At 44.1% G+C, this 103264-nt stretch overlaps 1 protein-coding gene across 3 annotated transcripts; it reads left to right on the forward strand.

Annotated features, from left to right (window-relative positions):
• Nucleotides 1–9946: 9946 nt before the first annotated feature.
• LOC141098549 (cytochrome P450 2K1-like) lies at nucleotides 9947–81899 on the forward strand. Of its 3 annotated transcripts, none has more exons than XR_012234283.1 (11): nucleotides 9947–10059; nucleotides 13698–13841; nucleotides 14270–14465; nucleotides 14661–14823; nucleotides 26882–27046; nucleotides 45352–45512; nucleotides 54798–54974; nucleotides 59987–60128; nucleotides 63943–64127; nucleotides 69622–69883; nucleotides 75555–75687. XR_012234283.1 is itself a non-coding variant. In XM_073586431.1 (11 exons), exons 3-11 carry the CDS (start codon nucleotides 14283–14285, stop codon nucleotides 81657–81659), a joined length of 1497 nt encoding a protein of 498 aa, XP_073442532.1. In that variant the 5' UTR covers nucleotides 9950–10059; nucleotides 13698–13841; nucleotides 14270–14282; the 3' UTR covers nucleotides 81660–81899. The 3 variants fall into 3 exon arrangements, 2 of the variants coding, with proteins under 2 accessions (XP_073442532.1, XP_073442533.1); XM_073586431.1 differs by lacking the exon at nucleotides 69622–69883 and adding an exon at nucleotides 81481–81899 and having other exon boundaries at nucleotides 9950–10059; nucleotides 75555–75696; XM_073586432.1 differs by lacking the exon at nucleotides 69622–69883 and adding an exon at nucleotides 81481–81899 and having other exon boundaries at nucleotides 9951–10059; nucleotides 26897–27046; nucleotides 75555–75696.
• Nucleotides 81900–103264: the final 21365 nt, after the last annotated feature.

A 103264-nucleotide genomic window follows, 5' to 3' on the forward strand; every position in this document is an offset into this window, starting at 1 on the left:
AACAGAGGGGAGCTCTGTCATGGACACTATGCTGATTTGATAAGAACTTTCTGTTGCTGTTTGATGGTTTATGCTGCATAATAAACCAATTGGACTGAGTTTAGGTTGAGAAACCGGTGCCAGACCTGATTTATCGGCTGTCTAGCGAGTATCCCCTACCTTAATAACAAGCGCTAACATATATAGAATTATAAATACCAAAGGTTCTTTGCCCACATACAGAAAATATAGTACAGTATAATTACCTAGGACATCTGGGGACCCACCACACCCGACGCACGTTTCGCTCGGAAATGCTTCGTCCAGGAGATAGTGTGACTACATCAATTTTTCTCTGCTGTCCACATCCAGGGAGATTAGTTATGGTGCCATGGGTTGTAAACATCCTATTTATATTGTGCACTGTGGACAAAGGTAAGTCAAGATCTCTGGAGATGGACTTATAACTTGAAATTGTTGAAATCTTTCTGTTCTCCATGTTTAGTGTGGCACACACAGACACACAATGCAAATATCAAGTTCTTCACTTATTATTTGGTTTGCAGTGTGATTTTCATATTGCCCAAACCTATTACTTGCTACAGGTGAGTTTGAACGAGCATCACGCGCTTGAAACAAAGTTGTGTATCTGTAATTTTGGAAAGGTGCCAACAATTTTGTCTGGCCCATTTTAGGGGTTTTGTGTGAAATGATGTCCAATTTGACTTTTTTTTCCCTTTCTTTGTGTGGTGCCAAAACAAACGAAATAAACATGTGTGTGACAAAACATGTCTAACTGCAATAATTTTCTGAGAGAAATATGTAATTTTCTGTAACAATTACAATTGTGCCAACACTTTCAGCCATGATTGTAGTTTATGATTACTTAAAGATGGGGAGGAACTTAATTGAGGGGATTGGAACTACAAAGCATATCTACATTAAATGTCCTTTAACCTAAATGGGTTTAAAGAGTGAATAGGAGAACTATTGATTCTGATATTATATTTACCTTGTGCCTTTTTTTAAAAAAAACTTCTTCCGTGGAGAAAGTAATAGGAGAACCAGGGAGGAGTTGCAGCCGTCCAACACACACAAACACAGCAATGTGCTGAAAACAAGCAGCCACTTTACCTGCAAAGAGATAGAACAACTAAGGAAAGTGATCAATTCTGATACACGGGATGAGATAGGAATTAATAGTGCGGGCCTATATGCCTAAATATGCAAATGTAGCAGAGATCTGTCTGTTATTATGTCTTTAAGGATGTTGTGTGCTCTTTTGTGAGCATTTGTACACAAATGCTTTACAGCAGACCAACTCAGATCTGCTAGATCTGAGGAATTCAGATTGTCCTTGACTGTCTATGGGCTTATTCACTCTTTAATATCCAGTGCCTTGCGAAAGTATTCGGTCCCCTGGAACTTTTCAGCCTTTTCACACACATTATGCTTCAAACATAAAGATACCAAATATAAATTTGTGTGTAAGCAAGTCTAATTTATCTGCCCTGTTGAGAGCAGAGCAGAGTACTGCAGTGCGTAGGCACCGGACCGCTCTGACCTGGTCCGGCGACTGCTCTCTGCAGTACTCTGCTTTGCCCTCCACAGGGCAGAGCAGTGTACCTGAGCTGGAGCCACGACGGGAAGCAAAGAAGAGGACATCACCGCTAGAAGATGGGAGGCGACGGACGGGACCTCAACACCCTCCGGACCCGAACCGGATCCGGTCCACCCCTTGGTGAGTATAAGTTGTTTTCTTCTCTTTCTGGTTACATCAGAGGCTTATCCACAGCATTACAGAATGCTGTAGATAAGTCCCTGATGGTGGTCCCAGCAGCTTATAGTCCAAAAATGGGGTGACAGACTCCCTTTAAATGGAAGAAGTATGGGACCACCAGAAGTCTTCCTAGACCTGGCCATCCAGCCAAACTGAGCAATGTGGGAGAAGAGCCTTGGTGAGAGAGGTAAAGAAGAACCTCAAGATCACTGTGGCTGAGCTCCACAGATGCAGTAGGGAGATGGGAGAAAGTTCCACAAAGTCAACTATCACTGCAGCCCTCCACCAGTCCGTCCTTTATGGCAAAGTGGCCCGACGAGAGCCTCTCCTCAGTGCCAGACATATGAAAGCCGATATAGAGTTTACTAAAAAACACATGAAGCACTCCTAGATAATGGGAAGTAAGATTACCAGGTCTGATGAGACGAAGATAGAACTTTTTTGTGATAATTCTAAGTGGTATGTGTGGAGAAAACCAGGCACTGCTCATCATCTGCCCAAAACAATCCCAACAGTGAAACATGGTGGTGGCATCATCACGCTCTGAGGGTGTTTTTCAGCTGCAGGGACAGGATGACTGGTTGCAATTGAAGTAAACATGAATGTGGCCAAGTACAGAGATGTCCTGGATGAAAATCTCTTCCAGAGTACTCTAGACCTCAGTCTTGGCTGAAGGTTTACCTGCCAACAAGACAATGACCCTAAGCACACAGCTAAAATAACAAAGGAGTTGGCTTCAGAACAACTCTGTGACCATTCTTGACTGGCCCAGCCACAGCCCTGACCTAAACCCAATTGGGCATCTCTGGAGAGACCTGAAAATGGCTGTCCACCAACGTTCACCATCCAACCTGACGGAACTGGAGAGGATCTGCACGGAAGAATGGCAGAGGATCCCCAAATCCAGGTGTGAAAAACTTGTTGCATCATTCCCAAGAAGACTCATGGCTGTACTAGCTCAAAAGGTGCTTCTACTCAGTACTCAGCAAAGGGTCTGAATACTTATGACCATGTGAAATATCAGTTTTTCTTTTTTAATAAATTTGCAAAAATTTCTACATTTCTGGGTTTTTTTTCAGTCAAGATGGGGTGCAGAGTGTACATTAATGAGAAAAAAATTACCTTTTTTGTATTTACCAAATGGCTGCAATGAAACAAAGAGTGAAAAATTTAAAGGGGTCTGAATACTTTCCGTACCCAGTGTATAAGACTGAAACACAAATATAATTCTGCAAAAAATCAGATTTTATTTTAAAATCATACAGCACTCAGATCTAACAGAGTCACCTTTATGTTGTTGCCCTATATGTATTCACAAATATTCTAAAGTAATAGTGTGCACAGAAGTTGTAGAGTCAAGTTTGTCAACTCTTCACTAATACATGTAAAAGGGAGTCTCTCACTCCCAAAACTCAGTCAGACACGCTATACCTGTAACCTGTACCTGCAGGTGTGTAGCCAACACACACATAATGGTATTGCCGTCTCCCATCATCAGCCTTGGTCTGCAGTGGAGATTTAAGTGGCCAGTGGCATAACTAGAATCCTATGGGCCAGTCAAAATTTATAAATGGGCCCTCATCAGCCTGTTTATCAGATGAATGGGCCACTGTAATTATGTCTTCCATCCTGGCCCTATTCTCTAATAATGTCCCCCATTCTGCCTTTATCCTATAGCAATCTTCCGTCCTGGCCCTATCCTATAACAATGTCCCCCATTTTGTAATAACGTTTCCGGTCCTGGGTCCCTTCATATAATTGTGTCCCCCTTCCTGGGTGTCTTCATGCAATAATATCCCCCCATCCGGGTCCTCAGCTTGTATTAATATCCCCAATCCTGTAATAACATCCCCAATAATTGCGCCCCTTCTTTCATAATGTTCCCTTTCCTGGCTCCTTCTTGTAATAGAGTCCACAATTCTAGGTCCCTATGCTGTAATATTCTCTCATATACCTTCATGTTTACTGTCCTGTCCTATAAAGTTCCTGTAATACAAGCCACCATCTTGTGCCTTTCCTGTAATAATGTCCCCTGTCCTGTATCACTCTCTGTAATAATGTATTCCAATACGTAATAATGATCCACACTATTGTCCTCATTCTGTAAAAATGTACTGTCTCCTGGTCCTCATCCTGTAATAAAGTGTTAGGGTACCATTACACCTAGCGATGCACCAGCGATATGACGCGGTCAGGATCGCTGGTGCATTGCTAGGTGGTCGCTAGTGAGCTGCCACACAGGCAGATCTCACTAGCGACATCGCTGGGGATCGCTACTTGCCTGTCAGACGCGGCGATCCTGCGTCCTCCCGCTCGGCTCCACGCGTCGCTCATCGGCGCCACAGGAAGTGGCCGACGAGGAATGGTCCAGGAGCTTCTCGTGCAATCAGCAATAACCAGCAGGGGAGCCGGTCGGAGGTAAGTATCAATTGCAGCGATATCGCTAGCAATATCGCTGCAACGTCACAAAATCGGTGACTTTACGGGGATATTGCTAGCGATATCGCAGTGTTTAACGGGGGCTTTAGGTGTCGGATTCCTGCAGGTGCACAGCAGGAATCCAGAGCCATACATCCAGCGGTCTCCCATTCCTTTCCGACCGCTCAGGGACCTGCACAGCAATCTCAGCGATCCAGGAACCCTGCTCAGACCAGCTCTCTGTGTCTGGATGTTGCTGCCACCTCTGGACCAGTAATGGTAGCGCAACCTGCTTTGCAGGAAACCACTCCAGAGGCTAAGTCCTCTCGCCGTGGTACTGGGCATGCCCACGAGACGATCTCCCAGTGGAGATCGGGGGTCACGTGCTCAGGTCCTTGTCCTGATCTGATTGGCCCAACTCAGAGGTCTGGAAGATCCCGGAAGCGCATGGCTATAAAAGGCCCGCTCGGCCATACGCTAGTATATGCTATACTTGCTAGATGTGTGAATGGTGACGGATGTATGATTCTGGTGGCTGACTCATTTGAAACCCCATCCCTCTGATATTACGTACAGTATGTGGATAGGGAACTAGAGTTATAGTCAGCGCCAGTCAATGGCAAGCCATACGCCACAGTGCATAACGCACCGCTACACTAGCGTCCGATAGTGTGATGCCTCATGGCACTGTCGTACAGCGGCAGTAGTTACCGCCGCGCTGCAGTTAGCAGCACTTACTGGCGTCCGCGGTAGCGACGCCGCACGCACGGTATGTCAAAATGGACACCGACCTCTGTCTTGGGCCGTGTCCTGTGCACGCCAGCTGAGACATGTGAAGCTAACAGGCTCGGCGTTTATGCTTTAGGGCCTCTGTGAGTTTAACAAAGTCCGCTATGTGCACCCCGGGTGACGTTTAACCCGAGTATACCGCCATATAGCTAGTCTGCCATTACTCAGCAGCGGTTGTTACACCTATTGCACGGTGGACCCCGGGCGGCAAACGCACTCCCTATTATTTATATTTAGAGCGTTCCGCCGTCCCTAACATAAAGTCCCAGATCCTGGTTGTTTACTGTAATAATATCCCCTGCCCTAGGTCCTATCCTGAATAATGTCCCCTATCCTATATCATTTCTTTGAGAAAGTCCTTCATCCTGGATCACTTACTGTAACAGCGGCCCATGTTCTAGGTTCCTTCCTGTAATAATATTCCCCTTCCTTGGTTCCATCTTGTAATAAAATGTCCTATCCTATAATAATGGCCCCATCCAGTAGTAAAGGCCCCTATTGTGTGCCTTTCCTCTAATAATATCCAGTCATTCTGGGTCCCATCCTGCAATAATGTCCACCATTCTGTAATAAATTTCCTCATCCAGGCCCTCATTGTGTAAAAATGTCCCCTGTTCTGACCCCTATCCTTTAATATTGTCCTATGTTCTGAATTTAGTCCTCTAATATTATTTCCCATTCTGTGCCCTTCTTGTAATAATATTCCCTGTCTGGGCCTCTTCCCATAATAATGGTTCCGTCTTGATCCCCATCCAGTAATAATATCACCATATCGGACCCCATGCTGTAATAATGGCCTACATATTGAAAAAATGTTCCCCATCCTGTAATTATTTCCCCCATCCTGTCCATTATTCCTGGCCCCAAACAATAATAATATCCCCCATCCTGTAATAATATCCCCTGTCCTTGGCCCAAACATGTAATAATGTTTACCGTCCTGGACCCCGCCCTGTAATAGCATCTCCTGTCCTGTAACAAGGTCCCCTATCCTGGGCTTCTTCTTGTAACAATAGCTTCTATTCTGGGCCCCTTTCTGTCGTAATATCCTCTTTCTTAAGCCCCATTCTGTAATTATGTCTCAAATATAGGACCTAATACTGTAATATTTGTCCTTGTCATGGGTCCCATCCAATAAAAATGTCCCCCATCCTGTAATTATGTGTCCATCCTGTAATAATGTTCACTGTCCAGGATGACACTTCCTGTCATATTATCCCTTGTGCTTGGCCCCCTCTAGTAATGTCTACCGTCCTGAGTCACAATTTGTAAAAATGCCCCCATCATGTATTTATGTCTACATCCTAGGTCCAATCATGAGTAATGTTCCCTGTCCTTGTCCCCATCCTGTAATAATATCCCCTTCTTGGTCTTCGTCCTGTAAAAATGTCCTTCATCCTGTATTTATTTCTCCCATGCTGGGTCCCATCCTGTAATAATGTCCCCATCTTGCCCTCTTCTTACAATGATGTCCCCCATCCTGGGCTTAAACCTGTATTGTCCCCTGTCCTGTCCTACCCTGTAAAAATGTCTTCCATCCTGTCATTATGTTCCCTGTCCTGGGCCCCATCCTGTAATAATATCTCGTCTTGAGCCCTTTCCTGTAAAAATGTCCTCCATTCTGTAATAACTTCCCTCCTCCTGGGCCCCATCCTGTAATAATGTCCCCAGTGTGTAACAACTCTCCTTCATCCATGACTTCTTCCTTTCTAATTCTCTTAACCTCCTGGCTCTTACAGAAACCTGGATCCAGCAGTCAGACACTACCACTGCTCTTTCATATGGTGGACTACACTTCTCTCATACCCCAAGATCAAACAACAGAGCAGGTGGAGGCGTTGGTCTGCTCCTATCACCAAAATGTACCTTTCAGGTTATCCCTCAACTACTCTCACTTGTCTTCCCTTCTTTTGAGGTCCATGCCGTCAGACTCTACACCCCCTTCTCCATGCGAGTGGCGGTAGTATTACATCCTCCCGGCCCCTCCAATCAGTTCCTGGATCATTTTGCCACTTGGCTTCTACATTTTCTCTCCTGCGACATCCCTATCCTCATCATGGGCGATTTCAACATCCCCATTGCTCTTCCCCTCTCCCCATCTGCTACTCATCTGTTATCTCTAACCTCCTCATTTGGCCTTTCGCAGCTTAGTTTCGAGGTCCATTCCATGACCTCTTCCTCAGGTCGGAAGAGGTCATGGAATGGACCTCGAAACGCGTTGTCTTTGTATGTGCCATGAAATAAAGCATTGATATTGGAACCTACTCCTAGAATCCACTAGATTTCCTCCATTTGAGGGTTGAAGTATAGCAGCGTGGAAACCAGGTGTATTTTTTTTTCCCTTTTGGGATCTCCTCTTTGAGTAAGCTTCAGTTATAAGAATTGATGTTTTTGGCATTGAAATGGGCACTGTAGGTGTGTTTACTGTCTTCCACTACCAGCCGACATTGCTTCCCCATTGACTTGCATTGGGTTTCATGTTTCAGTCGGCCTCCGACTTTTCCCTATAGTTGGCCGATTTCGTTCCACCCGACCTTTGCGAAAGTTGGGTTTCATGAAACCCGACTCGACCCGAAAAAAAGGCAAAGTCGCTCATCTCTACTCAGGAAGAAAACCAAATCACCGGCAAGAGCTGAGGGAAGGTTGCTCACTTAAATCACTCCATTCTGTAACACCTGACCTCCAATCATCCTGCTTAGGTGATTGACTTCTGTCAGTCCGACCAGCTCCATTACCAGCAGCAACCACCAGAGGGAGCCCAAACTCAGAAGCTAGGTCAAAAGTGTTCACAACAATATCCCCTGTCCTGGGCGCCATCCTGCAATAATATCTTGCCTTGGGCCTTGTCCTGTAATAATAGCCCCTATCCTGTAAAATTTCCCTCTATTCAGTAATTGTTTCCCTCCTCCTGGGCCCCATTCTGTAATAATGTCCCCATCCTGCCCTCTTCTTGCATTGATGTCCATTGTCCTGGGCCCCAACCTATTATAATATTCCTCATCCTGGACCCATCCCGTAAGAATGTTTCCTGTTCTAGCTCCCAACCTGTAATATTGTCCCACTTCCTGAATCCCAACCTGTAATGATGTCTACGGTCCTGGGCCACCCCCTGTAGTAATGTCCCCTGTCCTGAGTCCCATCCTGTAAATTTACAACATCCTGACTCCTTCCTATAATAATATCCCCAATCCTGGACTCCAGCCTATAATAAAGTCCCTGGTCCTGGCCCCTTCCTATAAGAATGTTTTCTATCCCGTAATTTTCACCAATCCTTGCACCTGCAGAGAGGAGTATCTAAATCATTCTCCATAGCCAATGCAGGGGGGTAGACTGGCCATGACAGTGACATCATGCACATCCCATGACGGACACACCATCATTAGTTAACAGCCCCTGATTGGTTTTTGCCTCACGGCGCAGGGAGCTGGCGGCTCTGTGCAACGCAATACATTTTATGAAACTGGGATCAATGGTCCCGATGACTGCACAAGCCATGTCGTGGTTGCCTTCTTTCAGATAGCAATTGTTACAGCAATCTAAGTGATGGATGCAAACCATACCCAGCGAACCAGCATTGTCACTATGTGAGCTCGGCTGCAGTGTCTGTGCGGAGGTGCAAAGCCGCTGATTGAGTTCAGGCAGCACTCACTTGAGTTTTGCCATTCAAGATATCAGAAAGTGATTAGTATGTAAGTCGAATGGCCCTAAGGGTGTGTGCAAATGCTGCGGATTCTGCTGCAGAATTTTCTGCGCGGATTTGTCTAAATCCGCAGGTAAATCCGCAGGTCAAAAGACCTGCGGTTTATCTGCGGATTTATTGCTGATTAGCCTGCGGTTTTCTCCTGCGGTTTGACACCTGCCATGGAGCAGGTGCCAAACCGCAGCGGAATCCGCACAAAGAATTGACATGCTGCGGATTTGAAACTGCACCGTGGGCACTGCGGATTTCATTTCCCATAGACTAAAAGGGTACTGTACATCGCAGCAAGGAACAATTCCGCTGCGGATCCGCAGCAGTATCTGCAACATGTGCACACACCCTCAAAGTAATACTAATAAAAGATTCTTCAATCCAGCAAAGCAAATTAAAAGCAACAATTTTTTATTGTGACTCCATTAACATAGTAGAAAAGGAAGAGAAAATTATATGATGTGTTTTGAGTCCAACTGACTCTTAATTGTAGATAAAATTAAAAAAAATGACAAAACTACTGGTCTAAAACCACATAAAGCCATTAATTAGATGATATCATATATTCAGCACCTGTAAAGCAAAATGATAACCCTAGAATGGGATGTTGTGGACCTGCATGTGTCCCATAGACAACCATGTGACGAAAATAAAAGAATTAAATTATAATGAGATTACAGTCGAGTTAAATGTAATTCACCTGACCCTGGCCATATACTCACCCTCCGACGTCTTCATGGTTTTTCAGCACCACTCGAGTCTGAAAGTCAGAAGCTACGACATAAACTCTCGTCGCAAGCTCTCAGTTCAGACTTAGGCTGCTTTCACACATCCGGCTTTTTGAATCCGGCACGATGCGGCGAAAAGTGTGAAAACTAGATCCGGAATTGGATCCGGGTTTGGCACATAGAATGTAATGATCGCCGCATCGTGTCGGAAGGACATGTGGCGCCTCCGTTTTAAGCCGGAAACGGCAAACCTGCGCCGTCCGGCGTCAGCAAAAAACGTTGTCTGCAACGTTTTTTTGCAGCGCCGGAATGGCTTTTTCTACAGCGCATGCACGGACACTGTGAGGTTTAACCCATAAGTGCCCGGCGCGCACGCATATCTTTCTCTCTCCCCCCGCATACCACCGCCTCTCTCGTCCCCGGTGTGGCTCCTGTAAATGCTTTCCAAGCCGGATCAGGCGCCGCATCTGCATCCGGTGTCACCGCTGCAGGCCTGATCCGGCGATCCGGCGGTCCGGCTTTCCACCGCACGCCGCCGGAACAAAACCACTGGATGTGTGAAAGCAGCAGACTTTTATTGTAAAGAACCTCTGCGCCACTCCTTGAAACACTGGAGCTGCCAGCAGGTCGCTTTTTGCCGGAGTGACACTAGAAAAAAGTGAAGGCGGCGGCAGGTAAGTAAAAGACAGGGAGCAGGGGAAATACATTTAAAGCACCATTCAAGCGATGCAATAAAAGATAACCGGGAGTGGTGCTTTAATGGCATTATTTATTTTTGATTGCACATGGGAAACCACTAATGTATATGATTTAAGAATTAAATTATGAATTATAAAAGGTTGAATGGAGCGAGCTGTATATTTTCGGTGGTTAATTATTGCTATTGCGGAGAAAATGTGATGTGTCAGCATACACTGACATCTGTTGTGAATACATCACATCAATATAAGGGCTCAGTCACACGTCCGATTTTAACACATCCATGTTTTTCACTGATAGCGTTCATACCTGTGAGAGTCTATGAGGCCATTGATAGGTCTGTGATATTTTGCAGACTGTGAGGTCTGCAGAAATTTGCGGAGACGTCTGATTTTAATCCGAGGGGGAGAACAAAATAGGCAATGGGTTCATGAAAAAATTGGAACACACACACACAGATGACATAAGAGTGTGGTCTGGTTTTCATAGACTGGTAGAATTGAATAGGTGGCAAAGCTTTTTTTTTTTTTTTTTTTAAATTTCTGCACCTGGACTTAAAGTCTCCCTTCAACCTTAATAACTATGTTACCTATGAGCAAAACTAATGACACTCGGACCTCACTTTGATCAAAATAATTGGTTCGTTTTTCTCATAAGGGCAGAGACACACTGGCGAATTTTTCGTCCGAGAATCGCATCGTAAAACTTGCCCTGGCCGGCACCTCTCCTGACCTGAGCTTGACAGAAGCATGGTAATCCATCACGCTTGTCATGCTCAGGTCAGGAGAGGTGCCGGCCAGTCCGTGCTATGCGATGAGATTATCGCATGAGAAATTCGGCAGTGGGACGCCAGCCTTAGTGAAAAAATTGGATGTGCGAATGAGCCCTTAGCCTGATGTGCACTAATATTGTTAATTACAGTCATTGCAGAAAAAATATATTGCATCAGTGTAAACTGGCATCAGCCATCACTGGTGAATACTTCCTTTCAGGCTACGGTCACGCAAGCTAGGATTCTCTCTTCCAAGAGAATCAGATTGATTACGGTCATGACACTCGGCTCATACCGTGATTAGAGTTTGAGCGGAGTGTCAGTTTATTTTGATCTGATTTTCTTGCCTGACAGATTCATATCACAGGTGTGGAGAAGATGGAGAACTTAATTTCTCCATTGTCTGTGTCTGCAGGAATCGGACTTCACTTTGATGAGATCCTAGTGCACTGTTAGGCCATGTGCACACGCTGCGGTTTTTGCTGCGGTTCTGCTGCGGTTTTGGCCGCAGCAGTTTTGCGGAGAGTGTACAGTAGCATGTTATCCTATGGGATTTACATTCTGCTGTGCACATGCTGCGGATTTTTAACTGCGGAAAAGCTGCGGTTTTGAATCCACAGAAAGAAATGGCATGTCACTTCTTTTCTGCGGATTCTGCTGCGGTTTACCATCACCTCAATTGTAGAGATGATAAACCGCAGGGAAACCCGCAGGCCAATCCGCAGGTAAAGCCGCAGGTCATTTTACCTGCGGTTCCGTAGATAAAAAAATCCGCAGACCAATCCGCAGCGTGTGCAGATAGCCTAAGGGTAAGTGCCCATGTTGCAAATTTGGCACATGCTGCGGAAAATTCTGCGCAGATTTGCCCCGGTTTATTTTTCGCAGTAGGTCAGTTCTTTGTGTGGAATCTGCAGCGTTTTTACACCTCTTCCATTGTAGGAATCTGCAGGTGTAAAAACGCAGGGGAAATCCGCACAAAATCTGAAGGGAATTTGCACTAAACTCATTTTAACTGCGGATTCAGCCAAAAACGCAACGTGTGCACATACCCTCAGATAGCCCCAAAACAAGCGGACATGGCAGGACAAAGGCCAGGGTCACACTTGCGAGTGCAATGCAAGAAACTCGCGCATCAATACCCGGCACTGCCGCCGGCACTCAGGACCGGAGTGTGCAGCTTCATGTCTTTCTATGCAGCTGAACACTCCAGTCCAAACCGTTGGCGGCAGTGCTGGGTATTGGTGCGAGTTTTTCGCATTGTACTCGCAAGTGTGACCCCCGCCAAACACGTGAAATCCTTGTATGTTTTATGGCTGCCTAAGGCTGGAGTCACACTAACGAATAAATCGGATGAATGCATTCATCAAAAATCGCATTGCATTCGTCCCGATGTTATTCTATGGGGCAGCTCCCATCATCCAATTTTTTTTCGGAACGTTTCCTCGGACCGAGACAACGATTGTCACTGATTTTCGGATCGGACTCGCCAATGCAAGTCTATGGGTGCGATTAAAAATCGGATTACAAACGGACCACAAATGTGACTTGCGATAAAATCGCAAGACTTCTCCAGGTCAACAGGAAAGAGCATCAGGCATTGGCATTGGATGTCAATTTGATGCTTAGATGCAAATAAAATCGCATCATCGCCGGAAATTCGGATGACAGATGGATCCCTGGACAAGAAACCTTTGTGCAATTTCGTACCGTAAAAATCGTACCGATTTTTTAATCATTGTGTGTGACTTCAGCCTAACAGTCGCGAAACATGCGGTCACTCGAGCACCTGCAAAACTAGGTGCATAACAGAGCACCCTAGGAAAACTCAAGTACCGAGCACTTGCGCTCATCATCACTACTCATTAATCACTTTGCCCACCACGCTACCAATGAGCTACTCAATAAAAAACAAATAACGCCATTAAAGTAATGCTGTCAGGTGTATTATAATTAGTGACTCAACTGTAATCCCATTAAAAATTATTTTTATTTACAATACATTTTCTTTTTTTTGTCACATAGTTGCCTATGGGACACATGCATGTCCATGCCATTCTATTCTAGGGTTAACACTTTGCTTTTCAGGTGCTGTCAATATGTGAAGTCATCTAATTACTGGGAATTCTGTGCTTTTATGCCAGTAGTTTTGTCATTTTTTAGGCTGGTTTCACATTAGCGCTTTTGTGCGCAGCGCATCGTGCACCTATGTTTAACATGAAGTGCGCATGGTCTTGCGCACACTTACGTTTTCGTGCGCATGCGGTTTTTTGTCTTTCGCGCCAGGCGCGCCAGACGCAGCATGTTGCATTTTTTGGTGCGCCCTGTCTCGGCAAAAAAACGCATGCGCACGCTTGCACACGGAATGCGCAAAAAAACCACATTGAAGTCTATGGGAACGCATGCGTGCGCATGGTCTTGCGCACACTTCCTTTTTTTGCGCAAGCGTTTTTGAGTTAAACAAGTCTAGAATGTTCTCTAGACAATGGAAAAAATGTCACACCTAAAAACGCATGTGCATAAAAAACGCAAATGCATGCAAAAACGCATGTAAAACTCAAGCAACGCTGCGTTTTTTTGACGCATCAGCGTGCGCATGACGTTAAAAAAAACGCGTGTTTGTTTTGCGTTTTTCTTTGCGTTTTTTATGCGCCCGATGTGCTGCGCAAAAAAACGCTAATGTGAAACTAGCCTTAAGTTTATCTATGATTCAGAGTCAGTTATACTTGAAACGCATCACATTTTTCTCTGCCTGTGTTACTATTTTACTGGAGTCACAATAAAGATTTGTTGCTTTTAATTCACTTTGTTGGATTGAACCTTTTCTCATCATTTTGCCCACAGCTGCTGGATATCTCACCAGCTTTATCTGTGCACAGAGGGGATTACACAGGAACCAGCCTGAACAACGCACATATATTGGATGGGGGGTGTGAGCTGCGCCAGCAAAACCTTCATCTACCTCTACTACTAGAACCCATACTACAGGTACCATTTTTATAGGGGTAAAGTCCCTTACTAACTTGTACAAGTGGTTTATTTAGCGTTTTTGAGGTGACCGATTTTGCTTTTCAGATCAAATAATGGTGTGTTCATACAGTGCATTTTTTTTCTGCATGAAAAATGTAAACTATGGTTTAAAAAAAACTCCTGTAAAAGTTGTTTTTTTTTTTTTTTTGTGCTACGCTGTTTTGATATGAACGCATTAAAAACACTGAAAAAATTGCAACCTTTTATTTTATAAAAAGTGCAAGGAAAAAAAATCACTTTGAGAGGGACATCTCATAAATGTCAACTGTTTCGCCATTAGGAAAAAAACAAAAAAAAAATGCGGAGTGTGAACACTTGTGTGAGGGTTCTTTTTTCTTAACACAATAAATTAAAGACGTTCTGAAAGTTGCTGCTTTCTATTTCAGGACTGGCGCAATCATGTTCTCCGTTGACCCATTCACCGTTCTCCTTGGGATTTTATTTGGCCTATTTTTCATTAAGATTTTCAAAAAGTCGAAAGGCAAAAGTTACAAAAACTTCCCACCTGGACCCAAACCCTTGCCGATCATTGGTAACCTGCACATCTTAAACCTGAAGAGGCCGTACAAGACTTTCCTAGAGGTATCATTGCACTGATATGAATATGTACAAGTTTATTATGCAAAAATTGTGTGAACTATAGATTAGACATCATAAAAAATGGACCTGAAATATTTTTTTCTGAATTTTGTTTGCAAGTTTATTTTCTAGTGCACAAAAATATTGTCTCCTTACTCCACTCTAGTTCTTGTTAATCTAGTCCTATCTTATTCACAGCTGTCCAAGAAGTATGGCCCAGTGTTCAGTGTACAGATAGGAAGCGAGAAGATGGTTTTGCTTTGTGGATATGAGACCGTGAAGGACGCTCTTGTCAACTACGCAGACGAATTCTCAGACCGTCCTTATATCCCCATATTCCAAGACCTGGCAAGGGGATGTGGTAACTTATTTTAGATTTCACTGCACAATTTAAGTTTATCAACCTACATGTCATACACTTAAATAGGCAGCTTACTATCATCCCCATAAATCTACTATAGTACATTAAAAGCGCTCTTAAAAGAAAAAAAAATAGAATAAATCTTGTACATATGCTCTACTCAGGCAAATGAATATCACAGATGAACGACGCCGTATCCGGAATCCCCCGGACATTTGTTTTGCCAAAATACTGACTTGTTTTTTTTTTTTTCTCTACGGTCTTTTTAAAAAGAGTCACATGTTTTAATGTAACAGAAATATTTAGGCAACCCAGATATCGGGGGCATAACTTGAAGCTTGGTGGGACCTATTGTAGAATCTCCAGCAGGACCCCAAACTAACACAGGATTTTAATAATATTTTCATATTTGGCAAAGTGACCTTTTGGGTTTCTTTAGTCTCCAGGGCCGAGCTGTGTTTCGAACCCCTTGGAGTATGTTCCCACGGTCAGTAATCGGCAGAGCTTGTGCTGCGTCCAAAGTGCTGCCGGCTATTGAACGCAGGTGACTTGGCGTGTATTCACTGAATCGTGATGAATCATCGCGTCCAATCACTGCAAAATATGGTAAATTGACCTGCTGCGGTCTGCAATTATGCACCGCACGTCCATCTCCGCAGGTAAGACACGGGCGTCTGTGGACGTGTAAGAAGGCCCATGCCACGGGTACCTGTTCTGGAACTATCAGGGCTGTCTCTTCTGTTGTCCGGGGGAAAGCTTAAGGGACCAGACCAATCCTTGCATTCGAAAGCAGGGGGTGTGGTAAAGGGGGTACAGCTTCAGCATGCCTGGAAACAGACAACGCAAAACAGGGACCAGTGAGTGCTCCAGCCCTGGAGCATCCGTATAGAGCAGGCTCGAGCGCTGCCTCTGGCAGAGACTGTGAGGAGAGACGTGCAGTGAGCTCATTGGTCACCACAAAACAAGGTGCCAAACAATCTGGGCCTGTGAGTACCGTGCACATGCCACCTAAGAGAGACCGGATGCGGGACCATCATTTGCACCTTGATTCCCCATGGTATATGGAGCACCCGCCAGGGCTGGGGAATACTCAGTACAGGGCCACTTCTTAAGGGGATGTGTCACGACAGCAGTGAATCGGTCCGTGGCCCTGGGCATCCAAGAAATGTGATGATGATAGGGTAAATAGAGTTTATAAGATATAGTTCGTGACGCCACCTGTAGTACTCGGTAAAGGATGGCCGACACTGCTTAAAGAGACCGCTGGGGCTGATGGTGATGCAGCAGAGTTCGTACAGCTCTCCACAGGTAGATAGGTCCCAGGGCAATTATATTGTTAAAGATGGTGATGATGGATGTAGTGCAGAGTGGAAGATGCAGAAAATAACTGAGGACACAGCATGGTGCAATCTTCACTCTTTTACTCATGGTTTGTGGTGTAGACCATGGCACTGATTACAGTTGGTATTGGAGATCCGCGCAGTCTGGAAGCAATTTGAGATCCACCTAGCCAGGGGGTTCAGAGTAGGCCTCCCTATTGTACAGTATTCTGAGGTTCTTGATGCTTAAAGCTATGCTCAGTCCTCTGCTCCTTCTTGTTCTTTAGTCCTTGTCTGTATGGCAGGCAGCTTGAGCCTCTTACAGGTGTCACTCCTTCGTGGAGGCTCTGGGGCTCTCATTTGCTGCTGTGCCTTCAGGTGTTGTGATGGGGTCAGGAAACCTGCAGTCACCTGTCCTCCGGATTTAGCTGCTGGGATTTCAGTACCCGCACAACCACGGACTCTGGTGTCCAGTCTCTAGCACTTGGCCCTGCTCAGCTACAGCTCTGCTCCCCAGGATCTTTCCTTGACTTCTCTTCTCTGTGTCTCCCTGAGACTGAATTACCCTTTCTCCAGACCAGAACTTATAAGGAAGCTCTCCTGAAATCAGATATTAGAGCTCTCCCTTCTGATCTGAAGTTAGGAAAAGTGTTGGATGCTGGTGTTACCTGGTAAGGGGAACCTCTTTGCTTCCAGACATGACATCACCGCCTGTGAGGGAGGCATTGCCACTGTGACAACCGGACTCCTGGGGTGCCACACATATCCATTGGGCCACGGTGAGTGCAGACAGTGTGGTGGCCTGCACCCTCCCAGCTACATCCGTATATGGACTAGGGGCAAAACAAGCACCACGCTGTTGTGGACATGATCTCCTGCTCCGTGATTCATCCCATCCTGGGGAACATCTGACAGGATAAGTGACCCAACAAGAACTGTGATGCCCTTTCTGCTGTTCTTTAACTCTGCATATTGTTTATACTTTGATCTGCTTACGCCACTGTTAACCATTTAACTCGCTGCGTGTATTCCCTGTCCAAGTAAAGTTATTAACTCTTGCTCTGCCTTCTGTCTGTCACTGCATCCCGCAACCTGCTCAGACGCGTAGTGGACATTGGATTTCCCATCCACTATGCTGTAACATCTGGATGCTGCGGATGTACGTCATGTCCAACTCACAGCGTTTACTGACGGTGTGTGAACTGAGTTACAAATGGGAACAGTATTGGCTTTCACTGCTACAAGGGGTATCACAGTCCGCCTCATACCAGATGCTTCAGACAACTGTTTACTCTCTCCTTACTGTCTCTACATTTGACCCAATTTCTTTTTCTTTAGATAACATCCCTCCTTTTAACCTTGCAAGTAGATTTTCATGAATACATTTACTATATTGAACTGGAAAATGTCCTTGGTTTGTGTATATGTATAATATATTTATGTGTGTGTTACTTTATAATTTGGTGCTATGTAGATAGCCTTTCATGCTCCCCAAAACACGACTTCAACATTTCGGCGATAAAATAATTTGAAGATCCATCCGGGTGTCATAGCTAGAGAGGAGACTAGTCCGCCCCAGCTCTCTCTTCCTGCCCCCTGAAAGAGCCAGATGGAGTAGCTCCAGACCAGTCTTGCTTCTGCTACTGTCACTGGATGGATCTTCCAACAATATTTTCTCTGGAACGTTTAGGAATAATCCAATACCACTGTCTAATGCACAACAATTTGGAAGTGTTTGTTTGTAAAGAAGATTTTTCTTCTGTTACAGTTAGCAAAATTTCAAAAAATAACCCAATACAACTTTTTTATTTCTTCTGTGACATGAGATTTTGTGGACTTATACAGCAGCACATTTGATGAAGAGGCATTTCATCGATTCAAGGTATGATCATGTTCCTTTTTAAGTTTTTCAGAAAAACAAATTGACAGCAAGCTTCAGGTAAAAATAATGAAAATATAAAAAGTATGAAGGTACTTATTTAGTGATGGGTGAAACCATGGATGTTGGGGTCCAGCGAGTTCAGCCTAACATTTAAAACAAAGTTTGTTTCAGGTACCAGAACAGTACCCGAACCCCATTCTGATGAATGGGGGGGGGGTCCAGATATCCATTGTTTTCCACGCTGTCATCTGCATGACAGTGCGGCAAACATTGCCTCTGATTGGCGGTAAGATTATTACCGGAAGTCAGATAGCTGTGATTCCCACGCTGATAGATTACCGTGTGAGCCAGCAGCTGTGACCAGCGATAAAAGTTTATCTCTGGTCACAGAGGCATCAGCAGAAGTGAGTACTAGAGTTGAGCGACTTTTGGTTTTTTAGGGTTGCGTTTCGTTTCGTGAAACCCGACTTTTCCAAAAGTCGGGTCGAGCAAGATCGTCCGATTATAGGGAAAAGTCGGGGTCGTCCCGAAACACGAAACCCAATGTAAGTCAATGGGGAATAAAAGTCGGCAGTGAGAGGAGGACAGGAAACACACCTACAGTGCCCATTTGAATGCCAAAAGCATCAATTCTTATTACTTAAGCTTGTCAACCTTAATTAACTTCATAATACAAGTTACGCACTGAAAAATGGGGGTTATTTGGCTAAAGTTGTGGGGGGGGGAGGGCTGGCTGCAGGTTTTCATGTGCCCTGGGCGAAAGAGCGCCCCTTTAACACATACCACAACTCATCATGCTCCGACACGGCAGATAAATAGCGGTATAGTACAATGAAAAATACCTCACTTTTTACATCTCATGACGAGGCCCATCTATTTCTCCATACAGAATCATTGGTCCCATATAATGTTTGAAACAGTATATGATGAGCTCCACATAATGCTACAGTATATGTTGGTCCCCATGGATGAAGCTCCACTGTCTTATGGGCCCAAATAATGCTCCAAACATAATGGGCCCCATTTCTAATGCTCTAGTGTATAATGGGCCCTGTAAATGCTGCTCCAGTGTCTGATGTCCACCTTTGGAATGTTCCAGTGTATGGTGGGCCCCATCTATCATTCTCCAGAGTATAGTGCTCCCCAAAAATTGCTGTCCCAACATTGAAAACAATCAAATAAGTCTCCTCGCTAGAGAATCCCTGTACTTGTCAGGACAGGTGCTGTAGCTTGCTTAACAGCTTGCCAGCCGTTCTCACGCCCAGTATGGATTGCACAAAGGTTAGAAAGGGTACCGTATCCCTGGATAACATGTATGGATAGCGTACACATTCAAAATATATGTCTATACAGCATGAGGCAGGCTCAGACGGTGTTAGGCCCAGTATGGATTGCACGTGATTGCACAAAGGTTAGAAAGGGTACCGTATCCCTGGATAACATGTATGGATAGCGTACACATTCAAAATATATGTCTATACAGCATGAGGCAGGCTCAGACGGTGTTAGGCCCAGTATGGATTGCACGTCATTGCACAAAGGTTAGAAAGGGTACCGTATCCCTGGATAACATGTATGGATAGCGTACACATTCAAAATATATGTCTATACAGCATGAGGCAGGCTCAGACGGTGTTAGGCCCAGTATGGATTGCACGTGATTGCACAAAGGTTAGAAAGGGTACCGTATCCCTGGATAACATGTATGGATAGCGTACACATTCAAAATATGTCTATACAGCATGAGGCAGGCTCAGACGGTGTTAGGCCAAGTATGGATTGCACGTCATTGCACAAAGGTTAGAAAGGGTACCGTATCCCTGGATAACATGTATGGATAGCGTACACATTCAAAATATATGTCTCAGGAGGCAGGCTCAGACTGTCAGGCACAGTATGGATTTGACGGCCCAGATTACACAGCGGAGGAGCAGGGAGAGGTAAAGATTGCAAATGCTGGGGCCCTGCCCAAGCAAGGGGGGCCCACTCGTGGGCGTCGGCACTGGGCCCCTCATAGTACAGCGGTGTGTCTGACGGCAGGTGTGCACCACCACCGTCAGAGACACTTGATTGCACTATGAGGGACCCTGTGCCAGTGCCCGCGCCCAAGAGTCGGCCTACCCACCTGTCCAGGGCAACGGCACTCGCACGGTGTCATGCGCTAGGTGGTTACCCCGGCCATGGGGGGGGGAGGCAGCACAGTTAGGGAGTTTTAGAAAGTGGCATATGTTGATGTTGGACATTCAGCTGATGCAAAAGGCGAAATAGGTGAAGTACCAGGAAGAGGTGGACCAAAGCAAGCCATTTTTCTGTCACCCTATGTGTCATCAGGGGAAGGTGGGACAAAATCCTTGGAAACCCATGCGTGGTTCATTTTAATGAAGGTTAGATCATCCACATTTTGAGTTGACAGACGGGTCCTTTTTTCTGTCAGGATTGATCCAGCTGCACTGAAGACTCTTTCCGATAGCACACTTGCAGCTGGGCAAGCAAGCTCCTGTAAGGCATATTGGGCCAATTCAGGCCAGGTGTCCAGTTTAGCGGCCCAATAGTCAAAGGGGAATGACCTGTGTGGGAGAGCATCGATATGGGAGGAAAAGTAGTTTGTAACCATAGTTGACAACTGCTGTCTCCTGTCACTTTCCATCGATGCGGTATTTGAAAAATCAGTCCACAACATTGTCATGAAACCCCTGTCTCCAACGCCACTTCTGCTGTGTGCACCACGAACACCTCTGCCAAGCTGCCCCCGGCCCGTACGGCTCGTGTGAGAACCATCACCGCTGCTGTGTGCTGGGAATGCCTCAAGCAACCGATTTACCAGAGTTGCTTGTTTATTAGCCAATATTAGGTCAAGGTTCTCCTGTGGCATGATGTTTTGTAATTTGCCTTTATAGCGTGGATCCAGGATGCTGGCCAACCAGTAGTCGTCATCGTTCATCATTTTGGCAATGCGGGGGTCCCTTTTTAGGATCCGCAAGGCATAATCTGACATGTGGGCCAATGTTCCCGATGTCAATGATGCACTGCGAGTGCTGGGTGGAGGAGCACTTTCTGGCAAATCCACATCCCTCCAGTCACGCACAAACCCTGTACCAGACCTTGCCACGCCAACATTTTCACTTGCCCCACGAGATGCATCCTCCTCCCCTAAGTAATCATCCCCATCATCCTCCTCCTCCTCCTCCTCCTCCTCCTCCTCTTCTTCCTCCACCTCGTCCAGGAGAGGTCCCTGAGCAGACAATGGCTGAATGTCATCAAGGATTCCCTCCTCCTCTTCCTCCTCATCAACATTGGCTGCAGACGCCTGCTCCTTAAGGTGCGTCAAAGTTTGCATGAGCAGACGCATAAGTGGGATGCTCATGCTTAGGATGGCGTCGTCTGCGCTTACCAGCCGTGTGCATTCCTCAAAATACTGAAGGACTTTACAAAGGTCTTTCAGCTTCGACCACTGCACGCCTGTCAACTCCATGTCTGCTCTCAAAGTGCCTGGCCGTGTATCCTCCCACAAATGCATTATGGCCTGCCTCTGCTCGCACAGCCGCTCCACCATGTGCAGGGTGGAGTTCCACCTTGTTGCAATGTCGCTAATGAGGCGGTGGTTGGGAAGGTGGAGCAATCGCTGCAGCTTCTGCATACGAACGGAGTGTACAGGCGACCGGCGGATGTGCGCGCACAGTCTTCGCACCTTCTGGAGCAGGGCTGTTAACTCCGGATAATTTTTGAGGAAGCACTGCACCACCAGGTTCAAGGTGTGAGCCAAGCAAGGTATGTGGCTGAGTTTTGAAAGGGCTATGGCTGCCACAAAATTACGGCCGTTATCACTAACTACCTTGCCTGCCTCAAGATGTACACTGCCCAGCCATGACTCAGTTTGTCGCTTCAAGTACTCGGCCAGCACCTCGGCGGTGTGTCTGTCGCCCAAACACATCATCTGCAACACAGCCTGCTGACGCTTTCCACTAGCTGCTCGATAGGGGGACACATCGTGTGCAACAGTGGCAGCTGCAGATGGAGTGCTCGTACGACTGCGCTCTGTGGACGAGCTTTCGCTTCTGGAGGAGGAGGAGGAGGGTCGAACGCCTACAGCCAACTGTTTCCTATACCGTGGGCTAGGCAGCACTGTCCCACCACCGCTGTCCCCTGTGGACCCTGCATCCACCACATTAACCCAGTGCGCAGTGATGGACACGTAACGGCCCTGGCCATGCCGACTGGACCATGCATCAGTTGTGAGGTGCACCTTTCCGCTCACTGACTGCTTGAGTGCATGGACAATGCGGTCTTTCACATGATGGTGGACGACTGGGATGGCTTTGCGAGAGAAGAAGTGGCGACTGGGTAGGTCATAGCGTGGTACTGCATAGGCCATGAGTTCGCGGAAAGCTGTGCTTTCCACCAACCGAAAGGGCATCATCTCAAACGAGATTAGTTTGGCAATGTGGGCGTTCAAACCCAGTGTACGCGGATGAGAGACTGAGTACTTTCTTGACCTACTCATAGTGTCTGGGAGGGTGAGCTGGACTTGAGAGCTGCATATGGTGGAAGTAGCGGTGGACAGGGCGGACTGAGAGAGGGTTGATGATGGTGATGGAGTTGGTGTTCTTTCTGATGGCCTAGAATCAGTCTTTCGTTGATGTAACAGTGGGATTCCCTGACTGTTGTGGCCTTGCAACGACACCTCAACATTTGCTGCTGTGCTAACCGGTGGGCTTACAGTGGGGGAAACAATGTAGCGTTGCTGACTACCTTCGTTGTGATCAGTTGCACATGTGGCACTTGAGGTTTGGTGTTGTGTCCATGCTTGCAAGTGCATGCTGGTTAAATGTCTAAGCATGCAACTGGTATTCAAATTTTTCAGATTTTTCCCTCGGCTAAAGGTCTTTGCGCACTTCTTACAGATAACCTTGGCCTGATCATGAGGATTTTGTTCAAAAAAGTGCCACACTGCACTCTTCCTACTTTGGCAGACATTTTGCGGCCTAGCACGCTGTGATCTTTTGACCTTCTGGACAAGCTGTCCAGCAACTCTTTTGATGTTTGGAACCTGTCTTTGGAGTGCTCCGGGCCTGCCAGATAACAGCTGTTGCGATGTCGATGTCTGCTGTGGATGCTCCTCATCTGAGCTATTGGAAGCAGCACCCTCTTCCCCCAATGGATGCCAATCTGGGTCAACAACTGGGTCATCCATCACCTCCTCTTCTATGTCATGTGCACCTTTCTGTGTCACCGTGTATGGTGGTATAGTGTGCGGGAAGGGGCACCTGAGTCTCATCAGGGTCAAAATCTGGCTCTGTACACTGCGAGGACAATGTAGTGCTCTGAGTGAATGTACCAGCAGAATCATCCCTCAGCAGCTGTGCATCAGTGCACTCCATGTCAGATTCATCTTGGCCTGGGTAATTCACCATTTGACTTGATAATCCAGGCATGGTATGTGAAAACAGCTCCATGGAGTAATCAGTAGTATGGCCTGCGTCATCCTTCAATCTTGGTTGGGGTGAAGGACACAAGGAAAGGTGTGGTTCATGAACATGAGCCTCCAATGACGACTCAGTGCTTTTACTTTTTACAACTGAAGAAGAGGAGGCGATAGAGCTGGAGGCTGAGTCAGCAATGTAAGACAAAACTATTTCCTGATGCTCTGCCTTTAAAAGCGGTTTGCCAACTCCTAGAAAACTAAGCGTTCGAGGCCTTATGTAGCCAGACGATGACGCAGGGTCAGCACCTCCTGCATTCGGTCCTATTTTGCTCTTGCCACTACCATTAGATCCAACACCATCATTACCAGCTGCCAACCCCCGCCTAATTCCACGGCCTCTTCCACCAGCCTTCCTCATTTTTGGTAGAAATGTAGACAAAATCCAACAAACTATATAGTAATGTAAAACAAGGTACAAGGTGTCTATAGGACAGGGGAGCTTTAGAATTTCTGCACACACTTGTGGACAGTGGACACTTGTGGATTGTGTGAGGCCCACTGATATCTGAGCGCTATGTGACACGCTCGATGGCACAGCTGCCTGTGACCAAAGTGACGAGAGGATAATGGAGATTTTGAATCTCTGCGTACACTTTTGGACACTGGACACTTGTGGATTGTGTGGGGCCCACTTATATCTGAGCGCTATGTGACACGCTCGATGGCACAGCTGCCTGTGACCAAAGTGACGAGAGGATAATGGAGATTTTGAATCTCTGTGTACACTTTTGGACACTGGACACTTGTGGATTGTGTGAGGCCCACTTATATCTGAGCGCTATGTGACAGGCTCGATGGCACAGCTGTGACTAGAGGATAAGGGAGATTGGATTGCTTTTAAAAAGGCAAGTTTGCGGAGCAGTGGGTAAACAGCAATGCCAGCGTGTCAGGAAGCCTTAAAAGGCAGCCTAACAACCAACACCACTGATACACCACAATATAGCCTCCCCTTGCACTGCACACACAGTGACTTGTGTGTTGTGCAGGCCAAATCGCTAGCAGCAGAAGCAGTTTTTTTTGTCTTCTTCCCTGCCTAACGCTCTCCCTACAGAATCAGCAGCAACCTCTCCCTATACTAAGATCGGCAGAAGTAAGATGGCGGTCGGCGTGCACGCCCTTTTATACCCCCTGTGACGCCCACCAAAGCAAGCCAATCACTTGCATGCCCTTCTGAAAGATGGTGGTGACCCGTGCCTAGGTCATCACGTTGCCCACAGTGTCCGTGGATCCTGATTGGCTGAAAAAGAGCGCAAAACAAACTTTTGAAACGCGACTTTGGCGCGTAAGTCGCCGACCTCGTGGCCGACCTCATCCTAGGTTCGGGTTTCGTTTCATGAAACCCGACTTTGCCAAAAGTCAGCGACTTTTGAATTTTTTTCGACCTGTTTCGCTCAACTCTAGTGAGTACTGCTCCCATCAGCGTATGCCTGATGTCGCTAATAACAGTGGGTGCAGGTATTGGTTGAATACTCCCATCAGCAGTGCCTGCTCTTGCTGCTGTTAGCGATAGCTGGTGTAGGCTGATAGGTTTCTTATAGTGCTTCTCCCATCAATTACTAATCTCAAAATCATATTGTAAATAAAAAAAAAAAAAAACACCCAGAATAAAGTCATTGTTTGAAATAAAAATCCCCACCTGACAATACAAAGGTAACATCAACCTCACTTGCCACCGCCACTGGGCGTGTGGGAAAAGCTGGGCAAGGCGCTTGAGTTCGTGAATCTATTAGATGTGCCTGCTAGTTTTTTGGGCTGGGGGGGGGCAATATCCATGGCCCCTTATCAGTCTGAGAATACCAGTCCCAACTGTCTGCTTTAGCTTGGCTGGTTGACAAAAAATGGGTGACCATAAGCTGTTTTTAAATTTAAAAGAAAAATGGTGTGGAAAAATGGCATGATGACCCCCTTATTTTTTGATCACCAGCCATAATAAAGCTGACAGCAAAGGGTTGCAGTAGGCAGCTGTCATTTTTGCCATTCTAGTTACCAAAAATAGAACAGATGCCGCAATTTTTTTTTTTTTTTTTTTTTTTTTTTTTTTTATTTGTAGCTCGGACACCTGATCTTGTTGTTAGCGACAGTCATAGACTGATGGTAGTACTCTTATCAGCTAACGACTCTGGAGGTATACATTTTACTAATGGTCACAGCTGCTGGCACTCTGACCAGTGGTAATTATCTTACTGCAGATCAGGGCCAACAGTGTTTTTTGCACTGTTATGCAGATGACAAAGTGGGAAATGCCCAATGTTTGGAGTGCTGAACCGGGAGAGTAACACTGACTTCCTGGAGAAGTCTATGTTCGAAGTCCGTGCCCAAACTGTAGGTGTTAAGTACAGACCCCAAACATTACTGTTCGGGTTCGCACATCATTAACATTTTCTTTTTTTTTTTTTAATCAGGAACCCAGGGTTTGACCTATACTGTAGTTATCTGTATTTTCTTCCACATTATTATTTTCTATTAAACAGCACACCATGAGGTCAGACCTAGTATTACATATAAAATGATATAAATGTTTTATAATGTAGCTTTGGAAAGCTTTGTTCACACGTTATCTTTGCCACGGAATGATATGTATTAGAGGCGAGCAAATTGAAGAATTACTTTCTACTCAAATTTCTTAAATTGCCTTGGCCAAATTGCAGAATTTTTTTTTTTCTCTATTTTGCTTCCACACAGATTCAGCAAAATCATTTCCACTATCTTTCTAATTCATTATGGGCCATCTAAACGATAAAAAAAAAAATGCTTATACTCACTTCTTCAGCTCCTCACCATCAGCCATCCAGATCTTGTCTGATGAGGCAATGGATGTTCTGTGCATGTGCTTGCAAGGTCACGGCGCATGTCATGACCTTTCACACGCCTGCACAGAGTTCTGATCTGGCCTCATCATAGATGGTACTCCCATAGTCCCAGTTAAGTGTCAGCAGTCGGGGTCAGATGATGTGATGATGACTGGAAGGTTAGCGTGAGTCTGGAGAGGTGTGAGGTGCTGATTTTTTTTTTTTTTTTTTTTTTTTTTTTTTTTTTCATCTCGCGTTAAACTCTGGTCTAAAGGTGTAAAAAAAAAAAAAATTGGGGATGATTTTATATATTCATGTATTTGGAAAATGGCCCATAGGTATGCTCGGAACTTGGCAATACGGTATAACAGTGCTAATTTCTGACATACTGTATTTCAGCGTAGAAACCATAAGTGGTTATTCCAAAGATATTCCACAAAAAAAATCTTACATATTCATGTAATATTATCTGTAGATATGGAAATGCTCAGTATAAGATACCACCAAAGTATAGATTTTTTTTTTTTTTTTTTTTTTTTCTCAGTAGTTTATCCTGACCTAGTAATTCATAATGTGTTTTTGTCAGGAAGTTTCTTTCCAGGTGTCATTTTTTCTAATGGTGAGAATTGGAAAATAATGAGAAGATTTACAATTTCAACCCTGAAGGACCTGGGGATGGGGAAAAAAACTATTGAAAGCAAGATATGTGAAGAATGTGATTTCTTAGTTAAGAAGTTTAAATCATTTGGAGGTTAGTGATGGGGTTTTTTCCTTCTCCAGACGGGAACCTAAAATTTGGTAATACTAGTAGCAAACATTTTCTTGATGATCTGTCAGGAGGTGTTTGTTATATGTGCCTTTATGTAGCTGTGATTCGTAGATTTAAAAATTTAAACTTCTGTAGTATAAAAAATTAAACCTTGCTGACCTTCTGTAGACCTAGAGTAAGGCCACATAAAATACCCACCACAAACATGAACACATTTAAAGAAGCGCTTCTCCCATCAAAGTTTGTATCCTTTATAATATATTGCAGTCTCAACATATTATACATCACTGGGTACTTACAATTGCTCATTTTGCCTTTCTACACAACTAATTCTTCTCTTTTCCAATAGGTCTATGACCTCATGTGGTTAATAACTGACTAGCTGAATGCTTCTAAGCTTTACATAGAAACAGAAGGTCGATTATGTCTGCATGAGTCGCTGCAAAAGTCCCTGACAGGGAAGGGCAGCTGGGTCAGAAGATGAAAAAGAGAGGGATGATAAACGCAGGGACAAGAGTCGTCCTGTTTCTACATAGAGCATAGAAAAGTGAAAAATTTACTAGGTAGAACAATAAATGAGCAATTGTTAAGTACATAGTATTATTTATTTATTATGATTACAATATTTTTAAAATCTAAAAAATGTTTATGGGAGTGCAACTTTAATACAAAAATGTATATTATAAGGACTGTAAATGAGGAAAAGAGGACTTAACGGCATATATTTGTATAATGAGCATTGGTCAATCGGCACTCATTTAAAGGTCCATTCATAATGGCTAGTGATCGAGCATACTCAGTAATGCTTGGTACTCGCCCTAGCATCACTGTACTCACGGTACTTGGCGAGCGATGAGCATTTCCGGGTTTGCTCGGCGGAAGTTCGGGTCCCCGCCCTGCATGTTTGGTACTCTAAAGAGGGCCAATCAACATGCAGGGATTGTCTGCCAAGCAATGTAATGCTGCAGCCATGTTAGTTGTGGCATTACAGTGATTGGCTGGCCGCACAGCATCATCGGGTCTATATGAAACCTGCTGCCACCCTGCTCGTCAGTCACCGCCGGAAACAGACAGTGTAGTAGCAATAATTAATAATAATAAAAAAATAATTATTTATATAGCGCCAACACAAAGTCATAAGTAACAACGTTAACAATACAATCATTAAAGCAAAATAAGACGACCCTGCTCGTGAGAGCTCACAATCTACAATGAGGTGGGGGAGATGCAGAGTACAGGTGTGTATTTACAATGGTGTATTTGGAATGATGGTCCAGCCATCTTGAGGGAGTGAGGGATAGATAGACAGTGAATGGGCTACACACGCACACTTACACATAAAATAACTTTGATTAGTGAACGTGATAGGCTACTCTGAACAAATGCATTTTGAGCGAACACCTAAAACTGTGCAAATTGTGGATAGACCTATTTTCTTGGGGTAGAGCATTCTAGAGGATTGATGCAGCACTGGAGAAGTCTTGCAGTAAGGTGTGGGAGGTACGGGTTAGTGCAAAAGTTAGTCTAAAGTCGTTTGAGGAGCGGTCGGTTAGGCCAATAGACAGAAATGAGGGAGGAAATTGTAGGGGGGGTGCTGCACTGTGGAGAGCTTTGTGGGTGAGAACAAGCACTTTGGCTGACCATTCATTATAAGATCTAATTTAATGTTAGGCCTGGTGTAGAGCTGACGTGTCAGAGTACCGATTAGCCAGATGGATGACCGTGGAGTACGGACTGGAGAGGGGAAATTCGACTAATGGGGAGGCCAATTAATAGAGCATTGCAGTAGTCCAGGTGGAAGTGGATCAATGCGATAGTGAGGGTTTTTGTTAACATGGCGAGAAAAGTGCAGATTCGAGAGATGTTGTTTTAGTGTAGGGAGAGTTGCTGCCAAAAGAGTGTAAGATTTTAGGGTTTATAAGTTAGTGTGGGTATACCATAATAGAATACACAAATCCAGCTTAATCAACAGTCCTTCTAATGACTAATTACGGGATATATAGATTGCAGTGCTAGGTAGGCAGGGAGTGTCTGTGGGTATATAGATATTGTGGTGCCCCTGAGGCTCAGCTGCCACAGAGGTACTGCACCTCCTCCTGAGGTGTGATGCCCCACCATCCAGGTAAGGTGGAGACTCCTGACCGCACTCCAACACCTGCACCCCACACCACAAAGTAGTGTAGCAAAGCACCCATTGGTCGCTCCCTGCTTGGACCACAAAATGTGCTGTGTGGTGGGTGGAGCTTGGCTTACATTAAAGAGAGCGGGAAGAGTTTAGGACAGGGAGTCAGTTGTTGAGTTGGAGAGAGAGAGGATCCCCAGAGAGGGATAGATGGATGGAAGTGCTGCAGCAGATCCCAGTGACCTGGGTCTGCTGGCACAGGAAAGGAAGAGAGGGAGAGCGACGTAGACTGGAAGCCTGATTTTCCATAGAAAGAAAGATTAGTACGGAATATGAGGAGTAAAAGAGAACAGAGGATGTGGGTTGGAAGAGAACCCTTCCTAGAAGTTCTAAGCGCAAGGCTGGGGCCCGGTCCCTGAGGTTGTATGGATACTAATGGTCCTGCAGCAGACACCGGAGGAATAGAAGTAATGATCGCTTTATTCCCACACAAGATTTGGGGGCACAACAGCAACTGGATAGAGAGCCGGGACTTAGTAGCAAGGAGTCCCTGAAGCAGGCTACAGCTGTCTGCCATACAAGTAGAATTCATAAGAACATCGGACAGGAGGAACTCCAGTGTAACTCAGTACTAGGAGTACTTCATTTAAAGGCGCTATAAGAGGAGACGTTCAGAAAAGGCACATGTTGGCGGAGTGTTGGAAAGGAGTATTCCATCCTAACCCGGAGGACACGGCACGGAGGCAAGCACCTATTTGTACAACAGACTGTGAGTAAAGCTTTGGAACTACATGCCCTGGTGTCCTCCACTCATTCCTGCGCCACACATCTGGCACCGCTACATCCCTGTGCCTATACTGCACCATTCCTGTAACGCTTATCTACACTGCCCTGGGACTACAGCTTCACCTGTGGGGAGCTATAACATCTTTGCTGCGCTATACCACCAGTCCCAGAGGATCTGCATGCAGCGTCGACCTAACACCTCCCTTGTCGAACACCACAGGTGGCGTCACAAACCATTCAACTTTATTCCATCATTCAATTCCCCTTTTCTTACTTGGGCGCCCAGGGCCACGGACCGGGTCACCGCTGCTGTGACAATCCCCGCTGAGAGACCGGCCCGGTACAGAGTACCCCACAGCCCTGGGAGGGCGACCCAATATCAGTTGCAGGCAAACATTGTATGTGGTATACTTCATTGCATACATCAAGAGGGTCCATTCCATTACCATATGTACGAAACCCCAGGTATCAGTGGTCAGAAATATTTTTTTTGCATCTTAATCCTTATTATTTTATTCAAAGCAATCCAGAACCCCCCCCCCTTTTTTTTTTTTTTTTCTCCATTTGGTTGTTGACACTGCAGAATACAGCCAGATCCTTTTCATAGTACAGCATGAAAATCCAGCTCCTTTAAACAGGTTTGCCCGTCCCAGGCATCATATCTCAGTGCGCAGAAAATTCTGCTGTTTTTGTGGGACTGTAAAAATTTTTTGAAGTGTCTTGTATAAATTCTTGACACCATTTTGCTACCAAAAAAATATTTTAGCTAAAGGGTAGTTGTTTTACACTGGCCACAGGGAACGCATATCTTTGCACTCAAAATTGTGCCATTTCAGGCTTCCATAGAATTTTTTTGTTGTGTCTTAGCCTACTGATTGACATAATTTGGCTGGGCAAAAAAAAAAGATACAGGCCAGATATTTGATAGTGGGCTATCTCCATCAGATGCCTCACTTATCTGTGGGTTACAAGTTATGGCATTTCAGGCCTCCATTCAACTGTTTTTGCTGTGTCTTGCCCTAGTTATTGACACCAGTTTGCTAAAAAAAAAATTACCTACAGTTAGATATTTTAAACTGTGGTGTTCCCACACACGGATCACATACAAGTTCGCTCCCAATTCAGCCACTAGTAGTGAACATGGAAAATGTAGTCCTTTTAAAATGGTGAAGGGGCGTGTGTGATGAATGGGTCACCGAGGAGGAAAAAAGCAAAACGTGCTAAGTCTCAGAAGGCAAGAGAGGTTGGTAACTATGTAGACTGCAGAGCCCTGATCTTAACACACAACTAGAAGCAGTCGTGGAGCGTGCCTACGGTGGTCCTGGATGCCTCGTCACAACCAGAGAGCTAAATAAGCCTAAAGTAAGAAAAGAGGAAAACTAAGGCTACTTTCACACATCAGGTTTTCGGCGTCAGGCGCGATCCGGCGTCGTGCCGGAATGCCGGATCCGGCAAATGTTTTGTAAAACCTGATGTGCCGGATGTGGTTTTCTGCCGGATCCGTCTTGTTCTTGACAGACAAAACCGGATCCGTCTCATCCGGTTCATCCGTTTTTCTATCCGTTTTTCGACGGATTACGCCGGATCCGGTTTTTAAAATTGACCCTTGTGGCCTTCCGAACGGGATTGGCTACTGAAAAACTATATATAGCATGTTCCTACAGCCCTTCTTTGACAGGTTGTAGAGAAGAAAGTGCAGGTTGGAGAGAAGAGCAAGTTACTGGCGAAGATGGATGTTGTCATTGGAAATATTACCACTAGAAGTTCTGTGACGGTTTCAGGGACAATTTTCCACTATACTTTATGTCACCTCAAGGCAGAGTACACTGGGATGACAGAGTGTGAAAGATTTGTGCCCTAACCAAACTTGTGTACCTTCTGGACCAACAGTATATACCTTTGCCAACCAAAGTTGGCTATCTTGTCATGGTCTTACTATTTTTACCTTTAGGCCACAGGTGTGTACCTGGTTGTGTTTTATGCAAAGTATTTCACCTTTTAACAAAAGTTGTGTACATTGTTAGGAAATCACCAACAATAAACACAACTTTTTAGGTGAAATACTTTGCTTCAAACACAACCAGGAACACAACTGTGGCAAAAAGCTAAAATTTACCCACAGTTATATACCTGGTTTTGAATACCTTTTTACCTTTGAAATACCCTGTATTTAACCTTTTTTTTTAAACATAGTTCGCCGCAGAAAGAAATGACAGACAACCATTGTGAAACGATAATTTAACTTTTATTTAAAATTTTTTTTTTTTTTTTGTAAAATGTTTTTAAAGTGCAAAAAACTTTTTTAATAAAGGTTTTAAACCCAATGGGCATTTTTATTACAAAAAACACACATTACAAATCTGTGTACTGTGGGGTGGAAATACTGCTGGAGGGGCTGCGGGACACTTCGACACTGGGTGTGTGGAGAGAGGACTGGGATCGTGGTGGGGAAGGAACAGTTAGAGGTGAAGGTGTGGAAAAAGCTACAGAATGGGTGGACATGTGGGAGGCAGAAGAGGTGGTGGGCGGTGGAGTGGAGGGTTGGGCAGGGACTGTAGGAGCAGATGATGTTGATGGCAAGTTGTATGGGGAAGGAGTTTGGTACGGGGAAGGAGTTTGGTATGGGGCAGGTTGCTGGAAGTGGGGAGATGTCTGGTACTGGGGAGGTTGCTGGTACTGGTGAGGTTGCTGGTATGTAATAGGAGGGGGAGGATGGAAAGTGGCTGGAGGGGGTGCAGATGTAATAGGAGGGGGAGGATGAAAAGTGGCTGGAGGGGGTGCAGGTGGAGGAACTACAGTGGTTGGAGGTGGAGGTTGGGAGGTAACCTGCTGTAGAGCACCATGGCACGAATGCATTACATGCATCTGCTGGGTAGGAGATAGTGTTGCCATGTGCTCCACAACAGACCTGAAAAAGGTGTGGTTTGGCGAAGATCTTGCTTCTGAATGCATGGTTTGCAGAAGTGTCTTCACCTCCAGAATGCTGGAGTTGATCTGCTGAAAGCCTGCGGAGATTTGCTCTGACAAGACTTTTAGACAGTTCTGGAAAGATGCATTCAGATGCAAGAACTCTTGCGCATAACTCTTTTCCTGACCTCTCTGCCGCTGCCGCCCAGTACCCGCAGGTGTACTAGAGGTGGCAGGGGCAGAAGGGTGGGGTAAAGGGAAAGCGATCTCCTCACCAGCAGCTTCATGTAATGTAGGCGGCCACGATGCTCCTGTGCTGGTGGATGGGACAGATGGGTCGAATGTGTGGGAAGGCTGGGAAGGTGCAGGTGTACCGGGGCGGTCGAAGTATCCCTCGGTGCCGGTCTCCTCAGGGATCGCCTCAGAAGGGTCCAATCGTGCAGGTTCCTGAGTGCTGCTCACCGTGCTGTAGAATAAAGAGAAAAAAAAACAAAATACTGACATGGTATGGCCCTGGCTGAAAAAAAAAAAGTTACATCTAACATTTTTTTCACATGTGGTGTGTAATATTTACCTTCTGGTGAGCATTGTTTCCCGGAGGAACGACAGGGCTTGTGCGTACTTGTACTTGCTCCTGCGTCCTCCAGATCCACTCGGGGCCCGCATCTCTTTATTGAACTCCTTCTTGAAACGATCCCTCACAGACCGCCACCGATTCACAATTCTGTTCCCTGAAAGGAGTGGTTAGTATACAACATCAGTGTTTCACAAACTCCAGTCCTCATGGTCCCCAGGGGTCATGTTTTCAGGATTTCCATAGTAAATAGAAATCCTGAACACATGATCCGTGGGGACCACGAGGACTGGAGGTCGGGAAACACTGGTTTACATCAAGCAACCGGTACTGTATATACTTACGCTCTTTAATCTGGGCCCGAACATCGAGGTCCTCCCAGCGGCCCACAAGGAGCGAACAGATTTCCTCCCAGAGTCGTCGGGTAACGATCAGGTCAGCGTGGCGGCGGTCAGCCATATTCCAGAGCGGCTCCCTTTCTCTGACGAGATCGATGAGGCAGTCCACATCAATCCCTCCATCCTCACCGTCAGAGTCGGGAGCACGCTGTGAAGGCTGTTAAAGAAAAAGACAAAAATAACATAATTAGCCTCCACAAAAGAAATGAAATAAAAAGTGCAAAAAAACAAAGCAAAAATATTTATACTTACACGCTGGTGACCGCCGCGTTGCTGTTGCCGACGACCCTGGGAGGCACTGCGAGGACCTCTTGGCCGAGCACCAGATTGGGAAGACTAGAGAAGAAAACAAAAAATGTTATGTCTTTGGATGTAGGCATTTGTTTGCTGTGTGTGGTCTGCAGAACATTGTTTTCTATGTGTTGTGTGTAGTGTGATGTTGTGTTTCTGCGTTTGATGCAAAAAACTTACCAATTGTGAGCCCACTCCAGGTGTCTGTCCACCCCTTCCTTCTTCTTCTGGGAGCTCCTCTTCATCTTGTGATTCCTGTTTTGAAATAAAAGGCAATGAATAGACATATATTACAGAGATGATGGATTTTGGAAATAAAAACTTACCGTCAAACGCTGACGATGCGAGGGAGGGCTCCCAGAAGAAGATGTGCTGTCCTGTTGATGGCCAGACTCCATGGCTGTGGGTATTGCTGCTGTTGCTGCTGCCAGTGATGCCATTTCTGCTGCTGCTGCTGCATCTCTTTGGCGGCTGTTGAATAAAGAGAAACAAAGGGCCAATGAATATCTTGATATTCCATGGCCCTAGTTTGGAGGAATGGGGGATTTGATAATTATCTGCTGCTGGACTCCCCTCCTCAGCATGTTCCATTTGCTGCTCCATTTGGGGTGGTGCTGATGGTGCTGCTGCTGCAGATGTCTGCTGCCTTCTCCTGCTCCTGGTTCTTGGCTTGGGTGGCATGTTGGGTGTGGCTGAGGGTCCCATTGTCTTGCTTTTATATATCTCCTGTGGGCAGAGCTACGGAGCATGCTCAGACCAAAAAACCGGATCCGGCTTTCGCTGGATCCGGCGCATTGCGGCGCTCATAGGCTTTCATTGTGTGAAAAAGCCGGACGCGCCGGATCCGGCGTGTCCGGCTTTTTCGCCGGAGACAAAAAACGTTACAGTAGCCGTTTTTTCCAGATGGCGGATCGCGACACATTGCCGGATCCGGCGAAAACCGGATGAAACGCATGGCCATCTGGCGCGATCCGGCGCAAATGCAAGTCAATGGGGGGGGAACCGGATCCGGCATTGCATTTCGCCGGATCCGGTTTCTGTCAAAAGCGCCAGATCGCGCCTGACGGCGAAAACCTGATGTGTGAAAGAGGCCTAACTTCCCAGAGCAGACCCCAAAGGAAAGACAGCCCCCCACATGTATTGACGGTGAAGCAAGGTGAAAACACAAACAAAGGCAGAAAAATAGGCTAAGCAAACGATGGGGCCAAACTGACTTGAAAGGACAGGAAAGGAAAGATCCTGTCTGCAATCTGCCAAAAAACCCTACCAAAAATAATGTCCAATGCTTCTGATAACAAAATTAACCCTGAAGTCACTAGACTTCTCCCACTATATCAGCACTCTGGAATATTCTGAGACAGACCAAAAAGAGGCCAATCTAATAAAGGACAAAAAGGCAAATTGGCAAATACAGATAAATAAGAGTGGAAATTCAGCACAGCCCAGCCGGGCTGGCTGACCACACAAAAACTGAGTTGACCAACAAGAGCAAGTGTGAACATTAGCAAAAAACAAACTTAACTTGAGATGACTGGAGCAGAGCTGAAGTCCAAGACCAGAGAAACAGACTGAATCGCCATGAACAGGACAGGGTGTTGGCTGTCTTATATCCAGTCTGATACTCCGGAGATCCAATCACTATCCTCCTCGTCAGGTGGCAGACCATTACCAATTAAACTAACCTCACTACCTCCTGTCACTACCAGAGGGAGAACTGAAGGAGAACTCCCAGCTGGTGGAGCAGAAAATGAGCTCATAACAGGCGTGGCAAGGGACGGGGAAGTGGACGCGATGGTGCATGCAGAGACCGTGGGCAGGCTGAAATTGTGCCACCCAAACACCCACATCATATCGCCTGACCTTCCTGTCCAAATTATTAGGGGTCCATAAAATACCGCTAATGAACCCAGAGCAGTGTCAAAAGGATGTTGGTTGGATAGCGGATAATGCTTCCAGTCACTTTGCCACCAGCACCCTGTCTTCCAGACGGTCAAGTCTGAGTAGCCTAGAGTCTGACCGCATATTCCTCACCTTGATCCTCCCTTCTCCCACCATGCCGAGTGCCCGGAGACAACTGATCCCACATTTGGACACTCTGAAGAGCTGTTCACTTTTCCATTTATTGATTCAGGCCTCTCGCCCAGTTCACTTGAAGCGGGGCGAGATGAGATCACATGTAGTGATGCCCATAATTTGAGAAGCCACAGTCACACAAAGGTGACAGTGGGAATGTGTCACAAGAGGTGGACGAAAATGAGACACAATTGCCAGAAAGTTAGGAGGTGGACCAGGGTGTGGAAGTGGAAGACAAGGTAGTGGGTGATAGAGTAACTGACCCAACCTGGCAGGAGAACATGTAAGAGCGAGGACAGCAGCACACATGGGGAGGGATGTTGGCAGGAAGAAGCTGTGTGGTGGCCACAGACAGAAGGCGGGCAACCGTTCCTGATAACAACAACACGACGGAAGATAGCAGTACAAATCTTGGGTCTTCCCGAGTCTGGTTGTCTTTTAAAGACTGCTGATAGCCCCAAAAAGGCCATTTGCACCACCTCCATGCCCGCATCAGCAGGGGCAGCAGAACTACCACTCTGACCATCACCAGCATGATCAGGCACATGGAAGCAAAGCACCCGATTTTGAGGGCTGAACCCCAGGGTCGAGGAACACTATCTGCGGGTGAAACCATTGCTTCTTCCGCTGTTGAGTGGAAGCCAATTCCCTGTCTAAGGTGCCTGCGAAGATGCCTCCTGCCCTGCACCTGTCATAGCCCACACTCAACTTCTACCATCAAGCTCATCCACGTCTTTTTACTAGCGCAGCCTTCAGTTGTCCATGCCCCAGTCATTGGAATGCAAGCGGAAATACGCAGCCAATGCACACATTTCTAGTCTGCTTGTGCTAGAAATGTTGCTTTTTATGCTCGTGGAGACAGAAGTTTTCTGCAACCTGATGGTGGCAGTCGTCCCAAGGTACTTGGTCCCCCAAATGTCACTATTTCTACCACTCTGCCGTCTCGGCATTACACAAGCACGTGTCCCACAACATTACCCATGCCCTCAACAATGCTGTTACCGGGAAATTCCACCTAACCATGGACACGTGGACAAGTGCTTGTGAGCAGGGATGGTACATCTCGCTGAAGGCACACTGGGTTAACATAGTGAAAGCCGGGACCCAGTCGGACCTTGGGATGAAACACATCCAACGCTGAGGATTGCAGGCCCTATGTCAACCAGGGTTGCCCCCACAGTCTACAGGTCATCTTCATCATCCATCATCACCGAAATGAGCACATCATTTACAAGCTGGAAGCACTGCTTCAGCCAGGCGGCAACAGGCTGTGCTGAAGCTAATATGCTTAGGTGACAAACAGCACAATGCTGAAGAGTTGTGGACAGCTCTGAAAGAGCAGGCAGATCTGTGGCTCACCGCTGAACCTACAGCCAGGCATGGTCATGTGTGACAATGGCCAGAGCCTAGTGGCTGCTCTGAGGTGAGGCGAGCTCACATACCTACCATGCCTGGCCCACGTGCTTAACCTCATGGTTCATCGTTTTCTCAAAACCTATCTGGAGCTGCCGGATTGGCTTGTCAAAGTACGTGCCTGTGTGCTTATTTTAGAAAGTCAGCTACAGGTTCAGACACCCTTGCCATGCTTCTGCAGCTTCCAGCTCACCAACTGGTGTGTGATGTCCCCACGTGTTGGAACTCTACACTGCATATGTTGGAAAGGATTTGTGAGCAGAAGAGGGAAGTTGTTGACTACCAGCATCATCAAGGCCATTGGTATTCAATTCAGACTCCACCCATAAGGCCTCAGGAGTGGACATGGATGTCAGACCTATTTACCATCTAACAAAACATTAAGTACTCCACCAAGATGGTGAGCGGTGATGCCTCCATAATTGGCATCACCATCCCCCTTCTCTGTTAACAATGAAAGAGGATACATTGCAGGCAAAGCATGATGAGATGGAGCAAGGAACCATACAGGGTGATTACACGCAGCTTGGCCTCATGTAATCCCAATGTGGATTGGTTGATAAAGAGGGGGAGGAGGAAGAACAGGAGCCACTTTCTTGCGCTATAGATGGTACGACATGTAGAACTATCATACCATCTGTTGAGCGTGGATGGCCTGATGGCAGGGAGGAGAAGGAGGAGGACAGCATGGTCAGTTGTCCTCTTGATGAGTACATCGAAGTCTTGCCTGTTAGCAGTCTGGCATGCATGGCAGACTTTATGTTGCACTGCCTTTCCTGTGACCCTTGCATTATCTACATTTTTGGTGACACTCTTTACTGGATGGTGACACTTTTAGACCCACGCAGGGTACTCTCTCACAAGGAGTGCAAAGTTTGGGAAGATGCTGAGGGAGTACCTTGCTGACCATACCAATGTCCTCCGTGATTCCTCTGTGCTTTTTAATTATTGGGTATCCAAGCTGAACACATGGCATGAATTGGCTCAAGTGTCTTGTCAGAGTGGGTTTTTAGTGCTGCTGGTGGAATTATAACTGATAAGCACACTCGCCTGTCAACTGAAAATGCTGACAGACTGGCTCTTATAAAAATGAGCAAGGGTTGGATTCGGCCAGACTTCTATACATGACTGAATGATAACAGTGAAATATAACCTCCAATACAATTTTTTTTTTTTTTTTTTTTTTTTTTTTGGGGGGGGGGGGGGGGGGAGTGTATTCCCATGCACCTCTTCACACCCATACATGGGTATACACGTCCTGATTTTGGCTATCATTATCCACCACCACTAGATCACCAAGGTGACCGTGATGCAACAGCCAACTTATTGTGTAAAAGGGTGTTTTTGATGCCCTTCTAAAAAAAAAAAAAAAAAAAGTTTACACAATATGTTGTGTACCCCCCCCAGGGTGAAATGTTTGTCAGCCCTTACACTTAGTGTATGGGTATTACAAGTATAGGAGACCTGATCATTTAAACTTGGGAAAACATTTTTCAGAGGCCATCCTCCACATTTCTTCAGGGGATTGGAGTGCATGCAAATTTTGGGCAGGCCTTGTATTCACTTCATGAGCAAACTTTAGGCGAATTAAAAAAATCATAATGGGAAGTTTGGTTTCATGTGCCATCCAGGGGTGCATGTAACTTTGGTGCAGGGCAGGTATTCAATGCATAAGCAAACAGTATGGGAGTACCAAATGAGTACTTGGATCTTTGGTTGCATGTGGTCATCCATGACATCTGTTCAATGAGTTATTGGGGAGCGTCCAAATTCTGGGCAGCCCTGCCACTTCCTGCATACGCAATAACAGTATAAGGGACCCACTGTTTAATAATGGTAACAGCAAAGCATAGCCAGCTGATGGCTCACTTAGAAAAAGTGAGGGTCAACTGCTGGCTGTCATGGTCAGGACATGGTTAATGTCCTGTTCTCACAGGGTTAACTTTTGCCGGTCTCTCTTTGGATCTGGGAGGGGTATTTATACTCACTCCAGACTAGCATTCCCTGCCAGCTATACTGTTATTCTGGCTGTGTGTCTGACCCCCCTGGTGTGCGTGTATACTGCATTGCTTGTTTGATTCCCGTGTATGACCTGGTCTGCCCCCTCACTCTGTACTCCGTCTCTCATTTTGGTACTATCGTCTTCTCCGGTTCTGACCTCCAGGCTTAGCTATCGTTACTCCATTACAGCTTGTCCCTATTGTACCGTCTATTGCCCATTCTGGTTTTCTGATCTATTGCTACGTCCTGACTATTCACTCTGTCTAACCCTTTGGTACTGTCCTGCTATCTCGTGCTTTGACTCGGCTTGATCTGGTTTACGTCCCTGTCTATGCTCCTTGGTAACTTGTCCCGTAGTTACCTTTTCTAGGAGTTTCCCTGCAGCTCCAAGCTCTGTGGAGCTTAGGTCACGCCCCCAGCAGTCACATGCTTCAGGTCCTAATAGTCTGAAGCACGCATCGTCACCGCTGCTGCCCCGCTCCACAGGTATCTTTGAGCAATGTTTTTGAACTCAGGACACGCGCACTGGCTCAGTGAGCAAGTGCAGTGCCGTGTTCCTGACACTGGTCATATAAAAATAGACTTTGTGACTTTCAGAGTCCCTCCTTTATAAATGAAACAGGATGTGTCTGATGATGTGTCACACACCACATGGCCATATAAGGTTTTCCAGTGAATGCATTTGTCTTGGTTGAAAGCAATGGTAAAGTTGAAAAATGCATTCAAAAATGCTACATAGTCCAAGTGGTGGAGGGACATTTTTGTTTTGGGTTATTTATTTTGCCTTATATACAAATCATTACCCTGGAAAGAATGTTACTTAACATATTTCCCAGGAAAATCCATTTAGGATACGTTTTGTATGTTTTATTGTGCTCCTGTAAAAGTGGCATAAGACTCTGACAACATTGTTCACAGCAGTGACCTGGGAGTCAGAAATGCTTCCAGGGGTATTGCCCATGATGTTCCTGGGTCGCACTCACACCAAGGGCGGCGGGGAACTCTGTACCGGGCCCGCGGATCTCCATGAGTGGGGTTGTCACGGCAGCTATGACCCGGTCCGTGGCCCTGGGCGCCCATTGTAAACAGCTGAAATGTTCATTGAATGATTCGTGAAGCCACCTGTGGTGTTCGGCAAGAAAGGTGTTAAGCCAACTCTGCAGACAGATCCTCTGGGACAGATGGTATAGTGCAGCAATGATGTTGTGGCCTTCCACAGGTAGGGCAGTAGTCCCAGGGCAGTATAGGTGAAGAGATAGGGGAGAGATGTAGATGGTGCAGTGTCAGGCACAGAGATGTAGCAGTGCTGAGGGTGTTGGCGCAGGAATAAGTGGAGGACACCAGGGCATGTAGTTCCAAAGCTTTACTCAGTCTGTTGTGCATACAGGTGCCCGCATCCGTGCCGTGTCCTCCGGGTCAGGAGCTCAGCCAACTTCCAGGCAAGATGATGTACTCCGTTCCAACACTCTGCCAACATATGTGCCTTTTCTGAATATCTCCCTTTTGCGCCTATAGTGAAGTGCTCTCAGTACTGAGTTACACTGGAGTTCCACCTGTCAGATGTTCCTATGAACTCTACTTGTACGGCAGACAGCTGTAGCCTGCTTCGGGGACTCCTTGCTACCAAGTCCCGGCTCACTCACGTTGCTATTGTGCCCCCAAGTCTTGTGTGGGAATAAAGTGGTGACAACTTCTATTCCTCGGTGTCTGCTGCAGGACCATTAGTATCCATACAACCTCGGGGACTGGACCCCGGCCTTGTGCTGTGAACTTGGGAAGGGTTCTGCTCTAACCTAAACCTCAGTCCTCCTTTTCTCATACGTTCCGTTCGAATCTATCTTTCTTATGAAGAGTCAGGCTTTCCATAAATGTCTTTCCTGTGTCAGCAGACCCAGGTCACTGAGCTCCTCTGCAGCACTTCCCTCGTCCAACCCTCTCCGGGGATCTTCTCTCACAGACTCTGGGTCCGACTGACTAAATCCTAAACTCTTCCCAATCTTTTGGTGCAGACTAAGCTCCACCCACCTCCCAGCACTCTTCGTGTTCCAAGCAGGGAGCCACCAAAGGGTGCTTTGCTACACTACTATGTTGTGTTGGAGTGTGGTCACGTGTCTCCACCTTACCTGGATGGTGGGGCACCACACCTCAGGAGGAGGTGCAGTACCTCTGTGGCGACTGAACCCTCAGGGGCGCCACATTCCCATGTCATTCAAGCACTGTTTCCATCAACTTCATGCGTTTTAGATCCAAAAAGGAGGTTGTAGCAAAATTGCTCCTTTTTTTTTTTTTATAGACTTACATTGGGCTTGTTGCTTGGGTCAAGCACCAGAGCATTCCAATTTGCTCGACCTGACTATTTTATTGCTCGCTCATCACTCCTAATGACAAATACAAAATGTATAGGTAAAAAACTATTGCTCCTCATATACCATGCATATTGCCGATAGCAAGTTTCTTTTTTACATGGTGAGATGTACTGCCAGAAATTATAAGCTCTTGTAGGTAAATTGCTCTTTTATTCTATGAACTACTGACATGTCTTTGAATTTCCAAGCACTAAATTTTGTATTTAAATTCAGAAAATGAGAAATGGTCAAAAGAACAAAAACATGATGTGCTTGCAGACCTCAAATAATGCTAAGAAAACAAGCTCGTAATCATTTAGAAACAATAATAATGTTTTAACTTGGGAAGAGTTCAGAAATCAATATTTTGTGGAATGACCATGATTTTTTTTCTAACAGCTTTAATGCGTCTTGGCATGCTTTCCAGCTGTCTTTCACACTGGGTAACCATATATGACACTCCTGGTACAAAAATTTAAGCAGTTCTTTGTTTCATGGCTTGTGGAGTAATATCTTTGGGGTTGATATTGACTTTATATTGTCCGGTGACATTAAGCCAATGTATTAGTAATGGAAAAGCATCTATAGACACATATCCATTACTAATTCTATAGTTATATGGTAAATAAGACACAGCCAGAACAAAGTTCTTTATTAAAGGAGTCTGTGTGAGGCTGGTTTCACATTTGCGTTAAAACAACGCTGCGCACTGCGTCGTTAAGCCCCGCCCCACCCCGATCCGGCTCCCTGCCCGCCCCATCCGGGATCACCGCCTACTTTCGCATTTGCACGCATGCGATCGGCGCACCCTATCTTTAGCATAGGGTGCGCAGATCATGCGCTGCCAGTGTGAAAGTAGCGTGCTGCGTACTTTTGACGGTGCGCCTTGTGCGCCGAAATGCAACATGCTGCATTTCGGCGCGCACAGCGCACCGTCAAAAGTGCGCAGCACACTACTTTCACACTGGCAGCGCATGATCTGCGCACCCTATGCTAAAGATAGGGTGCGCCGATCGCATGCGTGCAAATGCGAAAGTAGGCGGTGATCCCGGATGGGGCGGGCAGGGAGCCGGATCAGGGCGGGGCTTAACGACGCAGTGCGCAGCGTTGTTTTAACGCGAATGTGAAACCAGCCTGACTATATCAAATCTTAATTAAACCATATTTACTGCATTGCCTAATCCCACGAATCCCTCGTCTCCTGCAACAAAAATAAAATAATAAACCAACATAAATACTCCTTGTTCGACACAGTCCATTTACCGAGTGTTCCACAATGATCTCACGTGTAGAACAGTAACATCGAGAGATGTGACTGCTCTAACTGGACTCTGGTGATGCACTGTGGGTGGGATTACCTCCTTTCAGTGTATCACAAAGTGTTCACTGGAGTTCATAAGTTCTCACTTACGGCAGTACCACTGTGTGAGAACTTTCCCATGCAGCGGTGCTGTTAATGACAGCACCGGAACCAATCAGCTGATACACTGCAAGGGCGTTTATTTCCAGTCAGTGTAACGCCGGCAACCGAGTAGAGCGGTCACATCTCCTGATGTGACTCTTCTACATGTGAGAGGGACATGGGACAATCTGGATTACCAAGGACTATGGTGGGCAGGGAGTATTGTTAAGCGTCAGATTTCTGTCGCTGCACAGCGAGAATCCCGAGCCTTCAAGCAGTCTCCCATTCCTCTCCAGCCGCAGAGGAGGTTGCTCAGCAAACTTGTCGGTCCAGGCGCTCTGCTCAGACCAGCTCCGTGGGTTTGCTTGCTGCTGCCACCTCTGGCGCAGCTATGACAATACATGCTGCTCAGCAGCGAGATTCTCCAGGGACTAAGTCCCCATGTCGAGCCACTGAGCATGCCCGTGGAGTGACCTCCCATTGGAGATCGAAGGTCACGTCCTGCTCTTGTTTGGATTGGCCCATCTGAGAAGCCAGGAAGGTCCCGGACGCTCGCGGCTATAAAAGGTTCGCATGGCCACTCGGCCATGCGCTAGGATAAGACTGTATTTACAGACTATGTGGAGTGAGTGATGTATGCACGTATGAATGTCTCTGGTGAATGACTCATTAAGAAACCCCTATCCTTGGTACGCATGTGTTGTGCAGCCTAGCCTGCTAGCGCCCAGGCTTAGGTGTAGGTAGGACAGAGGTTGAGTCAGGCATCAGTCCTCACCAGGGACTCGGCACGCCTCAGGGCACGTGCTCCACTTCATAGCCAGAGTCTATAGCTGCGCCTCGCGCTCAGTGGGCCTAGAAGGACTCTAACCCCGTGTCATTGGGGTAGAGTTCTGTGGCCATACACTGTGCGCTCTATTGGCCGGGCTCTGTGAGCTAAACAGGCTCCGGCATTTACGTTCAGCGGTTGTGCGACTCTGTGCATTAGCAGAGTTCGCACCCATTCACAATGGGTGACGTAACCCACGTGTAACTGTTTTTACGCTGCTCTATTCTTCCGCTATTACTTAGCAGCAGTGTACCACCTCTGCATAATTTGGTGCATTTCGCCAGCCCTAACAAGCATATGTTGGTTTATTATTTTACATTATTTGCAGGAGACGAAGGCATCAGGGATTTGGTGTGCGGTGAGTGTAAATTTTTTTTTTTTACATTTTTATGTGAATATATATTATGTATGCATTATGTGAATATGCATATAAATTTACTTTAACAGTTTAACTGTGAGCACAGGTGCTGGCAGATGATACTACTCTCATCAGCGGCACCTCCTGTCACTGTTATCAGTGACACCATCACGATTGTAGCAGTAGTCTCATTGGACCAAGCCTGCTTTTTTACCACCGTTCACCGCTGCAGGTCACAGCTGCGGAATTACACTGACCTCTGACAGCATGATCCCGCAGCACTGTGACTGACAGTACCGTTGGTAGCGTTACCGCACACAGACACCAGCGCAAACAGACACAGCATGTGGCAAGCATGGCGGCGCCAGGTCAGCCAATCATTATAATGCCACAACCAAAATGGCTGTGACATCGGTGTGTGGCTGATGATCCCTGCATGTTGGCTCTCTAAATAGTGCCTCACATGCAGGGAGGGGACCCGAGCTCCCGTCAAGCAACCCCTTTAATACTCAGTGAGCTCTGAGCAGTGAGATGATTGGGTGAGTACCGAATAGGGGCGAGCATGCTCGCTCATCACTAGTGAGGACTCAAGCCCACACTGGTTCCTCAAGTGAAAGAGCAGACATGCTCAGCTTCCTATTGTGCCTCCTCTGCTTGGCTTTCTTCAAAGTGTAGAGTGAGAGGGGTATGGATTTACAAAAGGCCTGTAGACTTCAAAAATACTTTGAATAGCATTGGGAAAATTTATTTGTTGTATTTTACACTATGTATTTGCTCTCAAAAACTTCCAGGAAAACCATTTGAGAACACATTGATATTGAATGCAGCCGTCGCCAATATAATTGTTTCCATAATATTGGGTCATCGCTTTGACTATGATAATCAGGGGTTTTTAAGGCTAATGAGTTTGACCAATGAGAACATAAGACTGGCAGAAACCCCAATGGTCTTGGTAAGTTCTTGTGTATTATCAACTCCTGATCACTGTAATATAAAAACTATAAATATGCACGATAAATGGACTAACAATATTGATCTGGGGCATAAGCTTTTCCAAAATCTTTTTTTTTAATTTAAAAAACAAAAACTGTGCCACTACTGGTGAATGGTTAGGCCTTGCAGTTAAGTGAAGTCACCTTACCTCAACGCTGTGTTGTAGTGCGGTGTCCCTGTTGGTATCTTTTTTGCAAGGGTGCTAATCCTGCCGGTGATTACAGCAAAATGCAAACTGTGAAGGATAGGGACGAGTGAATTCCAGCACTGCCATCCATGGAACATAAAACCCTAATTTATTAGGTTCTAAAAACATCAAATTAGGAGACTACTGCAAAATTTTCAGTTTGCAAACAGAAGAAAATGGGAGTACAAATACCCATATAAAATAATTTTATTGCATAATATTCAATCCAAAATTGTAAAAGTATTAAAATTTACCATATACAAATTCCAAAGTGAAGGACACATGACCTTTACATATGACACAATTTCAAATTTTATATAGACCTGGGATTCAGAGATTATAAAATTTACATATCGATATAATCCATATATATACACCTATTATAACACTGTCATAGTGCTGGGCACTCACAGAGATCACTATGGGTAATGTCAACTCAAATGTAATTACATCGCCATAGATATGGCCCCATATAGATCCTAAACGTTTTCTTCTGTTTTGCATAGTTTTCAGTTTGTCTGATTGTTCTCTTTAAAGGTATATTTCTGGGTAAAATGTAGATTACTTTTATTCTATAAACTACTGACATGTCTTCGAATTTCCAAGCACTAAACTTTGTATTTATTTCCTGAAAATGAGAAATGGTCAAAAGAACAAAAAATTGCAGTGCTTTCAGATCTCAAATAATGCTAAGTGTAAGGTAGCGCTTACTGTTAGTATTGGGGGACACTCACTTGGCTGCGATATTGAGGCACACAGGAACATTTTTCACTTAAACTGTCTATGCGGTTTATTGTGCAGTTTGATTTTGGCGCGCACGGCGCACCATCAAAAGTGCGCAGCGCAGGTCAAAGCGCAACTAGCGCACGGCCTGCGCACGATCTGCGCACCCTATGCTAAAGATAGGGTGCGCCGATCGCAGGCGCCGCTGTGCGCTAGGAGGCGGCGCTACAAGCAAGGGGCGGGCACGCCGGGCAGAGAGCCGGCTCGGGGGCGGAGCTACCCCCGGCCGTGCGTGCGCTTAAAAAGAGCTAATGTGAAACCGGCCTAACGCACGTTCCGGCTTCCATCACCGGGCACCCACCCTTGTGATACATATCGGCCATTTACAAACCTTCCACTCACCGTTTCCCCATCACAATAAAGGGAAAGCCTGCATGCATGTCCTGGGAAGCCCATACAGTGCCCCCTAGCTGTTATAGGGGTCACTGCATCACATAAGAAAACTAGTTCATGATCATTTAGAAACAACAATATTGTTTTAACTCAGGAAGAGTTCAGAAATCCATATTTTGTGGAATAACCATGATTTTTAATCACAGCTTTCAAGCATCTTGGCATGCTTTCCACCAGTTTTTCGCACTGCTTTTGGGCAACCTTACGCCACTCCTGGTACAAAAAATGTAAGATGTTCTTCTTTGTTTGATGGCTGGTGACTATCAATCTTCCTCTTGATTACATTCCAGAAGTTTTCAATGGGGTTCAGGTCTGGAGATTGGGCTGGCCATGACAGGGATTTGACGTGGTGGTCCTTCATCCACACATTGATTGACCTAGCTGTGTGGCATGGCGAATTGTCCTGCTGGAAAAAACAGTCCTCAGAGTTGGGGAACATTGCCTGAGCAGAAGGAATCGACTGTTTTTCCAGGAAAACCTTGTATGCGGCTTGATTCATACTTCCTTCGCAAAGATTAACCTGCCCAATTCCAACCCTGCTGAAGCATCTCCAGATCATCACCGATCCTCCACCAAATTTCACAGTGGGTGCAAAACACTGTGGCTTGTACGCCTCTCCAGGTCTCCATCTAACCATTAGATGGCCAGGTGTAAGGCAAAGCTGAAAATTAGACTCATCAGAGAAGATTATCTTACTTCAGTCCTCTATGGTCCAATCCTTATGGTCTTTGGCAAAATTCAGCCTGGCTCTCCTTAGCTTCTCATTGATGAAAGGATTTTTTTTCTACCTTTTACATGACTTGAGCCTTGCCTCTGAGCCTGTTGTGAACTGTTCTTGCCGTGCACTTCACCCCAGCTGCCATTTTCCATTCCTTTTGTAGGTCAGTCTGTCATCCTGTGGTTGCTGAGTGACATTTAATATAAGATGACGGTCATCCCGGTCAGTGGAGAGTCGTTTTCACCCTCTTCCGGTCTGAAGCTTTGTTGTCCCCAATGTCTGCTTCTTGACCTTGTTGTAACGGACTGCTGTCTTAGAAATTTTAAGGATGGAGGCAACATGATGCTCATTTTATCCCTCTGCTAGTAAAGCCAGAATTGAGCCCTTCTTTTCCTCACTCAAGACTTTTCTTTTCAACTCCTTTGGCATGGATAAAAGTTATTTTTTTCATCACTATTACTTTTGGGATATTACTAGCACTTGTTTTGCCATCCAGCTTGTGCTATTGCAAGATGATTGTGAACACCACAGCAGGGTTTTTTATACTTTCCTTCATTAAATAATATTTGGTTAATGTGATCACCTAATCAGAAGCACATTAAGTAGAATGAGGTGTATTTCAACTGACACTGGAATGGCTGTCAGACATGTAGAGAAGAACTGTACAGAAATATATATACTCAATGAAGTCCACTCGCAAGGTAATTAATGAATAATCTAATTTATGCAGATAAGGTGTGTGACTGAGAAATCCTTAAACATTGATTATAGCTAAATCATTTAATATATTATGCATATTCCTAATTGAGCAACAAGGAATCTTAAGACCAGTTTTCTGTGGCAATGATTTAATTCTTTGTCCTAGCTCAGTATCCAAGTACCCTGACCATGGTAGAATGTCTTGTTGGCACTTTAGGATCAGGACCCACCAGCCTTGTCCCTCCAAATATTTGAACATCTAAATTGTTCCAAAACATCATCCCTCTTGGCAAATAAAGAATAGACATGTTGATTTTCAAAATAGCCAATCCCTCTTCCTCCCTAGTTAAATAACACATGTTGGATTAATCTAAGTCTGCTTATTTGTGGGGAATTCGGACTGCATGCATTGTGAATGTCTAGTTGGAGTGAATGTAAGTTTGAAAATTTTCCAAAAAAAATGTCAGATTCGTTAAATTCTCAAATTTTGGGGATTTTATTTGCAAGTTCCAGTAGAGAAGTAGCCAGAACATTAACCCCTTTCTGCCATGAGACGTACTATCCCGTTCATGTGCCCTGGGACTTAATTCCCAGGGACGGGATAGTACGTCATGGCATTTAATGCGACATCGCGACTTCAGTCGCGATGATCGCGTTAAAATTCTGACACCATCCTACCTTATATTAGATGGCCTCGGCATCCAGGGGTCTGTTGCCGCCCTCCCTTCCTCCCGATCGCTGTGATTGGCTGTTTCGATTTCAACAGCCAATCACAGCGCTTCTCATTGTTTCAGCCAATAGCACCGCTCTGCCCTGCCAGTATTGGTCCGGATCGGTGCTGTATTAGCACCAATCCTAGGCAGGCACCTGATACAGGCCCAGTAGGGCCTGCAGGAGCTGGTTGGCGTGATCGATTAGATCGACGATCGCGCCAACCACAGGGCACAGCAGCTGTCACTTTGTGACCGCTCTGTGCCCTCCTGATGACCTGGGCATTACCTTCCTTTGAATCTGAGCTGTGAGCTCCGATCCTAGGCGGTTGCCATTGTCACCAGGCAGTGCAGGGATTGGTGGATTCGATCCCACCAATGGCAGGTCACAGCAGCGATGTGACCTGCCTGTGACATGTATGACAGCTCTGCAGGGGGTCCTCACACTAGCTGAGGATTCCCTAGAGAGCAGTCATATGTCTGGATCTCCTGGTGTGCTGGGTATTGTGGTGCCACAGCAGCTTGTAGCATCACGATACCTGCTAAAGAAAGAAGAAAGAAAACCCTACATATATTGCCTGATCCCGATCCCTGCCCAATCTAGCTTCACCCCCCCAATCTAGCTTCATCCCCCCCCACCACCCCTTTGCGGCACCTCCGTGCACACATTTAGCAGCCGCCGAGCGTTGAGTGGTGACGCAGTTCACCAATCAACACTCGTGATTGCTTTTTTTTCCCTAAGCCCCCTTTGCGCCAGCTCCGTATTCGCATCCTACAGCCGCCAAACTTTGATAAGTTGACATAGTTCACTTATCATAGCTTGTGCTTGATGATTTCCTTTTTTTTTTTCACCCCCCTCTTTGCGCCACCTGACTACAAGCGTAAGTGCTAATCCCTGTCCGATCTCTCTTCATCCCCACCCTTTCCCCTCTTTTTATCCCCGAAATCCCCCTTTGCACCGCCTCAGTGCACACATTTAGCAGCCCCCTTTGCGCCACTCTGTATTCGAATCCCACAGCCGCCAAACTGTGATAAGTGACATAGTTCACTTATCATAGCTTGTGCCTGCTGGTTTCCTTTTTTATCACCCCCCCTTTGCGCCACCTAACTACAAGTGTAAGTGCTAATCCCTGATCCCTGTCTGATCTCTCTTCATCCCCCCCCCTTCCCCCACTTTTTACCCCCTCCATCCCCTTTGCGCCGCCTCTGTGCGCACATTTAGCAGCCCCCTTTAGCGCCAACTCTTCGCATCCCACAACTGCCAAACTGTGATAAGTGACATAGTTCACTTATCAGAGCTTGTGCCTGCTGATTTTCCTTTTTTTCACCCCCCTTGCACCACACCTGTACGCACACCCAGCAGCCGCCACTGAACTTTGATAAGTGACACCGTTCACTTATCAGAGCTAGGGCCTGCTGTTTTAGACTTTTCTTTTCACAGGTATTTTTCTCCCCATTTCCTTTTTTCTATTTAGCTTTTTCTTTACAGGATAGTGTGCACCAATCACTAGCCCCCCACACATACAAATAGTTGTAAATAAAGTACACCCAAGCACCACCTTCACAAAAAATGTCCCGCCCATCGCATTCGTCCCAACAGCGCTATTCAATGGAGGAGGCATATTCTTACCTTGCCTCAGACACATAGCGAGGATGACGATCCGACTTTTCTTTATTTTTCGGATTCTTCTTCCTCTTCCTCTTCCCCCTCCTCATCTTCCTCCTTGGGAGTCCTGTGGAACCGCCACGCAGATGCTCCAGGACAGAAGATGAGGCAGCGCCCACCATGCCCAAAGCTGATTCAGTAGACCCTGTATGGACTGCGCCCCCCGAAAATTACGAGCCACTGATTCCTGATTTTGTGGCAGAATCAGGAATCAAGTTTGACACCACCGGCCTCACAGAAATAGACTTTTTCAAAAGTCTTTTTCTCTGATGATTTTGTTAACCTCATGGTGGAGCAAACTAATTTGTACGCTCGTCAATTTTTGGCGGTAAACCCGATTTCAACATATTCCAACTGGTCTCCTGTGGACGCAGTTGAAATGATGCAGTTTTGGGGCCTGGTCCTCCACATGGGGATGCTGAAGAAGCCGGAAATTCGGCAATATTGGAGTGTTGATATTTATACACGCCAGTGTTCCGAATGGTCATGGTCCAGACGCTTTTTGAGGCCATCCACAAGTTTCTGCATTATACCAATAATGCACTGTGTCCCTCACGAGATGACCCCAACTTTGACCGTCTGTTCAAAGTTCGGCCGGTCATCGAACACTTCAACAAAAAGTTTGCTGAAGTGTACGTTCCCCAAAGGAACATCAGCGTGGATGAGTCCTTGGTCCATTTCAAGGGAAGGCTCAGATTCTGTCAATACCTGCCCAGTAAGAGGGCCAGGTACGGAATCAAACTCTACAAACTTTGTGAGAGTACCTCAGGGTACACTCACAGGTTTAGAGTCTACGAAGGAAAGGACACCAGGATTGAACCCCCTGAGTGTCCCCCTGTCCTGGGAGTGAGTGGGAAAATTGTGTGGGATTTGATTCACCCACTGCTGGATAAAGGTTATCACCTCTACACTGATAACTTATATACCAGCATCCCACTCTACAAATCCCTCTCTGCGCGAGGTACCGCAGCCTGCGGTACTGTCCACAAAAATCAGACAGGCCTTCCAAAGACTCTACATTGGCAGATGCTCAGAAAAGGTGAGAGCAGAGCCCAATGTAGCGACCACCTGCTGGTGGTCAAGTACAAGGACAAGAGGGATGTCCATCTCTTGACCACCATACACGGTGATGGCAGCACCCTCTGCACTGTACGGGGTACCTCCACACAGGTCTGAAAACCAACCTGTGTAGTGGGGTACAACAAAACATGGGGGGCGTTGATCTCTCCGATCAATACCTCCAACCGTACAATGCTCTCAGAAAGACAAGTGTGTGGTACAAAAAGCTGGCCATGCACATCGTACAAATGGCAATGCTCAACGCATTCCTGCTGTCACAATGTGCACACCCCACCGATATGTCGTACCTTCATTTCCATGAGGTAGTGGTTAAAGCCCTGATGTTTGGTGCTCAGGAAGGAGCGGGTCCCAGTACTTCCGGAACTGAAGGTGCTCGTATCGTACCAGGTCAGCATTTTCCGGGGGTGGTCCCGCCAACTGGTAGAAAAGGTAAGCCGCAAAAAAGGTGCCGAGTGTGTTACAAAAAGGGAATATGCAAGGACACCATTTACCAGTGCGACACCTGGCCTGTGTATGAAGGATTGCTTCAAATTGTACCACACCTCCATGCACTACTAATTTACATTAGTGTAGTTGGGGGCCTAGTATACAAAATGATGTCTCATGTGGGTTTTTTCCTGTTTAGGCACATCAGGGGCTCTGCAAACGGAACATGACGCCAGCAGACCCATCAAAGTCTGCATTCCAAAACGTCACTACTTCCCTTTGGAGCCCCGACATGTGCCTAAACAGTTTTTTCCCACATGTGGGCTACCAGCGTACTCGGGTCAAATTGGACAAAGTCTTTGGGGGTCCAATTTCTCCTGTTACTCTTGGGAAAATTAAAAATTGTGGACTAAAAATAATTTATGTGGAAACAAAATAGGATTTTATATTTTCACACCCAGGCATTATAAGCTTTAACGAAACACTTGGGGGTTCAAAGTGCTCACCACACATCTAGATAAGTTCCTTATGGGGTCACTTGTGGGAGGTTTCCACTGTTTAGGTACATCAGGGGCTCTGCAAACGGAACATGACGCCTGCAGACCATTCCATCAAAGTCTGCATTCCAAAACGTCATTACTTCCCTTTCGAGCCCTGCCGTGTTCCCAAACAGTGTTTATCCCCCACATATGGGGAATTAGCGCACTCAGGACAAACTGCACAATAACTTTTGGGGTCCAATTTCTCCTGATACTCTTGGGAAAATAACAAATTGGGGACTAAGATCATTTTTGTGGAAAAAAAAATTAATTTTTTTTTTCACGCCCGGGCATTATAAGCTTTAGCAAAATACCTTGGGGGTTCAAAGTGCTCACCACACATCTAGATAAGTTCCTTAGGGGGTCTAGTTTCCAAAATGGGGTCACTTGTGGGGGGTTTCCACTGTTTAGGCATATCATGGGCTCTCCAAACGGAACATGGCGTCCGATTTTAATTTCAGCCAATTTTAGGTTGAAAATGTCAAACTGTGCTCTTTCCCTTCCGAGATCTGCCGTGTGCCCAAACAGTGTTTCTCCCCCACATATGGGGTATCAGCGCACTCAGGACAAATTGGACAACAACTTTTGGGGTCCAATTTCTCCTGATACCCTTGGGAAAATAACAAATTGGGGACTAAGCAATCATGTTTGTGGAAAAAATTATTTTTTATTTTTACGCCCGGGCGTTATAAACTTCTGTGAAGCCCTTGGGGGTTCAAAGTGCTCACCACACATCTAGATAAGTTCCTTAGGGGGTCTAGTTTCCAAAATGGGGTCACTTGTGCGGGGTTTCCAATGTTTAGGCACATCATAGGCTCTGCAAACGGAACATGGCGTCCGATCTCAATTTCAGCCAATTTTAGGTTGAAAAAGTCAAACGGCGCTCCTTCCCTTCTGAGCCCTGCCATGCGCTAAAACAGTGGTTCCTCCCCACATATGGGGTATCGGCGTACTCAGGACAAATTGGACAACAACTTTTGGGGTCCAATTTCTCCTGTTACCCTTGGGAAAATAAAAAAAGTTGCTAAAAGATCATTTTTGTGACTAAAAAGTTAAATGTTCATTTTTTCCTTCCACGTTGCTTCTGCTCCTGTGAAACACCTGAAAAGTTAATAATCTTCTTGAATGTAGTTTTGAGTAGCTTGAGGGGTGCAGTTATTAGAATGGTGTCACTTTTGGGCATTTTATGCCATATAGACCCCTCAAAGTGGCTTTGAATGTGAGGTGGTCCCTAAAAAAAAAAAAAAATGGTTTTGTAGATTTTGTTGTAAAAATGAGAAATCGCTGGTCAACTTTTAACCCTTATAACTTCCTAATAAAAAAAAAAATGTTTCCAAAATTGTGCTGATGTAAAGTAGACATATGGGAAATGTTATTTAGTAATTACCTTGTGTCATATATTTCTCTATTTTAAGGGCATAAAAATTCAAAGTTTGAAAATTGCAATATTTTCAAAATTTTTTCCATATTTGTTTTTTTCACAATTAAACGCAAGTTATATGAATGAAATTTTACCACTAACATGAAGTACAATATGTCACGAGAAAACAATGTCTGAATCTCCTAGATCCTTTGAAGCGTTCCAGAGTTATGACCTCATAAAGGGACAGTGGTCAGAATTGTAAGAAATGGCCCGGTCATTAATGTGCAAACCACCCTTGGGGCTTAAGAGTTTAATCATGTGCGACATGTCCATGTGACTATGTGAGGTGTAGCAAGCACATCCTCAACTCCAACATAAGACAAGAGGAATCTTGCTGGGGAGTCGAGGGTGCAGGGTAGGTGGGAGGGGGCAAACCTGAAAACCTGGGACAGCTATAATAATAAAGAAAAATTCTGTATTTTTATTTTTCCTAGCTAGTCCCTTCCCACCACTATGTATTCAGATGGCATTGATTGACCAGTTTGAATAAATCTTCTTGACAACATTTTCAGAAGATTTGAGCATTTCAATTGTTTAGCTAAAATAAAGCCTAGAGAGAACTCTTTAGGAATAAGATGGGATACATGGGAAATGACTACTTCACTGTTTGTTTTCCGCAGTTGTACAACGCTTTCACCTCTCTGATTCGATGGTTACCAGGAGATCACAGAAAAATGAATGAAAATTCGGAAGAGATTGAAAGGTTCTTTACAGCGTCCTTCACGAAGCACAAAGAGCAGCTAGATGTAAATGATCAGCGGACTCTGATAGATGCTTTTTTTGTCAAGCAACAAGAGGTACTGTATGTCAGCTCTTCAGAATAATGATTGAAATTAAACAGTTAGAAGAGCAAGAGATCTACAAGTCTTTAAAATCTTACACCCAATGCAGGCCATGGGCAGTATGTGTTTGGCGGCGCCTGCGTCCTTTTGACGGTGCGCCGAGCGCAGCCAAATTGCAACAGGTTGCGTTTGGCTCTGGTCGGCGCACCGTCAAAAGGACGCATGCGCCGCCAAACGCATACTGAGCACGGCCTGCGTCCCCAGTGATAAAGATAGGGGACGCATGCAGCGTCATGTGCCCGTAGGCGGAGCTACCGGAGGAGGCGCGGCAGGGGGTGGTGCTTAGCGGCGGCCGTGCGCAGGCCGTCGCTGCACCCTGAAACGCTAATGTGAAACCACCCTTTAAAAAAAAAAAAAATACATGTTGATGTCAGTCCAAATCAGTGGGGGCTCTGGTTGTGAAATCCCTTCTGACCCTTTCTTTTAGAAACAAATAGTTATCTGCTTAGTGTTGCGTCCTTTTTGTATCTCATCTGCTCTCCTCTCCTCCAACATTGACAAGACTTTCTGTTTAGCCTGTCCTCAATAGAGATGATCAAATAAATCCAAGTGCAATTCAATTCTAGTAGAATTTTACAAAAATGCGCATTTGTCAAAATTCAGATTTTCTTTGTTTTTCTAAAATCAAATCAAAATCACTATTTTCACATTACTGATGACCTCTACAGCCCGTCTGGTCCTCGCCGCATCTTCTGATCCTCACTTGCGTGTGACTCTTTGGTCTTATTTCACTGTGACAGAATTCTGCGTCTCACAGCGTCGCGGAGGGTTGTACACTGGCGTGAGAAGACCGAAGCTTCCAATGTAAGCAGCGGGAGATAAAAAGATGCAGTGAGTAGCAGACGATGCCCAGAGATTAGCAGAGGGTGAGTGTAATGAAATACCAAGAGCATAATGGGGACATGAAATCCGTAGAGAATAACTTCTCCATGATTTGGATTTCAGGGAAAGTCCAAACAATCAAATTCAAATTTTGCCATTCATCTCTAGTCCTAAGTCTTGAAGAGTGTTACTCAGCCGTGCACTTCTAGTTCTTTGTTTTAGCCATCGGTGTCCCTCATCAATCACAAAATTAAAACACGTCTAAACTTTTGGAAAAGTGCAGTACTAAAATATTTGTTAGCGCTTGAGTTGCTATACCATCACCATCAGAGGATGTGCCCAGTGCATATGATGACTATTATGTACTGCCTTTTTTTTTTAACCCCTTTTCAACATCAGACCTAATAATATGACGATGATGGACTCCCTCCCTTTTGTTGTGTGCTCTGGCGGCGAGCCCACATCTTTCCCGGGACATGTCACCTGTTTTAAAAAGCTGACATGTGCCCAGAACAGCCGCGGTTGGAATCGCGATCCACCCACGACTATTAACCATTTAAACACCGCTGTCAACCTCTGGAAATATGTCCACTGGTGACCTGCGTCTCGTGATCGTGGGTCATCAGTGTGTTAGCATGATAATCGGACGTCTCCTGGAGACCTCTATGGTTGTCATTGCCGGCTTGCTGTGAGCGCCACCCAGTGATCGGTGCTCATAGCAAGTGAGTAATTCTGCTATATTGAGGAGATCTAATCACCGCCTCTATTATACAGAGCCAATCGGATTGTGGCAGCTTCCAGTCTCCCATGGAGGCTATTGAAGCATGCCAAAGGTTTAAAAAAAAAAAAATTAAAGGGAATCTGTCACCATATTTTTCGCCTCCTTTTTCTTCTCTTTCAGGGTACATGGGGGGCTTATCTACAGCATTACAGAATGCTGTAGTTGCGCCCCTGATGGCGGTGGCCGCAGCCGATAGGGTGACAGATTCCCTTTTAAAAATATAAAAGATCATATCACCCCCCTTTCGCCCCATTCAAAATTAAACAATAAAAGAAAACCATACACATTTGGTATTGCCACATTCAGAATTGCCCGATCTATCCATTAAAAAGAAAAAAAAGTCAAAAAGCCAGAATTACTTTTTTTTGGTCGCCACGACATTGCATTAAAATGCAATAACGGGCGATCAAAAGATTGTGTCTGCATCAAAATATCATGAAAACCATCAGCTCAGCATGCAAAAAATAATCCCTCACCCAGCCTGAGATCTCAAAAAATGGAGACGCTACGAGTATCAGAAAACAGAGCAATTTTTTTTTTTTTTTTTTAAACAGTTTAGATTTTTTTCACCACTTGGATAAAAAAGAACCTAGACATGTTTGGTGTCTATGAACTCGTAATGTCAGGTCAGTTTTAGCATTTGGTGAACCTAGTAAAAAAAGTCAAACAGAAAACAAGTATGAGATTGCACTTTTTTTGCAATTTCACCGCACCTGGAATTTTTTCCCGTTTTCCAGTATACATGGTAAAACCAATGGTCTCGTTCAAAAGGACAACTCGTCCCGCCAAAAAACAAGTCCTCACACGGCCATATTGATGGAAAAATAAACAAGTTATGGCTCTGAGAACTTTTTCACAGCATTATGTGCTCCTGAAGGGTGATGATGGAACTCAATATTCTGATTCAAGGATGATTTTTATTTAAAACTAGAACACAACTGGTTTCGACTTCTTAGGCCGGAGTTGCACACAACATATAAAAAAAATCGGTCTGTTTTTCACGGCGCAGAATCGCACAAATGTTTCATGAAAAGTGATCCATATGTCATCCGACTGTCATGCGAGGATTCGATTTTCTCACATCTAAGCATCCGTATGACAAGATTTTCTCGCTGGCTTTAAAAATGGACATATAATGGAGCCCAATGACAGGTTAATAATGGGTTAATGTCACCTTGCTATTGGAAGGTGACATTAAGCCTGGTTAATAATGGAGAGGTGTCAATAAGACACCTCTCCATTATTAACCCTAGAATAGCAAAGGGTTAAAAAAAAGACAAACACACAATTATTAAAAATTCTTTTAATTAAATAAATACACTGTTTTACCAAATATAAACTGCCAATCCAAAAAAAGCCCTTGTTCTGTTAAAAAAAAAAAAAAACTAAAATAAAAAAACAACAATATACATACCTCTCTGCTGTTCAGTCAAGTCCCCCACTGCAACCCATCACAACGGGTTAACTAGTTTACAATGGCAGTGGGAATAGAGATGCTAAGTGCCAGGAAAGGCGAATCTTACAGATGTGCCTTTTCTGGGGTGGCGGGGATAGATGTTTGTAGCCATGGTGGGGCCAATAGCCATGGTCCCCTTCTAGGCTATTAATATCTGCCCTCATATGATAGTGAAACCAAGGAGGGCACCACCAAATACAATAGTAGGATCCTCCTGCAGTCAGCAAGAAAATAGCACCATATACATGTAGAAAAGCTACTGACCAAAAAAGCAGGGATCACCAAAAGGAAATAATAATTTTTATTGGACAACCATTGACAACACAAATATAAAAACAGTTAAAAGTCATAACACATGACAGATCATACACAAGGCTCCTGAGAAAGCCAAACAAGCATCCCCCATGGAGCTAAAATAGTTGGGCAGTGAATACAAATAGCCTGGAGAGAGCAGTATATAACAGAAGGTAATCAGTAACAGTGATTCAGAATATACATGATTCAATACATGCCACTAATAATAACCTAAAAGTTATCCATGTATCAATAGATATGGACTCAAAACATGTCCAACAATACTGCTGCAGCAATATGAATAAAAATACAAGGACAGGTTAAGGTAAAGCCAAGGTAGATGAGAACAAGTCGTGCCATATGAGAAATAGACACACAAAACATGCTCTACAGAAGGGTTATTAGGACATTCTGGGCAACTTTATTTGTGTATCTTCTGTAGAGCAATACACCTTATTTCCTTTTGGTGATCCCTGCTTTTTTGGTCAGTAGCTTTTCTACATGTATATGGTAATATCTGCCCTCACTCACTGGCTTTCCCTCTCTGGCGGAGAAAATTGTGCGGGAGCCCATGCAATTTTTTTTTACGAATGTTCACGTTAATTTAACATCTACATGTCCTAAATTTTATGTACATACACTAATCTAATTATTAGTCAAAGACGACATACAGTAAGTCTAAATGAAATGGTTACTGTATGTAAACCATGTGTCATTTCATGTCGGGTTCTGTAATGATTTTACAGAAGCCGGCAATCGAATTATCGGCTATTCTGCTATCTGTCCATGAAAAATGTGTGTATAATATATATACTGTGTGTGTGTGTGTGTGTGTGTGTGTGTGTATATATAATATATATATATATATATATACACACACACACAGTGTGTGTGTGTATTCTATGTGTATATATCCTTTCTTTTCTATACTGCGCAAAAAAAAATAAAGGGAACGCTAAAATACCACATCCTATGTTATAGCGTTCCCTTTATTTTTTTGAGCAGTATATTTTAACCTGTCATTGGGATCCATTATATGTCCATTTTGTATGGCGGGGAGAAAATATTGCCATACGGATACTTCGATGCGAGAAAAAAGCATCCTTGCATTGCACATGGATGACGTACGGATCACTGTTCATGAAACATTTGTGCGATTCTCTTCCGTGAAAAACTGAGCTTTTTTGTTTGTTTTTTTTATACGTTGTGTGTGACTCCAGACTAAGAAGTTGAAATCGGTTGTGTTCTAGTTTTAAATAAAAATCCTCCTTGAATCTGAATATCGAGTTCCATCATCATCATCCTTCAGGAGCGCATATTGCTGGGAAAAATTTTCACCAAGTGTTATCGCCTATGAAAGAGCTGTCCAGTGCTCCCACTAGTTCCCAGATCTTTCCAGCAAACAATGAAAAGAGGAATGGAGTGATCATGGATTGGATCTATACGCAGTATCTCAAGACACCAAATAGGTGAGTGGATTCACACTGAGTATATACCCTTGGAAACCAACTACTACACTTAGAAGCCTGCGCTTCCCATCTCTCTTCCCTATAATCCCCTCTTGTTTCATCGTTGGCTTTTTTCTGAGATTTGTATTTGTTTTAAATTTTTAAGGAAAAATCAGAATTTGCATCTTTTTTCCACAATGAAAATTTAATTGTGATTATCACCAACCTGCTTGTTGCTGGGATGGAGACAACCTCGGCCACTCTACAATGGAGTCTTCTTCTAATGATGAAATATCCCGAGATACAAAGTAAGAATCTAGTTATGACTCCCAAGAATTCTATACTCAGAATTTTATTTTCAGAATCTATGTATGGAAATAAGATTTGAATTCATAGTTTTTATCTATTTTTTTTTTTATAACCGAATATACATGTTTATAAAGTTGACTTTTTAGGCTGTGCTGTGTACCTTGTAAAAAAGTTAGTCACTTTCCTACCTTTTGCTCTTGGTTTACACATCCCGAGGTAATTGATACAAGAATATTAGATTTAAATAAAACCTGCTCTTACTGGACCAGGATATGTGCAATGACGGTGGGTGTGGACTGCGCTGGCTGTACTTACCTTGGAGAGGTGTAACTAAGTGACTACCTGGTCTTCACTGGAGCCTCTGGTTGTGGAGATAGGTATGGGACGCTCGGGTAGTCACCAGTTGCCACTCCAGGACAGTGCTCGGACCTGCCGCAACTGACTAGGGGGACAAAGGTACAAATACGACGCACAAAGAGCGAAGACCGAGACATGGTTAGACAGTCCGAGAAGTGGGCGGCAGCACAGATTCAAAATATGAAACAGAGGTAAAGAACAGAGATATCAGACTAAATGATTAAATAATCTGTGTCGGTAAGTAGAGAGTCAAAACAATAATGCACCTTGACGGGGAACTAGTGATGAACTGCAGCTAGGACCTAAGCTCAGGCATGGTGTAGAAGGAAGAGCTGTCTAATATATCCACTGCTGGCAGGGGTTATGCCAGTAAAGCAAAACTCTGCAGAATACATTGGTTCTAAATTTCTACAGTATGACTGCACCTCTCTATAGCCAGGCTGATACTTTCCAACAAAAGGAGGATGTAGCAGTGCTGTAAGTTTTGCACAAAGATGCCCTACTAGATGATCTGACACTGGGAGGAGCAGAGTGGTGCACGCAGTGAGTAGGACAACTCTTACAAGCCATGCGATTCACAGACAAGACAGTATGTATATGTGCCCAGTGTTGGTTGGCCCTTGGCTCCCCAGTCCAACTCTAGGGCCCCACTCTTCAGCTTCATGCAAATGTGACAATATCCTCAATCACAAGTTTATATAACAATGAACTAGGTAGATTGTTAAAAGAATAATATGCTGACTTTGTCTGTACATAGTGATTCAAGGTTATTGTGCCAAGTACTGCTCATATAAGAGGTTGGTGGCCCTGTCTTGCACAGGGGCCCTCCAGAGGATTCTCCTGTGGGCCAGTCCAAGCCTGTATGTGTGTAACAGCCCTTTAGGGCTACCACAGTACACTGGGTGCTATGGGGGGTCTCGCCTCTCTAGGGCGCTGTGCCTCCACTCGAATCTTGATTGGAGCTCTCTCTCTGGGACTGCAGAAGGACAGTTATCTTCTGCCAGGGGCTGATTCAGAAAACTCCTGCCACAGCTCAGTACACACACTCGGGGAACAGGAGTAAATTTGTTTAACAGATTTATTGCTATGCAGCAGATTTGAGGTGGGTTTAAAGGAATAACATACAATACAAGTAACTGTGCTCTATAAAAGTCGTAAACACATCTCTGTCTACTTCTACTCTGACCCTGCAAATATAACGTAGCAGATTCCCCCTCTTTGGTAGTAACTCAGTCCAAACATTGGGGCCCAGGTGCCGCAGATGTTGGCGTGCAAATTAGAACCGTTGGTGCACTTGGATGAATATTGCTGTCAATAGTCTGGGTTGTAGTGTACTCACTGTAAATAGCGCTGGTAGAACCACAAGTCTCAGAAGGGCACTCACTGTGTGTCTTAAACGGTCGGAGGGTCCTCTGGAAACCAGCTGGGGGCGGCAGGATTTAGGCCTTTATGCGGTGGGAGTGTCGGCAGAACTCTCCGGGTCTTTGATGTTAATTGCCTCAAAGGGTGACAGGACCGCGCTCTCTCCAGCAGTGTGGGTATCTCAGCGGGGGCTGCCACACTCTGCAGCATAGAGGAATGCAGATCCACACTGCTCCGTCTCTCTCAGCAAGCTGCCACGCTCCTTCTCCTCTGAACATTTACTTACACTTCCTGCCCAGCTCCCTCCCCCAAGTCCCTCCTCCTCCTCCTCCTATCTCTCTCCTTCTATCCTTCCAGGCCATGTCATCTGACTGAAACAAGGGTCCCTGGGAATTGTAGTCCACTGCTGCTCAGGGGAAAAATGGTTAATGTCTGTATTGTCATGGTCACGTGTGACTGGACATACCGCCTCCAGCAGAGCGAATTTATATGACACGCGTGACCCTGGATACACTGCCTCCTGCAGGGCAAATTTAAATAATAGAACGTGCAGCCGGATACACCGCCTCCAGCAGGTGAATTTCAGTAGTACACATATGTCTGGATACACTGCCTCCAGCAGGGCGAATTTCAGAATAAAGGGGAAAACCAGGAAAACAATTACAATGGTGGCCCTGCGATAGGGAACGGGGACGTGGAGAGCTCCTGCACTCCCCTGAGTCAATGTCTCTACACTCCTAACGATCCCTAGGCCGGTTCCGCACCAGGCGCCGATCAGAATACCTTGAATTGAATTCAAATACAAAAGCTAAGGGTAGACACATCTGTTCCAATGATTGGGGTAATGCCTACAGTGAAGCATGGCAGTTGCCGAGTGATGCTATCATGAAGCATGATGGTAGTCATAACCATCATCAGCAAATTAATACAGCGCCAGGTTGACCATCAGTACATGAATACAAAACCCAGACCATCATCAGTAAAGGGCTTCAGCAGCAGAATCACCATCAGTACATGAATATAGCATCAGCCTTAATACAGTGATCAATTTCAACTACCCCCACAGCTTTCTCTGATACAATATAAGTTGGTTTTACATGAACCTACAACTCCTAGTATTTCCTTAATAGAGTTAAAGGGAATCTGGGTGTTATTGTTACCAGGCATCATCACATTGTGAATTTTTCAGAATCCCAGTACTGAATAGATGTCCAGGTAGCATTACAAAACATAACATCCATGTTCCTTACATGATGATGGAAGGAAAAAAAGAGAGCGAAAATCAATGCAGATCAATTGGAAAGCAAAGAAAGGCGTAAATGAAACAATTTTGTAGAACAAAATAATAAACCTTTCATATACTGATGGAAGGAAGACCTATAGTTACTTATTATACCCCTTACAACTGCATAATATGGCTGTAAACAAAGAACACATAAAATACCATTCACCACCTTCAACAAATAATAACGTGGATAATGTAGGACTATTAAAGGAGAAAAACTAATTTCTTAAGGAAAGGTGAAACAAGCTACAAATGTGGATTGTTGACTGATTTAAAAGAGATGATATAGGCAAAGATTAATGAAATACAAATTGAATGTGTGGATGTTTTTGAATTCGCTGAACTTAGTGAATTTGATCAATTTGCCACATTACACATTGTATTAGAGAAATATTAAAAGACCTCACACAGCCAAGCAGATTTTCCCATAATGTTTCGCTGCTATGGCATGGTATAGAGCAGCCAATCTGGACCGAATCTCATAGCCTGCATAAAAGCAGAGGAAGGGAATGTAGCTGCCATTTTGAGGCGAGTCTGGATAGTGAAAGGACATCACTTCTCTGCCAAAGCTAAAAAGAGAAACAATTTGATGGCACAGAAGTGAGAGAGAGAGAATTGCGTCATACATCTTATCAGGGCAATTTTAGGCTTTGGAGAACTTTACTGCAAATCAATTTTCTTGAGAAACAATGACGAATCTGACGAATTTCCAATTTTTTTTTTTTTTTTTTTAAATTTGCTCATGCTATAATTAAAACAATATAAAGCTTTGTTGAGAATGATTAAACGAACAGCCTTTTTATTTTCAGAAAATGTGCAAAATGAAATAGAAAAAGTTATTGGGTCAGCTGAACCTCAATCCGAGCACCGGCGGTTAATGCCCTATACAGACGCTGTCATCCATGAGGTGCAAAGATTTGCCAACATCATTCCAACTAATGTTCCACACGCTGCTGCCCAGGATGTCACGTTCAAAGGATATTTTATACCAAAAGTAAGAAATTACAGTAAAAAAAAAAAAGTGGTGGTTTGATGTACAAATGTTAAATTTCTTCGAATTTCATTATAGACTTCAATTTCTCATCAGGCAAATTTAGTTTGTCACCGCGATATGTTAGAAAAATCCTCAACAGGATGCAATATACATCACAACCACTGGGTGACCACACATACAATGTAAACATTTCCTGACGGAGTATATTGCACCTCTTCTCTTGACATGACATATACCAAGAGAAAAGGTAAAGGACACCTCTGCACAAGAAGTACGCATATATATTTGTTACTTCTGCAGTCTTTTTGAAGTCTCACCAAACATTAAAATGTTTGCCATATTCATAGACCATGCCGGAAGTGCTAGAAAGTTGCAGGTGGGACCTCTGGCATTCTCACCCTTCCTCCAAAACATGATCATCATCACCGTTCTCGCATGTCGTCTTCTCCATTTGAAATCTATAGAAGAAGTTGTGGAAAGGGATGTGCAAGAATTCAGTAGACAGGGCTGCATGCAAGTGCAGTCACCACTCAGTTGACCTTTAGAGACCAGTATAAATGAGCAAACTGGTCGGAGAACTCTGTTCTCCAGATGACTGGAATCTCTCTCTCTCTCTCTCACACACACACACACACACACACACACACACACACACACACACACACACACACACACACTTTCTACATATATTTGGTGTTTTATAAGGAAACCATTTAATTAAAAATAGTTCCATATTTTTATAAAACTTGTTATGTAAAATTTTACAGTTGCTATCAAAAAAAAATTCACCTTTTTGAAAGCAACTTGGTTTTCTTTTTCTAGGAAACTTTCTACTGTTTGCAATAAAACAACGAAACAAGAGCAAAGATAATAGCTCAAAACCAATAATTCAATTGGTTTGTCCGACTTTAGCACAAGTTGAACCTGTCACCTGTTTTGGCCACCATAAGATGCGGCAACCGCCTTTCGGGGCTTATTTACAGCATTCTATAATGCTGCAGATAAGCCCCCGGTCCGACCTGAAAGACACCCATCAGTCCAGACCGCCCCGCAGGTGAGTAAAAGAAAAACGAGTTTTATTATAATCTTTCAGGTCAGACTGGGGGCTTATCTACAGCATTACAGAATAGCTGTAGATAAGCCCTGAAAGGCGGTGGTTGCATCTTATAGCGGCCAAAACAGGTGACAGGTTCGCTTTAAGTTTTAATGACTACTACAGTCTCAGAACGATTCAACCCCATAACCTCATAACCGTCATCTTTAGGTCTAAATAATAATAATAAATTTAATAATAAATTTTATTTTTATAGCGCCGACATATTCCGCAGCACTTTACATTTCAGAGGGGATTTGTACAGACAATAGACATTACAGCATAACAATAATCACATAGATCATAACAGATACCAAGAGGAATGAGGGCCCTGCTCGCAAGCTTACAGTCTATGAGGAAAGAGGTAGACACGAAAGGTGGGTGGTAACAGTTGCTCTGATTGTATGGACCAGCCATAATGTTAAGTGTGTAACAGTACAGACACAGAGGGCTAATGGATGCATAAAGCATGTGGGAACATGATGCTGGGAACCTGGTTATGGTAAAACTTTGGGCTCTGCCACACAGGGATAGATTAGGTTAATGTGTTGAGGCGATAGGCCAGTCTGAATAAATGCGTTTTCAGGACACGCTTAAAATTGTGGGGATTGGGGACTAATCGTATTGACCTGGGAAGTGCATTCCAAAGAATTGGCGCGGCACGTGTAAAGTCTTGGAGACGGGAGTGGGAGGTTCTGACTATTGAAGATACTAACCTCAGGTTATCAGCAGAATGGAGGGCGCGGGTAGGGTGATATACTGAAACAAGGGAGGAGATGTAGGGTGGTGCTGAGCCATGGAGGGCTTTGTGGGTGAGGGTAATAAGTTTATACTGAATTCTGGAGTGGATAGGTAGCCAGTGTAATGACTGGCACAAGGTAGAGGCATCGGTGTAACGATTGGTAAGGAATATGATCCTGGCTGCAGCATTCAAGACAGATTGGAGAGGGGAGAGTTTGGTAAGAGGGAGACCGATTAGAAGAGAGTTACAATAGTCGAGACGAGAATGAATAAGAGAAACAGTAAGAGTTTTTGCAGAGTCAAAAGTAAGAAAAGGTCGAATTCTAGAAATGTTTTTGAGGTGCAGATGACAAGAGCGAGCCAGTGATCGAATGTGGGGGGCAAAGGAAAGCTCGGAATCAAGTATGACCCCAAGACAGCGGGCATGTTGCTGGGGAGTAATAGTGGAACCACACACAGAAATAGCAATGTCGGGTATAGGTACATTAGTAGCGGGAGGAAACACCAGGAGTTCAGTCTTTGACAGGTTCAGTTTCAGATATAGTGAGGACATGATATTAGACACAGCGTTTAGACAATCGCCAGTGTTTTCTAGAAAGGCTGGCGTGATGTCAGGAGAAGAAGCGTATAATTGGGTGTCATCAGCATAGAGATGGTACTGGAAACCAAATCTACTGATTGTTTGACCAATAGGGGCAGTGTACAAGGAGAAGAGGAGGGGGCCTAGAACCGATCCTTGGGGGACCCCAACAGTAAGGGGAAGGTGAGAGGAGGAGGAACCGGCAAAAGGACCAGTAAAGGAGCGGTCGGAGAGATAGGAGGAGAACCAGGAGAGAACGGTGTCCTTGAGGCCAATGGAACGGAGCATAGTGAAGAGGAGCTGATGATCCACAGTGTCGAATGCTGCAGAGAGATCCAAGAGAATTAGCATGGAGTAATGACCATTTGATTTAGCTGTTAGCAGATGATTAGAGACTTTAGTGAGGGCAGTTTCAGTGGAGTGTAAAGAGCGGAAACCGGATTGGAGAGGGTCGAGAACAGAGTTTTCTGAGAGATAGCGGATAAGACTGGAGTGGACCAGGCATTCCAGGAGTTTAGAGATGAAGGGAAGATTAGAGACAGGTCTATAGTTAGCGGCACAGTTTTGGTCGAGGGATGGTTTTTTAAGTAGTGGATGTATGATGGCATGCTTAAATGAGGAGGGAAAAATACCAGAAGAGAGAGAGGTTAAATATTTTAGTTAGGTGAGGGGTGACAGCAGGGGAAAGGGACTGGAGGAGATGTGACGGAAATGGGTCACTGGTGCAAGTAGTTGGGCGAGAAGATGCAAGGAGCCTGCTTACTTCTTCTTCTGTGACTGGTTCAAAATCAGAGAGTGAGTTAGATGCAGTGGGGGAGGGAGGACAGTGCATGGTATGAGGGGATTTGGAGATAATTTCCTGTCGGATCTGGTCAATTTTTTCTTTGTAGTAATTGGCCAGATCGTCAGCTCGGAGCTCCGTGGTTGGGGCCTGTACTCTTGGATTGAGTAGAGAATGAAAAGTGTCAAAGAGACGTTTCGGGTTATTGGACAGTGAGGTGATGAGGGTGTTGAAATAGGTTTGTTTGGAGAGGTGAAGGGCAGTGTTGTATGTTCTAAGCATAAACTTAAAATGGATGAAATCTTCGTGTAGATTGGATTTTCTCCACAGACGTTCGGCACACCTGGAGCACCGCTGCAGGAAACGTGTTTGCACCGTGTGCCAGGGTTGTCGCCATCTGCGTTGTGGTGTTCTATTTATAGGGGGTGCAAATTCATCCAGGGCACTTTGAAGTGTTTCATTGTAATGCTTCAATGCAGAATCAGGACATGAGAGGGAGGAGATAGGGGCCAATGAAGACTGCAAGTTCTTCATAAGTTTCTGGGTGTTAATGGCCTGTATGTTTCTATAAGTCTGGACAGTGGGGGTGACCTGAGCAGCCTGGCAGTTCTTTATAGAGAATGAAAGAAGATTATGGTCAGAGAGCGGGAGAGGGGAGTTTGCAAAATCATCCACTGCACAAAGCCGAGAGAAGACCAAGTCGAGGGAGTTTCCGTCTTCATGCGTTGGAGAATTAGTAAGCTGCGAAAGGCCAAATGAGGAGGTTAGAGATGAAAGGTGAGTAGCAGATGGGGAGAGAGGAAGAGCAATGGGGATGTTGAAATCTCCCATGATGAGGGTAGGGATGTCACAGGAGAGAAAATGTGGAAGCCAAGTAGCAAAATGAGCCAGGAACTGATGGGAGGGGCCGGGAGGACGGTACACCACCGCCACTCGCATGGAGAAGGGGGTGTAGAGTCTGACGGCATGGACATCAAAAGAAGGGAAGACTAGTGAGGGTACTTGAGGGATAACCTGAAAGGTACATTTTGGTGATAGGAGCAGACCAACGCCTCCACCAGCTCTATTGTCTGATCTTGGGGTATGAGAGAAGTGTAGCCCCCCCTATGAAAGAGCAGCAGCAGCGGTAGTATCTGACTGCTGGATCCACATTTCAGTAATAGCCAGGAGGTTAAGAGAATTAGAAAGGAAAAAGTCATGAGTGAAGGAGAGTTTGTTACACATTGAGCGAGAATTCCAAACTGCACAATTAAGAGAGACAGATGGCATGCAGGGAATATTAATAAGATTAGAGGGGTTTCTGAGTGTAGCAGTCGGGGGGGTTTGACTTTCTATAACATGGGGGACCAGGGTTGGGAGCAATGTCTCCTGCGACTAGGAGAAGGAGGATAGAAAGAGTGAGCAGATGGTTAAGTGATTTGTGAGAGCGTCTCTGGTGTTGAATGGTGGGACTGCCTGGACCTGTGCAATTTAACAATGTGAAAAGAGCGTGAGTGCTATACATAGGAGAGGAAAGAAGCGAGGGGCCAATATGGATGGAGTGTAGAGAGTTAATGCCAGGGCGGTGGATGTGTGTGAATGCAGCGGCCAGGATATAAATTACACAAATGCATATGGTATATATTTGTTGTACTCCAAATGTACAGGGAGTAGATGAATATAAATGTCTTGCCTGTCTCCTGCCCTGTCTAACTGCCATGTTATAACTGCCAGTACTTTGATACATGTACTTCGATTACATGTGCATAAATGCCCCCTGCATAAATGCTCCCCCTAGCTATGTCTGAATATATAGGAGGTTAAGGCTAAGATTTTTTTTTTTTTGCGCTCTCTTCTCGTTAATCACACTAAATTGAGACACCAGGACCCAAAAAAATGTTGTGGTCAAATAAACACATGTCCAGCACTACATGGATCATAAAGCACTTTGAAAAGTTTCTTGACCTCACAACATAAGGGGACAAGCAGAGTAAGTTGAAAAAAACTATATACCAGATATAAGCTTGCAGAGTTGAAAACACAGAGATAGCATTCAGGATTAACTGCTTGCTGACATTGAATGGAGACACAGGAGTGGATTCAGAGCAGAGATTGGAAAAGCTGGTTCTGTTCTAAATAGAGCCTTTTTGGTTGTTATGATGTGCAGAACATGTGATACAGAGCCAGACAACAGCTTCTGGCAATTTTCATGAGGAATCTGGGCCATTAATCGTGGGCAATTGTCTCTAGGTTAATAATATTCTTGTTTTTTTTGTTTTTTTTCTTTGTGCTATAACTGCCTTCATTAAATCCAAACAAGGATTTGTTTACTGGATTGAAGACCAGCGGTGAGATTTGACAGCAGCTGATGCTTCACTCTCCACAATACGACACATATTGACACTGTAGGACACCATGTCCAAACTTTAAAACTTCATCTATACTGAACAAAAAGCAGAAGAAAAGTCACCTCCAATATGCTCAAAATCATCAAAGTGAGGCAAAGGAGATTTGAAACTGATATGTGGTGCTATGAAACAAAACAGGAACTTCGAGACAACATAAATCATACACTGAAAAAGGTACTACAGTAAAGCATGGTGGTGGCTCGCTAATGCCTACAATGAAGCATGGTTATGGCTTGGTGATGACTACAGTGAAGAGTCACATTGTGTCACTGATTATTGCAGTGAAACATGGCAGTGGCTCTGTCATCCCTACAGTGGTAGCTCAGTGATGCCTATAGTGAAGTGTGGCCAATCACTTGGTAATGTATTCAGTGAAGTACGGATTTGGTTATGTGTTGCGTACAGTGAGCCATGATGCAGAAAGTTGATGTGTACAGTGAATGGCTGTGGTGTCAGTGATGCCTATTTAGTTTCTTAAGAGGGCTTAGAACCACCAACAGTATATTAATACATCACCAAACCACCTTCAGAATATGAACCCCTTAGTGACCTAAGTAACAGACAATTTTGACGTTCATGACCAAGCCAAATTTTACAATTCTGACCAGTGCCGTTTATGTGATAACTCTGGAACACTGGAACACTTCAACATATCCCACTGATTCTGAGAATATTTTTTTGTGGCAAATTGTACTTCATGATAGCATTAATACTTCTTGTATAACATGACTTACATATTTATTTTATGAAAAAAGCAGAAATTTGGCAAATTTTGCAGTTTTCTAACTTTTCATTTTTGTGCCCTTAAACCAGAGTTATGCCACACAAAATTAGTTAATACTTAACATTTACATAAGCACAATTTTGGAAACCTTTTTTATTATTAGAAAGTTAGAAGGGTTAAAAGTTGATCAGCAATTTCTCATTTTTTCCAACAAAATTTGATAAATTTATTTTTTTGTGACAACATCACATTTGAAGTGACTTTGAGGGGTACAGTGAGTATGGAAAGTATTCAGACCCCTTTAAATTTTTCACTCTTTCATTTCAGCTATTTGGTAAATTCAAAATATTAAATTTTTTTTCTCATTAATGTACACTCCGCTCCTCATCTCGACGGACAAAAACAGAAATGTAAAATTTTTTGCCAACTTATTAAAAAAGAAAAACTGAAATATCACAGGGTCATAAGTATTCAGACCCTTTGCTCAGACTTTCATATTTAAGTCACATGCTGTCCATTTCCTTGTGATCCTCCTTGAGATGGTTCTTCTACTTCATTGAAGTCCAGCTGTGTTTAATTAACCTGATAGGTGTATGCCTTTCCAAATCAAGTCCTGTCTATATAAGACCTCACAGCTCACAGTGCATGTCAGACCAAATGAGAATCATGAGGTTATAGGAACTGGCCAAGAAGCTCAGAGACAGAATTGTGGCGAGGCTCGTATCTGGCCATTGTTCAAAAGAATTTATGCAGTACTCAAGGTTCCTAAGAGCACAGTGGCCTCCATAATCCTTAAATGGAAGAAGTTTGGGACCACCAGAAGTCTTCCTGGACCTGGCCGTCCAGCCAAACTGAGCAATCATGGGAGAAGAGCCTTGGTGAGAGAGGTAAAGAAGAACCCCAAGATCAATGTGACTGAACTCCACAGATGCAGTAGGGATATGGGAGGAAGTTTCACAAAGTCAACTATCACTGCAGCCCTCCACCAATCGGGCCTTTTAAAGTATTTTACTTTTTATTACAGTTTACTCAGCAATTCTGATAGATTTTGCGTTTGCATATATATTGGTTTCTACAGAGGGCTGCTGCATTCTTCCATTTTTCAAATTAAGTATTCATTGCAGCAGGCACCTGTTCATACTATACTTTATGGCAGAGTGGCTCTATGGAAGCCTCTCCTCAGTGCTAGACATATGAAAGCCCATATAGAGTTTGCTAAAACACACATGAAGGACTCCCAGACTATAAGAAATAAGATTCTCTGGTCTGAAGAGAAGAAGATACACCTTTAGGTGATAATTCTAAGTAGTATGTGTGGAGAAAACCAGGCACTGCTCATCACCTGCCCAATACAATCCCAACAATGAAACATGGTGGTGGCAGCATCATGCTATGGGGGTGTTATTCAGTTGCAGAGACAGGATGATTGGTTGCCCTTGACAGAAACATGAATATGGCCAAGTGCAAAAGATATCCTGGATGAAAGCCTCTGCCAGAGTGCTCTGGACCTCAGTCTTAGCTGATGGTTCACCTTCCTGCAAAACAATGACCCTAAGCGCACAGCTAAAAAAACAAAGGAGTGGCTTTAGAACAACTCTGTGACCATTCTTGACTCGCCCAGCCAGAGCCCTGACCTAAACCCAATTGAGCATCTCTGGAGAGACCTGAAAATAGCTGTCCACCAAAATACACCATCCAACCTGACGAACTGGAGAGGATCGATCCCCAAATCCAGGTGAGAAAAACTTGTTGCATCATTTTTTTTTTTAATTTTTTTTCCAGTCAAGATGGGTTACAGAGTGTACATTAATGAGAAAAAAACTTTTTGATTTTAACCAAATGGCTTCAGTGAAAGAGTGAAAAACCTTAGTGGTCTGAATACTTTCTGTATCCACTGTATATAATTTATGATGACCCAACAGCTTCCTTCATACCGTTTGATGTCCCCAAGGCTCTCTAAATACATTAGGACAGTTATTCCAAGTATAAGTCATAGTCCACCAAGGCTTGCTTTCAGAAGTCCTGGAGCATTCTGAAGTGACTGTCACAGCTGCCAATCTTGAAATCCATAGAAAACTTCCTTCCTCCAATAACCTACCTATGCCCAACTTTGCCATTTCCATGCATGGTTCTCCCATTACTCCCCAGCAGCATGCCCGCTGTTATGAGGTCATACTTGATTCACATCTTTCATTCGCCTCCCCCATCCGATCACTGGCTAGCTCTTGTCATCTACATTTCAAAACATTTTTAGAATTCAATCTTTTCTTACTATCGACTCTGCAAAAACTCTTACTTTTGCTTTTATTCATTCTCTTCTCGACTATTGTAACTCTCTGTTAATCGGTCTCCCTCTTACTAAACACTCTCCTCTCCAATCTGTCTTGAATGCTGCAGTCAGGATCACATTCCGCACAACCATTACACTGATGCCTCTACCTTCTGCCAGTCATTGAACTAGTTACTCCAGAGTTCAATATAAACTTATCACTCTCACTCACAAAGTGCTCCATGGTTCATCACCACCCTATATTTCCTCACTTGTCTCTGTCTACCACCCATTCTGCGCCTTCTGGTCTGCTAATGACCTAAGACTAACATCCTCAATAATCCGAACCTCACTGTTGTCCCCAAGACTTCTCACGCCAAGTCTTGTGAATGTACTACCCAGGACAATTTGATCCCCAATACCCACAGTATTAAGTTTGCCCTACAATCACATTTCTTCAGACTGGCCTTCCGCCTCAACATATTTATCGAACTATCCCTGTTTTGCACATTCAATAATTTCTTCTAAACCAGGATCCTTGTATCATCTCTTTAACCTTTTATGCATTTAACAGTCCTCTGTATCTGTACTTTTAAACATACTGGTTGGATACGATTCCATACAGCATTACATTGATGGATGGACAGCACTATGAAGGCAATTGTTACCATCCATCTTTCGTGTCTCCCCTATCTCCTCATAGATTGTAAGCTTGCGAGCAGGACCCTCACTCCTCTTGGTATCTGTTGTTTATGTGATTATTATTCTCAGTATTCTGTAATGTTTTTTTATCGTCTGTACAAGTCCCCTCAAAAATGAAAAATGCTGCGGAATATGTTAGCGCTATAGAAATAATTATTACTATTATGTTGCAGCCTGAAATCTCTAGAGTATGTTACCTGGTATGAATTGCTCATTAGAAATTGGCTACAATGCCCCAAGAGCATGGTGAGAATCTGATGTCTCGTCTGATATCAAGTTTGCAGCAGGTCATAACAGCCAGAGGGACTCTACTTTCATTAGTTTTTAACAAAGAATATAATTTTGCTTTTTTGCACACATTTTTGTATAGGATTAATAAGAACTAGAGATGCTCGTTGGATAATTATGAAACTGCAGTAGTCAATGAAACTGACATTTCATGATGAATTCATGTTGAATTAGGCTGGTTTCACATTAGCGTTTTTTAGAGCAGCGCATCGTGCGTGTCCATGCGCCACTATGTTTAACATGGCGGGCGCATGGTCTAGCGTTTGTATGCGTTTTCATGCGCATGCATTTTTCTTGCAGTGTGCGCCTAGGCGTGCCGGATACAACCTGTTTAATTTTTGGTCCGTCAAACCTGTGTAAAAAGAAAAAAAAAAAAAAAAAAATGCATGGCACGCTTGTGCACGGAATGCGCCAAAATAACACATTACAGTCTATGGGAACGCAGGTGTGCGTATGGACATGCGCACGCCTGCGTTTAAAATCGCAAGCGTTTTAAGAGTTGACATGGTATAGTATATCTTGACTTCAGCAAAGCATTTGACAAAGTCTCTCATACAATCCTTATTGAAAAAATGACTAAGTATGGAATGGACAAGGCAACTGTTAGGTGGATTCATAACTGGCTTAGTGATCGGACCCAAAGAGTGGTCGTAAATGGCTGCACATCCAGTTGGAAGAATGTCTCAAGTGGGGTACCACAGGGCTCTGTCCTGGGCCCTGTATTTTTCAACATCTTTATCAACGATTTAGATGAAGGAATTGAGGGTAAACTGATTAAATTTGCTGATGACACAAAGCTAGGAGGGATAGCTAACACTAGAGAAGAGAGAGAGAGGATTCAAAAAGATATAAATAAACTGGAGCAGTGGGCAGCAACCAACGGAATGGTTTTTAACAGGGAAAAATGCAAAGTACTACATCTGGGCAATAAAAATGAAAAAAGCATATACAGAATGGGAGGAATAGGGCTAAGCAACAGCACATGTGAAAAAGATTTGGGTATACTAATAGATCACAGACTGAATATGAGTCAACAGTGTGATGCAGCAGCAAAAATGGCAAATGCAATTCTAGGATGTATTAACAGAAGCATACAGTCTAGATCACGTGAAGTCATTATTTCCCTCTACTCCTCTTTGGTCAGACCTCATCTGGAATATTGTGTCCAGTTTTGGGCACCACATTTTAAAAAAGACATCAACAAACTGGAGCAAGTTCAGAAAAGAGCGACAAGAATGGTGACCGGTCTGCAAACCCTGTCTTATGAGGAAAGGTTGCAGGATTTGGGAATGTTTAGTTTGCAAAAGAGAATGCTGAGAGGAGACTTAATAGCTGTCTACAAATATCTAAAGGGCTGTCACATTGTAGAAGGATCAACTTTATTCTCATTTGCACAAGGAAAGGCTAGAAGCAATGGAATGACACTGAATGGGAGGAGACACATTAGATATTAGAAAAAACTTTTTGACAGTTAGTGATCAATGAGTGGAACAAGCTGCCACGAGAAGTGGTGAGTTCTCCTTCAATGGAAGCCTTCAAACAGAGGCTGGACAGACATCTGACTGGGATGATTTAGCGAATCCTGCTTTGAGCAGGGGGTTGGATCAGATGGCCCAGGAGGTCCCTTTCAACTCTACGATTCTATGGCTAGAAACTGGTTAACACGCATGCGCCTAAAAAAAGCAAACGCATGATGCGTTTTTTCCATGCGTTTCTATTGTGCACGAAGCGCGCTAAAAAACGCTAATTTGAAAGTAGCCTTACTTGTATTTTTTATTTGTTTTGTTATTAAGCCTAATTAAACATGTGTTGGAGGTTACAATGTTGATGCACTTTGGGTTTTTTTTTTGTTTTTTTTACAGGGCACATACGTTATGCCTCTATTGACTTCGGTCCTTCGAGATGAGGCCCATTTTGAGAAACCAAATGAATTTTTTCCGGGGCATTTTCTTGACTCCAAAGAGAATTTTGTTAAGAAAGAAGCGTTTTTGCCATTTTCTGCAGGTAACTTGATACAATATTCTGCTGAAATGGGTGAGAAGCTTTAGGACATGTAATATACAACGTGTCCATCTATGTAGGGTGGATTTTGTCAATATAATTTTGATATATTTTTTTTTGGCAGTAACGTAAGGATGAGTATCGCACCCTTTGTAAGCACTAACAGTACTCCAGGCTTGTTTAGTTTTTTTTTTTTTTTATAATGAGAAATTCAGTAAAAAATGTGTGTGTGCAATTAAAAAAAATATATTTATAATTTGTATTCTTGGTAATACTGATTCATAGCATAAAATTACTACCCACTTATGCCTTAGTGTCCAAACAACCCTTCACAGTCATCTTGTCTGGGTCTTAACTCCATTCGCAATGGCTCCCGGTGCGCAATGTTTGCTCAAGAGGCACAATTCCCCGATTTTAGCCACACTAGGGTCCAGGTAAGGGCCCCAATAAGAATGTAATACCCCTATGCCATCCCCTTCTCTTATTTTTGGCAGTAATTTACAGCTCATATGTCATTTCTTTGTGTGCCAGAGGTATGGGAAAAAAGGTATATGTAACTTAATATGGCATGTAAACTTTCGGGGACCCCTGGTCAAATTTACAGTTATGCAAATTGAAGATAAAATGATATCTAGAAGACCTAAAGTAAAAGATGGCCTTAGTATGTTAGGGGGAAATATATATATATATATATATATATATATATATATATATATATATATATATAATCTCTCCTCCATTTAGATATAGATTACCTATCCCAGCTAATGGGGAGGTGTTCCTATATTCTGGGTATATCTGACCATTCTTTCTCCCCTTGTTTCGCTTTTAAGCGATTTAATAAAGGCACTATATATTTAAGAATTTTTATATATAGCATTGTGATGTAGCGTTACAAGCCTATTATTGTAAGGACTCGCTATATTATGTGCACATGCGCATTGGTGCCTTCCATTATCCAAGATGGGGTCGGTGTGCAAACGGAGCTACTGAGCATGAGCAACACGAAACGGGTGTTTTCATTTGCTAATTTTGATCCTGCACTCTGAGCCTCTGGTGACGCCTGTACACGGCGTGCTTTTTATTCTAATGGGGTGTCAGATCTATCTTCTATGTTTACAGCTGCTGCTGATTACTAATCACTGTCCAATAACAGGACTTATGCTGATTGTAAATTTTTTCATCATGATTTTTATTTTTCGCACATTGCTCTGTATTTGCACTTTCTAATGATGACACACAGTCCTTGTGATTGTATTTTATACAGTGAATACTGTCTTATTATTGTAAACTACCATTGTAAATTGTATGGTTAAAAAGGCATTCACCTATCACCATTGTAATGCTTGAAAAAGGTTCACACCCACTGATCCAAAATGGTGCTGCATGGGCACATAGCCAAAACACTTTATTGAGAACCTACATGGTGTGCTGCTTTCTTATTTGTGGCCAAAAGTATTGACACCCCTGCAATTCTGTCAGATAATACTCAGTTTCTTCCTGAAAATGATTGCAAACACAAATTCTTTGTTAATATTATCTTCATTTAATTTGTCTTAAATGAAAAAAACACAAAAAGAATTGTCCTAAAGCCAAATTGCATATAATTCCACACCAAACATAAAAAAGAGGGTGGACAAAAGTATTGGCACTGTTCGAAAAATCATGTGATGCTTCTCTAATTTGTGTAATTAACAGCACCTGTAACTTACCTGTGGCACCTAACAGGTGTTGGCAATAACTAAATCACACTTGCAGCCAGTTGACATGGATTAAAGTTGACTCAACCTCTGTCCTGTGTCCTTGTGTGTACCACATTGAGCATGGAGAAAAGAAAGAAGACCAAAGAACTGTCTGAGGACTTGAGAAACCAAATTGTGAGGAAGCATGAGCAAACTCAAGGCTACAAGTCCATCTCCAAAGACCTGAATGTTCCTGTGTCTACCATGCTCAGTGTCATCAAGAAGTGTAAAGCCCATGGCACTGTGGCTAACCTCCCTAGATGTGGAAGGAAAAGAAAAATTGACAAGAGATTTCAACGCAAGATTGTGCGGATGTTGGATAAAGAACCTCGACTAACATCCAAACAAGTTCAAGCTGCCCTGCAGTCCGAGGGTACAACAGTGTCAACCCGTACTATCCGTCGCCGTCTGAATGAAAAGGGACTGTATGGTAGGAGACCCAGGAAGACCCCACTTCTTACCCCGAGACATAAAAAAGCCAGGCTGGAGTTTGCCAAAACTTACCTGAAAAAGCCTAAACCGTTTTGGAAGAATGTTCTCTGGTCAGATGAGACAAAAGTAGAGCTTTTTGGGCAAAGGCATCAACATAGAGTTTACAGGAGAAAAAAAGAGGCATTCAAAGAAAAGAACACGGTCCCTACAGTCAAACATGGCGGAGGTTCCCTGATGTTTTGGGGTTGCTTTGCTGCCTCTGGCACTGGATTGCTTGACCATGTACATGGCATTATGAAGTCTGAAGACTACCAGCAAATTTTGCAGCATAATGTAGGGCCCAGTGTGAGAAAGCTGGGTCTCCCTCAGAGGTCATTGGTCTTCCAGCCGGACAATGACCCAAAACACACTTCAAAAAGCACTAGAAAATGGTTTGAGAGAAAGCACTGGAGACTTCTAAGATGGCCAGCAATGAGTCCAGACCTGAATCCCATAGAACACCTGTGGAGAGATCTAAAAATGGCAGTTTGGAGAAGGCACCCTTCAAATATCAGGGACCTGGAGCAGTTTGCCAAAGAAGAATGGTCTAAAATTCCAGCAGAGCATTGTAAGAAACTCATTGATGGTTACCGGAAGCAGTTGGTCGCAGTTATTTTGGCTAAAGGTTGTGCAACCAAGTATTAGGCTGAGGGTGCCAATACCTTTGTCTGGCCCATTTTTGGAGTTTTGTGTGAAATGATCAATATTTTGCTTTTTGCTTCATTCTCTTTTGTGTTTTTTTCATTTAAGACAAATTAAATGAAGATAATACCAAGTATTATCTGACAGAATTGCAGGGGTGTCAATACTTTTGGCCACAACTGTACATATACATACCCGTTCTTCATTTTTATTGGTATATGGTCTCCCATCCTGGTATGTGCTGCACCCCTCATTCTTATCCTGGTATGCATGGTACCCCTCATGCCTCCAATCCTGATGTGCATGGCACACCATTCTTCATCCTGGTATGCATGGTACCCCTCATCCCCCTATCCTGGTATGCATGGTCCCATCATCCCCCAATCCTGGTATGCATGGTCCCCTCACCCCCTATCCTGGTATGCATGGTACCCCTCATCCCCCAATCCTGGTATGCATGGTCCCCTCACCCCCCTATCCTGGTATGCATGGTCCCCTCACCCCCTATCCTGGTATGCATGGTCCCCTCACCCCCCTATCCTGGTATGCATGGTACCCCTCATCCCCCAATCCTGGTATGCATGGTCCTCTCACCCCCCTATCCTGGTATGCATGGTCCCCTCACCCCCTATCCTGGTATGCATGGTACCCCTCACTCCAATTAAAACTACACACACAAAAAAAAACATTTATACTCACCCTTCTTTCCTGTGCTCCAGCGCTGTCACGTTCTGCTGGAGGCCGGGGCAGGAGTGTGGCCGGAATCACGCATGCCCATAGCGCTGTCCGGCGCCATACTGCTGAACACACACTGCAAGTGTGTCTTCACTAAAATGGCGCCGGATCGTGCTCTGTGCATGCGCGATTCCAGCCACACTCCTGCCCCGGTCTCCGGCCGAAGAGAAGCGCCGCGGCAATGCTCCTCCCAGTCAGGTAAGTATGTAAGTATGGCGTTGGAGATGGTGGTATGCAATGTGTACGCATATCGTCATCTCGGGTGCCATACACACTCCTCACTGCTGGATGCCTCATTCTGTCTGGAGCCAGACTGCGCAGGCGTGTCGTGCTTGCAGTCTATAAAGGCTTCGGACAGAGTGACGCTTACAGCGTTATATTATAGATTTTTAATTTTTTTCCCCCTAACCTAAGGAAATGTGCCATCTTTTACTTTCGGTCTTTTAGATATCATTTTATCTTCAATTTGCATAATTGTTCACAATAAACGTAAATTTGACCAGGGAAAATCTGTCTATGTGAAAATTTGGGCACCCTGCATTGTTAAAATCTAGTAGCACCCACTTTTCTAAGTATCACTTCTTGTAAACACTTTTTTGCAGCCAGACCAGAATCTTGCAATTCTTGTTTGAGGGATTTTCATCTAATTTTCCTTGGAAAAAGCTTCCAGTTCTGTGAGATCCCTAGGTCATCTTGCATGCAATTTGAGGTCTAGCCGCAGATATTCAATGATATTGAGATCCGGGGACTACGCATGAGGGCCATTGTAAAACCTTCAGTTTGTGCCTTTTGAGGTAGTCTATTGTATATTTTGATGTGTGTTTAGGATCATTAGCAATTTGTAGAAGACATCCCTTTTCAACTTTAGCTTTTTTACAGATGGTATTATGTTGTCATTAGTGATGAGCGAGTATTCTCATTGCTTGGGTTTTCCCGAGCACGCTCGGGTGTCCTCTGAGTATTTTGGCGTGCTCGGAGATTTAGTTTGTGTCTATGCAGCTACATGCTTTGCAGCTGCTAGACAGCCTGAATACATGTGGGGATTCCCTAACAAACAGGCATTTCTCATCACTCATCACTAGTTGTCATCAAGAATTTGTTGAAATTTCATTGAATCCATTCTTCCCTCTACCCATGAAATGTTCCTTTTGCTATTGGCTGCAACAAAACCCCAAAGCATGATTGGACCACATCCATGCTTAATGGTTGGCAAAATGTTATTTTCCTGAAATTCTGTGCTTTTTTTTCTCCACCCAAACCTTTGAACATTGTAGAAAAAGAGTTCTATTTTAACCTAATCTTTTATATGTTCTTTTGCCTACTTCTGATGCTGAATTTTATGGTGAGGACACAGAAGGGGTTTTCTTCTACTGACTCTTAAATGAAGGCCATATTTGTGCTGGTGTCTCTAAACCAGAGGTCTCAAACTGCATTCCTCAAGGACCACAAACGGGTCATGTTTTCAGGATTTCCTTGGTGATAATTTAATCGCCTGCACATATGATTCCAGCACCTTGTGTAATGCTAAGGAAATCTTGAAAACACGCATAGTTTGCGGCCCTTGAGGAATGCAGTTTGAGACTTCTGCTCTAAACAGTAGAACAATACACTACAACTTCTGAATCTACTAAATATTTCTGAAGATCTTTTGCAGTCAAACAGGGGTTCTGATTTTCCTCTCTAGCAATCCAATGAGCAGCTCTCAGTGAAAATTTTTTGATCTTCCAAACCTTGTCTTGACCTTCACTGTTCCTGCTAACTGACCTTTCTTAATTACATTTCACACTGAGGAAAGGGCAACTTGAAATCGTTTTGCGATCTTCTTAAAGCCTTCTCCTGCTTTGGGATCCTCCATTTTCATATTCAGAGTGCTAGGCAGCTGCATAGAAGAACCCAAAGGGTTAGAAGATGAAGCTTGGTTTTATAAAGATGGGAAATTTGCCTTACTGGCCTTTTCTAGCGATAATAATTAACAAAATTTACTCTGTATTTTAGGAAAGAAAAAAAAAAAAAAAGAGTAAATGTGTGTTTACCTTAGCCCTTTTTAAGAGATCATTTCATCTTCAACTTGCTTATCTGTTCACAAGAACAGTGGTTTTTGACCAGGGGTACCCAAACTTTTACACGTCACTTTGTATGGGTATTATACATAAGTATAATAGAGACTGATTTCCTCCCTCTCCTTTTATTTCTTCAGGAAAGAGAAGTTGTGCCGGGGAGAACTTGGCTAAAATGGAGCTGTTCCTCTTCTTCACTAGATTGCTGCAGAAGTTCACATTTCAGCCTCCGTTCGGAGTGGAGTTGGACCTCACTCCGGCTCTTGGGTTCACAACACCTCCTTTATCGCATTTTACTTGTGCTATAGCTCGTGCTTAAGCACCAGCGTATAAGAAAGAAGTCAATGGAAGAAGCGATGTTCCAGTTCAGGATTTTTTTTGTAGTATGCGTACTTGTCTGCCAATGTTCTCCAGGTATGCAAGGACTGGAAGCTGCATCCCAACTAGAGAACCAAGACTCGAGATCACTGCTGTACAACAAAACTCTACTAGTGACCAAACATGGTTTTGTTCTAGGTTCCTTTTAATTTTATAAATTAAAGGAAGATCTGAAGCTTAATTGCTTTTTTTTTTACAAGTATTTCTTATTGGGTGACTCGAACTCAGCTGCAATGTCCAATAGAATACTGTGGAAGTCAGAAATTCACTTCCTGTCTTATCAGAAGCTTCGGATTCAGATTTCTCAATATTCACATTGCTACATATCAAATGATAAAGCTTCCAATATATTTAGTAGACAGATGCACAATGTGACGTTCTTAAACCTCATTCAAAAATCTATACAAGGGCCACCTGCTACTATGAGCTATTTATCATTAATGGCATGTATAGTGTCTGCGTAATTGTACTGACATGGAGAATCATATTGTCGGGTCTTTTTTTTTTTTTATCTATGTAATGAACACGTTTTCTGGATTTTTTTTTTTTTTTTTTTTTTACCACTTTTTGGAACTGCGCTTTTTTTTTTTTTTTAGCAATTTCACCGTACTGTATTTCTTTTTTCCCCCCGCTTTTCAGTAGATTTCATTGCATGATAAAATGATTGGTGTCAAAGCACAACTTATCCAGCAAAAAATAAGCCTCCCGTACAGCTTTGTGGATGGAAAATTAAAAAAAAAAAAAAAGCTATGTGGGTCGCCCTCGCACACCCAGGGCAGCGGGGTACTCGGTACCGGACCGGTGTCAAGGCGGGAGTGTGTCACAGCAGCGGTGACCTGGTCCGTGGCCCTGGGCGCCCAATATCAATGGCGGTGATGTTAATGGTGTTAAAGTTTATATGAATAGTTCGTGACGCCACTCGTGGTGTTTGGCAAGTAAGATGTTGAGCCAACGCTGCATGCAGATCCGCTGAGACTGATGGTGTGGTGCAGCAGAGACGGTATAGCTCCCCACAGGTGGAGCTGTAGTCCCAGGGCAGTGAAGGTGCAATGGATGAGGAGAGACGCAGAATGGTATGGATGATGTTACCCAGATGTAGCGGTGCTGGAATAACTGGAGGACACCAGGGTGTGCGGTTCCAAAGCTTTACTCACTGTTTGCAGTTCACACAACTGCCTGCCTCCGTACCATGTTCTCCAGGTCAGGGCTCCAGCCAACCTCCAGGCAGGATAGGATTCTCCCTTCCACACTCCGCCAACATGTACCTTACTGAACGACTCCTCCAATGCGCCTTTAGGTGCGAAGCACTCCAGTTCTTAGTTACCCTGGAATGCCTCTCTCTAGGTGTTCCTTGTCTTTACTTGTATGACAGACAGCTGTAGCCTGCTTCGGGGACTCCTCACTGCGTCCCGGCTCTCTATTCAGTTGCTGTTGTGTCCCAAGTCTATGATGGAAGCAAGGTGTTAGCGGCTCACTACTCCTCCGGTGTCTGTTGCCGGACATAAAGATCCAATCAACCTCGGGGACCGGGCCCCGGCCTTTGCGCTCTCTGGACTGGAAGGGTTCTCTCTCTTTCTCAACCTGCTTCCCACTGTCCTTCTATTCTCCTTCGTTCCGATCTGTTCTCTCTCTCTTATGGAAGTTTAGGTTATCAATCTTATCAGTCTCTTGGTCTTTCTCGTGCCAGCAGCCCAGATCACTGGGACCTGCTGCAGCACGTCCCTCAGACACCCATCTTCTCTCTTCTCTCTCTCCTCTAACCAACTAACCTCAAATCCTACACCTTCCCTCTCTTTTATATCTAACTCCACTCGCCTCCCCAGCACCTCTCGTGTTACGAAGCCAGGGACCACAAAAGGCACCCTATGACCTTTCCAGCATAAAGCATGGATGGGTCCCTGCTGAACTATCCTGTGTGTGGGGTGCAGGTGTTGGAATGCGGAAAGGAGTTCCCAGCCTACCTGGATGATGGGGCACTACACCTTAGGAGAAGGTGCAGTACCTCTGTGGCGACTGAAGCCTCAGGGGCACCACATATGGCTATGGGGAAGGAGAGGAAAAACATTTGTATACAGCTTTTTTATTGCCGTAACTCTAGTATCAAGGAATATGGATTTTTCTTTTTTTTTATATACAGGTTAAAATCTAGGATTCTAAAATGTTCAAAATTCTATCTAAAACCCAATAACCACAAACCTGTAATACTCTTACTTTCTATAGTTCAATATAGTCCTAGATTTGTCAGGACTGGTCCTTACTTAGCCAGTTGAATAATTGGTTTAACATATCCTTGAGGGTTATTATACTGATTAACTGGTGGCTAGTGTTAGGTCAGGGTCATACTTGCGAGAAACACTCATCACCACTTCCGCCGGCACTCGGGACCAGAGTGTGCGGCTGCATAGAAGTACATACATCCGCATACTCCGGTCCCAAGTGCTGGCGGCAGAGCCAGGTGTTGATGCGAGAGACTCGCGCTGTACTTGCAAGTGTGACCCCGCCTAACTGGCATTTCTGGTGAACTTCCAGAAGAAAATCTATCATTGCCTTTTGCACCTCCCTTCTTTTTCTATCTTCCTCTCCATAGAACTTTATGAGCACCAACCGTCATCTCACTCATTTTAGGAAAATTCTGTTCTTGCCAAATTTAGATTTTAACTATAACATTAAAGAACAATCCAGGAGAAGAAAGTTTCTGTGATCTGATGTATTACAAGGTTTCTTAGTTACACATGAACAATTGACTTAGAAAATAAAAATTTAAAACGATGTTTACTGTTTAATTCCTTAACAACCAGAGGTATTTTCATTTTTTGCTCCCCTTCTCTCCAGAGCCATATTTTTTTTTTTTCTGTCAGTATGACCATGTGAGGCTTGTTTTTTGTGGCACAAGTTGCGATTTTGAAAAACACCTTTTGGTTTTAACATATCATGTGCTGGAAACCGGGAAAAAACTCCAAGTGCAGTGAAATTGCAAAAAAGTGCAATTCCACTTTTTTTTTACCATGTTCACTAAATTCGAAAACTGACCTGCCATTATGATTCTCCAGATAATTAAGAGTTTATGAACACCAAAAATGTCCAAGGTTTTTTTTTTTAAGTGGAGAAAAAAATCCATTTTGTTTTTTTATTGTGGTTTTTTTAAAAAAGGAAAAAAAGGCCCCATTTTCCAAGACCTGTGGAGTCTACATTTTTTATGACCTAGGGCTCGGCGAGGACTTATTTTTTTGTGAGCTGAGCTGCCGTTTTTATTGATACCATTTTGGTGTAGATACAATCTTTGCCCGTTATTACATTCTATTGCAATGTAGGGACGAGAAAAAACTTCTGGGGTTTTGCATATTTTTCTCATTATGCCGTTTAGCGATCAGGATAATATATTTATTTTTTTTATATTGACAGATCAGGCAATTCTGAACGCGGTGATACCAAATATGTGCATATTTGATTTTTTTTCTATTGCTTTATTTTGAATAGGGCAAAAGGGGGGTGATTTGAACTTTTTATATTTTTATTTTAACACTTTTAAACATTTTTTGTTTTTATGCTTCAATAGTCTTCATGGGATGATCTGATCGCCTATGTGTAGCAGAAATGCTCACTTGCTATAAGTGCCAACCACGGGGCGGTGCTCATAGCAATCTGGCTATGACAACCATAGAGGTCTGCTGGAGACCTCTTGTTGTCATACCGATGAATCTGTGACCCGCGATCATGTGACTGGGTCACCGATGGGCGGGATTTGTGACGTGCTTCACGTAAGCACAAGATAAATGCTGCTGTCAGAAATTGACAGTGGCATTTAACAAGTTAACAGCCGCGGGTGGATCGTGATTCCTCCCGCGGCTGTTGCGGGCACTTGTCAGCTGTATAAATCAGCTGTTATGTTCCTGGGAAGGTGCAGGCTCAGCGCCGGAGCCCGCATCAAATAGGGGGGAGTCCAACATTGGTGTACTATTAAGCCTGATGTCTGAAAGATGTGAGGGAATCTCAAACTGGTCAAATAAGAATCGTGAGAAATTATAATGATTGTACACAATTATTGGAACAAGTCTTCATTTATAAATTCAGGTTTCTAATTCCGTCCAATTGCCACTAATGTATAACATGCAGTCCCTCGCCAGGCTGTCTGCCTTCGCTAACATGTGTAACAGAATGCTGGTGGTACAGAAAAGAGATGAACCATGGAGAATCAAGTTAGTGTCAAATTTCTTGAAATTCGTGGTTTCAAGTGAATTTGAACATTTTGAGATATGATTTGTGGCTGACAAAACAAATTAATAAAACCTTGCATGACACCATTTGCCACACTGCAGAAGAATCACAAAGCAGGCTGAGGAGGTTTTGTGTTGCCGAGTAGCCATACCTCCCAACTTTTAAAGACCAGAAAGAGGTAACACCCCTACCCACATCCCAATCCATACCCATTTGCCATTTTTTTTTCTCCCCTGGCAGGAGATGCCAGAGGGGTGGGGGCAATTAGAGAAATTCAGTAGATGAGATATCCAAGACTGCAGAATGTATACCTAAATTGGGGACTGTCAACTGTGTCCAGGTCTGTCCAGTTGCGACTAGAGATTAGCAGATCGATTCACAAGACTCTGGGCCAAGTCAGTGATACCTGGTGGATGGACAGGAGGCCGTGAATCTCTTGCCTTCTGGAGTCCCTGCTGAGGTTTTGATCACCCAGGGCTGGTGTGATGTCATTTGTATGTCCTGATTAGAGATGACTGAATATGTTCAGACAAACGATTGCCAAATGTAAATTCGACATGAGTATGACACATCCGAATATGTGATCGGAAATGCAAGCATATTTGCTTAATATCAGTGACATTCGATTAACGTGCAGGGAAATACTTGCGTTGCCACTAAAGTATTTTTAGCACTTGGGCTGGGGTATGATGAGCAGGGGGCACATGTTTGTTAACCCCTTTCTGCCATTGGACATACTATCCCGTCCATGTGACCTGGGATAGCTGATCGCGGCCGGGTGTCGGCTGATAATCACAGCTGACACGTGGCAGGGGTGGTCACGGACCGCCCCCCGACAAGTTAGCCCCTGGAACACTGCGATCAAACATGATCGCAGTATACCGGGGATTAGCGAAGCACCGGCAGGGAGGTGGCTCCCTCCGTGCTTCTCTGAGATCCCCAGAGCAGCGGGATGTACTGCGCTGCTCTGAGGGCCTCCTTCCCTGCAGGCCCCCAGATCCAAGATGGCCGTGGGTGCCTGCAGGGGGGCAGCTTCCTCAGTGCCTGCAGAGAGCAGGCACGGAGGAAGCATGTGCAGCTCCTGTCAGATCACTAATCTGTCAGAATGCTGTCCAATCTGTCAGATCAGCAATCTGACAGATTACAGTGATGTCTCCCCGGGACAATAAAATAAAGTTAAAAAAAAAGAATAAAAATAATTTATAAAAAAATCCCTAAATAACTTAAAAAAAATTCCCTAATTCATTTTTTGAAAATAAAAAAAAAACAATAGTCCACATGTTTAGTATCGCCACGTCCGTAACGACCCGCCCTATAAAACTATCCCACTAGCTAACCCCTTTAGTGAACCCGTTAAAAAAAATAAACTAAGCAAAAAACAATGCTTTATCATACTGCCGAACAAAAAGTGCAATAATGCACGTTCAAAAAGACGGATATAATTAACCATGGTAACACTGAAAATGTTATCTTGTCCCGCAAAAGACAAGCCACCACACAGCATCATCAGAAGAAAAATAAAAAAGTTATAGCTCGCAGAATAAAGCGATGCAAAAATAATTTTTTATACAAAATTGTTTTCGTTGCATAAAAGCACCAAAACATAAAAACAACATAAATGAGGTATTCCTATAATCATACTGGCCCAAAGAATAAAACCTCTTTATCAATTTTTCCATATGCAGAACGGTGTAAACTCACCCCTCAAAAGAAATTCATGAAATGATGGTTTTTATTCATTCTGCGTCCCAAAAATCGGAATAAAAAGCAATCAAAAAATGTCACGTGCCCAAAAATGGTACCAATAAAAACGTCAACTCGTCCTGCAAAAAATAAGACCTTACATGACTCGGTGGGTCAAAATATAGAAAAATTATAGCTCTCAAAATGTGGTGATGCAAAAACTATTTTTACAATAAAAAGCATTTTTTAGCGTGCGACAGCTGCCAAACATAAAAACCCGCCATAAATAGTAAATCAAACCCCCTGTTATCACCCCCTTAGTTAGGGAAAAATAATAAATACAATTTTTTTTTTTTTTTTTTTTTTTAATTTCCATTTTCACATTAGGGCTGGGGCTATGATCAGGGTTAGGGGTGTGCTGGGGTTAGGGATGGAGTTAGAATTGGGGGGTTTCCACTGTTTGGGCACATCAGGTGCTCTCCAAACGCAACATGGCATCTAATCTCAATTCCAGCCAATTCTGCGTTAAAGTCAAACGGTGCTCCATCCCTTCCAAGCTCTGCCATGTGCCCAAACAGTGGTTTACCCCCACATATTGGTTATCAGCCTACTCGGGACAAATTGGACAACTTTTGGGGTCCAATTTCTCCTGTTACCTGTTATGAATGAGTCACCGTAGGAGGCAAAAACAGAAATACTAGCAAGTCCGGAAAACCAGAGAAGTTGGCAGCTATCGGATTGCAGACCCCTGAACCTATCAACAACAACTAGCAGTAGCCGTGGGGGGTTCCTACGGTGCCCTAGACCCCTCGATCACAGCCGGAGAACTAAATAGCCTAAAGACAGAAAGGGAAATCTAAACTGCCCCAGAGCAGACCCCAAAGCAATAGGCCGCCCCCAACATATAATGACGGTGAAGCAAGATGAAAAAACACTCACACAGATAGAAAGATAGGCTGAGCAAATGATGGGGCCCAAGCTAACTAAATAGGACAGGATAGAAAAGCTGCTGTCTGCAATCCGCCAAAACCCTATCAAAAACAAGAGCCAACAGACTGATAGGGAAAAAAGCCCTGAAGACGCTAGGCTTCAAAAAGACTATATCAGTACTCAGGTATTTTCTGAAGCCAGAGCAAAAAGGAATTCAGCTCACCCCAGCCGAGAATGGCAGAAATCCAGAAAAACAATGCAAAACAAAACCAAAACACAAATGCAAAAAGCAGAGCAGAAAACTTAGCTTTTGAGGAGCAGGAATCAGACTGGTCTCCAAGGATCCCTCAGAGAAATCACCCGCAAGGCAGAAGGGCGTCGGCTGCCTTATATCCAGTCAGAAATTCCAGTCACCCAGTCATCATCATTTTGCTCAGGTGCTTGGTAATCAGCCTCACCACCTTCCTTCACCAGAAGAGGGAGTTCATCAGACCTCAATGGTGAAGGGGAAAATGAACTCACAACATTTACCCTTTGGAAAATAAAAAAATGGGGACTAAAAGATCATGTTTGTGCAAAAAATGATTTTTTTTATTTTCACGCCCGGGCATTACTTCTGTGAAGCACTTGGGGGTTCAAAGTGCTCACCACACATCTAGATAAGTTCCTTGGGGGGTCTAGCTTCCAAAATGAGGTCACTTGTGGGGGGTTTCCACAGTTTAGGCACATCAGGGGCTCTCCAAAAGCAACATGACACCCACAGACCATTCCATCAGTCTGCATTCCAAAACATCACTACTTCCCTTCCGAGCCCTGACATGTGCCCATACAGTAGTATTCTCCCACATATGGGATATCAGTGTACTCAGGACAAATTGCACAATAACTTTTGGGGTCCTGTTTCCTTTGGGAAAATAAAAATTGGGGGTGAAAAGATCATTTTTGTGGAAAAAATGATTTTTTTAATTATATGGCTGTACGTTATAAACTTCTGTGAAGCTCTTGGGGGTTAAAAGTTCTCACCACATATCTAGATAAGTTCCTTGGGGGCTCTAGTTTCCAAAATGGGGTCACTTGTGCGGGGTTTCCACTGTTTAGGCACATCAGGGGCTCTCCAAATGTGACTCGGTGTCCGATCTGAATTCCAGCCAATTTTGCAGTGAAAAAGTCAAACGGCACTCCTTCCCTTCAGAGCTCTGCCATGCGCCGAAACAGTGTTCCCCCTTCACATATCAGGTATCAACGTACTCAGGACAATTTGCACAATAACTTTTGCAGTCCAATTTCTCCTGTTAGGCCGGGGTCACACTGGCGAGGAATACGGGAGAGTGAGAGGCGCAAAAAGCATGCATTAGACACGGACAAATGATTCTCTATGGGGTCCCTCGCACCAGCCGTATATTTCTCATCCGTATCCTACGGTCCGTGCCACTCGCAGCATGCTGCGATTGTCAGCGTACTACGCCCGTAATACGCCAATGCAAGTCTATGGGTGCGCAAAAAATACGGATTACACACGGACCACACGTGTGACTTGCGAGAAATACGCACCAGGTGTCTTTTAGCAAAGCCGGCAATTCAGTGCGCTATACAGTAGACTCACACTGACAGGTTTAATAAAGAAACGAAAGAATAGATATAGACACACAGAATGCATATATATATATATATATATATATATATATATATATATATATATATATACACTCACTGGCCACTTTATTAGGTACACCATGCTAGTAAGGGGTTGGACCCCCTTTTGCCTTCAGAACTGCCTCAATTCTTCGTGGCAGAGATTCAACAAGGTGCTGGAAGCATTCCTCAGAGATTTTGGACCATATTGACATGATGGCATCACACAGTTGGCGCAGATTTGTCGGCTGCACATCCCTGATGCGAATCTCCCGTTCCACCACATCCCAAAGATGCTCTATTGGATTGAGATCTGGTGACTGAGGAGGCCATTTGAGTACAGTAAACTCATTGTCATGTTCAAGAAACCAATCTGAGATGATTCGAGCTTTATGACATGGCGCATTATCCTGCTGAAAGTAGCCATCAGATGTTGGGTACATTGTGGTCATAAAGGGATGGACATGGTCAGCAACAATACTCAGGTAGGCTGTGGCGTTGCAACGATGCTCAATTGGTACCAAGGGGCCCAAAGAGTGCCCAGAAAAAATTCCCCACACCATGACACCACCACCACCAGCCTGAACCGTTGATACAAGGCAGGATGGATCCATGCTTTCATGTTGTTTACGCCAAATTCTGACCCTACCATCCGAATGTCGCAGCAGAAATCGAGACTCATCAGACCAGGCAACGTTTTTCCAATCTTCTACTGTCCAATTTCGATGAGCTTGTGCAAATTGTAGCCTCAGTTTCCTGTTCTTAGCTGAGAGGAGTGGTACCCAGTGTGGTCTTCTGCTGCTGTAGCCCATCTGCCTCAAAGTTCGACGCACTGTGCGTTCAGAGATGCTCTTCTGCCTACCTTGGTTGTAACGGGTGGCAATTTGAGTCACTGTTGCCTTTCTATCAGCTCGAACCAGTCTGCCCATTCTCCTCTGACCTCTGGCATCAACATGGCATTTCCGGCCACAGAACTGCCGCTCACTGGATTTTTTTTCTTTTTCGGACCATTCTCTGTAAACCCTAGAGATGGTTGTGCGTGAAAATCCCAGTAGATCAGCAGTTTCTGAAATTCTCAGACCAGCCCTTCTGGCACCAACAATCATGCCACGTTCAAAGGCACTCAAATCACCTTTCTTCCCCATACTGATGCTCGGTTTGAACTGCAGGAGATTGTCTTGACCATGTCTACATGCCTAAATGCACTGAGTTGCCGCCATGTGATTGGCTGATTAGAAATTAAGTCTTAACACACAGTTGGACAGGTGTACCTAATAAAGTGGCCAGTGAGTGTATATATTCTTTCATTTCTTTATTAAAACTGTCATAAGGCTTCATTATACAGTGGGGAAGAAAGTATTTAGTCAGTCAGCAATAGTGCAAGTTCCACCACTTAAAAAGATGAGAGGCGTCTGTAATTTACATCATAGGTAGACCTCAACTATGGGAGACAAACTGAGAAAAAAAAATCCAGAAAATCACATTGTCTGTTTTTTTTTTCATTTTATTTGCATATTATGGTGGAAAATAAGTATTTGGTCAGAAACAAAATTTCATCTCAATACTTTGTGATATATCCTTTGTTGGCAATGACAGAGGTCAAACGTTTTCTGTAAGTCTTCACAAGGTTGCCACACACTGTTGTTGGTATGTTGGCCCATTCCTCCATGCAGATCTCCTCTAGAGCAGTGATGTTTTTGGCTTTTCGCTTGGCAACACGGACTTTCAACTTCCTCCAAAGGTTTTCTATAGGGTTGAGATCTGGAGACTGGCTAGGCCACTCCAGGACCTTGAAATGCTTCTTACGAAGCCACTCCTTCGTTGCCCTGGCGGTGTGCTTTGGATCATTGTCATGTTGAAAGACCCAGCCACGTTTCATCTTCAATGCCCTTGCTGATGGAAGGAGGTTTGCACTCAAAATCTCACGATACATGGCCCCATTCATTCTTTCATGTACCCGGATCAGTCGTCCTGGCCCCTTTGCAGAGAAACAGCCCCAAAGCATGATGTTTCCACCACCATGCTTTACAGTAGGTATGGTGTTTGATGGATGCAACTCAGTATTCTTTTTCCTCCAAACACGACAAGTTGTGTTTCTACCAAACAGTTCCAGTTTGGTTTCATCAGACCATATGACATTCTCCCAAAACTCCTCTGGATCATCCAAATGCTCTCTAGCAAACTTCAGACGGGCCCGGACATGTACAGGCTTAAGCAGTGGGACACGTCTGGCACTGCAGGATCTGAGTCCATGGTGGCGTAGTGTGTTACTTATGGTAGGCCTTGTTACATTGGTCCCAGCTCTCTGCAGTTCATTCACTAGGTCCCCCCGCGTGGTTCTGGGATTTTTGCTCACCGTTCTTGTGATCATTCTGACCCCACGGGGTGGGATTTTGCTTGGAGCACCAGATCGAGGGAGATTATCAGTGGTCTTGTATGTCTTCCATTTTCTAATTATTGCTCCCACAGTTGATTTCTTCACTCCAAGCTGGTTGGCTATTGCAGATTCAGTCTTCCCAGCCTGGTGCAGGGCTACAATTTTGTTTCTGGTGTCCTTTGACAGCTCTTTGGTCTTCACCATAGTGGAGTTTGGAGTCAGACTGTTTGAGGGTGTGCACAGGTGTCTTTTTATACTGATAACAAGTTTAAACAGGTGCCATTACTACAGGTAATGAGTGGAGGAAAGAGGAGACTCTTAAAGAAGAAGTTACAGGTCTGTGAGAGCCAGAAATCTTGATTGCTTGTTTCTGACCAAATACTTATTTTCCACCATAATATGCAAATAAAATGAAAAAAAAACAGACAATGTGATTTTCTGGATTTTTTTTTCTCAGTTTGTCTCCCATAGTTGAGGTCTACCTATGATGTAAATTACAGACGCCTCTCATCTTTTTAAGTGGTGGAACTTGCACTATTGCTGACTGACTAAATACTTTTTTTCCCCACTGTATGTCCATTTTGCAAGCCTGCGAGAAAATCTCACCATACGGATGCTGACATGCGCAAAATACGCGACCACACCTTGATTACGGATGACATACGGAGCACTGTTTAGGGGTCTGTCATCCGTATTACGCATGTAAAATACTGACCGTATTTTGCGCAGGTTAGTGTGACTCCAGCCTTACCCTTGGTAAAATAAAAAAATTGGACCTGAAGTAATTTTTTTTGTGAAAAAAAGTCAATGTTAATTTTTTTTTTTTTTAAACATTCAAAAAAATTCCTGTGAAGCACCTGAAGGGTTAATAAACTTCTCGAATGTGGTTTTGAGCACCTTGAGAGGTGCAGTTTCCAAAGACATACTGATAGGGAATTTAGATTGTGAGCCCCATCGGGGACAGTGATAAAAAATGTGTGCAAACTGTAAAGCGCTGCGGAATATGTTAGCGCTATATAAAAATAAAGATTATTATTTATTTTTGGGTATTTTATATCATATAGACCCCTCAAAGTGACTTCAAATGTGATGTGGTCCCTAAAAATAAAATGGTGTTGCAAAAATGAGAAATCGCTGGTCAATTTTTAACCCTTATAACTTCCTAACAAAAAAAAAATTTTGGTTCCAAATTTGTCCTGATGTAAAGTAAACATGTGGAAAATGTTACTTATTAAGTATTTTGTGTGCCGTATCTCTGTGATTTAAGGGCATAAAAATTCAAATTTGGAAAATTGCGAAATTTTCAAAATTTTCCCCAAATTTCCATTTTTTTCACAAATAAACGCAAGTTATACGAATGAAATTTTACAACTGACATGAAGTACAATATGTCACGAGAAAACAATGTCAGAATCACCGGATCCATGGAAGCGTTTCAGAGTTATTACCTCATAAAGGAACAATGGTCTGAATTGTAAAAATTGGCAGGGTCATGAATTTGCAAACAACCCTTGGGGGTAAAGGGGTTAACTATCCAAGCAAAGTGGATGTGATTTCATGAAAAATCTCCTGACCGATGTGCATCTAAATCTAAAGATGCTGTTGAACTCTGAAGTTTTTGTGCTTTTTTTTCACTGTAGGTTTCTGTGTAGATACTAAAAAAAAACTAGACTAAATCCATAAGTGCAGACACTCTCTCTCATATACAGCGGTATTTTCCAGAAATTAGGTCTAGGCTCTGTTGTCCGGGGCATCTGCTGAATGTCTCTCACTACTACCATGGCCCCGTTATGCAGTGGAGGAAAGAAATTGTAAATGGTTGTGGATTGGGGATGTGGCTAGGGTCATGGTCAATATTTGCATGGTCAAGGGGCATGGTCAATATTGCCGCGGCATGCAGCTACTGTGAAAGTTGGGTGGTATGGTGTACGGGATGACTGGTAAATCTGTAGGCCATTCACTGCTCTGTGAGATGGTGTGTACAGACCCATAGACTTATCTTTGACCCCGTAGACCTTTTCTGTTGCACCAACCACACAAGAGAAGCGCACATCATAGCGGTGTTTAGTGTGATCAGTGGGGCTTTAGGACCTGGACCCCAATGATAACCAGTGATTTGCAGTACTGTTAATGTATGAAAGTTTAACTACAGATATACTTTAAAGTTCATCAAGTTTTCTCCATAAATGCTCCCACTACCACGATATTCAGCCTATCAATAAATTCCTAACAAGCCCACCATATCAGGCAGCACAGCATACCTTATAAAACTAAAATCCCTGACATTGTCCATTCTAATGAGTCCCTCCACTGATGATTGGCGCACACAGCTGGCAAAGCCACCAATGAGCATAAAGCCTGCGCAGGGAAATCGATTTCTTAGATATCAATATTTCAGCTGGTCCTGATGGTCATCTAAACATTGATATTTTCAGAAAACCTACGGCCACAAATTATTTCTTGGCTGCTGACTCATCACATCCCAGGTCTACCATTTGGGGGATCCCCATAGGCCAATTTCTCAGTGCTAAAATAATTTGATCTAATGTGGAAATTTTTGAAATCCAGGCTACTGATCTCACACAGAGATTCATTAAGAGGATATAGCAAATGAACAATCAAAAGAGGCTATCTCAGAGCTGAAAAAATAATGCGAAAGCAAACAAAATAGGGAAAGAAAGTGAATTATCACACAATGAAAACCTAGAAACAGTAATAAATAAATCCATCAAACGCCTTCTCCAATAATTACCACCAACAACCACCAGTCATGCAACAAAAGCTATCCTCTGACAATGAGTGCTAGCCATTACCCAGAATATACAGTTGTGGCCAGAAGTATTGACACCCCTGCAATTTTGTCAGATAATACTAAGTTTCTTCCTGAAAATTATTGCAAACACAAATTCTTTGTTATTATTATCTTCATTTAATTTGTCTTAAATGAAAAAACACAAAAAGAATTGTCCTAAAACCAAATTGGATATAATTCCACACCAAACATAAAAAAGAGGATGGACAAAAGTATTGGCACTGTTCGAAAAATCATGTGATGCTTCTCTAATTTGTGTAATTAACAGCACCTGTAACTTACCTGTGGCACCTAACAGGTGTTGGCAATAACTAAATAACACTTGCAGCCAGTTGACATGTATTGAAGTTGACTCAACCTCTGTCCTGTGTCCTTGTGTGTACCACATTGAGCATGGAGAAAAGAAAGAAGACCAAAGAACTGTCTGAGGACTTGAGAAACCAAATTGTGAGGAAGCATGAGCAATCTCAAGGCTACAAGTCCATCTCCAAAGACATGAATGTCTACTGTGTGCAGTGTCATCAAGAAGTTTAAAGCCCATGGCACTGTGGCTAACCTCCCTAGATGTGGATGGTAAAGAAAAATTGACAAGAGATTTCAACGCAAGATTGTGCGGATGTTGGATAAAGAACCTCAACTAACATCCAAACAAGTTCAAGCTGCCCTGCAGTCCGAGGGTACAACAGTGTCAACCTGTACTATCTGTCGGCGTCTGAATGAAAATGGACTGTATGGTAGGTGATCCAGGAAGACCCCACTTCTTACCCCGAGACATAAAAAAAGCCAGGCTGGAGTTTGCCAAAACTTACCTGAAAAAGCCTAAAACATTTTGGAAGAATGTTCTCTGGTCAGATGAGACAAAAGTAGAGCTTTTTGGGCAAAGGCATCAACATAGAGTTTACAGGAGAAAAAAAGAGGCATTCAAAGAAAAGAACACGGTCCCTACAGTCAAACATGGCGGTGGTTCCCTGATGTTTTGGGGTTGTTTTGCTGCCTCTGGCACTGGACTGCTTGACCGTGTGCATGGCATTATGAAGTCAGAAGACTACCAACAAATTTTGCAGCATAATGTAGGGCCCAGTGTGAGAAAGATGGGTCTCCCTCAGAGGTCATGGGTCTTCCAGCAGGACAATGACCCAAAACACACTTCAAAAAGCACTAGAAAATGGTTTGAGAGAAAGCACTGGAGACTTCTAAGGTGGCCAGCAATGAGTCCAGACCTGAATCCCATAGAACACCTGTGGAGAGATCTAAAAATGGCAGTTTGGAGAAGGCACCCTTCAAATATCAGGGACCTGGAGCAGTTTGCCAAAGAAGAATGGTCTAAAATTCCAGCAGAGCATTGTAAGAAAATCACTGATGGTTACCAGAAGCGGTTGGTCGCAGTTATTTTGGCTAAAGGTTGTGCAACCAAGTATTAGGCTGAGGGTGCCAATACTTTTGTCTGGCCCATTTTTGGAGTTTTGTGTGAAATGATCAATGTTTTGCTTTTTGCTTCATTCTCTTTTGTGTTTTTTCATTTAAGTCAAATTAAATGAAGATAATAATACCAAAGAATTTGTGTTTGCAATCATTTTCAGGAAGAAACTGAGTATTATCTGACAGAATTGCAGGCGTGTCAATACTTTTGGCCACAACTGTATAGGAGAGGGAAGTGGTTAACAGTGCACAGCTGAGAGCCTCAATGCAGGAAAGCTTTCCAGGAGCTCTCAATGGAGCAGATTAACCCCTGCACTGCTAAAAGAAACTTGCACAGTTTAATATGAAGGTAAAGTGCTTCTAATTAGTGCGGCGTAGGAGAAAACAGATGCTGCGGTTTCCTGGCTCCTCTCTGTCATGGAAAGCCTGTGAAAAGTAGAAATGAGTGAATATTTCAATATTCTGTTCAGCACTCAATTGCCGAATTTGCAATATTCGTTGATATAATCATTGATTAAATCGCCATACATAGCTGAACATACACAGCGTAGCACTTCTGATAGGTGGTATTATTACAGCTGGTAAATCATTACCACCATCAGAGCCCTGCGGGATCATGTTGTCAGATGTCGGCGTATCCCCGCAGAGATGCCGTGAGCCATGATAAAAAGCTTACCGCAGGTCAGCAGGCTCCGACTGATGAGACACTACTTCTCCCATCTATAAGACACTTATCCGTTAATAATCCTATAGTTGTATGGTAAATAAAGACACAGCAAGAATAAAGTACTTTAGTAGAAATAAGACTAAACACATGTTTCCTTTTTTATTTAAAAATAACAAACACCGATAAACCCGCCTAACAGCTAATTTAACTGAATCCCCTGTCTTCTGTAATAAAACAAAATTAAAAAACAACCATATCTTTCACCTGTCAGTCATTCTGCAAGCGCAGCCTTAGTGACTAGCGGTGACGTCATCGAGGTTACCTCCAGCCACGGAGGCTGAGTTCCCAGCCAGGCTGAATTGTGGTGACCTCAGTACAGTGAGAAAAAGTTACTGAGTTCACTGCAGTTCAAGTTCAGTGACTACAGATCATGGTCACAGCAGTTCAGCCTTATAGATGGGCCTCTTCTGGGGCGGCTGAGAGCTGATGTTTTTAGCCTGGGGGGGCAGTATCCATGGCCACTTCCTAGGTTATTAACATCAGCCCGCAGCTGTTTGCCTAGCCTTTGCTGGTTATTTTTTTGGGGGTTACCCATTTTTATAGCCAGTAAAGGCAAAGTATACAGCTGTGAGCAGATATTAATAGCCTCGGAAGCTCCATGTGTATTACCCCTTCCCAGGCTATAAACATCGGCCCCCAGCCATCGGCTTTCCATCTGCTGCTTAAGATTATTACGCGAGAGCTTAAGCCATTTTTTTCAGAAAAATAATCTTTTAATAATTAAATACTTGCACAGTAAGCTGCAAACACACTGTACTAATTGTATATGTAACTGACATCTGTATATCTATTCTATTTGCATTTATTGTATGTAATCCATCTCTTCTATGATGTCAGGTCCTGCTGTGATTTCACTGTACGTGGCTGCTGAATTGCTGTCTTTTCTTCTATCTATGAAATATATATATATATATATATACCGTATATATATATATATATATATATATATATATAAATATATATATATTTGTGCTGCTGACATCTATATATCTATTTTATGTGTAAATATCTATTCTATCCTATTCTAACCTGTCATGCTGTGATTTTACTGTACGCAGCAGATGATTTTCCAGCTTTCTATTTTTCTAACTATCTCTCTATCATCTACTTTAAAATACTTTAGTGACAATGCAATTATTTTCCTGCACTTTTGCAGAATGTTACTGATTTTAAGAAAAGTGCTCATGTTTCTGATCACGAATCCGAATGTGCCATATTTGTGCTGAATTTATGTTTGGCGATCATTTTCGGAACATATTCGCTCATCTCTAGAGACAAGTACACTACGTCGGCGAGATAGGTAAAATATGAGGCAGAAATTTTGGCAAAATTAATTTGCACAAACTGGATCACAAAAAAAATTAACTTGGGTGATTTTTAAATTTTTCTTGCAAAAATTTGCCTTGAACAGAATCTCTTATCCTTATTAGTAATTTGTGTTAATTTCCATTTTTATTTCATATAAAAAAATTTTTATGTGCTGGAAAAAACCTTTAAGGCCTCAAATACATTGAATATTAAGGGTTTAAAAGCCTAAAACAATACAAGGTAAAATACTGTGTCGTAGGAATTCACAACATTTTGCTTCTTGGCAGTTATGCAGCATGTTGGAGTCAATGGTGGTTGTAATAAAATGCTGCATGCTCCAGGGGTAAAATATGGCACAAAACATGCAGTGTGCTGGCCAGGGGACAGCTCAGCAGTAATATAGTAGTGTCTGCAGGAGAAGAGGGTGGAGATCTGTGTGATCAGGTTGGTATGTGCAGACAGGATGGAGTAATACAAATAGTAAGGTAAAAGCTGAGCGAGGATTATCTGCTAGAGGAAAGGTGACACGAGATATCAGTGAGGTCATCAAAACAATGGGTAGAGGAAAGGTGACAGGAGATATCTGTGAGGTCATCAAAACAATGGGTAGAGGAAAGGTAAAGCATTCAGTTTATGTTTACATGGAAAGCAAATAGCTGTGTAAAGGCCCTTTTACATTTAGCGATGCACCAGTGATCCGACCAGCGATACGACCCGGTCAGGATCGCCGCTGCATCGCTAAACGATCGCTAGTGAACTGCCACACAGAAAGACCTCACAGCGATGCAGCAGCAACGCAGCGCACGATACTCGCCTTTCACACACAGCGATCCTGACGTCCTCCCGCCCGGGTCCAGCGTCGCTCGTCTCACACAGCAGGAAGCCCAGCAGGAAGCAGACGACGAGAAATGGAGCTGCCTGATCTCGCGCGATCAGCGATGGACAGCGGGGGAGCCGGTCGGAGGTAAGTATCACACATAGCGATATCGCTAGCGATATCGCTATAAGGTCACAAAATCAGTGACGTTTTAGTGATATTGCTAGCGATATCGCTATGTGTAAAACTCCCTTTACCCTGTCATCATAATTAGAGATAAGCAAACCTTTCAAGGATCGGTTCGGTTGAGATTCGCCAAACAGTTCAACGAACATACCCATATCACCATTAAATTAATTGGGAGGCAAAACCAAACGAATAGACAATACCTTAAGGGGTGACAAAAAAATTCCCAAACAGCTAGAATTAGGGGCAAACACCAGTAAAAGTGCCATCATATGACCCACAGTAGAAATGTACAAATGGCACAAACATCAGTTTCATAGACTTCGATTGATAGAAAAATGTAAGATTAGTAATACTGGTAGTTGACTGATTAATTGACCAACAGTAGAACTTGTTATTATGGCACACAAGCAGTCAGCCATGGCCCATGCATGAGGTATCAAGGTCTAGCCCAGCATTTACAGCTTGGAATTTAAGTTTTAATGTCGACCTAGTGGTTAAGGGAGCAGTGTAAACCTTCTTAATTGGGAGACCTCACACCAATATGTGGAGCGCCCCTAGGGCCATGGGTTACTCGGTACAGGGCCAGTGTCTTAAGGGGATGTTTCACGGCAGCAGTGACCCGATCCATGGCCCTGCGATTCCATGAAAAATAAGGATTGATGAGAAATAAAGTCTGTGTAGATAAGTTTGTGACATCACATTTGGTACGAGGCAATAAAGGTGTAAGCCAACGCTGCTTGTACAGACTGCTGGGGCTGGTGGTGATGCAGCAGAAGTGGTTCAGCTCTCCACAGGCGGAGCTTATTCCCAGGGCAGTTGTAAGTGCAGGATGGTGGATAACTGTAGGGCAGAGATGCGTGTGTGATCAAAACTGCAGATACAAGAGTTACTATTCTTTTTACCTCTTACTGAAGGCTTGAAGTGCAGACCGAAGCACTGGTACAGATGGAAATAGAGATCCAGCAGCCTGAAAGCAGATCAGGGTCCCCTGAACCAAGTGTTGTTGGAGGCCTCTTTTCTGGGCTAATGTCTGGTCTGAGGTCCCTGCAGCTTGAAGCTATATTCAGTCCTCTGTTCTCTACAGTCCTTAGTACTTGCCCTTCTAGCAGGCAGCTCGAGCCTCTTCCTCTGTGGCAGCTCCAGGCTCTCGTATGCTGCTGTGCTTGTAGGATTTTGGTGAGGCCAGGAGGCCTGCAGTCTCCTTATCTCCAGATTTGGCTCCTGAGACTGTCATTCTCAGACAAACATGGACTCCGGTGTCCAGTGTGCAGCGCATTGACCTGAGGTGAGCTTCTCTTCCCCAGGCTTTCCTCTTTCTACTTTAGTCTGTGGAGCAGCTCCTTCATACTTTCTGATCCTTCTCACTCCCAAACTCAACTAACTAACTCCTCCCCCAGCCCAGAACTTGCTGGAAGCTCTCCTAAAACAGGGTTCAGAGCTCCCCCTTCTGGTCTGGAGTAGGGAAAGTGTTGTGTGCAGTGGTTACCTGATCAGGGAACTCCTTTCTGCTTCCAGGCATGTCATCACCTCCCCCGGGAGGGAGACAATGCCACTGTGGCAACCAGAATCCTGGGGTGCCACACATGCAACACTACCAATTTTTTTTTATTACAGCCACACTCAGATGGCACAAAACATCAGTTTCATACAGTAATATTAGAAAAGAATGTAAGGAAAGTAACACAGGTAGTTTGGGAGACCTACTTAGGCTAGTTTCACACTAGCATTACCGGGCGCAGCACACGGCCGCCGCTAAGCTCTGCTCCTGGCCACGCCCCCTCCGATCAGCTCCTCCTATGGGCACATGACGCTGCATGCAACCAGCGTACCCTATATTTAGCATTGGGTACACCGGTCATGCGGTGGTACACTCTTGATGGCGAATGCACCCTTTTGGTGCTGTGCCGAGCACACAAAAATGCAACACAGTGCGTTTGGGCGCATTCCCCATCAAAAGTGTACCAGCACATGACCAGTGTACCCAACGCTAAATATAGGGAACGCTGGTCGCATGCAGCGTCATGCGCCCATAGGAGGAGCTGACCGGAGGGGGCGCAGCTGGGGGAAGAGCTTAGTGGCAGCCATGCGCTGCACCCGGTAATGCTGTGAAGGGTTAAAACTAAAATCAGAGCTGAAGTTTCGTTTTGTCCATTCTCTGAAGGTTTCGTTTCTTCGTTTTTGTTGCTGTAAGATAAATTTTATAATTAGGTAAAAGTTCAAACTGTCATGAAACCAGACTGTTCCCATCAGGTGCAAGATAAGGGAGGCGGGGGTGTAAAACTCTGAAGAATATGCCATTATACTACTTTCTATTTGGATACGGACATATATGTAGTTTCCGGTTTTCTTGCAATATTATTGGCTTATAAAGTGAAATTATGTTATTGGTAGTTGAGAACTTTGCATAATTAAGCGAAATGTTATAAAAGAAGTGACTAAAATAAAGGGGCTTAGTGATCTGCCTTGATCCTCCTGTACAGAGACCCCAGTCTCCGTGTGGTCATTTGAGTTGCTAGCAACACTCTGTGGAATAATTTGGAAGTCACTGGATCAACCGTGAAGGGTTAATTTAGCCCTCCCTAAATAGCTACATTGACAGTGGTGCCCAATGTGGGGCCCCCGAACAGGGACGCCTCTGCCCCCGGAGGGCAACAACACAAAGGAACTTCGGAGAGGACACAGGTGCTGGAAAATTGGGACCGATCATCCCCCACAGCAACCACGGTAAGTTGGCAGTTATACTGTTCAGACTGACCGTTGGTGTGGTTTTCCTGTGCTTGCTGCTGCAAAGAGGATCTGTGGTTTGTCCCCTGGTGGGGTGATTCATGGGTGGAATCATATAGAGGTGCAGTCCCATTGGGGGCCCAGTGCTCGAACCGTACCTCATAAGGGACGGACACCCCGGATTGACCAGTGATTGTGGCTCTCTTTATAGTCAAAATATCCTGAAATTCCCAATCATTATTAGTAATCGGGCTGGTGATGTGATCGAAGACTGGGTAGGATACGTAACTCAGGTATATATAGATAGATATATATAACCAGAGGTGTCCGGAGGGATAGTCTGAGTCGCCCTCCTCCTTTCACTGAGTACCGCAAATTTTGGGCTTCCCAGAGGGGGATTATTGACCCTGTGGAACAGACTGATACGGCCGCTCCAGATCTGTGCACAATTTAAGTCAGGATATTTAGCTCTAAAGGAGAGAATTATGTTGAGTGAAGGATCAGATACTGTTAGTCTTATGATTCAAAGACGAGGAAAGAAATCTGTCAGGAATGCAGGAAAAATATTTTCTATTTTGGGATTTCCTAAGGGCGGGAGGTTGCAGCCTACACTATGGGATGAAGGAGTTAAAAAGAATAAAGCAAGGTTGACTGATGATGGATTACTTGAAGGCGCTGAGGAATTCCGTGGCTTGGCACATGAATTGTATAAT

Source organism: Dendrobates tinctorius, unplaced genomic scaffold (genome assembly GCF_039654945.1).
Source record: "Dendrobates tinctorius isolate UK_male_01 unplaced genomic scaffold, ASM3965494v1 ptg000093l, whole genome shotgun sequence".
NCBI lineage: Eukaryota > Metazoa > Chordata > Amphibia > Anura > Dendrobatidae > Dendrobates > Dendrobates tinctorius.

Bases quoted from the DNA above. Each gene is read 5' to 3' on its own strand.
- LOC141098549 (XM_073586431.1), top strand. From the start codon at position 14,283: ATGTTCTCCGTTGACCCATTCACCGTTCTCCTTGGGATTTTATTTGGC. The intron at 14,824-26,881 runs GTAACTTATTTT...TGTTTTTGTCAG, and splicing joins AGACCTGGCAAGGGGATGTG to GAAGTTTCTTTCCAGGTGTC. The intron at 64,128-75,554 runs GTAAGAAATTAC...TTTTTTTTACAG, and splicing joins AAGGATATTTTATACCAAAA to GGCACATACGTTATGCCTCT.